General features: G+C 39.4%; 1 protein-coding gene across 1 annotated transcript; it reads left to right on the top strand.

Moving 5' to 3' along the window:
• The first annotated feature begins 77,776 nt into the window (after positions 1-77,776).
• Positions 77,777-143,789, top strand: LOC126100761 (phenoloxidase 2-like). The gene is made up of 13 exons (XM_049911382.1): positions 77,777-77,836; positions 86,034-86,255; positions 99,514-99,709; positions 102,432-102,655; positions 103,534-103,736; positions 106,865-107,015; positions 107,807-107,908; positions 114,930-115,094; positions 120,948-121,076; positions 130,897-131,085; positions 131,170-131,305; positions 138,103-138,329; positions 143,556-143,789. Exons 1-13 carry the CDS (start codon positions 77,777-77,779, stop codon positions 143,787-143,789), a joined length of 2,238 nt encoding a protein of 745 aa, XP_049767339.1.
• The last annotated feature ends 390 nt before the right edge of the window (positions 143,790-144,179 follow it).

Here is a 144,179-nt window from a genome sequence, read left to right as displayed (position 1 = left end):
ACCTTTTTAAATACTCTTTGTAATGATGTATAACAGAAGGTTATATTATGTTTCTTTCATTAAATACACATTTTTAAAGTTGTGGTATTCTTTTTGAATCACCCTGTATACCATGGCGTTTATTTGTATTGTGGTGGACCCTTCGCGCGTACCTGAAATACTTTCGCTTCCAACGAAGTGTGATCACTAGCAACTACGTATCAAGTTTTGCCTTTTTCGAAATTTTCTATAGCATACTTGTTCCACTGTTCTTCAGACATTTTTTTCCTTTACTCGGTGACGCTATTGAACTGTTTAGTAGGGTTTCCGAAAGTCACGATGAATATCACACCTAGAGTTACACAGTAGTATAAGTCACTCAGGACAATATCCATTACTGCATTCAATAAATTTTGTAGTATCTTTGCCTGTTTAAAAAAAAATATTATGTGTCGTGAAAGACGTCAGGTTAGGCGAAGCTGTAAGGAATAAGTGTGGAATAACTTTCACATATACATATAGCTCCTGAACAAATATTCGTAGCAATCATATCGCTCTCCTTTCTGTAATTGTTTGAAGCTGTTTCGTCTATAAAATTCGGTCATTATTGCGATGTCTTTCCTTCCGTTGGCTCTTAACATTGAATCAGTAAGTCAAGATTCAAATTAATTATTCGCTGTATTACTGGTTTGCGTTTCTCCGCATAAGTCTTCAGTCTTTAATACTTGACTTCGCTGGACAAACTATTTATCAACTGGCGTTTCTGTCAATAACCGCCACATAAACTCACAAAATAATTCCGGACGATGGATTCAAGCTAAATCTCCATATCTACCAGCAGTTTACTTTAGAACGAAGCGATACTCATTCTGCTGTAAATGAGTATATGTGGCGGTTATTAGTTTCCCAATCCGAAGAGAGTTGCAAACATATCGAGCTCAGTACGTAAGAGATCCTAATGAGAGCGTTGTCTGTAATCGAACGTATGTTGCATGTAGGAAAACGATATTTGTGAAGCTTTTTTGGAATCATGAGAAACTGAAGGAAAAATATCTTCTGTGTTGTTGTGGTGTGTCATTTTTAAGGCGAGCATCGGGATTCATTGACGTAAAATGACTTATTGGAAGATCGATTTCTGTTTACAACATCAAAGCTCCGAACCATAGTAATATTATATGAGATGTTAACGTTCTTACGAGCAAAGTAAAGACTTAGCAAGGTTACTATTCAGACAAAAAAGCTACATTAACATCTGAAAATAGTGAATTATTTACTCTCCATGACGATTAAAATCATTTTTCGTAATGATGGAAAAGTTATTGAAGAAAGTGGTTAATCTTTTGAACTGATATTTTGCATGTTGAGTTCACATGAAACAGTTACACTCAAAAAGGAAGGCCTTTAAGCTGATTCTCCAGCTTACTGCCTGATGGAAGACTTAGAGAAAACAGCATTTTGACAGCTTAAATGTAAAATCTGAGAAGTGTAATTGTCTAGTGTAGGTGATTATGATACTTTCATATCGAGTTAACGATAATGAAAGAGAATAGAAGGGGTCACCATCCCAACGAATGATTACTAGCAACAATGTCGAATGCTCTCATGCCATTAGATACTGCGGAGAGGTTTAGATTGTCCTGGGGCATTGTTGCAAAGTGTGATGATAAGGAACGCTACACCGCCAACACTCTTCTCCTTGCCGGCCCAGTTTTTGAGATGCCAATTTTTCCCACCGCCGAGATTCTAAACAGATACGGAAGTCAGTGATTTTTGTTACCGCTCTCACAGTTCTGTCTCACAGGCAAACATGCCGTGACCGGCTGGGGAGATTTCCCGTTGGCCCCAACACAAACATTCTCGCCTGGCACCGATAGCGATACAGTTGTGTACCATGCGACCAGTAAATGTGATGTTGTACAAGCAAATACATAGGACAGCAAACGCGGGTATCGTCCGAAGGCGATATAGCGACCGTTAGGAATTAACGTCCAGGTAAACCGCCCCACAGTGCGTAATATTTTGTTCCCCTCATTAGACGAGAATATCTTCAGGTACTCATTGCCCTAATGGCAACACATTAAAGATTTAAAACTCATTCAGCTCACACCACTTTGTGCTGACGATGGTGCGGAGCAGAGCTTTAAGAATACAGGGTACTTATAAATGGGGGAAAAATGGAAAATTTTTTATGACTTTCTTAAACTCTACAGTCTTTCCTGATTACATTGATTTATACATTATAGGGTTTCAACTGAAAAATGACCTATATATACCAAATTTTAAAGTTATGGTCATGTATGCCGCCACACCCCCTTTATTTATGTTACAGAAACCAGTATTATTTCGAAAAAAAACTGTTGACTTTCTGTTTCCAGCGATTATGCGTATAATACATTGTATACGTTGGTAACAGTGCAGGTTTCTAGTGTCTGTGAATGATTATCTTTGCTAGTATTTACTTTTGTTTCGCTGAAGCAGTTTGTTCACTGCTACTGAATGTTTGTTGCACAAGTGCTACATATATTTGTGGAAGTACATATCCTTTAGTGTGCAATAAATACGAACTACGTCACGCATCAAGAAATTCAATAAAAGGAAATTCCGTGGTAACCAGTTCACAAACAAAGCAAGCTACACTGTTGAAAGTAACCTGCGTATCAGTTCTTCAGGGAAGAAACTCCCACATGGCACGCCTCCTGATGATTACAATTTTTGTGTTAACAATGACGCTGTTTGTAGTGGATTTGTTGTTGTTGATGTGGGCATCTAACCTTCTTTGATAAAGGAAGTGGCGAAAAGTAACCAATGTGATGGTGTAGGCTGTCTGGAAATAACTGAAGAACAAAGTAGCAGGAAGGGTTTAGCGTCAAAATTACTTGCTCTGTGTAGATCCTGCAATAAATCTACCTTGAAAATCACTTCGAAAATTGGGCATAATTCATGTAATGTGAATTTGAAGTTAATAGTATCCAATGCGTGCAGCAGGAAAGGGATAAAAAGGCTGCTCAAATGTTTTGTGGTTTGATGGACCTTTCTCCTCCTCCCAGTAGGTTCAGAAGGTACATAAAAATACTTTTAGGTGTTTTGACAGTTGTGTCTATAGTATCTATGAAACGTGCTATAGATGAAACTGTAAATATTAGTGGAACCAGGGACAATGCTGTTGCACTTAATGTGACATAGCAACGTCGAGGACATTGTTCCTTGAATGGTGTTGAAAGTGCTACTTCTCTGGAGAATGAAAAAGTTGTTGATGTTGAGTGCTTATCTAAGTACTGCCACACCTGTCATGGTAACACTGAAGGGCATATTGAACATCAGTGTTTCAAGAGTTATGATGCTTGCAGTAGTGGTATGGAATCTGATTGAGCTCTAAAAATATTTCAGAGGTCTATGACGTGAGATATACGAAGTACCTAGGCGATGGGGACTCTAAATCTTTCAATAAAATTAATGAGTTCAATGCTTTTGGTGATACCTGGGTAACAAAACTGGAGTGTTGTGGACATGTGCTAGATTGAGGAAGCCACGAAGAAAAATAAAAGGAAAGTTGCCATCTGATGTAAAATATCTGCCTGGCGAGGTAGATTGACATAAACTGGAACAGACCTTCTTTAGAGTTATTATGGACTGGCCATTACACGAGCTACGCCTCTGAATGATGTTACAGCAATGAGAAAAGCTGTATGGGCCACCTACTTTCATAAGTTGTCCTCAGATGACCACCCTCATCATGGACTTTGCCCTAAAGGAGCAGATTCTTGATATGGTTACCAAACCGCAAAAGAAAGTGGTCAAATATACCATCATAAGCATTCTCTTCCTGAGTCTGTTATGAATTAAATCTAACCAATTTTTAGAGACCTGAGTGACCCTATTTTGCTTAGTAAATGTCTTCATGGGGGCACTCAGAATACAAACGAAAGTTTCAACCATTGCATGGGGCAAAGATTACCCAAGAATGTTATTGTAGGACTAAATACATTAAAAGTTGGTGTACTAGATGCAGTGATTGTTTCAATGATGCATTTATAGGAATGTTGGAAGTCCTGAGAAATTTAGGCACAAAATGTGGCTCTGATATGGAAGATCAATTGCTTGCATGCGACAGACAACGAATGCATGAAGCTGAAAGATTCGCTCTTCAACTTACCAAAGAAGCAAGAACTGCTAAAAGGAATGCCAAGAGGAAGCTTGAAGATGAATAAATGCTGCTGGATGAAGACTATGCTTCAGGAAAGTTCTGAGGCACAGTTCAATTGGACTCATACCTTCATTCGCAATTTCCCACAAGTTGTATTTTTCAGAATGCAGGTACAAATATTTTCTAAAGTTTATAAAGCACTGCTCTACTTTTTTCTATAACTTGCAATAGTCCATACTTAATTAGTAGACCTTAGCTTTATTGCAGAATCAACTAAATTATAGGAAAAATAACATTTTTATTAGGAAAAAAATTATAAAAATTAAAATGTAAGCTGTGACATTTTTTGTCCTTTTACATACATAATGGGTGGAATTAAATAGGTCTAGTACCTAAGCCATCATGTCATGCATATCTGATAAAAATTTGATCTCCTTCAAATGTATAACTTTGGATTAATTAGTACCTCAATTTGAGGAAGCATTTTGGAAAAGAAAAATGCATAAATGTCTTTGTAATTTTTTGGTAACCCTGAGCAGGTTCAAAAATATTCAAAATACTTCTGATTTGTTTAGAAAGTGTGCTGCATTACCTGATATTAACAAAAAATCCGTAAAACATATACATTATAAACAGTGCCTGGAATAAATAGGTGTTGATTTTTACATAGTATTGAGCCGGAAAAGTACTCTGTATCCTTAAATCTTTAACGTGTTCCCATCAGGGCAATGAATATCTGAAGATGCTGTAGTCTGAAGAGAGAAACTAGTAATGGAACAAAAACTTTTGCGATGTGAGGCGGTTTCTCTGTACATTAAAGAACAAAACTACGAAAGCAGCAGTGTGTCCAGCATGCGTCGTATTTGTGTACCAAAGGTTGTAGGTTTGGCTGCAAATTTTTGTGAGCACGTTCTGGGTGGAAGTCACACATAATCTAGTCTCGCTTCCCACAAGTCGTCATCTGAAGGGCAGGTGCTAAAACTGTTGGAGCAGAGCTGCCTGGTTTCCAACATCGTGCTTCGTCCCGTGCCCGCATAGTAACCGCATAAGACAGGCCACCTAAAATATATGCATAATGAGTAAATACATTGAGACGTGTGTTTCGTGAAGCTATAGAGGACAATGTAGTGAGTTATCTAATGTACGAAAGTAATTTTTAACGTTTACATCTGCTATATTATAACACCGATATTTTTTCTAAATGGAACTATATCATTTTCCTGTGGCTTTCTCGACGGGGACTTCAGTTATATAACAAGTGTGGAACTTTGCCAGATAGAAGCAAGACAAGAGCACTGCAAATTGTTGTCTCGCTGTCAGGAGAGGAGACCCATAAAATTTCTGCTGCCTTACTATACCAAAGGTAACCACACTTCGTGTGGTTATCTCTGCGCTTGAAGCCTATTAGTCTGTGCTCTTCTGTCGTAGTTATCAGTAAACCTCGGATTTTAGGTAAAAACCTAAAAAAGACTAACCAGGAAACAATTACTTTTCCCCAGCAGTCCAGATGAAAATAAAATACTTGTAATCTACACTGATGCAGCCGGATACATGATAACTGCTGTTAAATTTTTGAAAGTATTTTACCCAGCCTTGCTCCATATCGCATGTCTTGCCCATGCCATGAATCGTGTAGCTGAGAAGATACGTCTCGAATTTCCACGTGTAAACAAGCTAGTTTCAATCATCAGAAAGGTTTTTATTAAAGCATCTACAAGGATCCAGTTATTTCGAGATGAACTTCCCAACGTACCACTTCAGCCAGAACGCATACTTACTCGCTGGGAAATGTGGCTAAAGGCCGTAGAATATTACAGCGAGCATTTTGAAGATATCAAGGGCATAGTTCTTAAATTGCGGGAGGAGGCAGTGAGCATTACTTCAGCTAAAGATCTTCTAAAGGACCCAACAATTTCCAACGACTTTGCATACATAAAATCTTATTATGCATTTTTTGTCCCTATTATGTTACACGCATGGGAGAAGCAAGGTTACCCAAGAGACTCATGGGTTCAGCAGTAGAGGGTAGGAGGAGTCGGGGCAGACCAAGAAGAAGGTACCTGGATTCGGTTAAGAATGATTTTGAAGTAATAGGTTTAACATCAGAAGAGGCACCAATGTTAGCACTGAATAGGGGATCGTGGAGGAATTTTATAAGGGGGCTATGCTGAAAGGCATAATCAGTCTTAAATGATGATGATGATGATGTCCCTATTATTCAAAAATATTGTTCAAATGGTTCTGAGCACTATGGGACTTAACATATGAGGTCATCAGTGCCCTAGAACTTAGAACTACTTAAACCTAACTAACCTAAGAACATCACACACATCCATGCCTGCGGCAGATTCCCTGCGACCGTAGCGGTCGCGCGGTTCCAGACTGAAGTGCCTAGAAACGCTCGGCCACATCGGCCGGCTGGTCCCTATTATTAAAGCAGTAGAGTGTTCAGCGAAACCAGTCTACACGCAGCTGCAATTGATATGGGACGAAAAAAATCAACTTGGTCCCAGGTTCTATTGGTATGAAAGTTAGTGAGAAACTAAAGACAGTGCCACAAAAAAAAAACCAGGATTGACCATCCTCTGCACTGTGGCTGACTTCTTATCAGGTAAATCAACAGAATGTGAGTGTGCGCTCTCATACCGTCAGTTAAATGCGCTCCGCTGACATCTGTTGACATGGAACACTCATTCTCGACATATAAGAAGACAAGAGATGCAGTTTCTCAACGGAAAATCTGGTGAAAGAATTAGTTGTTTACTGTGACTGTAATTATGGTCATCGACAGTAACAGAATGTGGATTTTTGTCAATCTATTTATCTTTCTAGAAAACAGATTTTGGTCACCTATTTTCTGATTTTTATAACATATTTTTGTAAGTGGTAGAACCTATATTAGGTACCTAATTTATGATTTGTAGAACCTAAAAGTCTGAGTTCTAGTTATCAGACAACTTGCTCGTAAAGCTGTTCACAGTTTCACGGTGTATAAGACAAACTATTAGAGGAGAGATGGTGTACGCTGCAAGGTAGTCTGATCGTACCAAGGCCTCACGGTGTCCCTAACTGCCTCTCTCATAAGGCACTCATACAGTTGACCTTTCCCATTCTCTACTTGGAAATATTGATGAGCGTTATCGCATAACAGAGAAATTCGAATATCAGGACAATAAAAGTGGACATAGATTTCACAGACAAGAATTCGCCCTTCAGTACTTTATACAGTGAGAGACAAATTGGCTGTCTTTATTTATCACTGTAATTCGTTACTGAGTAACATAATAAGTAGACTGAATCGACCGTCCAGCTGTGTTCCTTTCTCTGGCTGTGGAATTACATCTTCTCCTAATAGGAAAATCACTCGCCGCTTAGCAGTTTGTTTACGAAAGCAGCTCGTTTAATCCGTATCTACTGTGTTTATAAACAACAGACTGCCCTGAGAGTCTGTTTGCAAATTAAACGAAGGAAATCTGTCGCGTTCGATGTGAAAATAAATCATGCTTTGAGAATAGTGGAGCTAACAAAAGATTTCAAACAGAATTTTTATGTTCGTCACGCCAAGGCAACAAGTAAACTGTAGATTCCCTTTTAATTAGGTTCCAGTAAACTCTCGATTCAAGATCCAAGCCCTATGCATAAAACAGCTTCTAACGTCTGATTACTTTACAAATGAGCTGATGTGTTAAATATTTGACTTTAAGCATGTAAGCTAGAAAAAGGTTAGGAGAGGCTTGAAATTATGCTAAAATCGTGTTGGAAGTCACTACGTGCTTTCTTTACGAAACGCTGGATGAATATAGTCTGGGTAATTTTAAGCAAAAGTTAGATTTTCACGCATCCACATATCACATGACGTATGTGTCGTACAATGATATAATTTTGTAGGTACATTCAGCAGTACATGACCATACTGCCTGGAAACCGTTTTGTGAATGGAGTCCCTAGTACGCAAAGATGCAAATGTCATACCTGATACTGAATATTGGCTGCTTCAGCAGCGAAAATTTAGTAAGGGATAAATTTTATTTTCATCGTTTTGTTGGGTGTGTCAGCAAGAAAAAGTTTCGTAAAGATTGGAAATTATATGTAAAATTCTGTGTTATGTGTGTGTATATGGCAAAGTGGTCTCATTCTCAAATACTGTATGAATAATGTCCGGCTATGTGCACGCGGTCAGTTACGATGACCCAAGACAAACGCACAGTTTCTGACTGTAACATTTGTCCTATTGTGATAAACTTTTAACATAAGAATAATGAGTAGAATATGATGGCATTTTAAAGTTTTAAGTTCGGTCAGTAATTACGCGAAATATTGAAAATCAAATTTTTGTTGCCCCTGCAATCCGTTTTGTAGGCAACCTACTACTGGTCTGTGTTCCAGTTTCCGCCATGATGGTTCAGTAATACCAGCGGAAAAATACTGCTGAACACAAAAGGGGCGAATATGCTGCTGTTTAAAAGCACTTGCATGGCAATTGGAACACCAGCTGCCTCATCCTACCTTTCTGGACAACTTTAAAAATTTTCCCAAAATATCTGGCATGCGAAATTTTAAGACGCAACTCACCTCTCACTTCCAAAAGCTCCCCTAACAGTAACTCGCTCACATTCACTTGTCACTCGCTGTAAGTCGCTCATACCTGTGCTCTCCTAAGTGCCCACTCTCACTCAGTCATTCAGCCCAACCCTTTGTCACTTTCTCTTTATATCTGTCTAACTGTCATTGTCTCCTGTCTCACTGCCACAGTCTCCTTCATTCTATCCTCCTAATACTATCTCCTCTCACTGTCTCCCTCTTGGCCGAGCGGTTCTAGGCGCTACAGTTTGGAACCGCGCGACCGCTACGGTCGCAGGTTCGAATCCTGCCTCGGGCATGAATGTTTGTGATGTCCTTAGGTTAGTTAGGTTTACGTAGTTCTATGTTCTGGGGGACTGATGACCTCAGAAGTTAAGTCCCATAGTGCTCAGAGACATTTGAACCATTTTGTCTCCCTCTTGCTCTGTTACTGCCACCATCTCATTCATTCCTTTCCACTGCTGCTGTCTCTTCTCACTGTGTCTTCCTCTATCTTCCTCTTTGTCATTGTCATGTACTCCGTCTCTCATTATCACTGTCTTTTACCCACTTCCAATTTCTCCTCCTCTTTATTCGTCTCCCACTGGCACTGTCTCTTTGACTCTGTACCTAGCACTGTTCTGCCTCCTTTAGCTGCGTTCCGCTGCCACCGTCTCCCTCTCTTGCCCTCACACTGCCATTGTCTCCCTCCCTATTCGCTGTTGCTATATTGATGTGTCGGCAGAAGTGCCAACACTGTTTTGTTTGAGGAGACCGAAATGCACGCTATAAGCTCACGCAGGCTGGCGTGAGGTCTGAAACAGGATACGTAATGAATGCTATAAAGAAAAGTACGTAGCTTCTGGAATACTTAACTTTAATCCACGTTTGTAGAACATCTCTCGTTACTGTACAGGCTTTATAGTCACAATATCTATACTGGTAATGGCGCCTTGCTAGGTCGTAGCAAAAGTAGCTGAAGGCTATGCTAACTATCGTCTCGGCAAATGAGAGCGTAATTCTCAGTGAACCATGGCTAGCAACGTCGGCTGTACAACTGGGGCGAGTGCTAGTACGTCTCTCTAGACCTGCCGTGTGGTGGCGCTCGGTCTGCAATTACTGACAGTGGCGACACGCGGGTCCGTCGTATACTAGCGGACCGCGGCCGATTTAAAAGCTACCACCTAGCAAGTGTGGTGTCTGGCGGTGACACCACATTCCTCCCCCGCAAATCGGCGAACGGTTGTGTTATAAGGCTTCCGCCCGCCGTGGGGAGGACCCCATGTTGACGTATGCGACGAGGTGGGGAGCCTAACAACAGGCGAGGCTGTGGCACCCGCACCCGGCCATTCGGTCCGAGGGGAGGTAGGAAACGCCTGAAAAGCTAGTCCAGGGTGCACGCCAACATGCGGTGTATGCGCCCGTAGATAGTCAGGAGGGGCCGAAGGGTCGACCTCCATCGAGTCGGAGCACCCGACTGGCGAAGACGACAGATGGTCCGGAGCGGGCAAGAGTTCCATGGCGGAGGACAACTGGTCACGGGAAGCGATCGGCGGCGCGTGACCCAGGGAGTCGCCCGGCGGTTGCAGCGACGCGTCCACTGCGGGCGGCGCCGGCGGCGGCTGCGGCGGCGGCGCGACGCCATGGGGCAAAATGGAAGGCAGCGTCGGTAACACCTGGGGCTGAGGCGAGCCAGTAGATGGGTCCCCAGGGCGCTGACCGGACGGCACCGTCGCTGAAAGCAGACGGGGAGCGGCAGATCCCGTGCGACGACAGAGGCGCAGCTGATTGAGATGCCGACGCACCTCACCAGAGGCCCCCAAAACCAGATACATAGCGCGGCCGAGGCAGCGAAGAATGCGCCCTGCGAGCCAACGCCGTGACCGCGATAGTTGCGATAATAGACAACGTCGCCTGGGGCAAAAGCAGGTGTCTGCCGCTGCACAGGAACCTGACGCGGCGGATGCAGCAAAGACATCAAGGTTCGATGAGGGCGACCATGGAGCAACTCAGCCGGCGAGCGACCATCACGGGGCTGAGAGCGATACGAAGACAAAAAGAGCAATAACGCGTCCTCCCGAGAATGCGACTCTTTTAACAGCAACATCTGTGACGTGAAAGTCCGGACCAAACGTTCAGCGGCACCGTTTGACTGCGGCGAAAACGGCGCGGATGTCAGATGTTGAATACCATTGGCCTTGCAGAATGACTGAAATTATGCGGACATGAATTGTGGACTTTGACGGAAAAGTGATCCCATCCTCGTCGCCAATATGATGTATCGGCAGAAGCGCCAACACTGTTTTGTTTGAGGAGACCGAAATGCACGCTATAAGCTCACGCAGGCTGGCGTGAGGTCTGAAACAGGATACGTAATGAATGCTATAAAGAAAAGTACGTAGGTTCTGGAATACTTAACTTTAATCCACATTTGTAGAACATCTCTCGTTAGTGTACAGGCTTTATAATCACAATATCTATACTGGTAATGGCGCCTTGCTAGGTCGTAGCAAAAGTAGCTGAAGGCTATGCTAACTATCGTCTCGGCAAATGAGAGCGTAATTCCCAGTGAACCATGGCTAACAACGTCGGCTGTACAACTGGGGCGAGTGCTAGTACGTCTCTCTAGACCTGCCGTGTGGTGGCGCTCGGTCTGCAATTACTGACAGTGGCGACACGCGGGTCCGTCGTATACTAGCGGACCGCGGCCGATTTAAAAGCTGCCACCTAGCAAGAGTAGTGTCTGGCGGTGACACCACATATACCACAACCACCGTCTACTACAGTGGTCCCCAAAGAGCGGCCCGCTCGCCACAGGCGGCCCGATTCAAGTATTCATTCGGTCCACGGTTTCCAGCCGTATTTTATAGTCAGATGCATCTATCAACTAACAGCCGAATCCAAAGACGTCAATAAGAGAGTGAGAGCATCTTTGTAGTTCTCATGCTCAGCAACAATCAAAGATACAGAGAGAGTAAGTCAAGATGCGTTTAATTTTACTTTACACCGGTTGATTCGACCAAGCACTGAACAAAGTTGGCCGCTTAACTCAGCGACTTACTGATAAGTAACACAGCCACTGCGGCGATTGGGGGTATGGCAAGGGGGGGGGGGGGAGGGGGGGGAATGTTTTGTTGTTGGTCTTCCATTACTAACAACTCACGGACGTGCGCTAACGTACCAAGAAGCTGCGATGACATAAACAGACCAGTCAGATCAATGTGACCACCTTTAAGAAGCCTGAAAAAGGAAGAGAGTGAGTGAGGTTGTGGCAGGTACCGACAGGGACGCCGAGCCACGCCGACTGCACTGCCGAGACCAGCTGCGCTGTTTCACAGTTGAGCACCCATCAAGTGAACATTCCACCGTGGTGCTTCCACAAATTCTAGATTGGGTTTAAATCCGGACAGCATTGTTGTCAGGGGAGTACGCTAGACACATCACGGTGCTCTTCAAACAACGCATGTACACTGCGAGCTGTCTGACACGTTGCACTGTCCAGCTAGTAGATGATACAGTGCCGAGAGAAAAAAATTGTGTCTTGGGGTAGATACGTCCTCCAAGGATAGATTCGTAATTGTATTCATCAATTGTGCCTTCCAGAACGCCGAGATCACCCAGGAAATGCCATGAAAACATTCGCCACCCCCTCCTCCGGCCTGTACACTTCTAACGCTCGTTTCAAGGCCTATAACCCTACCTCTACTATGGTAATTTAGTATGCTTTTATCTAAATAACAGAAAAACGTTTCTCTATGTTGTCACGTGTACTATACCCCAACGGAACAAATACTCATGTTACGGGAAAAGCTACGTATAACCCTCTTAATAGAATTTAATTTAGTTTCCAACTAAAGTACACTATGGGAGGGTAGTCCTGTCAATAGGAAAAGCTAATCAATAGAGTGACCCTTTTCTCAGGATCTGACCGTGTGTTGTGTCTAATGGATAAGTAAATCAGACTATTAAATTTTTTCCCTAAGATTTATACAGCGGTTAAATAGAAACGCAATATGAGTAATATTACACTGAAGATAGGACAACTCAGTTCCAACTTCATTTAGTGGTTTGCCGCGCGGGATTAGCCGAGCGGTCTATGCCGCTTCAGTCATGGACTGTGCGGCTGATCCCGGCGGAGGTTCGAGTCCTCCCTCGGGCATGGGTGGTGTCTTTGTCCTTAGGACAATTTAGGTTCAGTAGTGTGTAAGCTTAGGGACTGATGACATTAGCAGTTAAGTCCTGTAAGATTTCACACACATTTGAACATTTGATTTAGTGGTTTAAAACATGTACTAATGGTCGCCAGCCTATCCAGACAATGAAACAGTGAAGTATTGGAAAAGCAGAAGTATGAGTTTTTACCTACTTTCTTCCTACTGTTTAATTTGGTTCTTCAAATTAATATTACTTCAGGTAAACAATGTTAGTGCAGACACTGGAATTTCCTTTCGTCTACTACACCGTTATACATTACGTTTTTAAAAGAGAAAAAGCCCAGTAGATAACTTCAGAGAAGCTAAACACAAATGGCCAATGGGGATATATAGAAAATCAATTTGTATAATAAACGTACTTACATACTAAAATACTTAGACACTAAAGGACACACACTTTTTATACTCATCATTTCACTTCAAGTGGCTCTGAGCACTATGGGACTCAACTGCTGAGGTCATTAGTCCCCTACAACTTAGAACTAGTTAAACCTAACTAACCTAAGGACGTCACACACATCCACGCCCGAGGCAGGATTCGAACCTGCGACCGTAGCGGTCTCGCGGTTCCAGACTGCAGCGCCTAGAACCGCACGGCCACTTCGGCCAGCCATTTCACTTCAAGAAAACATCTTTCTTACTGGAATTTACTTTCAAAAGCTATTAGCTCAAAGAATAACTCTGTACAGTCATTTATCAGATTCTAGTAACTTGGCTTCACTCTTAATTTTACGTAAGCAAACTCTTACTATAACACTTTGCAATAGTTAAGAAAACATAAATACAATATAAATGATGCCTCTTCATATTATCTTGGCACTTCATGAGTATGTAAAACAGGATACTCGGATTAATCAAACACCAGGAAGGAACCCTATATAGGTGTATGATTGGGATGAAATAACCGGGTGAACCAGTTTCTTTAAAGTTCAAGAATGATTATTAAAACACAGTTTAAATTAATGGGTCACGCTGTACAAAAGTAAATTGACTACAAAAAAATCTTATCTGGTGGCTGCTTGGGCGTGGCGAACAATTATGGCGGCTACACTACCCACAGTATGGCCTGCAAGTTTCTTGCAGTATGGGCTCAATTTCTCTTCTTGGCGTCGATCAGTTCTACATATAGTAGCCCAACAACTCGCAGCTATGCCGTAAGCCGTTTGCAGTCTCCATCCGAGGCGTTTTGTGCGAATTTGCAAGCAAAGCTTCTCCTGCTCCACAAAGGTGTCGCCTCAGTCACTGCTGCCTACAGACTGTGCGACTTACTTCCCGCGCTTGCTCCAGGTAGCGCGCCAATTCGCCCTTGCCACCTCTTCACTCCCCAAGGCCACTTTCGTTTTAAACAAAAGCACACTAGCTTTTACACATCACATACTTCTTATATCGTTGCTAAGCGTGACCATTTCTTAAATTATCAAATTTACATCAACATGAACAATTTATGCACACAAATATTTTTAAATACGAAAGGTCATCAGAAAATTATTCAGCGTAATCTGTCTATCTATCTATCTATCTATGTCCGAATCCCGCTCCAGCTACTGCCGGGTCTGGGTGCTGACGAGTCCTCTCCATTTGGCTCGGTCTTCCCACAACTTTTCTTCCTCCACTTGCTGCCAGGTCACACCTCTCCTTTCAACAGATATTCTCACTCCCATTTTCCACCGTGTTCTTGGGCGCCCTCTAGGTCTTTCCCATCCATCTTTAGTTCTTCCATAATTTTGGGGAGTCTCTGCCCATGCATCCTCTTAACATGCCCATACCATCTTAATCTCTTTCTTTCAATTTCTCCTCTCATACTTTTTTGTTTGAGGTCCTTTGTAATCTCTTCATTCCTTACTCTGTCCATTCTTGTTTTTCCCTTAACTGCTCTGAGAAATTTCATTTCCCCTGCTTGTAGTCTGCTCTAGTCCCTTTCTGTCATTGTCCATGTTTCTCCACTATAGGTGACAACAGGGATGTAATAATTCTTATACATAAGGAGTTTTGCTCTTTCTGAAACTTCATTGTTCCAAATCAGATGTTTTATTGTTTGGTAGAAATTGCCTCCCTTCTGTAACCTCCTATTAATTTCGTTAGTTATTCTTCCATCCCTAGATATTTCACTCCCTAAATAAGTGAAACTTTCTACCACTTTGAGGGGTTCTCCATTCAAGGTAATATTTCCGTTGATTCCTTTCTCCCTTCCAATTTAAATAGTTCAAATGGTTCAAATGGCTCTGAGCACTATGGGACTTAACATCTACGGTCATCAGTCCCCTAGAACTTAGAACTACTTAAACCTAACTAACCTAAGGACAGCACACAACACCCAGTCATGACGAGGCAGAGAAAATCCCTGACCCCGCCGGGAATCGAACCCGGGAACCAGGGCGTGGGAAGCGAGAAAGCTACCACACGACCACGAGCTGCGGACACAATTTAAATACACTCCTGGAAATTGAAATAAGAACACCGTGAATTCATTGTCCCAGGAAGGGGAAACTTTATTGACACATTCCTGGGGTCAGATACATCACATGATCACACTGACAGAACCACAGGCACATAGACACAGGCAACACAGCATGCACAATGTCGGCACTAGTACAGTGTATATCCACCTTTCGCAGCAATGCAGGCTGCTATTCTCCCATGGAGACGATCGTAGAGATGCTGGATGTAGTCCTGTGGAACGGCTTGCCATGCCATTTCCACCTGGCGCCTCAGTTGGACCAGCGTTCGTGCTGGACGTGCAGACCGCGTGAGACGACGCTTCATCCAGTCCCAAACATGCTCAATGGGGGACAGATCCGGAGATCTTGCTGGCCAGGGTAGTTGACTTACACCTTCTAGAGCACGTTGGGTGGCACGGGATACATGCGGACGTGCATTGTCCTGTTGGAACAGCAAGTTCCCTTGCCGGTCTAGGAATGGTAGAACGATGGGTTCGATGACGGTTTGGATGTACCGTGCACTATTCAGTGTCCCCTCGACGATCACCAGTGGTGTACGCCCAGTGTAGAAGATCGCTCCCCACACCATGATGCCGGGTGTTGGCCCTGTGTGCCTCGGTCGTATGCAGTCCTGATTGTGGCGCTCACCTGCACGGCGCCAAACACGCATACGACCATCATTGGCACCAAGGCAGAAGCGACTCTCATCGCTGAAGACGACACGTCTCCATTCGTCCCTCCATTCACGCCTGTCGCGACACCACTGGAGGCAGGCTGCACGATGTTGGGGCGTGAGCGGAAGACGGCCTAACGGTGTGGGGGACCGTAGCCCAGCTTCATGGAGACGGTTGCGAATGGTCCTCGCCGATACCCCAGGAGCAACAGTGTCCCTAATTTGCTGGGAAGTGGCGGTGCGGTCCCCTACGGCACTGCGTAGGATCCTACAGTCTTGGCGTGCATTCGTGCGTCGCTGCGGTCCGGTCCCAGGTCGACGGGCACGTGCACCTTCCGCCGACCACTGGCGACAACATCGATGTACTGTGGAGACCTCACGCCCCACGTGTTGAGCAATTCGGCGGTACGTCCACCCGGCCTCCCGCATGCCCACTATACGCCCTCGCTCAAAGTCCGTCAACTGCACATACGGTTCACGCCCACGCTGTCGCGGCATGCTAGCAGTGTTAAAGACTGCGATGGAGCTCCGTATGCCACGGCAAACTGGCCGACACTGACGGCGGCGGTGCACAAATGCTGCGCAGCTAGCGCCATTCGACGGCCAACACCGCGGTTCCTGGTGTGTCCGCTGTGCCGTGCGTGTGATCATTGCTTTTACAGCCCTCTCGCAGTGTCCGGAGCAAGTATGGTGGGTCTGACACACCGGTGTCAATGTGTTCTTTTTTCCATTTCCAGGAGTGTACTTTGAGGGGTTCTCCGTTCAAGGTAACATTTCAGTTGATTCCTTTCTCCCTTCCAATTTAAATAGTTCAAATGGTTCTGAGCACTATGGGACTTAACATCTATGGTCATCAGTCCCCTAGAACTTAGAACTACTTAAACCTAACTAACCTAAGGACAGCACACAACACCCAGTCATCACGAGGCAGAGAAAATCCTGACCCCGCCGGGAATCGAACCCGGGAACCCGAGCGTGGGAAGCGAGAAAGCTACCACACGACCACGAGCTGCGGACACAATTTAAATAGTATTTGAAATACATTATTCATATACAGTGCAAAGAACTTCAGTCTCCAGTATAGTACACTTTACAAATACAGAAAATATAGTACCAATGTGCGAAAATTTTAAAGTAAAATAAAATTATGAAAATTTAAATGAACCATAAACAAATATTGTTATAGGCCATACTGCCAACGGCCATCCTATGGAGCGTGAAACGTGATACGTCTGAAAAGGCCAGTGGACGTTCAGATGCGGTACTGGCGTGCAGATACCAGCCTCCGTCCCCGATGAAGAGTAGTCAGCACGAGTGCATGAGCCAGGCGCCTCCTGCTCCGGAGACCGAGACGCAGCAAAGTTCCCTGAACGCTCGTTGCGGAGACACTGTTGCTAGTCCCTTGATCCATCTAGATTCTAGGCTGTCAGTTGCTCAGCAGTTGCAGGTCTCTTCGCCCGTACACGCATCTGTGCCCGTCGTCCAACCTGTCATGTATGGCTCGTGGTTAACCACAGTCGCCTCGTCGCCGGTTTTGGATGGTGCCATTCTACCATGCACGGTGTGCTGCAACCGTGGCATCACGCGAACAATTTACAAAATAACCATTTCGGAAATGCTTTATAAAATGCCTTTTACTTTAATAATATGAATATTTATATATGTGTTTGGAGAGAGAGAGAGAGATATTGATTTTTGATTGAGGTTTTTACTTTAAGTCGTAACTGGTACCTGAATTTTGGATGCTGCCTCCTTGGATGATCAGCTTCTGCACCAGTTGGTGACGTATTGTAATTTGGAGGAAGTTATTGTTCTTTAAGGTTTAAAATACGACTCTATTAGTTACTTGGCCGTATTGAGGATAGCTTTGAGCCCAAGTTTTCGTAGCTTTTCATACCTAAGGGACCACTGTTGTAAGTAAATAAGATCAAACAGCAATCTGCTTTTCGTGAGAAAAGGAGATCGCTTGGCACACAAACTTCCTTCAAACTACACGTCCTGCTACATCAAAATTGGTCAGTGGAGTTCAGCACCATACAATTGTACAAGAACATAATCCAACTACTGTAATTAAGGAATTATGAGATGTTGTTACTTATTGAATGAAAACTATAGAGAATGCATTTCTTTTCCCGTATTTTAGTGAACTTTGTACACTTACAATTCTGTCGATTGATAGACGGCGGCCGGCCGGGATGGCCGAGCGGTTCTAGGCGCTACAGTCTGGAACCGCGCGACCGCTACGGTCGCAGGTGCGAATCCTGCCTCGGGCATGAGTGTGTATGATGTCCTTAGGTTATTTAGGTTTAACTAGTTCTAAGTTCTAGGTGACTGATGACCTCAGAAGTTAAGTCCCGTAGTGGTCAGAGCCATCTGAACCATCATCTGATAGACGGCGACGAAAATGAAGTTCACCTCCTTTTCCAAAAACAAGATATTTCTATTCTTCACTTCCAGAAAATTCGTATACATAAATGTTTGGCAACTCTTACTTATACTTTACTCGCTTTTATCACTAAAATATCAATTTTCATTCAATGTAACAATACGTTTTGAGCGACGCCCTAGCAACACATTCTCTTTCCACAAGATATAGATTAAAGAGTCCTCTTTTTTTAATAAATCAATTGTCTTTCTTTTTTTAGAGTCCATACTCAAAGATTCACAACTACTGTCGTTGTGAGGACTGCGTGCTAAAGAGTTTCTTGCTGTCCAGCTGCACTTCATTTCACTTCAAGTACTTTTTGAATTACATTTACATTTACGGTATTTGCATACATTACTGAGCTTCTCAGAATAAAATCAGGCACAAATCAGTTAAAAAAAAGTCCAAGGAGGCTCACATAACATTACAGCTTCCACCCTTGCCCCGAAAATCAATGCTAATGTCCTTGTGGACGGCGGATTAAGCTCTCCGTTTCGTATCACCCTGGCAGGCTCTGTATACCATCCGCAGCCAGAGCTGCCAGCTGCCGACTGTGAGTGGTTATTGGCTGTTGACATCGAACACAGTCAATGGTCACATTAATGTGACTGGCCCGTGTAAAATTTGACATGGAAGTAAAGTGGATTCGTGAATGCGCATTGTGGAGACGGTCATCTTCAAACGCGGAACACATTTGTAGCAAGGTATGTGAAAAAATTAAAGCTGTTATATTACAACGCAAGTAACAGCAGAAAAAAGACATTCAGAACATTTAGTAGCCATTTGTAATCGTGTCTCATATTACATAATGCATGTAACTGTAGTACAGTTTCTGTTATTAATCAATTAACCATCTGTTCACACAGACAACACAACACTTCGTCAGTCAGTTCTAGTTTCACCAGTATGAGACACGAACTGTTCTGAATGGTGCCGAGTTTCAACGTTCAGTGCTTGGGACTAGCGGTCAGCTTATCGGGGCCTTACTACAACTGGTTTATTGGGGTCTCATAACCGGAACACGAAAAAAGCTAGCTGAAAAATAAAATTATATTAAATTTTTACCTTTCATTATCTACATTTAGTTCATATGCGTTTGAATACTCGAACCTATTTTCCGAGGTAGGAGGTAAATTCTTAGTATTACTGTACAGTAGACGTTGCCGAAATCTGACCTACACCTTACAGACTGCACTACATACGTGTATTGCATACGTTTCAACTGCCGTTAAACTAGTAGTTGAAGAAGGTAGTACACTACTGGCCATTAAAATTGCTACACCAATAAGAAATGCAGATGATAAGCGGGTATTCATTGGACAAATATATTATACTGGAACTGACATGTGATTACGTTTTCATGCAATTTGGGTGCATAGATCCTGAGAAATCAGTACCCAGAACAACCACCGCTGGCCGTAAAACGGTCTTGATACGCCTGGGCATTGAGTCAAACAGAGCTTGGATGACGTGTATAGGTACAGCTGCCCAAGCAGCTTCAACACAATACCGCAGTTCATCAAGAGTAGTGACTGGCGTATTGTAACGAGCCAGTTGCTCGCCCACCATTGACCAGAGGTTTTCAGTTGGTGAGAGATCTGGAGAATGTGCTGGCCGGGGCAGCAGTCGAACATTTTCTGTATCCAGAAAGGCCCGTACAGGATCTGCAACATGCGGTCGTGCATTATCCTGCTCAAATGTAGGGTTTCACAGGGATCGAATGAAGGGTAGAGCCACGGGTCGTAACACATCTTAAATGTAACGTCCACTGTTCAAAGTGCCGTGAATGCGAACAAGAGGTTACCGAGACGTGTAACCAATGGCACCTCATACCCTCACGTTGGGTGATACGCCAGTATGGCGATGAAGAATACACGCTTCCAACGTGCGTTCACCGCGATGTCGAGAAACACGGATGCGACAGTCGTGATACTGTAAACAGAACCTAGAATAATCCGAAAAAATGACGTTTTGCCATTCGTGCACCCCGGTTCGTCGTTGAGTACACCATCGCAGGCGCTCCTGTCTGTGATGGAGCTTCAAGGGTAACCGCAGCCATGGTCTCCGAGCTGATAGTCCATGCTGCTACAAACGTCGTCGAACTGTTCGTGCAGATGGTTGTTGTCTTGCAAACGTCCCCATCTGTTGACTCAGGGATCGATACGTGACTGCATGATTCGTTACAGCCATGCGGATAAGATGCCTCTCATCTCGACTGCTAGTGATACGAGGCCGTTGGGATCCAGCACGGCGTTCCGTATTACCCTCCTGAACCCACCGATTCCATATTCTGCTAACAGTCATTGTATCTCGACCAACGCAAGCAGCAATGTCGCGATACGATAATCCGCAATCGCGATAGGCTGCAATCCGACGTTTATCAAAGTCGGAAACGTGATGTTACGCATTTCTCCTCCTTACACGAGGCATGACAACAACGTTTCACCAGGCAACGCCGGTCAACTGCTCTTTGTGTATGAGAAATCGGTTGGAAATTTCCTCATGTCAGCACGGTGTAGGTGTTGCCACCGGCGCCAACCTTGTGTGAATGCTCTGAAAAGCTAATCATTTGCATGTGACAGCACCTTCTTCTTGTCGGTTAAATTTCGCGTCTGTAGTACGTCATCTTTGTGGTGCAGCAATTTTAATGGCTAGTAGTGTAGTTACCTTTGCCTGTGCCAGATTGATACCGTGTTTCTAGACTTCCGTTAGGCGTTCGATATAACAGTTCCGCACCGTCGCCTAATGGACGTAAGATTGGACTAAAGAATTTGTAGCAAATAGAACACAAAATTTTTTTTAATCATCGGTTTTCTGACTGGTTCGATGCGGATCGCCACGAATTCCTTTCCTGTGGCAGACTCTTCTTCTCCGAGTAGCACTTGAAACCCACATCCTCAATTATTTGCTGGATGTATTCCAATCTCTGTCTCCTTCTACAGTTTTTGCCTCCTACAGTTCTCGCTAGTGCCATGGAAGTCATTCCCACATGTGTTAACAGATGTTCTATCGATCTGTCCCTTCTTCTTGTCAGAGTTTTCCACATATTCCTTTCCTCTCCGATTCTGTGCAGATCCTCCACATTCCTTACCTTATCAGTCCACCTGATTTTCAGCATTTGTCTACAGCACCACGTCTCAAGTATTTCGATTGTCTTCTGTTCCGTTTCTTTCCACAGTCCACCCAATGCTGTGCTCCAAACGTACATTCCCAGAAATTTCTTCCTCAAATTAAGGCCTAGGCTTGATGCTAATGGACTTCTCTTGGTCAGCAAATCCCTTTCTGCCTTTGCTAGTCTGCGTTGATGTCCTCCTTGCTCTGTCCGTCTTCGGTTATTTTGCTGCCTAGGTAGTAGAATTCCGTAACCTGATCTATTTCCCGACCATCAATCTCGATGTTAAGTTTCTCGCTGTTTTCATTTCTGCTTCTTCTCATTATTTTCGTCTTTCTTCGAGTTACTCTCAAACCATATTCTGTACTCATTAGACTGTTCATTCTATTCAGCATATCACGTAATTCTTCTTCACTTTCACTCAAGATAGCAATGTCATCAGCGAATCGTATCACATAACCTCTGACCTTGAATTTTAATTTCACTCCCGGGCCTTCCTTTTATTTCGATGTACAGATTGAACAGCAAGGTCGAGAAACTATATATCTGTCTCACACGCTTTTTAATCCGAGCACTTTTTTGTTGGTAGTCCACGCTTATCATTCCCTCTTGGTTCTTGTCCATGTTGTCTATTAGACACCTCTCCATGTAGCTTACCCCTATTTTTCTCAGAATTTCAAACATTATTCTTAGCGGTGAGACATCTTCAGATGTAATAGAAACTGAGGGCGAAACCCGAGATAATTTTATAGGACTGTTACTATTCCCGACGCATGTATAACTTCGTGGATAACCTCGGTAACTTCAAGGTGTAAGTAGGCTGTTTATGTTTTCTTTATGTAAGTGGGCTGTTTATGTTTTCTTATTGGCAACGTTACGTAGCGCTCTATATGAAAATCACTGGCTGTGCTGTGTGCAGTCTCTGGCTAGTTTGATTGTTGTCTGCCATTGTAGTGTTGGGCAGCGGCAGCTGGATGTGAACAGCGCGTAGCATTGCGCAGTTGGAGGTGAGCCGCCAGCAGTGGTGGATGTGGGGAGAGAAATGGCGGAGTTTTGAAATTTGTAATACTAGATATTATGAACTGCTATGTATATTATGATTTTTCAACACTATTAAGGTAAATACATTGTTTGTTCTCTATCAAAATCTTTCATTTGCTAACTATCTCTATCAGTATTTAGTGCCTTCCGTAGTTTGAATCTTTTATTTAGCTGGCAGTAGTGGCGCTCGCTGTATTGCAGTAGTTACATATGTAACATCCCCTTAGAAGAATTGTATACGAGACTGTGCTTAAACTGACACAAAATATTTTTTTTAGCGCAACGCAATCTGACTTTCAAAAATCCCTACAAAAGAATGGCCCTGACTAACATTAACCTATGCGTTTCACAAATCGCTTACCTCACAAAAATCTTGGTTACTCGAACTACTGCAATACAGCGAGCGCCACTACTGCCAGCTAAATAAAAGATTCAAACTACGGAAGGCACTAACTACTGATAGGCATAGTTAGCAAATGAAAGATTTTGATAGAGAGCAAACAATGTATTTACCTTAATGGTGTTGAAAAATCATAATATACATAGCAGTTCATAATATCTAGTATTACAAATTTCAAAACTCCGCCATTTCTCTCCCCACATCCACCACTGCTGGCGGCTCACCTCCAACTGCGCAATGCTACGCGCTGTTCACATCCAGCTGCCGCTGCCCAACACTACAATGGCAGACAACAATGCAAACTAGCCAGAGACTGCACACAGCACAGCCAGTGATTTTCATATAGAGCGCTACGTAACGTTGCCAATAAGAAAACAGAAACAGCCTACTTACATAAAGAAAACATAAACAGCCTACTTACAAAGGGACTGCTCGCGGAAGATGATGTTCTGTACACAGACGTCGCAATGCTAGAAAATTATTCCTTTAACTCAGGAACACACGAAAAGGATCTATGCTTCAGGCAGGAATTGGCAGTTGACCGTCGGCATTAACAAATGCAACTTATTTGGCATAAACAGGCGTATAGATCCGTTACTGAATGATTACACAATTACCGAATGAGCAATGGAAGCATCAATCTGTTAAATATCGGGGACAATGCTTACAGAGCGACTTGAAGTAGAAACACCACATAAACGACATCACGGGAATGACAGATGCCAGACTGAGGTTCACTGAAAAAATCTTCAGGATGTGTAGGCCACCCAAGAAGGAGATAGTTCATAAAACCTTCGTTCGACCCTACATCTCATTTTAGTGTCCTGGGAACTTTACCAGAACGGATACATAGAGCTTTGGAGAAGATCCTAAGAACGGCAGCGTAATTCGTGAGCAAGCGTGAAGTTATCGCTCACATGCTCATCCATCTCCATGGCAGACGTTGCAAGGGAGGCGTTGTCCGTCACGGTGTGGTGGATTGTTAAATTACCGCGAGCGCATGTTTCTAGCACACTCAGCCAACGTACAGGGTGTTAGGAGATAGTTCAAATGGTTCAAATGGCTCTGAGTACTATGGGACTCAGCTGCTGTGGTCATAAGTCCCCTAGAACTTAGAACTATTTAAACCTAACTAACCTAAGGACAGCATACAACACCCAGCCATCACGAGGCAGAGAAAATCACTGACCCCGCCGGGAATCGAACCCGGGCGTGGGAAGCGAGAACGCTACCGCACGACCACGAGATGCGGGCGTTAGGAGATAAGTGCAGGTATTGTGATCATTGATGCCTTAATATTTACCCACTTCTTTGTGTTAGTTGTTTTTTCTTTCTCTATGTCTAATAGTCTTGCCACAAACACGTCACATTATTTACTACCTGATGTTTTCTGTATGCTCCTAACCGCACCACTAAGCGGATTATGCCTATAGGATAACTTTTTTGCATCCACGTGTCCACACTTCAGCATCTGACCTGCTTCCCAGAGGAAAATAAGCATTAATGGCTTGCTCTTGGCACATGTACGTTGAACTACTACACAAACTAAAAACACGCTACTCGTAAAATTAGAGTCAATTTAATCGTCCATCTTGATCGCTATTTATATTATTTATATTTTTATTTTTTAAACATTACACACCTTAAACATGTTTCGGCCACTGCCCTCACCGTCAGGTAAACAGAATAAATGAGGAGAAACATTTCTACAAGTATTTATTGAATAAAACGAAAACATACAGCATTGAAAACATCGATACAGTGTATCTTCTCAGTTCACATGTACACTTGTACCACAGGCCAATGTTGTTCGGTGAGGCAGGCTATCTTACATATAACAGTCTGTGGCAGTGAAGTGGCGCTAAATGGCTCTGAGCACTATGGGACTCAACATCTTAGGTCATAAGTCCCCTAGAACTTAGAACTACTTAAACCTAACTAACCTAAGGACATCACACACACCCATGCCCGAGGCTGCATTCGAACTTGCGACCGTAGCAGTCCCGCGAAGTGGCGCTAAACGCAATTGTACTATTTTCCACTAAAATCAAGTGTACTGTCATTTCAAAAAATTATCTATAAAAACAATAAATTGGAAATGTCACGCTAAAAAAGTAACCTGTACAAATTGAGCATACAGTCCTTTCATAAAAAAGTAACCTAAAAGTAATAGCCGCTCGGTTAGAGGCGCCATGTCACTGATTGCGCGGTCTCTCCCGCCGGAGATTCGAATAGTCCCTCGGGTATGGGTGCGTGTTCTTCTTAGCACAAGTTAGTTTAAGTACTGTGTAAGTCTAGGGACCGATGACCTCAGCTGTTTGGTCCCATAGGAATTCAAACAGATTTGAACGTTTTTGAAGAATAATAAAATAAACAATTTAACATTTGTGTCGCGGCGCAGTAGAATGAAGTATTATATCTTTGTATGACACATTTTCTCTTTCTAAAAAAATGTTATTGTTGTTGTGAAAGCAAGCAGCGCGGCTTACCTATTTACTTGGAGCTATGACGAATATTTATTGGTGAAATCCAGAGGAGAATCGCCGCAGATGACACGTGGAAGATTTTCTGCCAGCAACACTCCCGCCTTGGCTAATAACAGGGAGCAAACACGCAATTACATTCACGTTCGTAGAATTGGACTGTTCCATGCCTGATATATAATTCGCCTTCATCTACTTTTCGAGGAAATGACAATCCCGTTGTAGGTCCGTTATTGCAATTAATACTGCTGTGGGAAATTTACTGTCATGGAGGTATTAATAAGGGGAGTTGTCATGACGTCACAATCTTGAAGGCGATGTCCGCCATGTGAGTAGTTCCAAACATTAGCTTCTGTTGGAAGTGTATTGATAAAAAAAAAAAGAGACCAACTTGTATCATTTACAGGTGTACCAGTCATTCTGATTATAGTCCGAAATATAAGAGGAATCACATTTCAGTCACTATTAGTTTCTCAACGTTAATTACCAATTAATTAACTAAAAATAATTTTGCACCAAATGCGATTCGCTTTTAGTTACAGTACATCTTCTGTGATCATTCTGCAGTAACCTTAAGATGAAAAAACCAATAATAATTGATTTCAATAGCTGTTGCCGAAGATGGCCAAGCAAACAAAAATAATATGAATCACATTTCATTCGTAAGTGGATTCATTCAAGCTATATTTTCTTTCATAAACATGACTTTTAGTTACACTGTTTACTTTTACTGTAGTGCTTTTATTTCTGTAATTCGACTTTAGATTTGCTATCAATACATCTCGAAGACAGCGCTCTGGTTGAACGCTGAACCGTCCAGACATAGCGAAATACACAGAAGCGACAAAAAAAAAGAAAACCACGGTGATCAGGTGTGATCAGGTCGGCAACGCCTATATAAGACAACAAGTGTGTGGTGCAGTTGTCAGATCGGTTACTGGTGCTACAATGGCAGGTTATCAAGATTTAAGTGAGTTTGAACGTGGTGATATTCGGCGCACGAGCGATGAGACACAGCATCTCCAAGGTAGCAATGAAGTGGGAATTTTCCCGTACGACCATTCCACGAGTGTATCGTGACTAGCAGGAATCTGGTAAAACATCAAATACCGACATCGCTGCGGCCGGAAAAAGATCCTACAAGAACGAGACCAAGCAAATCATTCAATGTGACAGAAGTGCATCTCTCCCGCAAATTGCTTCAGATTTCAGTGCTGGGCCATCAACAAATCTCAGAGCTCGAACCATTCAAAGAAACATCATCGATATGGGCTTCCGGAGCCGAAGACCCACTCGAGTAGCGTTGATGACTGCACGACACAACGCTTTACGCCCCGCCTGGGCCCGTCAACACCGACATTGGACTCTTGATGACTGGAAACATGTTGCCTGGTCGAACGAGTCCCGTTTCAGATTGTATCGAACGGATGGACGTGTGCAGATATGGAGACAACCTCATGAATCTATGGACCCTGCATGTCAGCAGGGGACTGTTCAAGCTGGTGGAGGCTCTGTAATGGTGTGGGGCGTGTGCAGTTAGAGTGATACAGGAGCCCTGATATGTCTAGATACGACTCTGACAGGTGACACGTTCGTAAGCATCCTGTCTGATCACCTGCATCCATTCATGTCCATTATGCATTCCGACGGACTTGGACAATTCCAGCAGGACAACACGACACGCCACACGTCCAGAATTGCTACAGAGTGGCTCCAGGAACACTCTTCTGAGCTTAAACACTTCAGCTGGCCAACAAACTCCCCAGACATGAACATTATTGAGCATATCTGGGATGCCTTGCAACGTGCTGTTCAGAAGAGATCTCCATCCCCTCATACTCTTACGGATTTATGGACAGCCCTGCAGGATTAATGGTGTCCAGCTTTACTTGAAACATTAGTAGAGTCCATGCCACGTCGTGTTGCGGCACTTCTGCGTGCTCGCGGGCGCCCTACACGATATTAGGCAGGTGTACCAGTTTCTTTGGCTGTTCAGTGTATGTTCTCAGCATTTCCGCGATGAGAACATAGATGGAACATCAGGTTCGTCATTCCGCGTTCAGGGAAACTCTGGGTTATCAAAGGACTCTATTCACTGTGTTATTCACGAAAACACTGTAATATTTACTATTTAAAATAACTGTTGCATGGACACGACAGAGGTTAAGAACAAGAAGCAATTGGAAGCAGTAGTCTGGTAACGTTTAGGGGCTACAAACATGATGACGCCGGCGTCAGAGCAATGACAGCGTAACGCTGTAGCGCCACCTGCCCTTATTACACCCCCGTGTTTACTGCAGATCTCGGAGTATTGAAAGTCGGCGTAGCTTGCGTTTGTTATTGTCTCTGGTTGAATTCTGCTGTCTCTGTCACCAGCATGTTTACTTGCTGCTGCCATAATTTTGATTTATACTTGACAGTTACTGTCTTGTGAAAAAGTTATTAAGTTCTGACAGTACTCAAGACATCTCAGAAGTTTTTATCACGTTCGGAAAGTAGGTAGAAGCCAGAAGATTAGAATCGGCGACATCGTCCTTATCCGAAAAGACGTCTTTCCGCGACATCAATGGAAAAGGGAGAGGGTAAAACACTTACGAACTGGTCGGTACAAAGTTTACAGGAGTGTTATTCTTACTACACCAGAGCAAAGAAAGATTAGCAGGCCAGTCAAACCTCACCCTGCTATACCATTGGAGGTTTTCCAGGGTGGGGAGCATGTCGCTGCGCAGTAGGATTGTGTTTTATATCTTTATATGATTCTTTTTCTCTTTGGTGTAAGCAAATTTCTTGTTGTCAGAGAAAGTAGCGCGTCTTATTTATTTGGAGCTACACGAAATAGTAGCGCTTAAAATAATGCATGGCAGAGCTTGACGTAACTTTTACTTCTACTATAAATTATGTAGAGCTGCATTGCAACCATTTTCTTTTTGTAAAACGGGGACACAAAACATGACTTTATTATTAAAATACACATCAAGGACATTTAAACATTAACGTAAAAAAGGAACTGTAGACTTGGTATTGTCGGCATCTCGCAACTGTCGTGTATACTTGTGGTATTGATGCTGAAAGTGCCGGCATATTTGCCGTGGCCCACGACCAATGTACACACAATGGACGATAGCCAAGCGCTGTAATCGGTCCAGCCAGCCCCACTAGCTGCCCCGTTACACTAGTACAGGGCTATTACAAATGATTGAAGCAATTTCATAAATTCACTGTAGCTCCATTCATTGAAATATGGTCACGACACACTACAGATACGCAGAAAAACTCATGAAGTTTTGTTCGGCTGAAGCAGCACTTCAGGTTTCTGCCGTCAGAGCGCTCGAGAGGGCAGTGAGACAAAATGGCGACAGGAGCCGAGAAAGCGTATGTCGTGCTTGAAATGCACTCACATCAGTCAGTCATAACAGTGCAACGACACTTCAGGACGAAGTTCAACAAAGATCCACCAACTGCTAACTCCATTCGGCGATGGTATGTGCAGTTTAAAGCTTCTGGATGCCTCTGTAAGGGGAAATCGACGGGTCGGCCTGCAGTTAGCGAAGAAACGGTTGAACGCATGCGGGCAAGTTTCACGCGTAGCCCGCGGAAAATTGGCTCATGCCACAACTGGAGACCGACAGCGCCGACTTCATCTTTCAACAGGATGGTGCTCCACCGCACTTCCATCATGATGTTCGGCATTTCTTAAACAGGAGATTCGAAAACCGATGGATCGGTCGTGGTGATCATGATCAGCAATTCATGTCATGGCCTCCACGCTCTCCCGACTTAACCCCATGCAATTTCTTTCTGTGGGGTTATGTGAAAGATTCAGTGTTTAAACCTCCTCTAGCAAGAAACGCGCCAGAACTGCGAGCTCGCATCAACGATGCTTTCGAACTCATTGATGGGGACATGCTGCGCCGAGTGTGGGAGGAACTTGATTATCGGCTTGATGTCTGCCGAATCACTAAAGGGGCACATATCGAACATTTGTGAATGCCTAAAAAAACTTTTTGAGTTTTTGTATGTGTGTGCAAAGCATTTTGAAAATATCTCAAATAATAAAGTTATTGTAGAGCTGTGAAATCGCTTCAATCATTTATAATAACCCTGTATTTCTTATAAGCCCAATTTAACATGAAATTGTTTTCTTCGTCAAACAGGCGTTGTTCTTCTCCTATGCCGCGAACACAGATTTCCGTTTCTTATAGTAAAATTTCTTAATTATCTTTCACACGACCTGTTTTATGGTTATCAGTGTTCAGATGATTTTATGCCCTTTATAAACAAAATCAGAGAGGTTTCAGCTCACACAGATTCTCACCAACAATCGTCCTTGCCTCGCGCCGCTCGCGACTGCAACGGGTACGGAGTCCACATCTATGTGATCACTCTGCAATTCACACGTAATGCCTGGCAGAGGGTTCATCGGAGCGAAGTGACAGTGGTGCACAAAGTAGCCTCCGCCACGCATCATACGGGATATGGATGTGGGTGTCTATGCAGATCTGGCTGTAGTCCACAATCTGTTATCACATCCATCCTTAAACATGATTATCTCGAAAAATTAGTGTCAGACGCTTCTGTTCTTTGTCTGATGGCATGATAGCAGTATGTCTACATTTTTTTAAATTGCCATTAATCCGTGTAGAACTGGGAATGACTACCGAACCTTGTGGGTTCCCTAAATAGCTTCAAGCTTACACTGGAACAGTTCCATTTAAAAGACAACGATCGCTTCTCTTCCCATTTTTGATCAATATGAACTTGAATTGCTTCACTCTTTGGAAAAAGGGTTGGAGGAATTTTGGAGTTTAATGTCTCCTCCGCCCTCCCCCCCCCCCCCCCCCACTCCTCCCTCCCAGCCCTTCTATATTGAGGCGATTGGTAGTTAAGAGTCGGGAAGCCACAAGCGCCAATTAGAGAAGGTAATAGGCCGCGTCGCTTTAAAAGGAAGGCCGGCCGGGATGGCCGTGCGGTTCTAGGCGCTACAGTCTGGAACCGCGTGACCGCTACGGTCGCAGGTTCGAATCCTGCCTCGGGCATGGATGTGTGTGATGTCCTTAGGTTAGTTAGGTTTAAGTAGTTCTAAGTTCTAGGGGACTGATGACCTCAGATGTTGTCCCATAGTGCTCAGAGCCATTTGAACCATTTGAACTGATGACCTTAGAAGTTAAGTCCCATAGTACTCAGAGCCATTTGAACCACTTTTTAAAAGGAAAATCAGTCCAGTGTTTAGTTTAAGTGATTTAATGATACATACATAAATGTGGAGAGTCGGAAGAGGATTTGAATCACTGGCCTCCCAAATACGAGTTCAGTGCCTCACCCACCACCTTGGTCGATCTGTCGCACTACAGGCCCCACTGTCGCCGGGACGTTTCCAGACTGAAGCTTGTGTAAAGGGACAGGAAACAAGAGTTGGTTAAATTACCAGTACCGATTCGACGGTCCATGGAAAGTGCCATCGGCTAAGACGGCTTATGCTCCTCTGCTGCAAAATACGTACCACTATACTAAAAATTCAAGACACGTAACTCAAAAGACGTAATTAACAGTGACATAAATTATGACTAAACAGATAAATAAACCAATTAAGGAAATTGGCAAAACTATAAGGGGCATACCGACGTACTACAGATAAGCAAACCATACACAGCAAAATCTAGAAATGAACATAAAAAAATCAACACTAAAATGTAGTAACCATCGACAGAATCAGAAGAGACAGACAGAAAAGAACTAAGGCTTCAAAAAACGCTTAAGTTCGGCAGAACTGAGTAAAATGAGTTTAGAGGAGGAGAGGAGGAGATTACTGTTTAACGTCCCGTCGACAACGAGGTCATTAGAGACGGAGCGCAAGCTCGGGTGAGGGAAGGATGGGGAAGGAAATCGGCCGTGCCCTTTCAAAGGAACCATCCCGGCATTTGCCTGAAGCGATTTAGGGAAATCACGGAAAACCTAAATCGGGATGGCCGGAGACGGGATTGAACCGTCGTCCTCCCGAATGCGAGTCCAGTGTGCTAACCACTGCGCCACCTCGCTCGGTGAGTTTAGATAAGAAATGCGTGATCAAAAGTGGAATCTCTTTCCTAGTGATAATCTCTTCAGAATTGTCTTGACACTATGTATTCTAATTGTTTCAGCTTTGCGTAATAATGTTAACTGGAAATTCTAAAATAAAAGCTACAAAAAAAATGGTTCAAATGGCTCTGAGCACTATGGGACTTCTGTGGTCATCAGTCCCCTAGAACTTAGAACTACTTAAACCTAACTTACGTAAGGACACACATCCATGCCCGAGGCAGGATTCGAACCTGTGACCGTAGCAGTCCCGCGGATAAAAGCTACAATTTCATATCAACTATATATAGAGACCAAGTGAGGTTTATCCAAGCTTGTGCTCCGTTCTAATGCTCACACCGACGACGGGACGTTAATCTCTAATCTTCCTTCCTTTCTTGTATAAACAGGGCTTGAGTGAAACAAATATTACAAAAACGAATATAAGTTTTATTTTCGTTAATAATGTTGAGAGGAACGCCTCCGAAATTCGTGGTAATAGTTTTCTTATTAATACAGGATTGATCAAAGAACAAACCGTTCCTTAATTGCTGTGCTTCAGGGAATGAGATTACATTTGTGACAAAGAAAAGTAACTTGTCATAAAAATTTTTGGTTCAATGTATTAACAAAGTTTAATTTCTCTGACCAACACCTCGAATGTCTTTTATTGGTCATTAATATTAAAGTAAACAAATAAATTTAAAAAGTACATTTATTTTCTTTAAATAAATAACAATATGACTTAAACCATCACTACAAATTTCACTAATAAGTTTTTGTAAGGAGCACATATTTTTGAGTGTTTTTCCATGTCTTTCCTTAGTGTATTCGATTGTGTGTATGCATATGTATAAGTTTTGAAGTAGTTCCTTATACGCAGTCTCTTGCAAACGTACTTTGACCAGACAGAGACCAACGTATTCATTTTTCGTAATTGTTATTTGGAAAGCAATTGGGGACATTTTCTGAAAATCCAGTCTCCACTTGAGAATATAAATAGATTTGATAAAGGAATCGTGACATTAGTTTACTAAACGGACAGAGAATTATGAAAACACTTTTCTAAAATTAGTGTAGCAGTGTGTATTTCTAATATAGCACTTCCACGGGATACAAGTTTGCGACTATGTCTCCTTAATGTTGGACGAATTTTAATATTTCCTATCATATGTAACTCAAAACCGATATTAGAGTGAATTTTATCCAAAATTGATGCAGCTGAACTCTGAGACTGTTGCTTTGTAGAACGTAGAATAATAACTCCAGTACAGCACTCGTGCCTGCCACATCGCGGTCGCGAAGTGGAGTCGAGGCAGCGCCAGATAAGTTTTACAGTCTGACGATAATTTATGGATTTGTAGTTTTAGCTTGACGATGTCCACTATGGACAAACGATAGATACTGTTATTCTGAAGAAGGTTGGGTTATCCCGACTGAAACCTAGGTAAATTCTAGGTAAACGGTGCAACTGAGGTTGTTCATTATTAAAAATTAATATTTATACAGTTGCTGATAGGGCCGCGAAATGTTGAAGATATTTAAATCTCCTTGTGGATTGAATGTACTTCCCCAGTATTCTGCCATTAAACCGAATTCTTCCACTTGCTGTACCAACAATTGAGCCTATGTGATCATTCCATTTCACATCCCTACAAAGTGTTACACCCAGGTACTTGTATGAGTTGGCCGATTCCAACAGCGAGTCATTGATGTCAAAGTAATAGGATACTGCATTTTTCCACACAATGCTGTGCTCCAGTCGTATGTTATAAAAAATTTCATGCTCAAATTAACACCTGTGTTTGATGCCAGTCAACTTCTTTTGCTGGCAAATGATCTCTTCACTTTGCTGGTCTACTTCTTGTCTTCCTTGCTTCACCATTACTACTTTACTTTCCTTCCCAGACTTTGGAATTCTTTAACTTGGTCTGCTATGTGGTCACAAATTTTGATATTTAGTTTGTGGCTAACTTCAGATCGCACTACTCTCGTACATGTATTCTTAATCCATAAGTATTGGAGCAAGCAGGTTCTGAGCCACTCTACGTTGTTACCAGATGTATGCAAGATGGCGGCGATGACATCATCCAAGATGGTGGCGTGTAGACTTGGCAAAAGTGCATGATGTGATCCAAGTTGGCGGCTGTGACATCATCCAAGATGGCAGCTTTTGGTGGGAAAGTGCCACGCCCCCTCCCCCCCCCCTTCTCCAGAAAAATGGTGGGTTGTTCAAATTCCAACAGGACAATGCATGATACCACAGTTATCTCTACTAACCTAACAAAATTGCGGGAAGATAGGTCACTTGGGCTATCTCCACTAACCTAACTCATCCAACTGCCACCTCTTCCTAGAAACTGGCGCCAAGTTTGAATTTTGGCAGTAAAGAAAGGTCCCCTGGAGTGTCTCTACCAAGCTAAGAAAATTGCGGGAAACAAAGCTCACCTCCACTAACCTAAGCAGCTGACTGCCACCTCTTCCTAGGGATTGGTGGGAAAAGGATTCAGCCTGCACTGGGCTGGTGGAGAGAGGAAGGAGTGTACTTTATTTATTTTGTAACAATTTATTTAGGGATGGAGTATATTTATCACAGTGATACAGAACACATGCTCTGACATGCCACACAGCCTACAGACCTGCAAACTACTCGTAAATAAGTCATGTACAATGATCTGCGCATGCGCCTACTAATTGTAAACTGTCAAAATAACGCATTGCACAGCCTACAGACCTGCAAACCACTCGAATAAACAATGCAATACATTTACGTCCAGAGAGCCAAATAACTCCTAAGTTGTCAAAATAATAATCCATCTAAAAGACTCTGCAAACGTGCTTGCTAATTGTCAACTCTCAAAATCATGCACCAGTCTTTATTTAAACAATTAGAGGCGACACCATCATCCAGTGTGTTCGCCATAAGGTCTGGACTCCAACTGATCAAGTACGCAGTACCACCACCAGAGGACACTCGTCCATTCCATGACATAATCCGAGAAGGCAGCCATGATGTCAGCTGATGATGCAAGTACCGTTATCCAAGATGGCGGCAAACAGTGTGTTCACCATGAGGTCTGGACCTAGTAGACAGTACCACAACAAGAGAGTGCTGTCATCCGTTTTCGTAACGTAATCCAGGATGGTGGGGGGAAATGGCGCGAACACAACTCTGCCTGTGCTGGACATAAGTTGTTATTTTGCAGGCAGTGTCTCCACCACGAGATCTAGACTCCAACTGATCTAGTACACAATACAACCACCAGAGGGTGATGTCATCCCTCCTGTGACATAATCCATGATGGAGATCTGGAGGGGGAAAATGGCGCGAAAATGGCTCAGCCCACACTGCACTGCTGGAGAGAGTAAGGAAGGTGTGTACTTTATTTACTTTGGAACAATTTATTTAGAGAACGATTTTGAGAGACAGTATATTTATCACACCGATACAAAACACATGCTTGGTGTCACACCACACCACCCACAGACCTGCAAACTACTCCTAAATAACGCTTTGCAGACACTCAAACAACTCCCAACTTACCAAAATAATTTCAGTACAGACCTGCAAACTGCTCCTAAATAATGCAGCACAGTGATGTGTAGACATGCTGAGTATTCCTAAACTGTCCAAATAGCGCATTTCACAGTCTACAGACCCATCACAAACTAATGCAATCAACACGCACAAGCACCGTCCGCCACCCCCTCTGCACTAGAGAGCACAGGAGGCTACTTGCAGACCCGCAAAGTGACTCGACTGTCAGCTGTCAAACTACACACAGGTGCCCTCAAGCATGAGGTGACGACACCCCGTTCATACCTGATACCTGAGAAATTCCTCTCGAAATATGTGTTCACCTAGACACTGTTGCTGACATGACCACGTGGGAGCACAGACCCTCCAGGGGCACGTGGGACATCACAGATGTGAGCCACTGCCGGACACAGGTGAAAGGTGCCTCTATTTTTGAGTATACAGTCAGTGTGATACTGACATCACAGAACTCCAAGGTGCGCTCACACCAGTCTCACATGCAAGACGCCTCTGGACAGCACGTGTCTTTACAATTGATGACAGACTAGCACAGAGTGCATTGTTCCTACCTGGACTTGAGAAACATGTTTAACCATGCTTAACTGCCCAGCGTGACTGACGTAACGCCATGAAGTGCGAACGCATAGCTACAAACCATCGGAAGTGCATCTAACAATCTTATACTGATGTCACATGGCTAAGTAAAATCAGAAACAAGTCGACCTCTTGGAAATTGTATAGTGTCGCAGAAATAGTTAATGCTCGCTTTCTTGATGTCTCAGTTTATATGCACAGAAATTCTTGCTCTAACAGGACCTGTTCTCGAAAATAATGCAGAATAACATCGTTTGCAGTTTTCCCCACAGGCTTAATGTGGTACCAAATCCATCATGTGCTACCTTTCCTGCATTCAGCACACACAAAAGCTCCCTCTGCTATGTCAACACTCCTATATCCCAGCACAAAAGACCATATTGTGAATGAATTGAGCCTTTCAGCGAGAAAAAACTATTTTACACAGATAGGCATATTGCATCGACAATTAAGCCCTGCAAAGTAGCTTACATATCGTCAAGTATGGAAAGACTCATACTCAATTACACTACTCTTCCACCAAGGACAGGAGCTTGAATATTAGAACATAAAACTGATCTTTGACCCATCAATATATCACCGTGTACTGTGTCAATGTAGTAAATATACAAAATCACCTCTTTTACATCACTCATACATATACTGCAAAGACAGACATCACAGTAAGTATACTCGCAGCACTAGGGCATCCACACCAGACGAATGGCCACAGCACCCCAGTGCATCGAAGTCACTCCCAGAACTGTTGTGCAAAGATTGATTCGTTTCCCCCTCTGTACAAACACGCTACTGTTTCTGGTCTGTACCTGAGTGCTTGCTTGCATTTCTACACCCATCTCCACACTCTGCGATTATGCAAACACAAGTATTTCCATGTCATTTGCCATAATATTATACCATTTTCGCTGTACTTCTAGATATCAAGCACACAGCAGTATTCTACCGATCGCTTGCGCAACATAATTCTGAAGATATAGACAGGAAATTATTTCTCAACAAACTCCAAACTTTAGCGAGGTGCGGCATGCTGTAAACCACCGAGTAACTAGAGACCAACAGAGGAAACTGATACTTCCACTCTTGAATACCGATGTCGGTGATGTAACAGATTCCAAATCATCCCTATAATTTACAAGGCCAACTAAGATATTTCTCATGTCTAGAAAACAGGCAAATGTGTCCTCCATGTGCTAGATGCACACACCACAATCGATCTTCTCTCAACTAAATAAAGGCGCGAAATGTGCAGAATTCGTTCACATATATATTTTATTCCTGTACTTACAACTAGATGTTACCATTGCGGTCTCAGTTTAATGACACTCTTCAATGAGCGAAGTATAGGAAATACACCCTGCTGACGGCTGTGACTCTGGAAATAGAAATATCTGTACCCATTCTTATGACTTGACATACTCTTCCTTCTGCTGTCACAGTATTCCACAGCCATCTCCTTTGCACATGTCAGAACACAAACACATACTTTACCAACTTGATGCTCAAATGCGAACATATCATGCACCCAATATTACTACTAAGTACAATACTTCGTCAATAACTGATCGCTGGCGATACATAATAATACTGACATAAAATCAGTCAATGGTGGACATGTCTCGTAAGGTTTTCCTACAAGTGATACCACCGTGTCCTACACAGACATACAGAAAACAGAGTAAACGCTCTCCAAATGTGTATGTGACTGGATACAGTCAAGCACAGTACTATACTACACCTCCTGATCAGTGCAATTGGGCTATGTGTTGGCGTCTGTGCTACATTTACAAGCAATTAATTTCAAACACAGGGACATTATAGAGAAACACGGGTATGCTGCCGCATCCACCAGTGATGGAACGTGACAATTTCTTGTTCAACAGCAGGTGGGAAGAATCAGACGTCATTGCGTTATTTCCTGCCACATCTATGTCATTAAGACCACCTGCAATAGCTCATTAACTCGAATGGCGACAGCCAGTCGTTGCCTCAGCAGTAAACCTTCACGCTTCCCAGACGCAGGTGCATCGACTTTACATCAGTGGTGTTAGCCGTAATTTGTGTAGATCTTAATCAGTGAGTGTTTTAGCTGACACGTAACCACCTCTGTCATATTTCCGAGCAGTTGAACTTACAAGTTCCTGCGTTTAAACTGATTTTGCCTGGTGCTGAAGGTACATTGACTGCTTGTTTTTAGATATCAGCATTTCTCCACGTCTCTAGTATTAATGTAGTACAGGTTGCAACGTTACTTTCGCGTTCTCCTCAATACGGTATCAGAATGTTTAAGTTCTCTTTCGGAATGTCAGAACTGTGTAGTAAGTAGCGGCAAGAACACCACCACAAAATCACACAGCACTAACACTTCAAACCATCGACTCTCGGAGAGCGATTTTAACCGTGTTCTACCTAATGGTAAATTATCGAACTATTTTTCTCCGAATCATACAGTTTGTGGGAAAAGCAGTGACAATAATTACTTTTGGAAACCCTTTATCAGACAAAGCCTGTTATAACAATAAACTGTTTCGCTTAATAGATCGGCCGCCAGCTCAAATCGGGCACAGTGTCTACACAAAAGAATGAAGTCAATTTTCGACACTGAATAAATAACTGCTTTCACATACTATGTAATTTAAACACAACCACTTAATTTCCATTTACTACGGTCACTTGGCAGTAAGTACTATTAATTCCACTTTCTGTTACTTATGGAATTTATCACTATACTTCAGTAATTATTTAAAGAAGACACACATATGTTTCAACAAGGATACAAAAAGAATATTAAACTTATAGCTAACATTCATATGACGAAAACTATTATTTAACATGACTAAATTTCATTTCTTTAGGACTGTTATTTGTTAATGTTTTACTAACACCAATATTTGTCTGGCTTTCTTTGACATGGAGAAGCAACACGAACAATTACAGTTAAGATTGTTGCAGGTAACAATTATGTTACTTTACTTTCAGAAACGCTATTGAAAACTTATCCTCATGGTCACGCAAAGTGGTGGCCCTTAAACTGATACATGCAAACTTTAGTATTTAAGAATGATTTTCAAAATTTACTGCCAAACCAGTACTATTGCCAGTAATTTACTATTATTCAAGCTTCAATAAACATCAGGATACTCGGAATAACTTCGTTTAGGTAAGGACCCTACTGAGGTAAATGAGATAGGAAAATTACGGTTAAACACAAAGGTACATTTAACACTTATATTCCACTGATTGAAGATGGATGGTTCGTACTGTGATACACTTCTAAATAAAGTACTTTGCCTGTTATTGATGTCGAAGGTGGCGTGAGGCAGTGCTGCGTAGTAACATTGCGCAGGTACGGCTCTTGATGTACATAGCTCTGTCTTCCTCTTGGTGGCGACAATAAAATTGCAAATTTCTGAGCTATTAATTTATTGCCGTACTGCGCCAATCATGTAGAAAATGTCCGAGGCCAAAACCCAGTCTTTCAGGTAAATTCGGGGCCTCTAGTGCTTGACCAACGTAATGCGTGTTCACCACTTGCAAGGCAGCTACCGACTGTGTGTGCCACTTGAGCGCAAATTCTCACTCGCGCGCCCCGCCACCTTTTCCATTCCACAACAGAACGGAGTTCCGTTCTACCTATGATCCCTACACCTTTTCAATTTACACTTCTGCTTACAAAAACCCTAAGTATGAACCATCTACAATTGCATGACAGCATATACATACAAAATTGACATAATAAATTACAGTTGTACTTGAAATATTACATAATTATTTACAAAATATGTTTTAATACATTTATTCCACCTACGTCAAAGAGGTTATTTTAAACAGATAAACTACACTTAACAAAAGCTTACTCTTGTTATGGTATTTGCTTAATTTTTCAAAATTATTACGGAACAAAAAAAATGTTTAAAATATACAGATTAATGGTAGTATTATATTTACAATAGCATTACAAGGTGTGTTACTAAAGAGGTATTTTTAAATTTTCAGAAATGCCACGTCGTCGTGGATGTCGATATAAGCCAGACTACTTCTGCTATATCTGTGGGACGTTCACCTTTATCAGAAATAGGAAGAAAATTTGAACAGTCATAAAGAAGGCATGTAAACATTACTTTGGAGTAGATGTAGGAGACCAAGATAAAGAATGGGTACCACATTTCTGTTGTGCTACATGTTACTGCAAACTAATTCGATGGTGGAAAGCTAAAGAGAATGTGATGTTCGCTGTGCCCATGGTGCGGAGAGAGCCCAAAGACCACGTTATTGATTGTTATTTCTGTCTAACAGAAATTCAGGGTTTTATAAACAAAAAATCAAAGAGGCACATTGTTTACCCAGATCTGCCTTTAGCGAGAATGCCAGTGCAGCATTCTGACAGCCTTCCAGTACCTTCAATAGCTCCAGTTCAAATTCGGAGTGACTGTGAAGTAAGTAGTACTGAAGAAATCACAGATGATGATTGCCGTATTTGTTAACACAAGCAGATTTAAATGATTTAGTATGTGATCTAGGACTAAGTAAATAAAAAGCGCAGCTGCTTGGTTCAAGATTACAAGTGCATAAACTACTCCACCACAGTACTAAAATCAGTGTGTTCAGACACAGAGAACATGCCTTTATTTCCAATTTTGCAGCTGATGGAGCACTGACGTTTTGAAATGACGTTGCTGGCCTAATTAAAATGCTGAACTTCACCTATATTTCACAGAAGTGGAGACTTTTCATAGATGCTTCCAAAACAAGTCTCAAGGGTGTTTTGCTCCATAACGGAAATAAAATACCTTCTGTTCCAGTAGTTTACGCCAGCTTGACTGAAGAGCATTACGAATTCGTACAAACAATGTTAAATTCACTACAATACAATGAATACAAATGGAAAATATGGGCAGATTTCAAAGTAACTGGTATGGTAATGGGAATTCAACAAGGCTAAACGAAGTATGTCTGTTTCCTTTGCGAGTGGGATAGTCGAGACAGAAATTTTCACTATGCAAAAAAGAAATGGCCTAGGTGGAGATGGAAAGTGGGCAGAAAGAATGTACAACGGGATAGTCTGCTAGCTCCTGAAGATGTACTATTACCTCCACTTCACATCAAACTTGGCCTAATGAAACAATTAGTAAAGGCCATGGATCCAACAGGCAGTGGGTTTGCATATCTAGTTATCAGATTTTCCCTGGCTTTCAGCTGCAGAAATAAAGGAAGTTGTATTTGTAGGCCCACAAATCAAGGAGCTGCAAAAAGAAGCAAATTTTGAAGCATATCTAACTGACAAAGAAAAGGCAATATGGGTCTGTTTCAATACTGTGTCAGAAAACTTCCTCGGAAGAGGAAGGGAAACTAACTACAAAGCAATGGTGAATGACATGATCAAAGCATATCAAGTTCTGGGATGCAATGTGTCTTTGAAGGTACATATGATGAACTACTTCACAGAGAGTTGTGTTTACGTATCGGGCGAACATGGTGAAAGATTCCATAAAGACATTTCTACCATAGAAATGCGTTATGAAGGGAAGTTGGTACCTTCTATGTTAGCAGATTATTGCTGGAATATCATTCGAGAGAAGAAAGATTCACAATACAAGAGAAAAGAGTGATGCACATTACAATATAGTCTCTTCCTCCTCCATTGGTACTACATTCCGGGATGGGACTTGGCCTCCTCATTAATTTTTGCCATTCCTCTCTGGACTTCGCCTTGGACCTCCAGTTACGGCAACCAACTCTGGCAGCGTCCTCTCCAACCTCGTTACTCCATCTCAACCTAGGTCATCATCTTGCTCTTCTTCTACCAGGTTCACTGCAGCAGACTTTGCATGTGGGATATGTCTCATCGAGTCGCATTACATGTCCAGCCCATCTCAGTCTACACGGCTTTATGAACTTTACCACATCATCCTCCTTACAACAGTCATAAAGTTCGTCACTTCTTCGCCTTCTCCTGGCCCCATTTTCATATACAGGTCCAAAAATCCTCCTCAATATACTTCTTTCACGTGATCTCAGTTTGTTTTCACCCTGCTTCGTAATTGTCCATATTTCTGAGCCATAAGTAACTACTGGGCGTATCAGCGTCTTGTAAAGTTGGCACTTAGTCTCTCGTGATATAAGCTTGGATTTAAAATGTCGCAGCATTCCAAAGTAGCATTGGTTAGAAGCACTTACGCGAGCCATAATTTCAGTAAAGGTGGTGCCATTTGCTTCTATCATTGAGCCCAAATACGTGAAACATTCCACTCGCTCAAATGTCATCCCATCAAGGGTTATAGTGGGCTGTAAGGGTTGATTAGTGCCCTTATATATATACTTCGTCTTTCCTTCATTAATTCTCAGGCCCATCTTCTCTATATTCAGTTTTAGAGCTGAAAGTGCACATTGTAGGTCTCTGGGTGTTCTACTCATTAAATCCAAGTCATCTGCATATCCCAGCAATTGTACAGACCTATAGTAGATAGTTCCTCTTGTCTGAATACCCGATTCGCGCCAGGTTGAAAAGTACGCAGGAAAGCCCATCTCCTTGCCTTAGTCCAGTTCGAGTGGGAAACTGAGGTGATAGCCTTGACTGCACTTGCACATTAGACTGGGAATACTTTAGGGTGACCTCTATTAAATGCACCGATTTTCCAGACACGTGAAATTCCCGCATTGTCTCATAAACTTTAGCCCAGTTTATTGTGTCATATGCAGATTTAAAGTCAATGAAAAGATGGTGCACACCAACAATGAGTTCATGGCCTTCTCTACTATCTGACAGAGAGTAAATATCTGGAATGAGATTTTCACTCTGCAGGGGAGTGTGCGCTGATATGAAACTTCCTGGCAGATTAAAACTGTGTGCCCGACCGAGACTAAAACTCGGGACCTTTGCCTTTCGCGGGCAAGTGCTCTACCATCTGAGCTACCGAAGCACGACTCACGCCCGGTACTCACAGCTTTACTTCTGCCAGTATCTCGTCTCCTACCTTCCTAACTTTACAGAAGCTCTCCTGCGAACCTTGCAGAACTAGCACTCCTGTCGGGCACACAGTTTTAATCTGCCAGGAAGTTTCATATCAGCGCACACTCCGCTGCAGAGTGAAAATTTCATTCTGGAAACCTCCCCCAGGCTGTGGCTAAGCCATGTCTCCGCAATATCCTTTCTTTCAGGAGTGCTAGCTCTGCAAGGTTCGCAGGAGAGCTTCTGTAAAGTTAGGAAGGTAGGAGACGAGATACTGGCAGAAGAAAAGCTGTGAGTACCGGGCGTGAGTCGTGCTTTGGTAGCTCAGATGGTAGAGCACTTGCCCGCGAAAGGCAAAGGTCTCGAGTTCGAGTCTCGGTCGGGTACACAGTTTTAATCTGCCAGGAAGTTTCAGTAAATATCTGGTTTACAGTTGACTTTCCAGGCCCGCATTGATAGCTTCCAGTAATATCTTCTGCTATAGGTGAAAGTCTACTAAACAGGGTATTTGATAGTACTTTATATGTAATATTTTGAAAGTGTTATGCCTCTGTAGTTGCTGCATTCAAATAGATCTCCTTTCTTATGCACCAGACACACTGTCCCTACATTCCATTCTTCTGATAATTCTTCATTTTGTCATAATAGGCACACAATCTTGTAGATCCTACGATTTAGCTCCACTCCTTCAGCTTTCAATAGTTCAGATGTTATATTGTCAATCCCTAGTGCTTCATTGTTCTTCAGACGGGCAATTGCTTTGGTCATTTTTCCTTGGGAAGGGGGAGGTACTATGGCATCATCTTCTGGAGCGACTGGGATATCCAATAGGCGACTCTGAAGCATCCAACAGTTCACTGAAATACTCTACATAACGCTCCAATACCGCTTGATCATCAGTTAGTAGCGTCCCATTTTTACTTTTACACAGGTTGATGCGCAGCTTAAGTGCTCTTCTTTCATTATTAATTTTCTGATAAAATTTTCTAAGATCATATGTTTTTCCAGCTGTCTCTGGTTCTTCAATCTACTTTCTTTCCCATTCCCTTTTCTTTCTCCAATGCAGTTTCTTCTCTACTTTCCTTTTATCTTGATAATTTCTTACCGCTAAACGAGTATATGATTTCTCAAACATTTTCCTGTACGCCAGATTTTTCTCCTGCTTTATTCTTTTACATTCTTTATCAAACTAGTAATTACTCTATTGTTTTCCTTCTTTCCCTAGCACTTCTTCTACTGCCTTATAATACAGTGGCTCTTTTTTGTCAATTTTCTGTAATTTCTCATATCAGATAAATGCTACAAAGTGTATACACAAAGATTTCTGTGTTGTATATATAGATATACATAGATGTAAAGACATATATGTATGCAGATGATACAACTTTTCTATCTGTAAACCACGTACTTGATAACCTTGTAAGTGATATGAAATTGGCAAAAGAAAATGCAACATCATGGTTTAATGCCAATGGTCTGCTATTAAATGAGAAAAAGACCCAGAATATGTGGTTAAGTCTATCAAAGACTACAAAAATAGAAAAACAAAAGGCAAGGTTTTTAGGTATCGTACTTGACAACAGTCTAACATGGAACTCTCATGTTGAACATATAGTGGTTAGGCTGTCAAGAGTTATATATTTTTTGAAGAGACTAATGTGTGACATTTGAGTATGTAAGGACAGCGTACTTTGCCTTTTTTCAATCCGTTTTAAGGTATGGGTTAATACTCTGGGGAAACAGCAAAAAATAAATGAAATTATGGTGATCCAGGAGAAAGCAATCAGAGTAATGGCTAAGGTAGATATTAGAACACATTGTAAACCATTGTTCATTAAATATAGAATTTTAACAGTTATTAATTTATATATTCTTGAGAGTGTTAACTACATACTTGCTGAACTACCTAATTTAAGTGTAACAAATCAAAGGCATAACTACTATACAAGAACCAGTACTTCTCTGCTGTTGCCACAAAATAGATTAGCTAAAACTAACAATAGTCATAAGTATATGGCAATTAAAATATATAACAAATTGTCTAAAAATGCGTCAATCAAGTCTGACAAATTATTTAAAGAAAATGTTCATAACTTCTAGTTAACTAATCCAGTCTATTCACAAGAAGAATTCTTAGAAATGCCCAATATCAGCTTAAATATGTAAAAATTTATTTTGTAAAATTAATAGGTTAAGTGAACTGACGAAGTCTATTGCATGTAATAATGCTGAATGACCAATAAAGAATCTGAATCTGAATCTATGTTAGATCTCATCCTCCATTAAATTTGATGATCTTGTAACATCATAAAAATGTGAATTTGTTTATCAAATTTCGCCTCATGTTTGCTGCACTATATCAGAATCAGAAAACAGAAATAAAATTGCGATTACTCATAAACTATTCCTGACAGAATAAAACTAAAAACAGTTTTGAATTCAGCACTCCAAATTCCAACTAAGATTGCAATGTATTTTTTCTGAAATAGAAAAAATGTTTTTTTTTTTTAACTGTGTTATTTACATACTTCTTATTGTATTTAACCCAGTTCTTAGTATGACAATCTCTCAATGTTACCCTATGAGTCTATCGTTTTTGTTTATTAAATTTCCCTAGTTTAGAGAAACATAAGAGTAACGATATTGCAACCACAGTGCTTTGGGCACCTTTGGGTCATTTTGGCAGGTCTGGGAAATGAAGTACTTCGGCTGCACTAGTCACTCTGTATTGGGCATTCTGGAGGGATGGACACTCAACTCTATTTCGGGCATTCTGGAGGGTCGGACATGTATCTCAGTACTGTGTTACTTAGATGAGAATATGTAATAGTCACTCTGTTTTGGGTGTTCCTCAGAGCCGGACATGTTGTACTCTATATTGCGCATAACTTAGTTGTGAATAAGTAATACTCACTCTGTCTAGTGTGTACCAGAGAGCCGGACCTGTGTATTATGTTTTGGAAGTTGGATGGAAAAGTTATCATACAATTAAGAAAGCTAAGTTGAGTGCTGTAAAAGGAAGAGTAAATGTGTGAATATTTGAATAATAACCAAACAGGATACATTAATGAGAAGCATTGCCTACCATCATTGTGAATACTACAGATCTTGCCCTCTGTAGATACAGAGACTAAACTGGACAAGTGGTATCCCACAAAAAGCACAATCACAGGTTCAAACTGACAGTATAGCAGGCTCCGCCGAAGAAGATCCCATGACCGACAATCTGTCTTCTGCATTGTGAATACAACTTTAGAAGATGACAGGTTGGTAGAAACAATGGCCAGAGACTCTTATTTAATCTGTCCAGATCTTTACAGCTTCCAGATCTGACTTCCAAAGGGACCCATTATTTATAATTGACATAAATTTTAGTTCATATATACAAAGGTTTACTTAACAGACATAAGTGCACACACTGATATAAATAGTGAAGGTCATAAACTATCATTTTTTGTTGCAAAAACAACCTTATGCTATATATACAGTTTTACAGAGAGACTTTACAACTTGACATATAAATGCATACATTGATATAGTGTGTGAAGATAAGAAATGATCATTTTTGTGTTGCAAAAACAAACTTATGCTACATACATTGTTTACAAAGTGGGATTACAACTTGAAATCTTCTACTGAATAACAGCTTTTCTCTATTAACAAAGGCTTAAGTTCATACTTCAAAGTGTTTAAATTAGCTGTCTTGTGGTCAAATGGTTCAAATGGCTCTGAGTACTGTGGGACTTTACATCTCAGGCCATCAGTTCCCTAGAACCTAGAACTACTCAAACCTAACTAACCTAAGGACATCACACACATCCATGCCCAAGGCAGGATTCGAACCTGCGACCGTAGTTGTCACACGGTTCCAGACTGAAGTGCCTGGACCTGCTCGTCCACCCGCGGCCAGCTCTTGTGGTCAGATGCAAGTCTTTTATAAAATATGGTTCCTGCTGTATGTGTACTATGGTGTGCAAACTTTTTGTTACTTGCAATTCTGTGAAAATTTTCCCTTCCCTGTGTATTGTACCTATGTACATTAAAGTGTTACATTATATTCTGGATTTTGTTTCACAAGCATTATCACCTGCTGGATGTACATAGTGTACATGGTTAGTATTTTATATTTTCTGAAGATTTCTTTACAAGACTCCCTTCTGTTTACCTTGGCTACACTGCCTTTTTTGTAGTCTGAAGAGCCTGTTTGTATAGGCAGCTGGTGTCCCAGCCCATATCTCAGTGCCATACTGAAAATGTATGTGTATCACTCCAAGGTATATTTGTCTCGAACTATAACGGTCCAGGAAGGCTAGAATCCTTTTCAGTAGATGCACGTTTTTACTGATTTTTTTTATAAATATGGTCTATATGTTCTTTTCATGACAGGTGTTTGTCAACAATTATGCCCAAAAGTTAGTGTTTATTTGTGTAGCTTAGTGCCAATGGAGGTGTCGATAGAGTTATATTTACGTTCTGACTATAGATACGAATAAATTACATTGTCACAGTCTTCTCTTTATTTGCGAGTAGCTTATTTGCACTAAGATAACTTGAGAGAAAATTATGACGGATGCTTTACTGCTTGTAATAGTTTGTACGTCACAGCCCCAGCTGACAAAAGGTGTGTCATCAGCATAGATTTCAACCTTGTAGTTTGTGGCTTGATTAAATAATTTATGTACACAAGAAAGAGAAAAGGCACCAATATACTTCCTTGGGGCACACAACATTGAAGTACTGGTTGTTATGACCCGTTCATTTCTTTTACAAGTTTTCTTAACACATTGTTTCCTGTCTTTCAAATTGGGGGTGAAAAGTTGTAAGACTACCCCATTCATCCCATATGCTTGTAATTTACGAAATAGAATTCTATAATTCGCAGTATCAAAAGTTTTAGTAATTTGCAGGAAGGTGTCTATTATCTGGCCTCCTTCATCTAGCTTCTTTAATATTTCATATGTAAAAGTTGCTGCTGCTGTTACAGTAGATCTTCCTTTTCTAAAACCACATTGTAGATTGTTAGATAGATTATGTTTGATGAAATATGCCTCAAATGGATTTAATATTACTTTATCTAATAATTTCCCAAGCTCTGAAGTTAATGATAGTGGCCTACAGTTTTTCATGTGAGTTTTTATTCTTTTCTTATACATCAGTAGGTTTTCAGTAATTTTCAAAAGATGCGGGAATTCTTCATGGCAGAGGTAGATATTTGTTAGATGTGTCAGATACTTCACTAATTCCCCTCTGCATTCCTTTGGTAGCTTCTGTGAAATGTCATTGCAGCCACAAGACATTTTAGCTTCAAGTTTTGAAATGATTGCTAGGAGGTCCCTCTCAGCAATGTCATGGATGAAAAAAGACTGGATAATTCTTGTAACATTTAAATTGGGTGCCCAGTCATGTGTTTCATTTGTCCCAATTGTATTAAACATGTGTATGAATTTCTCACACACTTCTTTTGTGTCATGTTATATTGTCATTTTCTTTTAACGTAGTGCTCGTGTATTCATGAGATTGCTGTTTCCCCCATTCCCTATACATTACTTTCCAGACTTTGATGAACAAAGATTGATTTGCTTATTTGATAGGCATGTTTCTGAGCTTTAAGGTTAGTCAAGGAATCTCTATTTTTTTCTGAGCGTTTTGTATTTTCTTGTTTTACTAAAGGACATTTTTTATTAAAAAGGTACTGAATAATTTATAGAACTTTTGCCATTTATAATTCACATTTGTTGCATTGTCAACTGGTTTCCATTTTTCATTACCTAATGCTCTCTTAAGCTTACTATAATTAAATTTTCTTTTGTACATAAATGTGTCACTTTTAGTTATGTCTACATTCCCTACATCAATTTCCGTAGCAAGGGCTCCATAGTTAGATATGTCGTTTTCTACAGTGGTTATGTTTATATACACCTTTGTTATGTTTGTGAGAATATGGTCAATGCATGTCTGTGTTTCTACAGCAATTCTTGTAAGTTATGAGTTTATAGTTATAACACTGAAGTTATCAACATAGCGCAAATGCTTATTGCTATTATTCAAAAAGTATATGTTGATGTCTCCAACAAACTGCACATGTATTTTATACTCTGATGTCTTATGCAGCAGGTTCCCCAGACAACTGAAATATTCTTCAATACTGCTTCAAGGTAACCCATACAGAGTTGCTATAATCACGCTGTTGTTCCTTATTTTTAAATTTATTGCTGCAACTTCAAGTACCATTTCTTTACTCATAACATCAATCTATTCGACTTTTTAACATACTATATTATTTCTGCTATAAATGCCTACCCCTCCACCCTTATGTGTCCTTCAACTGTACAAGTTCCTTGAGTTAATTTCTTAGCCTGTATCCATACACTTCCTCATCCTTGCAACCTAATTCATTCGCTATTTGGTTTTGATACATTTAAGTATACATCCAAGTGCTTTCCTTTATTCGTTATATACTGATCATTCAGATATGTAAGGATTAAATTGCTCTGTTTTACTCTAAAAAAGCATCCCTATCACCTTTGTGATTGACAATTTTGCTTAAGTTATCTTACTGTACAATAATTTTGATTATTTTCTTACATGGAAGTGTGTTCCATTCGAAATTTAGATGCATCTCATGTTTAGTATTAGATGCTTGTCCATTTTACCTATATCAACTGTCCTACATTTACCAAACGAAGCACACTTCTGTTTGATTTTGATTTTCGTTTCTCGTATCTCTTGTTGACACACGAACTGAATATTAGGTCATGCCTATGGGGTAGTGTTGTAACTATTGTGTTTCGAGTTTTGTTAGTTTCTAGGAACTTTTTGAGGATTGCAAAGCAATTTTGTGCCTCGTTTTTTGCGACATCGTTGGCATAAGCTATACACACGACATATTTATTTTCATGTGTCATTTTTTCCTGCAGGCCGACATCGGTTATGTTTTTCATACTTCTACCTGGTTTAACTATTCCCATTGCTTGCAAGTCTTTGTTATTATCTTGTAAAATACTCGCCAGGTTTCTGCCGTGGTTGTCTGTTAAGAAAGAAACGTTGTATCTTTTTTGCGACTGATTCTTGGTTCTGTTCTCACTGTGTCTCGGTGTTGTTTCGTTTGATCCACCGCTGCGTTGTTTACATAATTCGTTGTCATGACACTTCACTCTTTTGTGTTTACCACTAACACTTGTTTCAGTACCTAGTAATTGCAGTACACTAATTTGGAAGAGTTTCACTATCATCCGCAAATGTACGCGTTTGTCGTAGCGATAACGTTTCACACTTTTTAGACGTTAGTTATTTTGTATTGATACTTGGAACAGTTAGGCTATCATGCAGAAGAATTAGCAGTTTTCTTGATGGCTTATACTTTTGAGATATAAGCTTTTTCATATCACTCATTAGAATGCTAATGAATAGTTGAAGACTACTTACGCAATCATTTCACTCACTGATTTGATTACAACAATTCGTGCATACACTACTTATACTAGCATAATTTTCACTTTTTTTCATGTGAACATGACATGTGTGTACAAGCCGCCAGTACTATAGGGTTATTACCATGTGTGTAGTAGTGGAATACTTAGCCAATAGCAGTTTTGGTTTCAAAAGAACCATTCTACTGAGTCAGCTATTTATACATTTTCAAAGCACATAATAAAATCTTTAAATTATAAAATATCACGAACTGGCATCTTCTGTGACTTATCGAAAGAATTTTATTGTGTCAGTCATAACACTCTATATGAGAAGTGAAGTTTTTAGGAGGTACATAGATCAGCAAACGACTGGTTTACTTTTTATTTAAGAAACAAACAGAATACAGGAAGTTACACTAAGCTATTTAAGCAATACAAATAGCGATGCCACATCGTCTGCGTGTGGAGAAATTACAATACGAGATCAGTCAGCAAAAAGTATTCTCACCTTATTTGAATCAGGAGGTGAAATTAGTCCAACAACGTTTCTCATGGAGGAAAACAGCGGCCTGGCTAAAATACGTTAAAAGTGGATTAAAAACAGCCTTGATCACAGTATAATATTTGTTTACAATGGTTACCAAAATGTTCGAAATCGGTAACTGTTGCCAATTAACATTTTATTGTGGTCAATACAGCTTTTAATCCATGTTAAAACGATCAGTCCTACCCGTAGATGTTGGAAGCATTGTTGAGAAGAAAACAAGGAGTTCTCTTGTTTTCTCAGTGACTATAATATTGTTGTCATCAGCGAAGAGAATTTTTTCACCATGGGTAACACCACTGGGAAAGTCACTGATGTATATCTGGAATAGTATTGGTCCTGATATGCTACCTTGCGGAACTCCTACATTAATGTATTTTGATTCTGATAAGTGTTTTACTAAATATTAAGATCTATTTGAAGTATGTGTTATATCTACTGTTTGTACCCTATCTGCTAGGTATGATCGAAACCAGTCATTAGCTACTCCTCTTATTCCTAACGCTTCTAATTTATTTAATAGAATCTTGTGGTCCACTATGTCAAAGACCTTAGAAAGATCCAAAAATATGCCTGTGACATACTCATCTTTGTCAAGAGCATGAAGTACAACCCTTGTGAATTCTACTATGGCTGACTCCGTATTTTTGCCACTTGGGAAACCAAACTATGATTTGCTTAAAATATTGTATTTATTCAGGTGATTCATTAATCTGTTTTTTATAATTCTCTCTATTATTTCTGAGAATGGTGACAGCAGGGAAAATGGGTCAATAATTTTCTATGTCTTCTACATTACCTTTCTTAAGCTCTGGAACTGTCCCTGATGTGAAGGTTTCGTTTGTTATACTTGCTTTAATTCTCTGCATTATATATATTTTTCGTCATTCAATGACATTTTTGCAGCAATCAGCACCTTTATATAAATCTTTTTGTATCTATGATAGTAATTTAAGAATTCCAGATCATTGCAGTTCTTTTTCATGGAACTGAGGTATTAAAGTGATTGGGAGGACTTCTTAATGCCTGCTGTTATCCATCTGTTTTTGTGAGACGTTGACACTGACATATATATATATATATATATATATATATATATATATATATATATATATATATATACTAAGATGGTATCTGTTCTTTTGGACATGTCCGAATACCATCGGTGACCATGCAGCTCCTTAGAATGAAATTACAATGAAATGAGCACCCTTAGCTGTTTACAGACGTTGACATACGTCAAGGGGGACAGTTGAAAAAGTGTGCCCTGACCGGGACTCGAACCTGGGATCTCCTGCTTACATGGCAGACGCTCTATCCATCTGAGCCACCGAGGACACAGAGGATAGCGCGACTGCAGGGATTTACTCTGGCACGCCTCCCGTGAAACCCATTTTTTCAACGTATAGTCCCGCACTACATTCGTAGTGCTCCCGCCCATTATATACATTACTCGCGGCATGTTGCCGATTCCCGTAAGAGTTCATTTACTGTTTGTGCATTCGCACAGAAGATGAAGACTGTCAAGTGGCCGGTGAGCCTGAACTATATATATATATATATATATATATATATATATATATATATATATATATATATATATATATACTAAGGTGGTATCTGTTCTTTCTGACATGTCCGAAAGAACACATACCATCGGTGACAATGCAGCTCCTTAGAATGAAATTACAATGAAATGAACACCCTTAGCTGCTTACAGGCGATGACATACGTCAACAGGGCCAGTTGAAAATGTGTGCCCTGACCGGGACTCGAACCCGGGATCTCCTGCTTACATGGCAGACGCTCTATACATCTGAGCCACCGAGGACACAGAGGATAGCACGACTGCAGGGATATGTCTCTGGCACGCCTCCCACGAAACCAACATTCACAACGTATTGTCCCGCACTACATTCGTAGTTTCACCGCCCATTATACTCATTACTCACGGCGCGTTGCCGATTCCCGTAAGAGTTCGGGCACTGTTTGTGCATTCGCACAGAAGAAAAAGATGGGCAAGTGGCCGGTGAGCCTGAACTATATATATACTAAGATGGTATCTTCAGTTAATTTATTGAAAAAGTGTCCACACTAGACACATAAAATGATTAATTTCTTGGTGACATCAAGCCATGTTAATTCAATAGCTGATATTTCAAAGTGCTTGTCTTCACTCGCTGTACTGAGGTCATGTCTTGTCTTGAACTGTGTTCCTTTTCTGATATAAATGCACAATTAGGTTAGGAGGCCTTTTGCGTGGATAAAAACTTCAGTAGTTTACAGGTTTTAAACCATCATCACTCGAAGCTAAATAAAATTGATGCAGAGATTAGCTGATGTATATATTTGCTGAGGAGTGCTGTCATCAAGCCAAAAGTAGTTTGACCACCACAGTGGGCATGATGGTTTTGGGAGTGATGTACCCTTGCCTTCATCAAACCTGTGAACAGACTTACCCAACCAGTTTATCTTGGAATCTGAACCATGATGTAATTCAGCGTTTTCACTTTTACAAACGTTGCTAAACGTTAAAGAAATGACAACTGAAAAAATAAAATAATCTTAGGATTGATAAGTAATCGAACCTGCCCCTTTGGACACGTAGTCTGGCATGTAACTACCAAGGCACACCTTCAGTTACAAGTTAGACAGTAAACATGATGTTGCTCATTGATTTTTAGATACTTACTATTTCTCTTCATCAATGTGCAAGCAGCTGTCACAGCAATTTAAGTACATTTTTGGTAGTTAAAAACTTAATATGAGTTGTGTAATTACTGTCATTCAATGGTACAGCAGACTTTTGTAAGAGGTATTCATTCTAAGAGGTGTTCATTCTTTACTGGCTACTGTCGAACTCCATACTATTAACAGGTCCCTGCAAGTAATCCAAATTTCCCTTTCTTACTCTGCCACTAAATGTCTGTGAAACACCTTCACACTTTTTCACATTAACTGCGAATTGACACAATGAATTCTTACTATGTATTTACATTCATTAATTTTATGACTGATTTTCTCGTTAACCTTACCTTACAGATTTAAAAAAATATTTTTTACTTCAGCAGTGCAGCAATTTTGTTTATTGTTTACTTTTTTCAACTTGTATTTTTGCAAAACATAATCTATTCTTTAAACAATGGAAAACCCAGGATGTAATATGTCAATATTATGAAAATATTATGAAAACTTATAACGTTGTCAAAAACTGTTCTTTTGCAGTGCCACTAGGTTGTCAACCAGCAGTCAGTTAAACTTGGCATGATCTGTAAAATTTTGCCAGCCAAAGTTGATCCTGGCAGACAGCAAAATAATCTGAGATTTATGTTTTTACAGTGCAGATGTTGCAGTTCAGTCTGAACCAAGTTCACATTTCATGCTAACCTAAGATCAGCTACTTTATACAGTTTGTTTCAAAAAGGATACACACATTTAGAACACATATATTTATAGAACTGTAAGATTTAGCACTATGAAACTTAGGACACAAATTTATGAATCTCTCAACCTTAGGTTACAGATGTTCAGTATTTCCTCCACCAGCAATATGAACAAGATCAAATAGGTGCTCAAATTCCTCCAATAATCAGGTAAGCAAGTCCATCATCAATAATGTTATCGCAGGAAGGACTTCATTCTTCAACTCTTCTAGATTCTGAGGTAGTGTTGTTGCATAAACTTTGTCCTCAAGAAATCAAGGGTGTCAAGTCCAGTGACCGTGGAGGCCAACTGAGAAGTGCTAAGTTGCCGGCTATATGATGACCAACCCCATAGCTCAGTAGAATTCCATTCAGAAATTCACGCACTCGGCATCTCCAGTGAGGGGGTGCCCTGTCTTGTAGAAAAATGAAGTTAGCCTTGTTCAGCCTCGAAAACAACCAATTTAGTGACATAGCATGGTACCGCTGATATTTAACCATGTTTCCATCAAATAATAATTGGCAATAAACAGAGAGTGGGATATTGCACGAAACACATTGACTTTAGGTGAATTTTTTACATGTTCAGTGTGTGTATGTGGGTTCTGTAGGGGAAAATTCGAACATTTTGTTTGTTACTGTCCCAGTAAGGTGGAAAGTTGCTTCATTTATGAGAATGATGTGTTGTGCAAAAGTGTTGTCATTGACAGTATGTGGTGTATTTCTTTTTTAAAAAAGATATTTATGTTTTGATCAAATTATTATTCTCTTGTGAAGATTCAGAAATATGTTGTGAGTTTTGCACCACTTCTTGGTGGCAAGAGCAAAGACTTTTCAAAAAACTTAAGTACCGTAAATGATAGTTTATATTTCACCTGAAATCGTTTGCAGAAGGCGTAGCGTTCTCAAGATGAAGTACAGGGTTCGCATTGCCACTTAATTTATTTGTGTCGTGATCATGTTCGATCACAACTGGATATGAGACATAACAACTATGAACAGAGAAAGCTAAGGGACCAGACATACCTCGAAAATTTCTTTGCTATACTACACCACACATCAAAAGAATCTGGATTTAAATCACAAACAAGGTAAATAGCAATGCGCCTTCTGCATTAACCACGATGTTTTGCTGACATGCAGTCGGTCCCTGGTAGCTGTATGAAAACTATAACAACACCGTTATTTCTGTGGCTATTAATAGAAGATGGATAGCATAGAAATACTTTAAGTTATAAGCAGGCATTTGAGAGCACAATAACCAGTTTAATTACCTAGTCAGTATTGGTAACAATAGGCTCAGTACATTTCAATTTTATATCTTACTGGCTATTTCTTTAAATAAAGTCGTTTAACATTTTCGACATTTCATCTTAGCTGCACACATAAATTCTTACATGTTGTTGTTGTGGTCTTCAGTCCTGAGACTGGTTTGATGCAGCTCTCCATGCTACTCTATCCTGTGCAAGTTTCTTCATCTCCCAGTACTTACTACAACCTACATCCTTCTGAATCTGCTTAGTGTATTCACCTCTTGGTCTCCCTCTACGATTTTTAGCCTCCACGCTGTCCTCCAGTGCTAAATTTGTGATCCCTTGATGCCTTAGAACATGTCCTATCATCCGGTCCCTTCTTCTTGTCAAGTTGTGCCACAAACTCCTCTTCTCCCCAATTCTGTTCAATACCTCCTCATTATTTATGTGATCTACCCATCTAATCTTCAGCAATCTTCTGTAGCACCACATTTCAAAAGCTTCTATTCTCTTCTTGTCTAAACTATTTATCGTCCTCGTTTCACTTCCATACATGGCTACACTCCATACAAATACTTTCAGAAACGACTTCCTGACCCTTAAATCTATACTCGATGTTAACAAATTTCTCTTCTACAGAAACGCTTTCCTTGCCATTGCCAATCTACATTTTATATCCTCTCTACTTCGGCCATCGTCAGTTATTTTGCTCCCCAAATAGCAAAACTCCTTTACTACTTTAAGTGTTTCATTTCCTAATCTAATTCCCTCAGCATCACCCGATTTAATTCGACTACATCCATTATCCTCGTTTTGCTTTTGTTGATGATCATCTTATATCCTCCTTTCAAGACACTGTCCATTCCATTCAGCTGCTCTTCCAGGTCCTTTGCTGTCTCTGACAGAATTACAATGTCGTCGGCGAACCTCAAAGTATTTATTTCTTCTCCGTGGACTTTAATACCTAATCCGAATTTTTCTTTTGTTTCCTTTACTGCTTGCTCAATATACAGATTGAGTAACACCGTGGAGAGGCTGCCCTGCCTCACTCCCATTCCAACCACTGCTTCCCTTTCATGTCCCTCAACTCTTATAACTGCCATCTGGTTTTTGTACAAATTGTAAATAGCCTTTCGCTCCCTGTAGAGTTTTGTCAGGACTGGCTCTCCCAAGGCCGTGAGTAGTTCTAATGAAATGTTGTCTACTCCCGGGGCCTTGTTTCGACTCAGGTCTTTCAGTGCTCTGCCATACTCTTACATAGCACTGCACAATAGTAATATTTTATAAGTAATTAGTGATTGCCGACCACGCCATACACGCGTCCGCCGTCTTTAAAAAATATAACTGTGGTAACAGAAGAGGATTGCAATTCTTCAGCTCTCAAAAAAAGAAAAAAAAATAAGAAACACAAAATATCTCTATCGAAACATTTTATGAACAGTTCGTATTCTGCGCCGTGGCGCGTAAGGTATTCTTTGAAATATCAGGTGGTCGCTGCTCAGCGACGATCTAAAAATTTTTTACACAAATTGTATGGCTTTTAAGAGCCTGGATGGTTAGATTATCGAATGTAAGTTTATTTAAGCTATCGTAACAGATACTAATATTACACTGCCTCCCATGAGGAGGGGAGGAATACCGGAGGTATTGCTTCTGTCCTCATGTCACTCGTAATATTAGTGGCTTTTAATACAAGTCTATTGCTGAAATTGAGTGTTCATATAGTACTAAACACTTGACGTTACGTTAAGTTACCATACTAGAGAAAACATTCATTGTTAAGACCATTAGCAAAAATTGTCTTTGTGGAGTTCATCTGCATCTGTGTTTTGGTCACAGGGTTTCTTAACATCTACAACAACATGGAAAGTATTACTATTCACAATAAAGAGCTATGTACATTAAGTGGAGATGACAGGCATTGTCGCAAAGAAAAAAAATACATGCACATAGAAGTCCCTATATAATCCTAAAATGCTTACAAACTATGAAATTGACATGACATTTTCGTTATTCTTTCACACGGTTTCCAAATTTTCAATGTTTCTACAAACTCGATAGGCTCGTGTTTATTTCATGGTAATATTCTTTCTTATTTTACACACATTGCACATTGGTTCGTGGATCACACTGTGCCGTCGCAATGTTAATAAAGAATCGCTCAAGATGGGAGTCCCTTTTCTACCACTTCACTGAATGAAATTTGCCATCCTCCGTCAACTCATGGAATATGGAACAGAATACTCTACATTAGTATTACTTAAAATTATCGGTTTAATTACAATGGGTTCAGGATAGGTAAGGATCATTTCTTTCTTTCTTTCAATTCGCACTGATTTCTGCTCTTGTTTATGACAGCGGTTAAGGCAAATATCAACCTCGTTCTGACCGTGACCGGAATTTATTCTAGTCGTGACCATTTTATTCTTTGCTTAATAGAAATCGTTCTATTTCAGTATACGATGTTTGCTATGCATATAGCACAATGTCCTTCAAAGTAGTATGAAGTCTCAATTATTGCCGGAGCGAGCCACGCGGACCCGGCCATTAAAATTTCAAATATCCATTATTTCGTCATATGCCGCTGCGCGGCAATGTTGACAGACCAACACCAGCCACTACTGCGCGCGCAATCTTATATTGGGGTCTGTGTTTTGTTGTCCGCCGATAACGTGCTGCGTTTAAAGCACGTTGTTTGAGGATTGCTGCTTTTGCTACACCGAGGGAACCTGCGAGAAGTCATCTCGACGTACCACTCGTCAACTATCCGTAAGAAGTCACAGATAAGTGAAAAAAAGTTATTTTGCTGGCTTGCGAGGGCTGCATGGCGAACGATACTTATTCACTGACCGTTGCACACGTTAAAAATGAAACTAATACACACAAGACGTGGTTTAAAGAGCCGTGACGCAGACTCGCTTTTCGACGCACAAATTTTTCACTTTCACTTCGACAGGGGTTCGTGCACTAAACGACGTCCTTCATCTCACTTTCTCTTTGCAAAAATAACTTTCACAGAAGGATAACAAGATACCTTTACTAATAATATTTACATAGTTTGCTTATATATACATATATATTCCTAATCTAATGGTCACGTCCGGTACAGAACTGCTGTCGATCATTATCTTTATGGCTCTCTCTAGCTTACCAGTTAAAATTTACGTCTTCCACTTAAGACTTTTTTTCAATCTCCTCTTATAAACTCAGCTACCAGTTTCATTTATTCTTTACCGTCAAATGCTTATTACATTTTTTAATTGTCTCAAAGACAAACTAATTAACTTCCTCTTTGAGAACACGCCTCTTTTTATTACTCTTTTCATTTATGTGTCCATTAATTTGTGTTTACTGTGTTATTTAAATTGAGGACAGCCTCCAGACAGAGAGACTGCCTCCTTTTCCATGCGGAATACTATTCGCTTAAAAATATACGGGCGATGACTGGCTAATCGCGCGTTACAAAGACAACAAACTCATTTGCATGCCAAACAAATGGCTTGACTCTAATGGGCTTCAAAAGGCAAAATTTAACTGATCTCGCGAACCTACACGCTTTTCATATGAGTCGCTTGGCTCAGACAGTACAAGTAAATCTCTACGAGCTGATCCTTGGAACAGGATGTTTGAAAGATTATCAGGGGTCGGTATCTTGGATAAGATTTTATAAAGGAACACAAAAATCATCATTTAAATAATCTGAACATTATGAAAATTATCATACTAAACAAGAAACGTTTATATGCGAGCGCTTATGCTGGTGCAATTGCTTTTTGCGTGTCATTCACTTAGAAAATATAATTGATTCATTTACATACCTCCATGCATGTGCTTGTTTGACCAATTATGCTCTGTAGTCTTCTACAAGAAGCTGTCATCCATTCTTTTTTTTTTTTTTTTTTTTTTTTTACTCCTGTTCTTAATCGCTACATTTAGTCTTGCGGCTGGCATTTTCTAAGTATAATATTTCCATGGAACTTATAATATAGCGTTATCTCTACCTCTTCTTTTACTTGCTACACCTTCGAATTTGCGTCAGCATAACTTATCTGCCATAGACTTTAAAACTCTATTCCTAATGAAGTTTTCCACATACACTACTTCTTCTAAGCATCAGATCTTACCATGTTCTTTAGTATATTATAATTTACTCATTTTTTAGGTTATTTGTTGCTCTCATTGCGATATCCTCTGTTATTCTTTGCTTCTAGTCACGAAAAGTTATGACCCTTTATTTTACACAGGACTACAACTTGTCCTCCGAGAGACTTTAAATTATTCGTTATAAGACCTGAGAGAAGGGCACTGATCACTCCTTCCTCTTTGATTTATACATCTCGGGAGCTGATTACCACACGAGCATCCTATACTTATATACTAACTTAAAACTAGTACTAAGTTCTCTCTTTTCCATTTTCCTTCACCTGTATTCAGTTAACAGATCGGTACAAACTTACCTCGTACAGTCAGCACTGTATGATGACCTCCAGACGTATTAACTGCTGGCTTGTCATTTTTCTTGAGTTATCATTCGACGTCGACGACTTAACTTGTTCTCTGGTGATGCTTTGTAATTGCCTCGTACTGTTAACAGAAGAATGCTGAAGATTAGATGGGTAGATCACATAACTAATGAGGAAGTATTGAATAGGATTGGGGAGGAGTTTGTGGCACAACTTGACCAGAAGAAGGGATCGGTTGGTAGGACATGTTCTGAGGCATCCAAGGGATCACCAATTTAGTAATGGAGGGCAGCGTGGAGGGTAAAAATCGTAGAGGGAGACCAAGGGACGAATACACTAAGCAGATTCAGAAGGATGTAGGTTGCCGTAGGTACTGGGAGATGAAGAAGCTTGCACAGGATAGAGTAGCATGGAGAGCTGCATCAAACCTGTCTCAGGACTGAAGACCACAACAACAACATATTAACACGTGTAAATTTCTTATGTTACCATTATGGAATTTTCTTAAGTCACTATGTTGGAACAGACTACCTGTGTGCGGCTTCTAACAATAACATATGGGCCTTCATAAACGCGCTGCCACCTACGATTTTTCTTTCGTAGCTTCGATGGTTTGAAATGAGTCCTAGATTCTCTCACCTTCTCTATATTCAATAACCTTATTTACCTTTTTGTCAAATGCTTTCTTACGGAGGTTTGCATACGTTGACAGTGAAATCAACGCCTGCCTGATTTTGGTGTCAGCTTCTTGTGAAGGCTGAAAAAAATGCTGTTTCTAGTTTTCCTGATTGTGGTGGTTCTCCCTACCGGATATCGCCCTTAACGTCTCCTCCGTTTCGTGTTGGTGTGGTGACTGTGGCACGAAGGGTGGTGGACAAGGACATTGTCCCGTGTACGATCCACTTTGCGCATAAAAGATTTGTGTAGCCCTTTGGCGTTTCGACTTCGGTTTTCCTGCATGATCATTTGAGTGACCCGAAAAATTTATATTTGTCGGGGGTCGGAATGTATTCTGGACCATGTAGTGTATTGTGTTGTCATTATTAGCAAAATGTTGTTGTACTCCACTTTTCCCATACCATTTATGTGATTTCCACTCACGCGTCCTGTTGAAGGCTTGTCCGCTCTGATAATTTCCTTGCTGTAGTGGTTTGTTTCCGTATTGATTTTGTGGATAATTGTGTGTTGAGTTTCCGTACTGTGGCCGTTGTGTACCATCCATTGGATTGGACGATTGTTTATTATTATTTTTCGGTCGAAACTGTCCATTTCCGTACGACACATGTTGATTTTTGTAGCCACCGGACTGTTGGTAGTAAGCGTCGCTACCGCGCGCTCTTCTCTGATTGCCATTGTTGACCGCGTAACCTCCACTGTTTCGCCTGCTCACTTCATTCGAAGCGCTACCAACATTTGCAACCACGTCTTCTCGAATCAAATCCAATGAGACCAATATAGAAAGAAATGCTTCGGTATCGTCCTCGGAAACATTAACTAATTTCTCCTTTATAGAGATGGGCAATTTAGTTTTCAAAATCATAATCGCGTCTTTATTTGTAATTGGCGAGTCCCAGAACTTAATTTTAGCAAAATATTTTTCGAAATATCTTCTGAGACTGTCGTGTTTCGAATTTAACATTTCGGCATTGAACACTTATTTTCTTAAGCGCTGCTGAACACCATCACTCCAAAATTTGTTCAGAAACATCCACTCGAATTCATTATAGGTCCTGCACTTGTCTGTCATTTCTATTCCCCATAAGGCGGCATCTCCTGTTATATGCTCCGTTACAAACTGTATTCTTTGCTAGTCTGTCCAATTGTTCGGAAATACTCCAAAGAAGTTTCCCAAAAATACGATCGGGTGTATGTCACGTTTTTGCGGGTGAAAGGTTGGAAATGTTTTGTGTTTCAATACACTTTCTTCCTACATTTGGGTTATGAGTGTTGGTGGGCTGTTCACTTCAGTGTGGTTATGCACTGTGGTATGACGTGTGATCAAGTGGAGTGCTGTAATGAATTTGCTTATTGTCATTTCAGGATGAGGAGTGATTCCATTCGCTATCCATCGAATGTGAGGGACTTTCCACTTTGTTCTTTAGTGTCTGCACCTCTTCAATGTCCTGCTGCTTTCATTGAGGAAGGTCTTGTGCCAAAGTTCGCCTTATCTGTCCTAGCTCAGATAACACGGTGTCTCCCGATTTTCCTGGTTCCGCCAAAAGATCGTAAGTAACTTCCCTTACTACTTCCTTCAGTTCTCTCTTTACCTTTTTTCCATCAGATGGTCTTCGGTTTTTATTCACTCTGTGTAGTGGTCGGATAACGCGTCAGCGTGAGCCTGTACCGTAATTTTTACCTGCTCCTCCATGTCAAGTGATTCTACTTGTTTCATCAAATCATCTATCTCCTTTCCCACATTATTGACAATCAGTTTCACGGCGCTGACCTCCTTTGACTTGGTATCACAATTACCCCTTAAATGCTACAGTTTCGTTATGGTATGCTTCTACCGTGGCATTAATTTCACCCTTGGCAGCTCCTAGTGCTACATCAAATTTACTAGTTACCTGCTTGATCTCAGCCTCAACGTGTTACCGAGCGAGGTGGCGCAGTGGTTAGCACACTGGACTCGCATTCGGGAGGACGACGGTTCAATCCCGCGTCCGGACATCCTGATTTAGGTTTTCCCGGATTTCCCTAAATCGCTCCAGGCAAATGCCGGGATGGTTACTTTCAAAGGGCACGGCCGACTTCCTTCCCCATCCGCCCCTAATCCGATGAGACCGATGACCTCGCTGTCTGGTCTCCTCCCCCAAAAACCAACCAACCAACCTCAACCTGTTTACGGATCTCAGCTTTTACTGCCTCGATTTTCCCACTTATTTCCGACTTGATCTCGCCCAATTGGGTATTTAGAACGGCAGTTATTTCAGCTTTTAGCACTTCAAATTTTTCATTTAAATCGGTAAAAGCTCGCATTAGTTCTTTTTTGTTTTCCTCCTCTCGTTCAGCTCTCTCTCTTGCTTTTCGTTCCTTTTCCCTATCATTATTTGCCATCCAATTTTGGATTTGAAGGAGCATTGCATTCGTATCTACAGTTGGGTTGCTACCTGCGGGATCGTTTGAATTGTTTGGTCTGTGTCAGTCGTATCACCGGTGTTAGCCTCTGCCTCCACTCGCATGCTAATTGCATGTGAGCGCAACGAATATTGAGTGCTGTTCATATCGTCACTGTCACCTGCTGTCGGGATTAATTTCTGTTTACCCGCCGCCATCTCGCGGTGTCTGTTTGTCAAAGGTATTGTCAGCTACACTTGGTTTGCTATGCAGTTCGTGACGTTAGGTCACGTGCTGTCTGCCAAGTATGGGAGTTGCATTCGCCTAACAAACGATTGCAGGGATGGCTAGAAGACAAATGTAAGGATGTAGAGGCTTATCTCTCACGAGGGGTAAGATAGATACTGCCTACAGGAAAATTAAAGAGACCTTTGGAGAAAAGAGAACCACTTGCATGAATATCAAGAGCTCAGATGGAAACCCAGTTCTAAGCAAAGAAGGGAAAGCAGAAAGGTGGAAGGAGTATATAGAGGGTCTATACAGGGGCGATGTTCTTAAGGACAATATTATGGAAATGGAAGAGGGGGTAGATGAAGATGAAATGGGAGATATGATACTGCGTGAAGAGTTTGACAGAGCACTGAAAGACCTGAGTCGAAACAAGGCCCCCGGAGTAGACAACATTCCATTAGAACAACTGACAGCCTTGGGAGAGCCAGGCCTCTACCACCGGATGAGCAAGATGTATGAGACAGGCGAAATTCCCTCAGACTTCAAGAAGGATATAATAATTCCAATCCCAAAGAAAGCAGGTGTTGACAGATGTGAAAATTACCGAACTATCAGTTTAATAAGTCACAGCTGCAAAATACTAACGCGAATTCTTTACAAACGAACGAAAAAACTGGTAGAAGCCGACCTTGGGGAAGATCAGTTTGGATTCCGTGGAAATATTGGAACACGTGAGGCAATACTGACCCTACGACTTATCTTAGAAGAAAGATTAAGGAAAGACAAACTTACGTTTCTAGCATTTGTAGACTTAGAAAAAGCTTTTTACAATGTTGACTGGAGTACTCTTTTTCAAATTCTGAAGGCGGCAGGGGTAAAATACAGGGAGCGAAAGGCTATTTACAATTTGTACAGAAAGCAGATGGCAGTTATAAGAGTCGAGGGACATGAAAGGGAAGCAGTGGTTGGGAAGGGAGTGAGACAGGGTTCTAGCCTCTCCCCGATGCTATTCAATCTGTATATTGAGCAAGCAGTAAAGGAAACAAAAGAAAAGTTCGGAATATGTATTAAAATCCATGGAGAAGAAATAAAAACTTTGAGGTTCGCCGATGACATTGTAATTCTGTCAGAAACAGCAAAGGACTTGGAAGAGCAGTTGAACGGAATGGACAGTGTCTTGAGAGGAGGGTATAAGATAGCCGGCCGGAGTGGCCGAGCGGTTAAAGGCGCTACAGTCTGGCACCACTCGACCGCTACGGTCGCAGGTTCGAATCCTGCCTCGGGCATGGATGTGTGTGATGTCCTTAGGTTAGTTAGGTTTAAGTAGTTCTAAGTTCTAGGGGACTTATGACCACAGCAGTTGAGTCCCATAGTGCTCAGAGCCATTTGAACCATTTTTTGGGTATCAGCAAAAGCAAAACAAGGATAATGGAATGTAGTCGAATTAAGTCGGTTGATGCTGAGGGAATTAGATTAGGAAATGAGACACTTAAAATAGTAAAGGAGTTTTGCTATTTGGACAGCAAAATAACTGATGATGGTCGAAGTAGAGAGGATATAAAATTTTGACTGGCAATGGAAAGGAAAGCGTATCTGAAGAAGAGAAATTTGTTAACATCGAGTATAGATTTAAGTGTTAGGAAGTCGTTTCTGAAAGTATTTGTATGGAGTATAGCCATGTGTGGATGTGAAACATGGACGATAAATAGTTTAGACAAGAAGAGGATAGAAGCTTTCGAAATGTGGTGCTACAGAAGAATGCTGAAGATTAGATGGGTAGATCACATAACTAATGAGGAGGTACTGAATAGAATTGGCGAGAAGAGGAGTTTGTGGCACAACTTGACTAGAAGAAGGGAGCGGTTGGTAGGACATGTTCTGAGGCATCAAGGGATCACCAATTTAGTACTGGAGGGCAGCGTGGAGGGCAAAAATCGTAGACGGAGACCAAGAGATGAATACACTAAGCAGATCTATACAATATTTATTGTTCCACGGATAAATAAATAAATAAAAAGATTCAGAAGGATGTAGGCTGCAGTAGGTACTGGGAGATGAAGAAGCTGGCACAGGATAGAGTAGCATGGAGAGCTGCATCAAACCAGTCTCGGGACTGAAGACCACAACAACAACAACAACAACAACAAACGACTGTGATCTGAAGCGGAGAAGACAAGATGGAAGACGGGCACACTGAACAACTGAATTAGCTCACAGCGCTAGGATTTTCCATTTAACACGACACTGAAACCAAGACTCAACGAAGGGATCTAGAGACTACGTTGCAAATCCTACTAAATTTTGACTTTAAAACAATAATTTTAAGCTGATTTTTAAAATGTGCAGATGGAAATAAAAGGAAGAATGGTAATGTAGCTCGAAAGACAACTGTACTACTGAAGCGTCAAAACTGCATATGAAATTTTTTCGTAACTTACGTTTGGTTTCTTGAAGATCGGCAACTGGATGTAAAATTTCTCCGTTTCCCGCCATCGGCTCGTCTTTCCTCTTTGAAATTTTCGTCCACAATTTCTTAAGCGCGTAGCGTGCACATGAAAAATAAATGTATTGTTAGATACTGGTACATCTATTTTAGCAGCAAACACAAGAGGACTTATTTTCGTGATTTAAGTCACGTCCCTGTTCAGTCGCCAAGTGTGGTGTATTTCTTTTTTTAAAAAAGATATTTATATTTTGATCAAATTATTATTCTCTTGTGAAGATTCAGAAATCTGTTGCGAGTTTTGCACCACTTCTTGGCGGGAAGAGCAAAGATTTTCAAAAAACTTAAGTACCGGTACTGTAAGTGATGGTTTATATTTCACCTGAAATCGTTTGCAGAAGGCGTAGCGTTCTCAAGATTAAGAACACGGTTCGCATTGCCACTTAATTTATTTGTGTCGTGATCATGTTCGATCACGACCGGATATGAGACATAGCAACTACGAACAGAGAAACCTAAGGGACCAGACAGAGCTGGAAATTTTCTTTGCTATACAACGCCACGCATTAAAAGAAACTGGATTTAAATCACAAACAAGGTAAATAGCAATGCACCTTCTGCCTTAACTACGACGTTTGCCGACATGCAGTCGGTTCCTGGTAGCTGTATGAAAACTATAAAAACACCGTTATTTCTGTTGCTATTAATAGGAGATGGATAGCATAGAAATACACTCCTGGAAATGGAAAAAAGAACACATTGACACCGGTGTGTCAGACCCAACATACTTGCTCCGGACACTGCGAGAGGGCTGTACAAGCAATGATCACACGCACGGCACAGCGGACACACCAGGAACCGCGGTGTTGGCCGTCGAATGGCGCTAGCTGCGCAGCATTTGTGCACCGCCGCCGTCAGTGTCAGCCAGTTTGCCGTGGCATACGGAGCTCCATCGCAGTCTTTAACACTGGTAGCATGCCGCGACAGCGTGGACGTGAACCGTATGTGCAGTTGACGGACTTTGAGCGAGGGCGTATATTGGGCATGCGGGAGGCCGGGTGGACGTACCGCCGAATTGCTCAACACGTGGGGCGTGAGGTCTCCACAGTACATCGATGTTGTCGCCAGTGGTCGGCGGAAGGTGCACGAGCCCGTCGACCTGGGACCGGACCGCAGCGACGCACGGATGCACGCCAAGACCGTAGGATCCTACGCAGTGCCGTAGGGGACCGCACCGCCACTTCCCAGCAAATTAGGGACACTGTTGCTCCTGGGGTATCGGCGAGGACCATTCGCAACCGTCTCCATGAAGCTGGGCTACGGTCCCGCACACCGTTAGGCCGTCTTCCGCTCACGCCCCAACATCGTGCAGCCCGCCTCCAGTGGTGTCGCGACAGGCGTGAATGGAGGGACGAATGGAGACGTGTCGTCTTCAGCGATGAGAGTCGCTTCTGCCTTGGTGCCAATGATGGTCGTATGCGTGTTTGGCGCCGTGCAGGTGAGCGCCACAATCAGGACTGCATACGACCGAGGCACACAGGGCCAACACCCGGCATCATGGTGTGGGGAGCGATCTCCTACACTGGCCGTACACCACTGGTGATCGTCGAGGGGACACTGAATAGTGCACGGTACATCCAAACCGTCATCGAACTCATCGTTCTACCATTCCTAGACCGGCAAGGGAACTTGCTGTTCCAACAGGACAATGCACGTCCGCATGTATCCCGTGCCACCCAACGTGCTCTAGAAGGTGTAAGTCAACTACCCTGGCCAGCAAGATCTCCGGATGTGTCCCCCATTAAGCGTGTTTGGGACTGGATGAAGCGTCGTCTCACGCGGTCTGCACGTCCAGCACGAACGCTGGTCCAACTGAGGCGCCAGGTGGAAATGGCATGGCAAGCCGTTCCACAGGACTACATCCAGCATCTCTACAATCGTCTCCATGGGAGAATAGCAGCCTGCATTGCTGCGAAAGGTGGATATACACTGTACTAGTGCCGACATTGTGCATGCTCTGTTGCCTGTGTCTATGTGCCTGTGGTTCTGTTAGTGTGATCATGTGATGTATCTGACCCCAGGAATGTGTCAATAAAGTTTCCCCTTCCTGGGACAATGAATTCACGGTGTTCTTATTTCAATTTCCAGGAGTGTACTTTAAGTAATAAGCAGACACTACAGCATTTGAGAGCACAATAACCAGTTTAATTACCTTAGTCAGTATTGCTAACAATAGGCTCCGTACATTTCAATTTTATATCTTGCTGGCTGTTTCTCTGAATAAAGTCGTTTAACATTTTCGACATTTCATCTTAGCTGCACATATATATTCTTACATAGCACTGCACAATAGTAATATTGTATAATAAGTAATTAGTGATTGCGGCCCACGCTATATACGCGTCCGCCGTCTTAAAAAATATCACGACTGTGGTAACAGAAGAGGATTACAATTCTTCAGCTCTTAAAAAAAAAAAAGAAACACAAAATATCTCTTTCGTAACAATTTATGAACAGTTAGTGTTCTGCGCCGTGGCGCGTAAGGTATTCTTTCAAATATCAGCAGGTCGCTGCTCTGTGACGAACTAAGAAATTTTTACACAAATTTTATGGCTTTTATGGTTACATTATCGAATGTAATTTTATTTAAGCTATCGAAACAGATAGTAATATTACAAGTAGCATACTGAAGCTTGTAAGATAATACCCCATCTTTGCATTTGTCATCATGACACACAGGCCGTAATAGCTGTAACTTGTATGGTTTCATAACCAACCTACATCTCAAAACACACAAAATTGTTTTTGCAGACAGCTGTAACTCTCAAATGGCTTCATAAGTTGCTTTTGTAGGATTACATTGGAAAGCAGTTTGAATTCATGTGACATTACTCTTCCTCTATGTACACATACTGCATCTACAAACTGTTGATATCATCTGCAAATGTTCCATCCATTCAGAGGATCTGTGTGGTACATCAGTCTGAAACATCTTTGTACAGTAAGCATGGAATTACACTTTGCAAACTTAAGAACACAAAATGATTTCTACTGCGGATTAGCCATTTTGGAACATGTTATGCTAACCAAGCAAACAGAAGAAAACCAGCATCTAATCTAGACAACGTATTCATTTCTCCAGTAACCATGCTGTGACACAGTGATCAATGGTTTCAGCAACATAATATTTGTAATATGTTAATTCTTTTGGAAACACTTTGTACAATTGGCCCTTAGGCTCTCAACAGTTTTCACTACACATCCACCCACCCACCCACCCACCCACACACACACACACACACACACACACACATACAATTGTAGATGCCTTTATGACCACAGCCAGCTACCATGTCCCTGTTACATCTCCATGTCTTCCCTTTTGCCTGTTTGGAAAATAGTCAGCATCACCTCAAGATGAGAGATGTTGAACTCAGAAAAACATTGAAACATTAGTTTAATGCTCAATGATCTTAGATGTTGGATTTTCTTTTGAAAAGCATTGTCTCTTTTTGTTTTGCTAACCTCTACTCTGAATTCTCTTAGTTATCCTAAATTCTATGTTGCACGTTGTTGAAGTGTACTCTTTGACTGTCATTTTAAAGAAATGCATTTCAGTTGTCGCTTTAATCTCTTTGGGCAGATTATTGTACAATTTTAATCCATGATAGACAGCACAGTTTTGGAATTTTTAGCCCCCTCCTTTTAAGTAAATGCAAGTCTACATTGGCTCTTGAATCATGATTGCATGTAGAACTATTTGCGACATACTTACTAATGTTTTTCCTGGTGTGCACAGGAGATTGGTAGATGAACTCACTTGGAAAGTTAAGGAAGACTGATTTGTGGATATATCTTTACAATGAGTTTTACTACAACTTTTAGTTATTAATCTTATGGCCATTTTTTGCAGTTTTGTGACTGTATCCAGGTTTTATGCATTTGATACCCATGAAAAATTTCCATAGCTAAGGAATGAGCACAATGGGAATAATATGTCACAGCAAGACAATGGCTTTTACCCACTGATGTTAGGACCCTAAGGCCATCACATGCTGAAAACTTTCTCTTTGCCACTATCTTTTTGTGTTCATTCCATGTCAGCTAACGGTCAGTATTCATCACCAAAAACACTATCTTTGCTACACAGTCTATAAATGTATCATTTATATAGTAGGAAAGTTCTGCTGAGATTGCATGTTGGGAGGAGTATGGTGGAGTTGGAATTGTGTCAGGTGGGGTGGGTAGATGGAGAGAGACGCAGAGAGAGAGAAACAGGGAGAGAGGCAGAAGTCCGAAGAGCATTTAGGATGGAGGGAGGCAGCAGGTTTTCTGGCTGGGAATGTGGGGGGCAGCAGCGACAGGTGTGTGGACTAGGCACGTGATGCACAGCCACTGGAGCCAATATGATGTGGCACACAATGAAGATGACATGCCGACTTGGATTGGGAAGGAGTGACAAGACAGAAAAAGGGAAAACTGGTAGGTTAAGGGTGTGCAGACAGTGGCTAAAAGCATATTGACGTGAGGAGGATTATGGTAGTGAAGCATGTGTTGCAAGCATAACTCCTATCTGCATAGTTCTGAAAAGTTTGGTGGAAGAAAAGATCCAAATGGTCCAGGTCCTTCCCCTTCCCATAGAATCTACACAACATCATGATCCACCCCTATATCTTAAGAGTCATATCCCTCTGAAAGACTCAGGTGCCCTGTCCATATACCCAGCTTTTCCTATTCCAGTCCTATCACAGGCTCATTTTACCCCACCAGAGGCAGGGCCATCTGTGAAAGCAGCAGTGTCCTATACCAACTCCGCTGCAATCATTCCACAGCTTTCATGTCAGCATGAAAAACAAATAGCTGTCCATCAGGACAAATGGCTACCACCAAAGTGTGGTGAAGGACAAATTGGTCACCCAGGTATGCAATGTTCAGCTGAGCACAACGTGCTCAATTTGAATGGCTGGCTCATAACCTGGGTCACCTGGATCCTGCCCTCCACCACCTGCATTTCTGAACGATGGAGGTGGGAATTATCCTTGCAACACATCTTTTGCTCCTGTAACTTTCCTAGCCTCAATTTCTGTTAACCCAGTGTCTCACATCCTGCACTCAACAATTTTCCCTTCCTCTGTCCTGTCATCCCTTTCCTATCCATGACTCCACATCACCTTCATCATGACTGCACCCCACCATCTTGTTTCCCGTGCAACATGTGCCTAACCTTCACACCGGCCACTCCTCCCTCCCACAGTGCTCGCCAGCAAACCTGTTGCCTCCCTCCGAGCTGCCAGCTGCCAATCCAAACTGCTCTTCCTGCCTCCCATTTCTCTCCCCCTCTATCCACACCACCCAACGGAATCCTCAGCCCACCCTAGTCTGTCTGCTGAAATGCATTGGCCTGTTAGTGATTCTGCTGTTCAGTGAGTGGTCACCTTTACTCCTAAATGATTTATCATATTTATGTTTGATGTAAAGTTTACACTCTAAGTAAAAATTCAAGTAATTTGTTTTTATGTTCATTGTTAATTGATTACATACTTTGTGATTGTATACATCCTTCAGGATTTTATTTGCCTGCTCTGCCAAGAATTTTCATATTTTATCAGTGATTATAATGTTGTTGTCATGAGCAAAAAGAATTCTCCTCTGTGTTTTATTTTATCTGGAAAGCTACATGACATGTGAAAGTGTGTTGTATGATACTACAATTAGTGACATCAGTGACCTGGACAGCACATTCGTAGCACCTGTGTAGCTGTTTCACAGGAGACATGCACCATTGAACACTTCTGTGAGATAGCCACTGTACATCCAGTAATTCTGAAGCATGAATTTCAATAACAACAGGTATGCAACATGCATACATAGGAGCATTTTGTATTATTTTGCTGTCAGGAATCACTCTCCTACTATTTTGTTACAAATGTTTAGAAATATCGCTTAAACCTATATGTGCAGTCTCCTCAGTATATGGCAATGAAAATTCATAACAAGCTAAAAGGAAAGAATGTTCTGAGTATGAACCTAGAGACACTGAAAACAAAGTTATATGATATACTTGTCAAACGCTGCTGCTACACTGTTGAGGATTTCATGAAGAATGAACTGAACATTTGAGCAGGATAAATTTACATATAGTCTTGTCTGTAAATGTAGCTGTCATTCACAGAAGGGAGGAAAGAAAAATAAAAGTTTATATTAATGTTGAAATTCTTTGTACCAATTAGGCCTAAGTTGTGTTATCCATTTTTTTGACGTGTCTTCTGTACACTAATCATATCATTAGAAATTGTATGTGATGAGACGAATAAAACACTATTCACTATTCTTTCCCTCTAATCAACCCATCCAACACAACCCCCAACCCACTCTAGTTGACCTGCCAAAATGCAATTGTGTGTGTGTGTGTGTGTGTGTATCTTTTTATTCTTACTTGACAAAGGATTCATACCAAAAGCTAGCAAGTTTTCATCCTCTTTTGTGTGTGCTTGTTGATGACTCAATGCTTGTGCTATTCCTAATTATTTAGATTCCATCAAAAATTCCCTACAATTTTTATATACCAATTTTTGTTCCTGCCTTTTCCTTCATAATCAGCACAATTCTGCTGTTAAATATAGCACTTTTAGAGTAATTCCTTTTCTTGATACATATGAATATTTCATCTGAAGGAAGGCCTTATAAGAACACTGAATTCTCTACTAAGTACAATTAGTAACATTTATCTTTAGTGCAGTTGTCTGAATAAATCATTTTATTTCTCTTCAAGAGACAGGGCAAGTACATGGATTACCGTGAATGTCAGAATGTAGCATATGCTCATGTTCCACGTACTTTTGTATTGGTTATATACTCATATGAACCTTTATGTCACCTGTCATCTGAGGTGTCTGTCATTTAGAGACAAAAATTCCTCTATTGGAGCCCTTACACAGATAATGATTTTATACATTGTATGGTATTGTAACAATACAGTAACATTCTCATTTATTCAGCTTTTCATTCATTTATCCCTCCAGGGATCTTCTCATAATGAATAAAGGGTTGGTCATCATAACTCTATCTCCACCCAAACAGGCCATGAAGGTCCAATAGTACTGACCAGCCATCATGTCATCCTCAGCCCACTGGCATCACTGTATGTCGATATATAGGGGTAAGTGGTCAGCAGACCATTCTCCAGGTCATTTGTCAGTTTACAAGATCAGAACTTCTACTTCTCAATCAAGTAGCTCCTCTGTTTGTCTCACATGAGCTGGGTACACCCCGCTTGCCAACAGCACTAGACAAATTGGGTAGTCACCCATCCAAATGCTAGCGCAGCTCGACAGCACTTAACTTTGGTGATCTGACGGGAAATGGTGTTACCAGTGCGGCAAGGCCATTGGCTTGTCATCATAATACAATGAAAATAAATACACTCCTGGAAATTGAAATAAGAACACCGTGAATTCATTGTCCCAGGAAGGGGAAACTTTATTGACACATTCCTGGGGTCAGATACATCACATGATCACACTGACAGAACCACAGGCACATAGACACAGGCAACAGAGCATGCACAATGTCAGCACTAGTACAGTGTATATCCACCTTTCGCAGCAATGCAGGCTGCTATTCGCCCATGGAGACGATCGTAGAGATGCTGGATGTAGTCCTGTGGAACGGCATGCCATGCCATTTCCACCTGGCGCCTCAGTTGGACCAGCGTTCGTGCTGGACGTGCAGGCCGCGTGAGACGACGCTTCATCCAGTCCCAAACATGCTCAATGGGGGACAGATCCGGAGATCTTGCTGGCCAGGGTAGTTGACTTACACCTTCTAGAGCACGTTGGGTGGCACGGGATACATGCGGATGTGCATTGTCCTGTTGGAACAGCAAGTTCCCTTGCCGGTCTAGGAATGGTAGAACGATGGGTTCGATGACGGTTTGGATGTACCGTGCACTATTCAGTGTCCCCTCGACGATCACCAGTGGTGCACGGCCAGTGTAGGAGATCGCTCCCCACACCATGATGCCGGGTGTTGGCCCTGTGTGCCTCGGTCGTATGCAGTCCTGATTGTGGCGCTCACCTGCACGGCGCCAAACATGCATACGACCATCATTGGCACCAAGGCAGAAGCGACTCTCATCGCTGAAGACGACACGTCTCCATTCGTCCCTCCATTCACGCCTGTCACGACATCACTGGAGGCGGGCTGCACGATGTTGGGGCGTGAGCGGAAGACGGCCTAACGGTGTGCGGGACCGTAGCCCAGCTTCATGGAGACGGTTGCGAATGGTCCTCGCCGATACCCCAGGAGCAACAGTGTCCCTAATTTGCGGGGAAGTGGCGGTGCGGTCCCCTACGGCACTGCGTAGGATCCTACGGTCTTGGCGTGCATCCGTGCGTCGTTGCGGTCCAGTCCCAGGTCGACGGGCACGTGCACCTTCCGCCGACCACTGGCGACAACATCGATGTACTGTGGAGACCTCACGCCCCACGTGTTGAGCAATTCGGCGGTATGTCCACCCGGCCTCCCGCATGCCCACTATACGCCCTCGCTCAAAGTCCGTCAACTGCACATATGGTTCACGTCCACACTGTCGCGGCATGCTACCAGTGTTAAAGACTGTGATGGAGCTCCGTATGCCACGGCAAACTGGCTGACACTGACGGCGGCGGTGCAGAAATGCTGCGCAGCTAGCGCCATTCGACGGCCAACACCGCGGTTCCTGGTGTGTCCGCTGTGCCGTGCATGTGATCATTGCTTGTACAGCCCTCTCGCAGTGTCCGGAGCAAGTATGGTGGGTCTGACACACCGGTGTCAATGTGTCCTTTTTTCCATTTCCAGGAGTGTAGTTCAGGTATACATACACATAAAATATGTAAGTTTATTTATAAGGATAGGACAGAACTCAGGCATGGCCTTGCTGAAGGAACCATCCCAGCGTTTGCCTGAAGTGATTTAGGTAATCCATGCAAAATCTAAATTAGGAGGACTGAACTGATCAATCTCCAGCTACCAATAAGAAGTCAGTGTCTTAATTGCACTTCATCATTCTGTTGCTCTGTACTGTGCAATGTTCTCTTGATCATACACCTTTTTGCACCTAATACAGAATTATTATGTAACTACGTTTCAAACTTTCAATCTGAGGTGAGGGACCCTGGTATAGAGATTATTGAGTCGAAAGTTATAAGTGAAATTGTTCTGATTGCTCTGACAGTGGATCTTTTCTGCTGCAAGCTCTTTCCTTTCCATATTTTGGGAGGTGGTAGTATAGACCAAAAAAAGAAAATTTTAGAGCATGTTTACTAGACATAGTAAACATGCTCTAAAGTGCATACCTTAAGAGCTATGAGCATTTGTTCAGTAGCAGAGATGTGTTTCACAGTAGCAAAGATGAACAAGTGCCCGTAACTCTTAAGGTATTCACTGTAGAACTCTTGTTTACTGGACATTTTTCTCTTGTTTTGGTTCACACTACCTGTTCCCAAATTACAGAAAGCAAAGAGCTTGCTGTAGAAGAGGTCCACTGTCAGAGGTATCAGAATGATTCTGGTTATAACTTTCAGCTTGTTTGTTTCCAGACCAGGATCCCTTACCTCAAATTCATACCTCTAACCTTCACCATGAGCTCTGAAAGTTTATAACATCCCCATGGAATCACTCTGTATAATGAAAACATAGTTTTGTAGTGTACACACTTTGGGTGCCCACTGATGACTCCAGGACCATGAACATGCATGTCTTTATGACTTCCCTTCATCTGGAACACTGAGTCTCTCCCTGATGAGTGAGATGACAAACTCAAGAGAATGACAAGACATTACTATCATGCTCTATAGATCCTGGCATATGATTTTCTTCTAAAAGATTCATTGGAATGATCTACTGTAATGTGACAGGGTTTTGTAGTTATCCACTTTCATTATTAACCACTAATCTCAGTCCTCTAAATAATCTTCAAGTATGTAGTATGCTGCACTTGTGAAGAATGATTCTGCTGCATTTTCAAATAAATGCATTTTAGGAATCTTTTTCATGCCCTTGAGCAATGTAGTATACAAGTTTATCCCGTATTAGAAAATGCTGTTATGAGTTTTCGTGTGTTTTCTGTGGTAAATGTAAGTGTAAACTGGCTATTGTCCAATGTTTATGTGTAGAACTATTAATGAAGCACTTAGTAATTTTTCCCATGGTATTTGCAACATTTTGGTAGATTTGTTCATTTGGTACAATAAGGGTTCCCAGTATTTTAAGCAGTTTTGTACAATGAGCCCAACTGCTATCAACAGAGCATGTCAAATTGATTCTATGTTTTTAGATTCCCTGAAGGCTTTTGACATCATTCCTCACAAGTAACTCTAATCAAATTGTGTATCTATGGAGTGTCACCTCAGCTATGTGACTGGATTCATGGATTCCCATCATAAAGGTCACAGTTCATAGTAATTGATGGAAAGACACCAAATTAAACAGAAGTAATATCTGGTGTTCCTCAAAGAAGTGCTATAGGCCCTTTCACGTTCTTGATCTGCATAAATGATTTAGGAGAAAATCTGAGCAACCCTCTTAGATTGTTTGCAGATGATGCTGCCACTTATGTCTTATAAAGCTATCAGATGATAAAACAAGCTGCAAATCTATTTAGGTGGGATATCTGTGTGGTGCAAAAATGCCAATTTACTTGAATTCATCCTCATGAGTACTAAAATAAATTTGTTAAAATTTGGTTGCAGGATAAAATACAGAAATCTAAAGGCTATAAATTCAACTAAATACTTCGGGATTACAATTACAAATTACTCAAACTGGAATGACCACATAGATAATGTTGTGGGGAAAGCAATCCAAAGATTGTGATCTATTGGCAGAACACTTAGAAAATCAAACAGCTCTATTAAAGACACAGCTTACACTACACTTGTCCACAGCCATCTGAAGTATTGCATTGTGGGACCTGCTTCAGATGCAGTTGATGAAGGACATTGAAAAAGTTCAAAGAAGGGCTGCTCCTTTTGTATTATTGCAAAATAGGTGAGATAATGCCTTGGAAATGATACATGACTTGGGATGGCAATCATTAGAGCAAAGCCGATTTTCATTGAGACAGGATCTTCTCATGAAATTTCAATAACCAACTTCATCCTCAATTTGTGAAAATATTTTGTTGGCACCCATTCACATAGGGAGAAATGATAATCATAATAAAATAAGAGAAATCAGAACTGGTACAGAAATATTTAAGTGTTCATTTCTCATGCATGCTCTTCAAGAGTGTAATAGCAGAGAAACAGCTTGAAGTTGGTTCAGTGAACCCTCTGCTATGCGGTTGATTGTGAATTGCAGAGTAATCACGTACGTGTAGAAGCAGATGTAGAGCTGCTACTTCAGTTACTGTTCTTACAATCCTATTCTGCAGTTTAAAAATTTTGTACCTGTTTTATGCCTTTGATCCCCAGAAAAAAAAAACACATGGCCAAGATCTGAATGTACATAAATATAGTATGCCACCATAAGACATTAGTGGTTATAAACTGATGACAAGAGCATAAGATGCTCATAACGTTCTTTTGCCAGTATCTTTGTGAGTTCATTCAGTATTAACTGAAGTACATACTGTTCATTTTAAGTTCAGTATTAATTTATTAGTTACTGCCAAATCATAACCATCCTTGAAGATTTCATTTGCTTTCTCTAATAGTTCTGTTGTTTTATCAGAGACTATGATGTTGCTGCCATCAGGAAAGATACCACTAGCTATAATTTTTGTAACACACTTTTTTATTTTGAAAATGTGTCTCTCTAAGTTGGAGAGACTCTAATTAAATGGACAGTATTTTCAGAATACATAAGTGTGTTATAAGAATTATATCTGTTTTAAATTCTAGAACATTCTCCAAAGATCTTCAAACAGCTTTGTATTTTTACACCTGTGTCACAATACATGTATTCACTAATGTTCTGTGCCTTTACCAGTGTTCCTGTGTTCAAAAAAATAGTGAAAAATACAACTTAAGCTTGTTTAATATTGTCATGTAGAGTTTCAGAAATGTTCAGAGTGAAATTACTGTCTGTACCACTTATCCGTCTCATAGATAATGCCTAGCCACATAATACATGCAATTACATTAAATTTATGGTAATTATAAATGAAATCTGAATAGCTTCAGCTGTTGCATCCAGTGTTATTAAGGTCTCAACGCGTTTGATATGTTATCAAGTGCAGTCGGACACAATATTATGAGGAAAACGGTAGTAGCAGCTGCTTTCCAAGTTCACTTGGACCAGAACCAATGTTTATACACCAGGAGGCTATATAAAGCCACTGCCAATGTTGGAACAGGCCAGCCACCAACATGGAACTCAGGCTGCTGGTGGTTTGGGGCCTGTTGTGGCTGGATGGCTGGCTGGTTCAGGTAAACTTTGTGGATGTGAACTTCTTGATATATTTCTTGACTTCACTGTATAGTCTATTATCTGCATGCAATATGAATATTATTTTTCTCCCATGTCTCTCTTAAAATTATATCCCTGAAAATCACGTTCAGTTCAACATTTTTCTTCAGCATTTTATACATTTCCTTTACAGTTCTGGAAATGATATTCTCTCTGCTTGATTTCTCCAACTTCACTTATTTAATGTGCTCCTTTTTTGTCCATGACAGTTATTGCCACAATTTTGTTTCTCTAAAGTGATTATTAAGATGTGCTATACGAGTGGAACGGTCATTCATGCATAAAATTTGAGACTTTCAAAATGTTACTTTTCTTCCCTGAATTGTGTGTTTCACTCAGGTAATTTCGAATGGTGCATTTGTTCTTTGATAATTTACACCCGCTCACAATACTCTCACTTTTGTACTGCATTAACTATTAATAGGATGAATGTGTAATTGAAAGTGGTCACAAATTGTGGTTACTACATGTGGAAGCATGACATTGGTGTTTGCTTGATTTTTGAAGCATAACATGGGAGTGAACGCAATCAAATGCTGTTGAAACCAGTAGAGCATTTATAAGCCACAGGAATAATTGTTCATACTGTGGTTTGCTTGCTTCTTCCTTTTACAACACTTGATTGTGTTGGTAAACAACACAGCCTATTTGGAACATAATCTTCTCCATCTGTTCCTGCCCTGTCTGGACTAATAAAACAATTCCCGTATAAAACAAATAACATATTTTACTCACTGTCAGTGTGGCTCATCCAAAAACCAAGTTTCATAAAGTTAGATCTAATAATCCAGATACTTTCATGTCTCGAATATATTATCAAATATAAATATTTGATACATCTGTGAATTTAAGTGGTACAGAGTGATGGAGATAACAAAGGATCCAGACTGTCAGTTAAATAACACAAATCCATTAAAATGGATTTGTGTTAAAAAATGGATTTGTGTTATTTAACTGACAGTCTGGATCCTTTGTTATCTCCATCACTCTGTACCACTTAAATTCACAGATGTATCTTCAGAGATGTGAAATGAGTCAAGATACACATGTGATGTTATGAACTTCTCCATTTCTCATTTAATAACAGACTGGGAAAATTTGTTATAAATCTTCTTTTGTTCTTCATGGTCTAGGCCAAATGCATTGTGTGACTTCACATTCAGAGATGTTCCCATCTTTTTCAAGGTCTTCGAGAATACTGATCTCCTTGTGGCTTATAATGACTTGCATGTTTTGGCAATTTATCTGCATTCATTCTGTTAATATGTTCATCCCATTTTCTTCTGTAATCACTCACCATTTTTCAATATTATGAACACTGAGTACCATTCTTATGTCTATATTATGTATTCTGTTTAATCTTCAGCATCCTTCTACCTTTCTTAAAAATCTCATTTGTAGTGTTTGGATGATACACAAGCTCTTCTGTGCAAGCATACAGGTCAGACACTCGTATATTAAAACTAATGTTGCCATTATTTTATAAATTTAATTCTGGACTCTTTTCTTATCTTGTTATGCAAAGTTCTGTTTATGATGCCATATACATGTTCAAAATGTTGAATCTTAATTTTTACACCTTGGTCTTTATTTTAACTTGTGGCTGTTCCTAGATAGCAGACCAGTTTACTAGCTGTCCAATAAATTGGATGTGTGTAGACACTTCCTGACCAGTTTTTCTTGTTGGGCAGATGGTTAGTTGCTTGGATCTGTCCAACCCATAAAATAGTGCCATGTATAGCACTGTCTGACCAGTTTCCCAATAGAGGGTCAACTACCATTTGTGCACACAAAACTATACGTTGTATAAAATGGCTAATTAGGCAGATGACAAGGCAGATAGAAGTGTGATGACAGAGTTTTTTATTTATCAGCAATGAGGTATCTTCCATCTCTTTCATTGCTATTATTTATTATGACTATTTATGCTATCAATGCATAATAACAAAGTGTACTTCAGTGTCTTTTTTTTTTTCATTACTTTGAAATGTTTCCTCGCCAGGTGTCAGGAATCATCTTTGATGATTGTGGAGGTGCCACAACAGTGAATTTGAGATCCTCTAATTTTTTCCAGTGGCTAGAAAGTGTAATGTACCATAGCTAACAGCATCTCCTCACAACTTACAGCCTCTCTCATGACTGTATTTTGTTTCATTAAGAATGATTTCATAATGTTCAGCAGCTCTGAAAACCATGTTTCATACTTTCTGAGATAATTACAAAAATCAATGGGTCTGAGCTCCTTAACTAACAGAGCATGAATCAATTTTAGTCTTTGTAAAAGACACTTCTTTGCACACTGCTTTCTTTTGGCTTTTCTTGGGCTTGTTACCTCTAAAACAGCCAAGACAAACCCCAGTTTCTGTTGTGTCAAAAAACGTGGCATCTCTTCAAATATAATCTTAATGAAATTACTATAAGCAATTTGCAACCAGCGATAGGAACTGTGCAGCATTGCAGTCTCTGAGTGCAGTTGGTCAGGATATGTGTAGTCTGCCACAAAATTGGTTGCATATAGAGCCCTTTGTACCTTACTATTTTTGTTATTAACTTACTATTTTAATAATCTTACTATTTTGATGTACTGGTACAGCTGTGACAGCAAATAAATTTTTATTGAACATGGAAGGGAAACTGGTGGCTCCTAATTAAAAGTGGTTTACCTTGAAGACAATTAGGTAAATTCAAACAAAAATGCGGAGAAAGATTATTTAATATCTGCAATCAAAGTATTGCATCTTGGGAAGAAAAAACTTTATTTAATTCCTATAACTAGATATATCAAGGAGCCAAACACATGTGATAACAGGCACTGTAACTACCTTCACCTTCCAATAAATAATCAGTATGCTTCAGATTCCAGATCTGATTTTGGAACCTGTGTCTAATCATCATGTAATCCAGTTGGAATCTTCTTATGTCTCCAGGCCTATCCCAGGTATATCACCACCACCTCCTCCTCCTCCTTGTCCTCCTCGAGTGATTTTTGAACAGTGTATCCACTATTACTGCCTAAAATTCATTGCTGAAATAGGTTAGTCTTTTTCCTCTCTCATTCCTAATACAGAGCCCATATTCTCCAGTAACTCTGTCTTTTATTTTTTTCCCCTACCACGACATTCCAATCCTCCTTCCTGATATTATTTTACTTCCACTGTCTTCTACTTATGACGTTGGCATACATACAAGAACTGTTGTAGTTGGTTCTCATTTGCTGATGATTCTGATTTGAATAATCTTATTATTGAACTGTTCACAGTAACTCATTCTCTGCTTTACCTTCCTATTCATACTGAATCATGCTGTCATTGTATCATTCTTTGGCACTGTTGATACTATCTGATGCTCATCTAACCAGAAATTCTTGTCTTTTCTCATTTCACTTCACTGACCTGCATTATATCTAGACTAAACCTTTGCATTTCACTTTTCATATTTTCTGGTTTCCCCACCATATTTAAACTTCTGACAGTCCACACTTCGACTCATAGGATGTTACATTTCTGTTGGACATCCAATCTTTTCCTCATGGCTACTTTCCCTGTGGGAGTGCCCTCCCAGAGATCTGAATGGGACACTATACCAAAATCTTTCACCAATGGAAAGATCATCATGATGCTTTTTCAGTCATAGACAACATGTCCTGTGGATACATATTGTGTGTCTTTCATGTATTGATTTCCATTGTCCTCTGCATTGTCGTGCCATTGATTACTACTGATTCTTCTGCCTTTTAGGAGCAGTTTCCCATCCTAATGTGAAGAAGGTGCCCTGATCCTCTGTTCACTCCTCTGCCTCTTTGACAGGACCAATGGCAGACTCAATGCGATTGCTTGTACTGGAAGTCTTCAGCTGTCATTGCTGATGATTTTTATTCTAAGTTTAAGCAGTCACTGGTTACAAACCTGGGATCCAGGACATTTTGATCATTAATCAAAAATGTTACACCCAAACAAAAGTTATTAAAAAAATAGTACAGTATTACATAAGTTATTAGCTAAATTCCTAAATATGGTTACATACAGTTTTATAATATGAAAGAGTTATGTTAAATTTACAAAATACATTTGGTCAGAATGAAGAAACAGAATTCTTTTGCGCTCTAGATACAGTCCTTTTACTACTGCATTTGACTTTCTATTATTCACACTTCCATAGCTACTTAATATAACTTCCATTAATGACCATTTACATAAACAGTCACATAACATATAACCAACAGTCAACTTTAGGTAGTCATTACCTGGGATAATCTGGTGAGGAACTAGATAGCTCATGGTGCTTTCATACCTTACATGGCTTGTGGAGGATTTATAGCTGTCATAGTTGCATATCTAACTTTTATAAAATCATATATAACTTTTTATATGAATGCTGTACTTGAAATGTAGTCTATTTGCTGTTTGCAGATATTCTCAGCTTTCATTTGCTGCTTCATATGATGTGATCACTGAAATGGTATAACTTTTTTCAATTTCTATTGCCCAGTGTAAATTTCATAATTAAAACCAGTTGTAACTTTCTTATTGCTTACCATAAAATCATACTTAAAGTTACAATGGGCTTGTCCTCGCACTGCAATTTGTATGGTGTATTTGGTTTTATTGTGCCATGTTTGTAAGGTCTGTTATGCAGTTTTCTTGAAAATGCCGTGTGCATCTTATATTTCTTTCACTATAGGCACCATGAGGTCTTTCCCAGTCACCTCAACCATGCCTGAATGGACTCGTCAAGAAAAATCCCATGTCCATTGGCACTGCTTACCAGAGATAGCCCTGTGCAACTACCGCACTAACTGTTGGTGCTTCCTCTGCCACCTCTCATTCCATGAGCCTAATGCTTGTATTGTTACAAGCTCATGAAGTATGATTGTAGACTTCTGTGGCTATGGTCTCCTTCAATAAAGCAATTCTAGATTTATAAAGATCTCGTCGGGTTGTTTTACTAACCAGGGTTACTGTTATAAGCTCAATTCACTTCATCAGTTTATGTATTTATGACAGTAGGGGCTATACCATCCTCATGAAAGCTACTTGCAGTAATGGCCAAAAAACTGGTGTATAAAACAATGTGAGAGACTGCTACAGCTGGACAACCGATATTCATTTATAGCACTTGGGGAGCATGAAAATTTTATTCATCTCCACCTGTTGTGTTTGCTGTACTAGAACCAGCCCAGACAGAAAGGAGACTATGTCCTCAGTTCCCTTGGGTTATTGGTTTTCCACAGTCAGCTGAAACATTAAGACTTCTTGCCAGTATCTAGTTGTTCTTGAGCAAAGCTCTGTCTATTGTTTTAAGATTTTTACCTTTTGGTAGAGTTTAAGCCAACTATCCAACACCCTTCACGAAAGTAGTCTCCATTTATGCAATCATAGCTGCCTTTTTTTTTAATTCTTCCCATGAGATTTATTACATAGATGTTTCCTTCCCTTATAACTGTCAGAAGACAAAGGAGTCTGACAAGTAGTGTTTGCAAACTCGTGCATTGCCTTTGAACAGTAGGCCTACTGCCGGCCTACTACAACATAGCAGTTGCTATGTAATCATTTAATCAGTGTCTGCCTCTGCATCAACATTTATACCCTGCACACCACTTTGAAGTGTGTGGCAGAGGGTACTTCCCATTCTTATGACTTATTTTTATGCTGTTCACTTATGAAATGCAGGAGGAATGATTGCTTAAACACTTCTCTGTGTGCTGCAGCTAGCCTAATCTTTTGTAACGGCAGCTGTGGGAGCAATATATACAACGTTGCATTAAATTCCAAGGACCCTCACTTAAGCAGGTTCTTGAAACTTTGCAAACAGGCTTTCACAGGATTGTTTGTGTCTCTATTCAAGCATCTGCTAGTTCAGAGATTTTTGCAATTGTGTAACATGCAGCCAAAAAGCTACAGAATGATAACTACCTCAAATTGTCATCAAATAAGAGCAAAAGCATGTGGCAACTTATTAATATGAATACTAATAGAGGAAAACAACTACAAAGTGATATTAGCTTAAAAATAAATGGAAAATTAGTCTCCAGTGGGAAAGAAACAGCAGAGGAATTCAATAACTACTTTACAGAAACAGTAGAAAACCTGGCTAACCATCTTAAAAATAGCTGTCCCTTACAACTAGAACCAAACTTATGCTCTGAGACTTTATTTTTAAGGCCTACATCTGAAATTGAAATAGAAAAGACACTTCATAGCAAAATTTAAAAAAAAAGTCATCTGCTGGACAAGATCAAATTCCATGCTTCCTCCTTCATAATTGCAGTAACTTTATCAGTAAACCCCTAGCCCACATAATAAACTTCTCATTCCTGAATGGTGCATTTCCTGGTATGCTCAAAATTGCAAAAATTATACCTGTCCACAAAAAAGCAAGCAAAGAGGATCCCAGTAATTATCGACCCATTGCACTGCTTTCAACTTTTAGTAAAGTATCTAAATATATAATGGCCAACAGAATCATATCCGAATCATATCCTTTCTAGACAAAGAAAATATCCTGTCACCTGCTCGGTTTGGCTTCCAAAGTAAGAAAGCTACAACTGATGCAATACAATAATTTCTAGATCATGCACTGGAGCTTGTCGACAAAAAACTCCCAGCCGTAGGTAGCTCCCTAGATCTAACAAAGGCATTCGACATGGTTAATCATAGTATACTTTTGCAAAAGATGCATTCCTATGGAATAAGAGGAAATGCCTATGACTGGTTTAAAAGCTATCTGGAAGATCGACAGCAGTATGTCGAATTAAATGAAACTAAGCTCTCAGGTACAGCTAGCACTGTACATTCCTCCATACATACCATAAAGCAAGGCATTCCCCAAGGCTCCATCCTGGGCCCCTTGCTGTTCTTACTTTACATAAATGACCTTCCTCACAGCCTACCAGACACAAAAACCCTTTTGCTTGCTGATGACACCTCTATACTCATATCTGTGCCTGAACAAATTCTCCAATCTAATATAGATAGGACCACAGATCAAATAAGTCGATGGCTTCAAAGTAACAGGCTGCTGCTTAATGCAAAAAAGACAATTGGAATAACCTTCCACACTGCCCAAAACAGAATTCCATTACTACCAACTATATCACTGGAAAAAAATGATGTTAAACTTGAAAATGAAATAAAATTTTTGGGGGTCACTATTACTGATACGTTCACATGGAAAAGGCACATTGACGTTACCAGCACAAAACTTAGTAAAGTATGCTTCATGATTAGATCAATAAGGAACGTCACTAACACAAGTACCCTAACCACAATGTACCATGCACTCTTTCACTCTGTACTTAACCACGGAATCATCTTCTGGGGCCAAAATTCTGAATCAATTAAGATATTCAAACTGCAAAAGAAGATAGTCAGAATAATTATGTTCAAAAAACAAAGAGACACTTGTAAACCATTATTTAAGAAACTAAATATTTTTCCCCTTCCATGCCAATACATACTAGAATTATTATTCTTTACCAAAAAAAGTATGAACAAAATTAGCAAAAATATGGATTACCACGATTATGACACAAGATCAAAAATGTCTCTAAGAATACTTCCCCACTCAACAAAACTGTTCAGTGATGATGTCAAGTGCATGGGAATAAAATTATATAATCATCTTCCAACTTTTATACAAGAAATCCAAGAAATAAATAAATTCAAACAGACCGTGAAATCTCTTTTAATAAAAGACTGCTTTTATAACATCCAGGAATATTTGGAATCAAAATTGTCTTAGTGTAGGATAATGTATCAAAGCTGAATGTTGTTAAGTCAATTTTGTCACATCATGTAACAATTCTCTGTAAAGCTGTAACTTTAAGTAACATAATTTTGTAGGTAATGTAAAATAATCATTCTTCTGTGTTCTTGTTTACTGTTTTAGTCTCCTGTAAACTGTATACTTGTATTGACTTATCCCATATCAGTTGTACAAGCCGTTGTACTGATTTGATCTACGGGACAAATAATAAATAAATAAATAAACACTCTCCCTTGGGTCAGACAAGGCTGTGACCATTTGTGTACATACTTTCAATATCCCCCGTTAATCATATTTGCTTCACATCTGACACTCTTGAGCAATATTCTAGGATAGGTCACATGACACACAAATGTTTTTTGCTAATAATATTTGTCGTTTTTTTTTTTCCAGGCCCAGACTTTCTCTTCATCAAAGTCAGAATCCAGTTCATTCTCATGGAGTGGCCTGAACATACCACACAATTTCTTGAATTTAACAGGGCCAAAATCAAACCCTATTTCATTCAGTAACCCTAAAAATCTGTATCTCATGTTTGATCGTCCAACAGAACCACTTTTTGTGCCTAAAGGAAAAGACAGCAAAATTGTATTCAAGCTGCCAACTGACTATCTGGTGAGTTTAGTTTAATGCAGTAGTTTGATCTGTTGACAAATGTCTTTCGGGCAAATGAACATCCAACCATATACTAAATATTCAAGAAGTATTTATTTCTATATTTGCTAACAAAAATGTCAATAAATTTATCATTTACTAGAATTATAACACTTCCTAATAACAACAATCCATAATCACAATTGTTATCCCTTTAGTGTATGTTGAAAACCTTGACTTGCAATGAAATTAATGCCACCTTACATTTCTACATTGAAAATTAGGGAAAATGTTTGATATATTTAAATCATCTTATCATTGAATGAAAATGAGTTAATGGAGTAATCTGCATGCAACATCTCTCAGAGAATGATTTTCCATGTTAGATTTGAGTGTTAGAGCAAGTCATTATTTTAGTCCTTAACTTTATTCTGAAGAACCACCATTGTACAGTTTACAAAAATGTCACATAATCTTAGCTGCTGTATAAACTTCTCCATTGGAATTTACATGACATTGTAAAATGTGTAAAAAGTTTTGCTATTATGATTGTATAAAAAGTATACTTTTATCACTTGAAAACAGCCAATTTCTTGAGCATTATGTTAAGGAGACAATGACTTGCTATAATAAGACCACAGTGGTAGGCATATGGACAGTGGGGAGTGGTCGAGGGGTTCCTGTATTTAGTACTATTATAGAAAGAAGGGGGGCTTTAAAATGGAACTATGGTCTTTAATTAATAGGTTATGAGAGCCCTTGTACAGAAAAATATAGTGATGTGATTCATGTTTCTAGTGCAGGCACAGAGGCTAAATTTAATGGTCAATATTCATGACAAATAACTTTTTCTGATCCAATGTTTACATGGTAATATAATGAAACTATCTAGTGTCTGCAAAACACACATATAAGTTCATCATCTATAGTTAGTTAATTGTTATTTTATCCTACACAATGTAACAGTTTTTGTTTTTGTTAATCTCATGTTCCAAAGAACATTTGCTCAATAAACTGAAATAGTGTGGAATGAGTTATTTGACATTCACATCACAAAGCGTTCAACAATATAAAATGGTGCAAGCTGTTCGAGATTCTGAAAAAAGTAGGGGTAAGCTAAAGGAAGAGACAGATCATATACAATATGTACAACAACCAAGAGGGAATAATAAGAGTGGACGATCAAGAACGAAGTGCTCATATTAAGAAGGATGTAAGACAAGGCTGTAGCCTTTCGCCCCTACACTTCAATCTGTACATTGAGGAAGCAATGATGGAAATAAAAAGAAAGGTTCAGGAGTGGAATTAAAATACAAGGTGAATGGATTCGCTGATGACATTGCTATCCTGAGTGAAAGTGAAGAAGAATTAAATGATCTGCTGAACGGAATGAACAGTCTAATGAGTACACAGTATGGTTTGAGAGTAAATCGGAGAAAGATGAAGGTAATGAGAAGTAGTAGAAATGAGAACAGCGAGAAACTTAACATCAGGATTGATGGTCACGAAGTCAATGAAGTTAAGGAATTCTGCTACCTAGGCAGTAAAATAACCAATGACGGACGGAGCAAGGAGGACATCAAAAGCAGACACACTATGGCAAAAAAGGCATTTCTGGCCAAGAGGAGTCTACTAATGTCAAATACCGACCTTAATTTGAGGAAGAAATTTCTGAGGATGTACGTCTGGAGTACAGCATTGTATGGTAGTGAAACATGGACTGTGGGAAAACCAGAACAGAAGAGAATCGAAACATTTGAGATGTGGTGCTATAGACGAATGTTGAAAATTAGATGGACTGATAAGGTAAGGAATGAGGAGGTTCTACGCAGAATCGGAGAGGAAAGGAATATGTGGAAAACACTGATAAGGAGAAGGGACAGGATGATAGACATCTGCTAAGACATGAGGGAATGACTTCCATGGTACTGGAGCGAGCTGTAGAGGGCAAAAACTGTAGAGGAAGGCAGAGATTGGAATACGTCAAGCAAATAATTGAGGACGTAGGTTGCAAGTGCTACGCTGAGATGAAGAGGTTAGCACAGGAAAGGAATTCGTGGCAGGCTGCATCAAACCAGTCAGTAGACTGATGACAAAAAAAAAAAAAAAATCACAAATTAATTTGTAAATATGGCAACATGCTAAACATCAGGTTTTCTTTAATATACAGATGTGAATTGTGGTAATTCCTACCCCTCATCTTTCACACATTACAATAACAGTTCTTCTACAGAAAACAAAATTATTTCAAAAAGAACTTTTTCAATTTGTTTTAAAATTTTGCTTTGCTGTCCATCAGACATTTTATATCATTCAGTAAGTTACGAAAAATTTAGCTGCAGCTTTGTGCCTTCTTCTTGTGCTAAATATTATGTTAATGTGGAGTAGTGAATGCCATTTTTTCCTATATTGTAATTATGTGCATCGTTCTTTCTTTTGAACTGCAGTGGATTATTTACAATGAACTTCATCAAGGAATAAATATATTGTGAAGCAGTAGTCAGAATACCCACCTCCTTAAACAGGTGTATAGAAGATGATCATGGATGAGCACCAATTATTAATCTTACATGATGTTTTTGAGCAATGAAGACTTTTTTTGCTAAAGACAAGTTACATCAGAACATTATTCTATATGACATTGCTGCATGAAAATATGCAGAATACGTCAGCTTACTGTTTCGTCTCTCCCCAAAACAGCTTACTGATGTCTCTGCTATTATTTTTCTTGGAAAGGTGTTTAACAATGGCATCTTTCAGAGTCTCTGGTAAAATATGCCTCGAGCTAATGATGTGTTACATATTTCAAATAAGACTGGGCTTACTAAATGGGAACAAATATTCACAACAAAATTATTAGAAGGATAGATTGCTACTCACCATTTAGGGGAGATGTTAGGTCACAGAGAGGCACTGTTATATATTTAAGCTTTCAGCCAAAAGACCTTCCAAAGTAGAAAACACACACATTCACACAAGCACAACTCACACAGACATTGCTGCTGTCTCTGTTCACTGAGGTCTGACTCAACAGTATGCAGATCTGAATTCTGGCAAGGGATGAGGACACTTCCTGTATTGGCACAGATGGAAGCAGCAAGGCCTCATTGGCCACAGACAGAGGCCACATTTGTGAGTAGTTTTGTGTGTGAGAGTGGGAGTAGGAGTGTGCATTTTCTACTTAAAACAAGGCATTTTGGCCAAAAGCTTAAATGTATAGCAGTCTTTTTTTACACGTGCGACTTCTCCTCCATATGGTGAGTAACAATCTATATTTTCCATAATACTATCATTATTCCATCTTGGATTTTCCATTTTTTGGAAAAAAAATTGTACTCCATTAGAAACGCCATCAAATACCCAGATGAACTTTCTTCTGTTTGAGAGAAGATATAATTTCCTTAATTTCAGAGGAGAAGTTGGTGATACATTCATATAACTGAATTTTATGAGGTGCTTTGTGGACATATTTCTGTGATTTTTCTTGTGAACTATTTGCTCTGTAATTTATACTATGTTTAAGAAATGATTATTAAACACATTTTCTACCTGCGACTGATCATTTATAGTCCTTCCATTTAATTCAGTAGTCATGATATCCTGCTCTTTCCATGGTTGTCCTGTCTCTCATTTCACTACATTCCATAAGGCCTTAAGCCTGTGGTTGGAGTAACTGATTTTTAACATAATGTGCATATTCCTTCATTTTTTTTAAATAACCTATCTCCATAATTTTGAGTAAAAAGGTTCTAACTGTTATTTTACCTATCTGCCTCACTAACAGTTCCAACTTTTACTGGTTTGGTAAAGACAGTTTTACTGATGTTAATGGAACTTGTAAATCATTGACATACTCTTTGATAGCTCTGACTGTAATAAACAAGTATGAGTGAAATCAGTATTGTCCCCATGCTATGCATAGTGCTCTGATAACAGGAGTTCAGTATAATGTCCGTGATACTAAATATCTTGAATATAATAGAAGGAAACATTCCACATGGGAAAAATATACTAAATACCTTACAGTATATATATACTAAATATCTTATTGTATAAAAAATATACTAAATATCTTAGTATATGACATGGTCCCCACAACACCTTAGGTCTATTGACTGCAGTCAGCTTGAAGTAAGTGCCTTTTGGGCAGATTCAGTTAACATAAGATACTTCAAATCCTACCTACTAAATGAATCTCCAAAAATTGATTACCTTTCCCTTTATGCCTGATGCAGATGAACAAGGTAACATATTCACACATGCACATTCGTGCTTACAAAACAGTGGATGCAAATAAATACATACATTATACATATGCTGGAAAGATCTGCTGTAATAATGATTAATGGGAAGATAACTGTATGATTAGTGGGAAGATAACTGTTTGTTATAGGAGGTGAATATGTGGACACATATCTCAATTATGTTTCTGTGTGCTGTTGTGCAAAGAGTAAGTGGACATAAGCCTGCCCAGTTGGCTGTGCTGTCTAATGCACGGCTTTCCAGATGGGAAGGAGCGCCTGGTCCCCTGCACGAATCCGCCCAGCAGATTTGTGTCAAGGTCCGGTGAACCGGCCAGTCTGTGGATGGTTTTTAGGCAGTTTACTATCTGCCTCGGCGAATGCGGGCTGGTTCCCCTTATTCCGCCTCAGTTACACTATGTCGGCGATTGCTGCACAAACAAGTTCTCCACGTAGGCATACACCAGCATTACTCTACCACGCAAACATAGGGTTTACACTCATCTGGTGTGAGACGTTCCTTGGGGGGGGTCCACCGGGGGCCGAACTGCACAATAACCCTGGGTTCGGTGTGGGGCGGCAGATGGATGAAGTGGACTGTGGTAGTCATTGTGGGGTTGTGGATCACTGTGAATGCGGTGGGGACGAAGCCTCTCCATCATTTCTAGGTCCCCGGTTAACATACAATACAATACATACATATAAGTGGGCATAATTGCTCTCCTAATATGTGTTAGCAGATTGGCATAGTACGCTGTACATATAGATCAAACTTAACAACAAAATGTTGACTATTGTAAATGTTGGTTACTTACAACAGTGTGAATTCGTTAATGTATTGCCACAAATGAGATTGTCACATCTGTATGTATTCTGAATTCAATGTTGCTCTCAGTTAAATGTAGCCTTTGCTTATATTTCACAAGTCCTAGCTTTAATTTTATATGTTTAAGTTACTGTTGCTTTAATCTTGTTTTCCAATTCCTCAAAAGTATGTAATTAAATTTCATTAAAAACAGGTAGAGGTAAAAGATTGGAGAAAGGTGATATTCTGTGCACATCTCTAATGTTAAGAGCATATGCTCGTGAAAATGACCAAAAATTGGAAAAAAATTCTTGGTCTATAGAAAAGAGCATTTCATGCTGATTTCAAAAATGTATAGTTTATGGGGATTATCATTTTCCATTCATTCTAAAATTGAAGTTGAATGTAATGTTGCACAGGGGCCACACCTATCTGTCAGTTTGAAGTGCATCAGAATACGTGATACTTTATTTTGTTATTCTATTTTTCCCATTGTTAGTTATGGATTGTTAACACAGGTGTATTCTAAAAGGCACTGACTCCTGGAACCAAAGTACGGGTATGTCTAAAAGGCTATGGTTCGAATGTAAATACAGATGTTTGCTTTTAAAGTTGATCTGAGAATATATGATTTTGGAATTTAATACGTGTGTGGTTTTGTGGTTATTGGGTGTTGTTTTGTTTCTGTGTGTGTGTGGTGTGTGTGTGTGTGTGTGTGTGTGTGTGTGTGTGTGTGTGTGTGTGTGTGTGTGTATGTGTGTGCTACAAATGACAAAAGTAAAGAAATTTAGCACCAAACGAAAGTTTCGCGGCAACCAATTCCAAACACAACCAAATAATACGCATCAATTGCTTCAAAAGTTGCCCGAGGAAACTGTGTCTACAGGGAGTGCTTCTAGACATAAACTTTCGCTTTCTGAATGCAATAATGACGGAAATGTTATTATGAACCTAAATATGCTGTCAAGACTTTTGAAGAGTGCTGTGAAATGTAAGTACTACAATTGGAAAGATAATATTGATGTGCCTGAGGACATATCATTAAGGAAGGATCTTCAAGTTGGTTACTAATTGCCTGTAACTTGTGGAAGATGCACAGTGATACTATGACATCGCCAGTAACTGATAGTCGACATTACAGTGTACATATTCAGCTTACTTATGGAATGTGATGTATTGGAAGGAGAAGGAGAGCTGCTCAGACTTTTTGTGCAGTGATGGATTTCCCTCCACCTCTACTGAGGTTTGACAGATACAATAAATTAATACATAATGCTTTATGTGGTGTAAGTGAACATTCAATGAAAAGAGCAGCAGAAGAAGCAGTAACCTTGTCTGAGAATACAGACATTGTAGCAGCATTTGATGGGTCTTGGTAGAAGAGAGGTCATACTTCTCTGAACAGGCTGTAACTACCACATTTATTGAAACTGGTAAGATACTAAATTATGAATGTCTAACAAAGCACTGTCAGGGTTGTTCAAGTAAATTTATCAGCACCTATGTTTATGTAAAGAACTCTGATGGCCCACGTGGAAACATTGAAACGAAAGGAGTTCTAAGCATTTTTAGAAGATCAGAGGTCAGTTGTGGTGTGAGGTGTGTAGGCTACCTTGGAGATGGAGACTGTTTAGGTCACACTACTGTTGTTAATGACAGACCATATGGGGACACACTGATAGAAAAGCTTGAATGTGTTGGGCATGTACAAAAAAAAAGACTGGGAGCTCGGCTGAGAAAATTATGTAAAGACTTCAGAGGAAACAGGTGGAAAACACATAGGTGGTCCAGGTTGTCTTACAAAAAGTGAAATTGATTTTTTGACTCAATATTATGGACTAGCAATAAGGAGAAATGTAGGAGATTTGGAGCACATGAGACGAGCTGTTAGGGCAACATGGTTTCACAGAGTGTCAACAGATGAAACCCCACAGCATGGTTTGTGTGCAAAAGGGGAAGATTCGTGATGCAAGTATTGGTTGAGCAATGCTACAGGCATACAATATACCAACAAGCATTCCTTACCACTTGCTGTAATGGAGGCAATTAGGCCTATACATAGGGATCTGGAAAATAAAAATGTGCTTAGGAAATATATGCATAGTCTCTCTCAGAATTTAAATGAAAGCTTCAACAGCTGTATGTGTTAGAGGATACACAAAACTGTATTTGTTGGGCTGACAGTGGTGAAGATTGGTGTAATGGATGCAATAATAACATTCAAGGATGGTGTAATTTCAAGGATCAATGTTATGAAGAACTTGAACATCCAGATGGGAAAGAATATGGTTTCACCTCTAACTGCTGTTGATAAGCAGCAGGTAACTGAAGAGAGACAGCTGCTACCAAGGAGTCAAGGATAAAGAAAAGAATGAAGAGAAAAAGTATGGAGGATAAGGAAACAGGAGGACAACTGGAGTATGCAGCTGGAATGTTCTAAATGAGCATAGTGGTAAGTTAATAAATCTGTAAATCTTTTTTAAGCGATTTACTGAAAATTTGAATTTTTATCATCCAGGTACACTTCTCTCCTAAATGTCTGAAGTTAATCTGACAAAAATCGGAACAGTTATTTAGAATGACCTCCTCTACCACCTTTGCCTACTATTTCCTGAAAAATTTATAACATGATGATGATGTCGGTGATATTTGAGCTACATTTTTAAATATTTTTGTTGTAATAAATTAAATTACTTGTCTTTTTCACACATCAGCATCAGGGAAGGAAATTAAGGAAATTAAAGGTATAAAACACTTATGTGAATGCTGTCTGTACTCTTTTTCCAAGCTGTGCAGTCAGTGGTTCCAAAGAAAATGGTACCGCAGTGAAATAGTTTCCATTTTTTGTACTATTATAAATATTGTTGTCAGTGCCAAAATATAATAAATGTCTAAATGATTTTTTGGGAAGTGCTTTGACTAATGACCCTAGTTGTGTGTTAGAATTTTGAGCTATCTCATTTATAGATCAGTTGCACTATGAGGGTGAAGATAATGCTAAAAATGCAGCCTGTTCTGGGCATGTCTCCTTATGTGCAACTCCATTATAATATGTGACTGCAAAATTTTCACTGCAAGGGAGATTTATGTGCTGCTGATTTGGCTGATATTCAGTATAACACTGTTAATTAACTTTTTAGCATATTTTAAATATACTGCCTGTCGAATGTTTGTTTTGCAATATAAAACAATGATGATGATGATGATTTTGAAGTCACTGATATGTTCACTTGTCTAACATGGTACTGCCTGTCATGAAGGCAGTTTCTCTGTAAAGCCATTCCGCAGTTTTTGAAGATTGCTGTGGCTATTTCATTGATGATAAAACATTAATCATTGAATTTGAAATAAAACTCCTTAGTTGATATGGTATGACAGTAGCAAAATAGACTCAAAATAAAACTTTTAACTGTTTACAAGTAGGATGCAGGACGGGATATTTTTAATTAGTAAATTTTACAGAGAAAGATTTTGCACTTACAACAACTGTGTCTGCATAACTGAGTTGAACGGGCAGAATGCCCAATTACTAATTCACTCACAACCAATCAGTGAGAGGCTTAGGCCCTCACATTGTTTAGTTAAACTTTTGAAAAAAATTCACAGTTCAATACTCTAACCCATTTCAGTCAATTTCTATTTGTAAGTCCTTAGTATAGTAAAATTCACAGTTTCTGTCTCATCTCAGCTATCATATAAAATAATTAGTTTAAAAAGAAAGATGATGAGACTTACCCAACAAAAGCGCTGGCAGGTCGATAGACACACAAATAAACACAAACATACACACAAAACTCTAGCTTTCGCAACCAATGGTTGCCTCGTCAGGAAAGAGGGAAGGAGAAGGAAAGACAAAAGGATTGGGTTTTAAGGGAGAGGGTAAGGAGTCATTCCAATCCCGGGAGCGGAAAGACTTACCTTAGGGGGAAAAAAGGACAGGTTTACACTCGCACACACACACATATCCATCCACACATACACAGACACAAGCAGACATTTGTAAAGGCCTTTACAAATGTCTGCTTGTGTCTGTGTATGTGTGGATGGATATGTGTGTGTGTGTGCGAGTGTAAACCTGTCCTTTTTTCCCCCTAAGGTAAGTCTTTCCGCTCCCGGGATTGGAATGACTCCTTACCCTCTCCCTTAAAACCCAATCCTTTTGTCTTTCCTTCTCCTTCCCTCTTTCCTGACGAGGCAACCATTGGTTGCGAAAGCTAGAGTTTTGTGTGTATGTTTGTGTTTATTTGTGTGTCTATCGACCTGCCAGCGCTTTTGTTGGGTAAGTCTCATCATCTTTCTTTTTAAATATATTTTCCCACGTGGAATGTTTCCCTCTATTATATTCATAAAATAATTAGTTTGCTGCTTAAATAAATCATTGTGTGATAAGGATCTCCTAATGTGATTACTTCAGCTTATTGATTGTTTGGCATTTTTCACCCCCTTATTTTTCCCATTGTTTTCCTGCTGTGATACTGAAATGTCTACTCTGTCATATGATTCTGGGTTTTCTTTGGGTATTCATCACATGCACTTCCTCTTCTGCATTGATCTTTGAAATAAATCTACTCCTTGAAATATTAATAGTGACGGCAGCTATTGTGCAGCAATCATCTTCCAGAATGTTCTAAGTTCTATTTGCCTCTCCTTGGAAATTTATGGCATCCTGTGTGTGATGAAACCATCTCTGATATCTTCCAATCTTCTCCTTTATCCATCACAAATGTAACTATTTTTCTTTCCACAAATGTACATCACATCCTCCCTCACAGTATTTTGTTACACACATAAAATATTCCCTACTCTGCCAAAACTTCAAGAAACACACACACACACACGCACAGAGAGAGAGAGAGAGAGAGAGAGAGAGAGAGAGAGAGAGAGCACTAATTTACACAATAATTTCCCATAACATGTTCACGCACATAAAGTAATAACATAAATATAGCAAATTGGTGCGGAAGCTGTTGTTCAATGATTGAAGGGGCTAAAAATATGCCCATCACAGTAAGTTCAAAGTAAATTGACCCATTATTACTGCAGTGTAATAAACAAGTTCAAGAAAAAATGTTGAACAGAGAATAGTAGTCATCCGCCTTATAGACTAAATACATAAAAATAGCTTTTAGTAAATTTTATTTATTTCACTCATAGTTTCAGCACTTGATATGTGTGAGACTAGCCTGTAATGAACTAATTATATAAATATGTTTGGTGGACTTAATTCAGATACATGGACAATTTTAATACAAATTTAAAGTCCAGTTCAAAACAGGTCTATATACTCTCATCATGTTTTGGTTCTATCAACCAGTTTCCACAAGCAGTTCCTCTAGATGCTGTTAATTAGATTTATATAGTTTAACACAACATCTATTAGTGTTTCTAATAAAGCCACTGATAATATTCACTGCATTTCTACCACCTAGACATACATATGAGCAATTATTTTTAATCAAGCTGACAGCTAGCTCTCATTCAGGAGCATCAAGTCTCGAAACTTCATCTGGGCATACTGAGTAGGCTTTTTTAGTTTCTCTGCCTCCTGTGGTCCAATGCCTTGAACAAAATTGACCAGTTTTGTATGTGTGTTAGGCTTACACACACACAAAATAATGTAGACAGAATTCAAGTGCACAGAATTACACTTTATATCTAATGACACAAATACATGTCCGTAAATGAACATAAATATCTTGACACTGAAAATAATTTCAGATATACCCCTTGTACGAGAAATACCCAACAACTGCCCCTTGCCCTTTCCCCTCTCTGACATAGTATGGAACACCTGGAATGTAAGGAAATTAAAAATTGTATTTGCGAACTGACTTCTTGTGTGGACTGCTGGCCATGGCTTTGGTGCAGCTGCTGGATGTGGCAGTGATGGAGCCTGCTGATTGGTTGGTGCGATGGTAACAGCAGGTGTACGGGGGCCTATGAGATTGATGAAGATCTTGCTGGAGAGTCTTGAAACTGCCCGATGTCAGCATGTATATGCCATCTTCCTTAGCATTGCTCGCATTGAACACATGAACATGACCTCATCAGAAGTGTCTTTTTTAATCAATGACCACCAAAATGGTTGTTCATTAACTTGATGACTGTGTTTGCTCCTAGTTCTGACAAACTGCGAACACTGTTGAAAGCAACTCAGCAGAATTTTAGCGAAGCATAGGATGTTGGCTTCTGGTGAGACACATCACATCATAATGTTCACTTGTTTCCTGCAGTCCTGTGGAAGGGTTGGCCAGTAAATGCTGCTGTTGTGGATCTGAAATCTGAGTGGTGGCGAGTTCTTTAATGTCCATGATATGTGTCAAATTACAGATGTTTGAAAAGTTGCTTTCAGCAATGTTCACAGTTTGTTGCACTCAGGAGCAAACATGATCATCAAATGGGCCAATCTTAGCCTTCATTGTTTCTCATTTGAGTCAGCATTTCCTTTCCATTGGAGTCAGCATCCTGAAATGTCTAGCTTAAGAAGGTGAATGTAAGTTAGACATATCCATTATGGTTTCTAAGCAGAATATTTGCTAGTAAAATGTGTTATACTGTGAAAGTTTTTGTTCAATGACAGAAAGATTCTTTTATTAATTTGTTTTACATGTTGGACAACCCCTACTGTGCTTTATCTCAATAACCATTGACTGTATGAGGGAGTACCCCAAAGAAACCAAACTTATTTATTCCCATTGAAGAACAAACATTCAATTCCCTTCAAAGTACTCTCCACTTGCAGTAATACAATTGTCTAATCTTTTATTCCATTTTTCAAAACATTGCTTATATTCATCTTTCATGATGCTTGAGAACACCTCTGTTATTTATTACTGTACCTCACTTTTCCTGTTAGGAAGCAAAGTCACATGGGACAAGGTTAGGTGACTATTTTTGGGGGTGGGGGCTAGGATCATGTGTCATACCATTTTTTTTATGATGCAAAACCAGTCACCCAACTGCCACAATCAGGCCACTTCTGTCACACTCTGTTGCTCAGTCTTTTCAAACTTCCAAGTAGAAAGCCTGTCAACTGTCTGATCCTGTGGAATGAACTCTGAATGGGCGACTTATCTCACATTAAAAAAAAGATCAGTTTTGTCTTAATGCTTATTTTCACCTGACTAGCTTCCTTGAGATGAGGCAAGTTGGAAGTCTTCCACTGACTTGATTGTTGCTTTGATTCTGATTTGTAAGCACAGCACCAAGTTTTTCCATTTGTGAAAATTTTTGAGAAGAAGTTTGAAACATTTTGGGATCCTTTTTCAAAACACAGCATGCTTCTATGCAACCTAGGCTTTGTTCAGCAGTCAGGAGTCATGGCAGCCACCCTTTTCGTTTCCAAATCACAGCATTGAACTCCAAGCTACTCCTGCCAGGTCCACAATTTTTTTAATGGTCCATCATTGACCTTCATTGATGACTGCATGAATATTTTCAACATTTTGATGTGTTTGGGCCATGGAAGGATGACCAGAATGAGGTTCATCATCAACTGACATTTCACTATTTTTGAAATGGGAAAACCGCTCAGACACTTGACTTTTCCCCATAGCACCATCCTTGTACACCATTTTTAACATTTTAAGAGTTTCTGTTCCACTTTTTCTGAGCAAAAAGCAGAATTTCACCACTGCACACTGTTCCCAAAAATCAGCCATTGCAAAAACAACAATCATATAAAACAGGTTGTTGCTATTAACTCTGCTGTAACTAGTCCTGACCTTCTTAATTGACAGCACTTGGCTTACTGACTCTGGAATGTTCAGTCTGTGTGCTCCTAGCAGCAAAGCATGATATTACAAAAGCTCTATCCACCAACAAATTAGTCCAGTTTCTTTTGGGTACACCCTCATATAATGCACACTATTTAAGATAGATACCTTATTTTCATAATCGGGATGTGTAATAATTATTAATGTTTCTGTTATTATGGACATTACATTGGTACATGCATTCACACTCTCTGTTTCCAAGTAGAGCTTTAAACAAGGTTGAGTACTTGTTTCAGCTGTTATTCATATGAACTTTATCCATAATTTAATAATCAAATCCATATTTCTTGCATTTTGACCCCAACAATATTCCATACCTATGGATGCAGTGTATGTGGGTAAGAATAGTATGATTATGACAGTATAAGACTTTACACTATATTATACCTATTAATTGACATTCAGAAAAACAATCATCAATCTATAGTACAAATTTATATGAATCTTTTTCCTTCCAGCCATCTCGTTTCCAGTCTGCAGTTTCTGAACTAATAAATCGATGGAGTGGAGTTAAGAATGCACAAGAGTTAGAAGTGAAGCCTATCAAGCCACCAGACATCTCATTCCCCCAGAGCCTGGGTCGTCAAGAGAGTTTCTCTCCTTTTATACCACATCACAGAAGAATGGCTACATATTTGACAGAAACACTTGTAGGTAAGTAAACAGTCTAATTTTCACCATAATACATTGTATTTTAATGTGGAAGCATAAATACCATTATGTGAAGAAAGTCATATTCCAGAAATGCCAAGAGCTGCTGATTAAATAAATAATTATTAACTACCAGTTTTGATCATCTGATCACAAACAGGTTACTGTGACAGTGTTCTTTCTGTGCTCTCCACTCTGAAAGATGGAATGTGATCATGGCAGTGTGCAAAGATTAATTAATTATAGTAGTGCACTTTATTATTGGCTAAATATTGCAATTTACTTTTGACAGCAGTGGCAGAGTATGGTTTATAATGTGTTTGATACCACAGTAAGAACATTGCTATTCAGGCTACTGTAATTTTATGAAACTCAGTAATGATCAACTAACAAAGATTTATTTCATCAGTAGCTCTTTCTGTCCCTAAATATGACTTTTTTTTTAATATTTGAAGTGAAAGATTATTAGCAGGAGGAAATTGTTTAACAATTCACTGTGCTACATTCTTAGAAATTATTTTGAATTATGGCATTTTGACCAAATGGCATTACACGCTGTTTTGCTACTTTATTATCATGATTACTGTGTATCATAAGGATTCAGAAGGATTTTGATCATTAGCAATTTTCTGTAGAATTAAATACATTGTCTGCTAATTAGAATGACTTTTACAAATAAGTATTTTTACATGAATTTTAACACTTAAGATATGTGTATTATTTTGCATTGTATGAAAATAAAATTTTCCAACAATAAAACAACATTGATCTCAAGCATCAGTAAAGATAAAAGGAATAAAACAAAATGGATTCACCAACACCTGCAGAAGATACTGGCACGTTTAAAACATATACTGTTCCAAACTAGAAAGAAATCATTCAGTTACATATTTTCGCTAGTGGATTCTCCTTTTGTACAAAACAATTGTTTATTCAGTATTCTACTGCAGGATTTTTCAGACATATTATCAAAAAAATATAATGTCCCAACTAAAAGCCATAAACATATTAGCGTGTGAGAAGTGTTTGGAGAGGCATGTTGTGAGGACGTACTCTGAAAAAGTATATTATTGACACTAAAAATGGTATGATAACTTAACTTCACCATAGCTCTAAACTTTTGGGGAACGAATTCATCCATGCCCATATATTGTTCTGTAAATCTCATCATGAATGAGAGAATTCAGGGATGTGGACTGTCTCAAGTTATATATCATACAATAGCAGACAGAATCAGCTACTTACAATCAGTTATGAGAAGTGCTAATGCACTCACACTGATAATTACAGTAATTACTTCTTTACTACTTTTCATAACTGTATTTGGAGAAAAGAAGCTACTTTTCCAAAAGCTTCTGCTCTTTCTCTTATAGTATTCAGGTACATTTTATTTACTTGTAAATACTAAGCATTTTTGTAAGTTTACTGACTCCAGCTGTTGTAGATAGCTCTTTAAACAGTTGGACAAACTGACAACAGCCTTACAATACATTTAACCCCTTATGGTATTTTCTGCCAACAAATCAATCATACTTTGAAAACAATGTTAAAAAACATAAACTACAAGGAGAAGTGATTTATACCACTAATCACCCAGCATTAGTATAGTCCAGAATGAGTGAAGTAATCAGCAATAAAAATCTTTGACAATCTATACACTGATGTAAAGAACTGAATCGATAATAAAACTAACATCAAACACAAACTGTATCTGCTTGACAACTCCCTCTACTCCACAGAAGAATCTCTCTCTCTCTCTCTCTCTCTCTCTCACTCTGTCTCTCTCTCTCTCTCTCTCTCTCTCTCTCTCTCTCTCTCTCTCTGTGTGTGTGTGTGTGTGTGTGTGTGTGTGTGTGTGTGTGTGTGTGTGTGTGTGTTGTCTAATTCGGAAGAAGGCCAGTTTGGCCAAATGATAACTTGTTTGGCAGTCTTTTTGTTGTGCCTACCTGTGACTCGACATCTCCCCTAAATGGTGAGCAACAACTTATCCTTTTCATACTTTTGCTTTATGATACATCCAATTTTGAGCATCACAGTTATGTTCAGAAATGGAACACTATGTGCCACAACAATTTTTGTATGTTCAGAAATGGAACACTATGTTCCACAACAATTTTTGCTGTCCTATGCTGAATCTGTCTGGCTCATAAAGCTACAATTTGTGTAGCTATAGAACTTTGACAAAATTTCCAAGGGAATAAGATATCTTTTAGACATCGGGAACAAATATACACTGCTCAAAAAAGGTTTTTCATCATTTGGATATCTGCAAACACGTCAACTTAGATTCAAGGGGGAGTAAAATAGTTAATCATATGGATAGTGGATACTTTTCTGTAAAATAGAAACTGAATGATAACCAAAATAATTTATTATAATACATATACGTATTGTGTGCAGAAGGTTCTACAAATGGCTAACATATGAAAGCCTACAATTTAGGAAACTTGTTAGCATGAGTGACTATAACTAAGAAAGACTTTTAAAAAATTAAGTAAATTATGTATTGTGTTAAATAATTGTTATCAATAAAACTCACAATAAAGTAGAATTCAACATACACTAAAATAAAGTACTCGTTTAAGTCAAACATGAAAATATTATGTGCGCGCGCACACACACACACACACACACACACACACACACACACACACATGGAAAGAATGATATGTTTACTAAAATAAAATATTCTGCATTGTAAAAAATGTTCTCTTTTCCTTTAAAGGAATGCGGTCGTTTGAGGATTTCTTTTCCATGTCAGTCTACTGTCATGACCGTATCAACCCATACATGTATGCTTATGCATTATCAATTGCCATGATAAATAGAAAGGACACACAAAATCTACCTCTGCCACCACTATCTGAAGTGTTTCCAGACAGATTCATGGACAGTGCAGTTTATGCACGGTGTCGAAGAGAAGCTAATGTTGTTGGTGAAGGAAGCAGGGTAAGCTATACAAAGAACATGTAAAAATAACAGTATATTATGTCAAATTGATAACAACTTGTATTATTGCTTCTCATTAATAACTATGAACTATGAATGATGCACATATAAGAGAAAATTTGCAGTGCTAAAGATGTAAGTCGACTTTGACAATGTTCTGACATAATTTTAATTCTCATTTGCACAGCTAACTGGTGTGTCTATATTTGTTAGATACTAGCTTTCACCTGAGCAATATTGTTTGGTGCTTGATCTCATTTCACATAATCAGAAGTTGTTGCTGTGTTACAAAATGTCAGAAACAGTTTTTGGACTAGTTTTATTTTGTCCAGCTGGTATTTTTCAAACAAGCATACTGATTTCAAAGTAGATGCTATGTGTGTATTTGTGTCAGACAAATGATAAAGTCCTTATATCATGTAAAATGCTACATTCATTGATGCACACTGTGGGGAAGAAGACAGATTAACTGGAATTTATATGATTATGATGAGTTTAGATTGAAGGATGCAAAAGAGAGCTTTTACAGCATAGATCACAACTCATATGTCATGTCATATACTTATCAGTTTGCATATGTTTCTCATCAATCTCTGACAGATTTCAAGAAGAAAGAACTAACTAGCCTCTAGTGTGTGCCTATTTACTTTTCTTTTCCTTTTAAGTAAGTGCTGGTCCTGTAACGTGCTTTACACATTAGGGGGGCAATTTTTCAGTAAGCAATAAACCAATCCGTTCAGGTATGATTACAACAGAAAAAGAATGACATTCAATAACATACTGCTATATTTTATGACTATATTCTGAAGAATCAATGAATATATGCATCAGAACAAGTGTAAAATCTTTAATTTTTATAAAGTTAATTACTCTTTTAGAGACCAATTGTGATTCCTCGTGACTACACAGCTTCTGATCTGGAAATAGAACATCGTATTGCATACTTCAGAGAAGACATGGGTGTTAATCTGATGCACTGGCAGTGGCATCTTGTCTATCCAAACACTGGATCAATCGATCTCGTAAATAAAAATCGCCGTGGTGAACTTTTTTTCTATTTCCATCATCAAATTCTTGCAAGGTATGTACTGTCCACTTTTGAAAATGAACATAAGTAATGATTATTAGCAATATATTTAACATAACTATTAAATTAATTACTTTTCACCATGATTGTTTTGGGACAAGGTTATCAGAAGTAACATTTTTTAGCCAAAATAAGTTGCTACAGAGCATGAGGTAATGCCTTTCCTACATGGGATGAAAACTAAAGTAATGTTTATAACTGTAAATTACACATCCATGACAGACAGCTTGGAAGCATTTGACGATAGCATATCTGTAAAACATTTGGTGATAACCTAATTGTTTCAGCATAAATTAGTATGGTACTTACAGAGAATTTCTTCATATTTGTAGTACAGTAACAGAGTGATTAATTCCCATAAGTTGTTCAATATACCAGCAAAATCATCCCACTCACACTGTTTCTGTAAAATGTACTGCGTATCAGCCTGTTTCTGAGAAACAAAGTTTTCTTCACATGACAGTTGATAGTCACTACGATCATTTGTTTACTACCTACATAAGATTTGTTCAGCATATGTGTTTTGTTTTATGACAGTAATCATATTCAAATGTGCTGAGAAAAAGGAAAAGGTTGACAGAAAAATTCTTTTTGAGCATTTTAGCAGCAACAATCATTCATGAGGCAACTGGTGTTCAGTTGGATCTGTCTGGTATTTATAGAATAAATGTTTACCAGTACATCAGTTGTTACTCTCATACCAGTTAAAACAACATTGTCACTGAACCATACGTATTACACAAATGATAAGTTCCACAATGGACCACATTACATTTTTAATAGTTTCAGATTGACTAACAAAATAGCAAGTTCTCACCAATCAATCTCATTTGTGGTTGCTTCCAAATAAATTCAGTTTTTATTACAGTGTTTTTCTTTGTGTCTTTTTAATTTCAGTCATTTAAAAAAGTTGGTACCATAGAAAACTTTACATGGCCAGGATATTCATGCCTGAAGCATTTCTGATTCCTTTCAAATCAATTACACATGTGCATTGTACTCAGCTGTCATTTTGCCATGCAAGCAGTATGCAAATTTCATTTCAAAGTGTGTTGTGTTGCATACTTCATATTCCTTTTGGAACTTATTAAATAATCAACACGGTTCTGGAATCTTTTATCTGGTTGGAAATTGAACACAATAGTCTATTACACATAATTAATTGTTTAGTCCTTCCTAGGCTGTTACTCTCTGGATGATGTGTAGCTCGACTCTGCTCTGTGTCATCACTACAAAGTGCATGAAGGATTTTGCTCAATGAATAAATTTCAGTAATTTTGTTGTTTCTATACTAATATAGATAGCACTCAAAACAAAAGGACTGAAAGCCCAACCTAAGACAATGAACTTGCATTCAAGAGTTGTACTCAATCTGGTGATTCAGATTTAGTTTTTCTGTGGTTTTCCTAAATTTTTTAAGCCAAATTGTTACAAGGTAGTTTAATTGAAAAAGAACATGTCTGATTTCCTTGCACAGCTTTAATCTATACTCTACTCCCTGTCTAATACTCTCATCATCAGTAAAATACTATCTTTTTATTCCATAGAGCTACAAACAACACTGAATGGTGTGATAAATTACTTGAGGGGATTTGTTTTAATGTTTCAAAAGGGTATTTGAGATGCTAAAAATATGGTTCAGTATTTCCAGATGTGAGTAATAAAGGGTGTGTTTTATCACGGTTGATCAGCAGACTGTTGTGAATACAAGTAGATAAGGTAAAGGAGATCTGTTTCTGGGTGATTCTGGTTGGATAGTTTCAGTTTGTCAGAGTGTTGACAAGACAGTCAGAATACGAAAGAGAGAGAGCTTGTATCTCTAGATGTGATTCCTGCAGGTGACCTGATCACTTAAGAGGGCCTCTTGGTGTGCAATGGGTGGTAGCTGTTGTGTGGATGATCCGTTAGTGATGTGATTTAATGTCAAGAGAGATTCTTATAAAGCCATCATTGAGGTGAAATCTGGCTTGGTGAACTGAGGATCACCACGGAAGGAGGAGGTTGTTTGTCCTTGCCCTGATCCCAGATCACAAAGGTGGTCTCAGTGATTATGAAACAGTTGAGTGTTTTAGGACTCTGTCTACAAATAATTCTTGAAGATGACCAAAGGAAAATTTGGCATTGGACATGTATGAGATGTCCGTGGCAGCATTGCAAATTTGTTTGTTAGTGATGTCTTCAGAAAGAGCAAAACTCCTGATGTAATAAGAATTATTACTTCCCTATTGTCACTTATGGTGGAGAAACATGGACAATGAAAGAAAGGGACTGGAGCAGACTGCAAGCAGGGGAAATGAAATTTCTCAGAGCAGTTAAGGGAAAAACAAGAATGGACAGAGTAAGGAACGTAGAGATTAGAAAGGACCTCAAACAAAAAAGTATGAGAGAAGAAATTGAAAGAAAGAGATTAAGATGGTATGGGCATGTTAAGAGGATGCATGGGCAGAGACTCCCCAAAATTATGGAAGAACTAAAGATGGATGGGAAAAGACGTAGAGGGCGCCCAAGAACACGGTGGAAAATAGGAGTGAGAATATCTGTTGAAAGGAGAGGTGTGACCTGGCAGCAAGTGGAGGAAGAAAAGTGGTGGGAGGACCAAGCCAAATGGAGAGGACTCGCCAGCACCCAGACCCGGCAGTAGCTGGAGCGGGATTCAGATATAGATAGATAGATAGTGATGTCTTCAAAGTGGAAGTATTTATGTGTGAGAATGTGGTCACACTTACCAGAAAAAGTTGTGGGTTTGGTGATAGTCAAGTATTAATAAAGGCAGCCTTCCTTGAGGCCAGGTGTAGGAATGTTGAAGTAGCAGGAACTGGTGTAGCCAGTGACTATAAAAGGTGTTGGCACATTGATGTAGAGAGTATTTCACTGTGGTTGTAATAGGCAGTTACAATGAATGTCCCTGATGGTATGGTTTAGGGACCTTGGAATGCATGTGGAATGTAAAAGTCTGAGGAATTATGTAGAGTCTTTGTCTGCAAGGAGAATGACTAAGATTGTATTTTTTTGATGGTAGTGAATGGTATTTGTTTATTGTTTGCACTAAGGAATTTACACTACTGCAATGACATTAAATGTTGTTTTCTTATTCTTCACATGTCTTTATTTCATCCTTATAGATACAATTTTGAGCGATTATCCAACAAACTTGGTCGTGTGAAGCGTTTGCTGAACTGGCGTGAACCTGTAGAGGAGGGATACTTTCCAAAGCTGGATAATGTTGTCTCTAGTAGAGTTTGGCCACAGCGTCATTCAGGTGCTATCCTAAGGGTAAGAGATTCCTCTTCCATATGGTTCCAGAGCAACGTTGTCATTATTTTTCACACAAGAGTTTGTGTTTTTATAGTATATACATAAGAACTTTAAGGAAATTCTGACATAAAAGATAGATTTACAAATGTCCATATTGCTTTTAAGAACCCAGATTCCAGCACAAAATCTTGATGGTTCATTTAGTCATCCTGATCAGTAGCTGCAAGTAATAGTTTTGATTAAAAAACACAACATCTGACAAGGTTGATGATGTCATCTTCCAAAATACTGAACAGAATAATGCGACTGTCAACTCACAGGACACACACCAATATATCATCTGCCAGTCACACTAGGGAAAGTTCAGAAATCACAAGTTATAAGGTTTTTAAATTTTATATGAATAAATATTGTAAAATTAATAACTTACGGCATCCTGTGATGAACAACATTCAGCATATTTAAAACTGTAATGCTTTTACTTGTGATATTACCTTGTGATCTTAAACTTAATTAAATCTATTATTAAACTACAAGTAGTCATTTTTATTTTAATATTATTTATGTACACATTAAATTATCTATAGCTGTTTGCTCCCCCACACCTTATCCATTATACAGTTTCATTCAGCCAATATCAGTTAATGTTATAGTGGTGTTTGCAAAACAGTTATGTGAAGAACGTAATTCTTCCATAACAGCATGAGCAACATTTGTGAGGAGCTGACTAAATATTATTTTCAATTCAGATATATATCTAAATTTACGTGGCTGGATAAAGATATCAAGAGTTTTAATTCTTCATGCAGGATGTAAATCGAGTACTCCAGCGACTTAAAGTTGACATCCAGGACATGGAAAGGTGGCGTGACCGGCTGTACGAGGCCATCCACAGTGGAGCTATTATAAATGTAAGTATTAAAATTATGGAAATTCTAGGATCAAAATGATTATCAAACAAGGGATAAGGCAACCACCATCTATAGCTGACTGATGCTTGTTACATAGACATGTGTAAGGAAACAATGTCACTAGTTTCTGAGCTATAACTGTTTTCCATTTTAAGTATACAAACACTCTTTCTCTCTCTCTCTCTCTCTCTCTCTCTCTCTCTCCCTCTCTCTCTCTCTCTCTCTTTCTCTCTCTCTCAGATTCATTTTCAATACACCTGAGGAAAACAAAGTACATTCTGTTGACATTGACGGTAGAAAACTCTTGGAGTTGATCAACTTGTCAATGATACATAAAGATGTCTTCCACAGTGTGGATAGGGACCAGTGGACAGGGGCCAGTGAGGTCTCAGGGTGTTGTACCGATCCCCCTAACCAAGAAGTTTGATGTGCTGTCTTTCACTGAAACTGGGCTAGTGAGATTCACTTCACATCTTTTGGGAAACCTGTTTTGGTAGGCATCAGGAGGAGGCAAACAAGAAAGTTAGGGATCTACCAATCATCATCAGTTAGAACTTACAGCAAATGCTGGCACCCTTTAGGGTAATAGCAGCAAGAATCTTGAAAGGACACCAGTATGTATTGCTGGGGGCCTCACTTCAGCTTGTTGAAGAGGCTATTCAGACAGCCATTGAGGGAACAGGGTGCAACCAACTCCAGATTGTAGTACACATTGGAACAAATTATGCCTGTCATCTGGGTTCCGAGGTCATTCTTGGGTCGTAACACTGACTGTCTGAGAAGGTTAAGAAAGCCAGCCTTGAGCATAGAGTTTCAACAAAGCTCACAATTTTAGCATTGTTCCCAGAACTGGTCATGGCCCTTTGGTTCTGAGTCAAGTGGAAGGACTGAACCAGAGGTTCTGTGACAAGCTAAGCTGCAACTTCCTGGACTTGTTCCAAAGGGTTGACAACTGTAGGGCTGCCCCAAATTGGTCAGGTGTGCACTATACATCAGAGGCTGCTACTCAAATAGCTGTGTGTGGGTTGCACAGAAGGCTTTTTTAGATTAGGCAACTCTCCATCCAATGCGGATAATGATAGTTGTAGGAAACTCCGAAGTATAAGTTTAAGATCGAAAGACACGCCTCCAACAGGTGAGAGTATTAAAATCCTAATTGTAAACTGCTGAAGCACTCACAGAAAAGTGCCAGAGTTTGAAGTGTTAATGAAAAGCAGTGAAGCTCACATAATGCTAGGTACAGAAAGCTGTTGAAAAGTGAAATTTATAGTAGTGACATTTTTTAGGAAAATTTAAGTGTATATCAAAAGGATAGGCAAATGGAAAATGGAGGTGGTGTATTTGTTGCAGTAGACAAGAAATTCAAATCCACTGAGACAGAAATTGAAGCTGCATGTGAGATTGTTTGTGCAAGACTCAGTATCAGTGTTAGTCATAAAATGATTATTGGATCCTTCTATAGCCCACCAGACTCATCCTGATGCAACTGAAAGCTTTAGAGGGAACCTCAGTTCATTTGTACATAGGTTCCCCACTCATACTGTAATTATCAATGGAGACTTAAATCATCCAACAATTTATTGGGAAAATTACAGTTTTGTTAGTGGTTGGCTGGTAAGACATTCTGTGAAACTTTACTACCGTATTTACTCGAATCTAAGCCGCACTCGAATCTAAGCCGCACCTGAAAAATGAGACTTCGAAATCAAGGAAAAAAAAAATTCCCGAATCTAAGCCGCACCTGAAATTTGAGACTCGAAATTCAAATCGAAACAAAGTTGGTCCATTGTAATATGAGACACAATTTAGGTCGAATGAATGACGATACAGCTACAGTAGTTTGGTTCGAGTCGTAAGCTTAGCAGTTAAGCTTTACCAGGTAGCCATTGCTATGCGTCAGGCGCTCCGTCCGTATTTATACGGGTACCCCTCCTTTTTCACGTGCTTCGGCTGGTATGAATCGATTGTTTATTTTGCTTTGATTTGATAAGTGCCGTTTTCTTTGTTATAGGTGTTTGCGTCACTCTTAAGCTGAAAATGCATTACTGCACTGTGTCATGCATTGTTTGTCGCATTCTGATAGTGCGTGTTTACGGCCTGTCGCGGCTCGCGGCATGGCTTGCTTTTGCGCGCGCTACCGCCGCGTACAAAAAAGAGAGAGAGAGAGGAATCGTCTCATTAGTGAAACAATGGCAAGAGACGTTACTTACACTGCTGCTTTCTTTGATAATGATCAATAAGAATCAAATAATAGACTGCGTATGATGGAACATGTTCTGAACGATAGTTAGACGAAAATTTTCTCCGTTTGAAAATCTTTGCGGCCACTTCTTTATTACATCAAATTCTGCACAGAAATTTGAGTCATCTTAGATTTAAAAATCTAGTCACTTGCCGTGCTTCATTTCTGACTGTATCACTATTAGGCATAAGAATAATACGAATATAAACATGACATGATACGTATATTCTTCCGTGTTTGCTGTTGTCTCACTCTAGTTTCGTAGTTTATTAGGCAGAAGGATTTAAATGAGATAGCAGCAAACACGAAAGAATACATGGCAAAATGTTTAATTTGTATTATTCTTATGGTGAAGAGAATACTGTATGTGATTCAAATTTCATCAGGTTCCTATTAGCAACCATCTCTTCTCACAGATAGGAAAAAATTCAGAACATAGAGTTGGCCATATTGACAAACATCCCAAACAGTCTTGCCAGTCAGATTTTCATAGTACACTGAAATTGTGCTACATTCGAAGATGAACAACACGGAATTTGTATTTACTTCGTTGGATAATGTATGAAAATGCAGTGGTCGAAACTCGCAGCGGAGAAAAAAAGCTCGTCTTCCACTTTTTTTAAAAAAAATTATTTACTGACGCAGAGGTTTTGGCGCCAGTATTTATCTTTGTGCCTACAAAGCATGCCCGCATAGCGCTACATATATTCGACGGCAGAAGTTAGTTGTGGTGGCACGTACCAACATTTTTCATAACTTCCGCTTGCTTTGCACTCGATTCTAAGCCGCAGGCGGTTTTTTGGATTACGAAAACCGGAAAAAAAGTGCGGCTTAGATTCGAGTAAATACGGTAAATGCCTTCTCTGAAAATTACCTTGAACAGATAGAACCTCTCTCATAATGGAATGGATTGGATCTAATGGCAACAAATAGACCTCACTTCTTTGAGGATGTCCGCATCGAAACTGGTTCAAATGGTTCAAATGGCTCTGAGCACTATGGGACTCAACTGCTGTGGTCATAAGTCCCCTAGAACTTAGAACTACTTAAACCTAACTAACATAAGGACATCGCACACATCCATGCCCGAGGCAGGATTCGAACCCGCGACCGTAGCGGCCTCGCAGTTCCAGACTGCAGCGCCCGAACCGCACGGCCACTTCGGCCGGCTCGAAACTGATATCAGTGACTATGAAGGGCAGTTGTGGCAACAGTGATGACCCAAGCAGAGAGATATATATGAGCAGTAAACTACATAAAAAATCAGTAGTGTCAAATCTCAGTGAGGAACATGAAACTTTCAGCACAGTCCAGGAGCATGTACAGGAACTTTGGCTCACGTTTAAAAGAATATTTGACCATGCACTGGAAAGATATGTAACCAGTAGGAAGTTCGTAATGGGAGGGACCCTCCATGGTGAACAGTCACTCTAAGGAAATTTCTAAGGAAGCAGAGATTACTGCATAATAGGTGTAAAACAAAGCATGGGGCTATAGATAGAGAGATGCTGAATGAAATGGGTTTGGCTGTCAAAAGATCAATGCCTGATGCCTTCAGTGACTACCATAGCAGAATATTGTCAAGTGATCTTTCACAGAACCCAAAGAAATTGAGGTCATATGTAAAGGCCATTATTAGCACCAAAGTTAGTGTCCAGTCCCTAGTGAATGAGGTAGAAATTGAAAAAGAGGATAGAAAAGCAAAAGCTGAAATGCTTAACTCCATTTTCAAATGTTCCTTTACAAAGGAAAACTGAGGAGAATTGCCCCAATTTAATCCTTGTACCACTGAAAACATGAATAAAATAAGTATTAGTGTCACTGGTATTGAGAAACAGCTGAAATTGTTAAAACTGAACAAAGCTCCAGACTCTAACGGAATCCCTGTCGGATCCTGTACTGAATTTTTGGCTGAGTTAGCCCCTCTGCTAACTATAATCTACCATAGAACACTCAAACAAAAAATGGGGCCCAGTTCTTGGAAAAAGGCACAATTCACACCTGTCTACAAGAAGGATAGTAGAAGTGATCCACAAGACTGCTGTCCAATATCCTTGACATCAATTTGTTGTAAAATCTTGGAACATATTCTGAGCTCAAACATAATGAGGTATCTTGAACAGAATTACCTTCTCAATGCTTACAAATCACTCATGCAACTGATTCTAAAATATTGCTCAAGTGTGTGGGATCCGTATCAGATAGGACTAACAGGGGATATTGAATATATACAGAGAAGGGCAGCACAAATGCTCACATTTTTGTTTAATCCAGGGGACAGTGTCACAGAGATACTGAAGGAACTGAACTGGAAGACTCTTGAAGATAGGTATAAACTATCTGAAAAAGTCTGTTAACAAAGTTTCAAGAACTGGCTTTATATGATTACTCTATGAATATACTGCAAACCCCTACATGTTGCTCTCATAGGAATTATGAGGATAATAATTACTGCATGCACAGAGGCATTCAAACTAATTTCTTCCTGCTCTCCATATGTGAATAGAACAGGAAGAAACCCTAATAATAGTACAATGGGATGTACCCTCTGCCATGCATCTCATTGTGGTTTGCAGAGTATAGATGTAGATGCAGAAGATTATCAGAAAGATATGTATATCAGCTCATAAGGAAACTTCATCCAAATAAAGATAGTAAAAAAATTTGTACTAATATTTTTTAATATACTTTCTGTCTTATGCAAAAAATACACTGTTTTTCTTCACATCCAAATATGTTATGCATTATTGTGGCATCTATTGCATTACTTTATGGTAGAGTAGGCACATTACAGAGTTGTTATTTACCAGGATATCCTGACAGCATATTGTGTTCCTCATTTTACCTCTGACATTGGAGGAATCCAACTTAGCCAAGATATTATGTAGCATCCTCTACAAATGGAAAATTGAAATTTGTATTGCATTTTTATGCAAACTTTAACTCTGTAATGTGTCCCTGTAGCATACAATAATTCAACAGAATCACTAGTGTGCCCATTGATGATACTACAAAAATGGCAAAACATGATTAGTAAGAAGAAGATAAAACTGTGTTTTTGCATGACATATACCTGCTCTCGAAAAATATTTATATGTGTATACAGGAAAAACTGTGAGTAGCCTGTAGTTACCGTTATTCAAGATCACCATCTTCTTGCTGAGATATAAGGTTCTGTTAGTGTCACAGGGAGGAAAAAATCTCAGACTTTCAGAATAGTGGTACTAGAGCATATGCAGAAGAGGGAGAGCAAAATATGTACAAGCATTTTAAATGTCAACACAGGAAAGTCATTCAGGACCACAGCTCAAGGTAGAATGAACTGAAAGTTAACCATAGAGTGTAAAAGTAGAATTGGTACTGAATGAAGATGAACTCAACGTTTTCTTTACAGTCAGCATAAAACTGAAGGATGCTTATGAAAGTTAACAGATTTATGAAATTTCAAAAGAGTCCGACCCTTTACCCTATTTTGTTTGACAAAGTAATCCCCATTATAAAAACTAGTGAATATCAAAACATTTTGCATTATTTTCTCAGAATACTACCCTCTGGCCAGAAGACAAGAATTTTTCTATTATTACATAATTGAATTTTTGTGTTTGGATGTACCCTACAAATTTTCTTTTATGGTTGATTGCATCCAATAGTGCATGAGCGTAGTGGAAGGGTCAGAGCATCATACAGTTTCATATAAAAACAGAATTTTATGTAAATTGATGGTGGAGGGGGGAGAAAGGGAAGGGAAGGGACTATTGATATCAGCTGCATCATGACTTTATGCATAATGAGTGACAATGAGCGAAAATTTGTGCTCGACAGGGTTTTGAACACTGGACCTCTTCCTTACTAACCAGTTGCCTTAACCACTCTGTCACCCGGACAGCAGAAAAGGAGAGAAATAAAAAGACTGGGTGTGGTGGTGGAATGACAGCTGTGTAGTGCTGGAATGGGAACAGGGAAGGGGATGGATGGGTGAGGACAGTGACTAATGAAGGTTGAGGCCAGGAGTGTTATGGGAAAGTAGGATGTATTGCAGGGAAATTTCCCACCTGCACAATTCAGAAAAGCTGGTGCTGGTGGGAAGGATCTATATGGCTCAGGCTGTGAAGCAGTAATTAAAATGAAGGCTATCATGTCTGGCAGCGTGTTCAGCAACAGGGTTGTCCACTATCTGCTCGGTCGCAGTTTGTCAGTGGCCATTTATGCGGACAGACAGCTTGTTGGTTGTCATGCCCACATTGAATGCAACACAGGTAATCAAAACCCTGGCAGAGAATGTAATTCAGTTGCTCCAGTCCTAGCTGGTTCTGGGTTACGAGAGGAATGCTCCTCTGTGGCCGTACGGTGGGACTTTGGGAGATGGTGGGAGACTGGAAAGGTAAAGATAAGGCACGGGAGATTTCATTACTGAGAAAAGGTTTGATTACTGAGAAAAGACAATCCTATAATAAAGTGGAAGAATAGAAACAATATTTGTTTGTAATATTTGTGGCAATTTTAAAAAAATTTTGTTTCAATATTTTATCTTAGTTAAAAACATTTTACCATAATACAAAATGGTTTCTCCATTTTTAATTATTTGTTTTTTATTGTCTTCACATGTTATCAAAATCTCATGATCAGTCTAAGCAAGACATTGATAACATATTATTTCAGTCATTAATCCTGACAGTACTACTAGTTAATTTTGTAGCAATTACAACAGATAAGCTAAATCTATTAACATTTTGTGTAATCAGTATTTATTTTTCTTCTTTTTTTAACCTTTCATTTTAGTCAAGAAATGAAATAGTTCAGTTGACAGAATTCGAAGGCATTGACATCCTTGGTAACCTGCTTGAAGCAAGTGCACTTTCTCTTAATCCAAACTACTATGGTGACCTTCACAATTTTGGACATGTGTTGATGGGCTATTGCCACGATCCTGATGGGAGACATCTGGTGAGTAATGTTCTATGTTGTAACTGTGAGCTACCAAGGCAAGTGACTCATTAAATAATAGTTACATGAAACATGTGTAGAAAAAAGAAAGACATATGTCACTTTGTGTGTGTGTGTGTGTGTGTGTGTGTGTGTGTGTGTGTGTGTGTGTGTGTGTGTGAAAAGTGTGGCAGTATTTGAAAGGCAGGTGGGGTAGGTGAAAAACTCTGTTAACCATGGAAGGAATCACTAACAGATAAAATACACTGAAATCAGATATGGAAGAGAAGGATTCTCCTTTAAAGTGGTGGAAAGACAAAATGACTTTTGTACAGACGAACTGATGACGTAATTGAATTTTATGTTTGAAATCTTGAACTTTGACATACCTAGTTAAGAAACAATGTTGACTTACCAAAGCTAAATATCAATTACAAAAATATATAATCAAAAAAGACAAGCATGTACTGTAAACAGTAGTAATGCAAGAAAATGATTTTCCAGTGTTGTATCTATGATGAATTGTCAGCAACCAAATGAAATGAAAAATGCAGAAAAGCAATATAGATGTGATATTAAATTATGAGACTCTTAAAGTTCTTGAATAACAGTGTATGCTGACACATTAAATATGACTTCAATAACAGTTCCATATGAATGAATATGTGGCAAACAAATTTAGCTTGGAATAAATGAAAGAGAGACAAGGCAAAATGAAAACTCATCATTAATAATGTCATTTAGAAACTAACATCATACAGTTTAGTCAGAGAAAGCAAGATATGTTTTGAAAATACAAATATAAAAAAATATCACTGGTGGTGGACAATTTCTTCTGTTAAAGAAACTGACTGGAGCTATATTATGAAGTCAGATTAAGGAGTGAGGGAATTGTATCAGAAGACTGTAAGTTATCCAACAAGGCTTGAAGTCCAGGATTGAGATACAAAACATTTTGATCATAAAACTATCCCTATCTTGCAGAGGCAACATGAATTAGTGTAACACAACAAAGTGAAAACACAGGCACTCTTTACTGTAAATTAAGTGTAGAAAGAGAGGGAGCATCTGAGGATAACACCATTGTCAAACAGCATCTAGCACACAACAAATAATTCTGGCAAGAAGAAAAATCTGCATATGAGAATCAGCCACCGACCGAAACTGTACTAGACCATTAAACAATGGATGTAGTATCAGAAGTTTTGTTATCTAGACATGACAGAAAGCCACTATTGAGTGTATAATCTTCATAGCTTATTTTGGTATATCACTTTTATTATTAGTCAAGCCCTAAATAATAGTAATTGTTATTTGCTCATAATAACTGTACCGTGTTGGACATTGTCATTTTTGTACATTTACACTTATACCATAAATATAAGTTGTACATACAAAAAGTTTCACATTTGGTACTGTATCTGCAAATGAATTTTTACATTGCTAATGTACTGAGCCTGACTATTTAAAAAAATACCACCATAGATAATCTAGTTGAGATATCTCATACTGATTCCAGTGTGGATGGAGTCCAGTATTCATGTTTATGTTGTGCTAGGCACTCTACCTGCGGTCTGCGCTGCATCATGCACTCCATCCGTTGTATGCGCCAACCAATAGTAGTGACTGTGGTGCTTTCTTCTAGCCACAGTAGTTCTGAGCATTGTGCACATACTTTGTGGTTATCATCCATTGTTAATCTTGCTGTATGATGTCCAAGTTGCACTAGTAATTTTACCTTCTGACTGTTTCCATTTAAGCCCTCTTGTGATCTAGGAAGTTCCAGCCCAAGGGCTGTGTTTGCCAGGAGCGGCTGCAGTGTTATTTTCAGGCTGATGGTGTCCAGATTGCCACTCTAGACTTGGCAGAACATTCTTGGGGTTGGGTCTATTGTCTGAGGTACTATTTCAAGTACATCTTTTATTATATGTACTGGACAGTTGTATCTTACTACATCTTCATACTTGTGTCCCCTGGAGTCTTGATGTTGCCTTGATTGCATCTACACAAGTATGAACGAGTAGTTAGAGAAAACAGCCTAGTACATGTAATAAAGGAGACACGTGAAATAGTACCTTAGACAATAGACCCAATGTCTGAGGACTTTCTGCTGAGTCTTGTGTGGCAATCAGAACACCAGTGGCCTGAAAATAACACTGCAGCTGCTCCTGGTGGGCACAAACTTTGGATAGAATGCCTGACACAGTATACCATGGTAACAGAACATCCTAGATCACAGGAGGGCTTAAATGATGGCAGTTGGAATGAATAATAACCACAAAAGTATGCACACAGCATTCAGAACTGCTGTAGCCAGGTGAAAGCACTACAGTTGTTGCTACTGGTCAATGCATACCATGGGTAGAGTTCAAGATGTGGCACGAACCACAGATAGAGCACCTAGCACAACATAGACATACATATCAGACTCATTCCACACTGGAACTAGTATAAGACCACACCTGAAGAAAATTGCGAGTCATACAGTTGAAATATCATGCAACAAACCTGTGTTGACCTAAAGATAAGAGTGTTGGTTTATTCTGGTAATTTTCACTTGTTGTAAATAAATGTATATCTTGCAGAAGCCTTTTTAAAAAGGATTTTGGAATTCCCAGTACACTTAGTACACTTACTTATTACTGACAATAAAAATCTCTTTCAGTTGAGCAATTATACACACAATCAGAATACAGGACACAAAAATAATTTTTATGTAGATTGTGTCCTCCTTGTCTATGGTTCAGAGTTGAGTGATGTAGTCTGATGCAAAGTTTCACATCTAACATAAAGCAAGAAACTGGGAATCCCAACCATTTCAAAAAGAAAATAAAAAATATACCTCATTAACTACACTTTCTACAAATTATCAGAATATCTGGACTCAAAAATTGAAAAGTTGTGTTAGTTATGTCGCCTAGTAACAGTGTTTATTGTAAAGCTGCATGACAAGTATGAGGTGAGGGGGAGTCAAATGAAAAATTAAAAGTTTGATTAAAAATCAAAGTTTCTTGCCATTGTTCTGTAAGTACACAGTACTGTTAGCATAAGTTCACAGTACTGTTAGCAGTAATGTAAGGAATGCCCTACAGGTGGCAACATACTACAGACAACCAACATGGGCACAATACCAGTTCAGAATGGCTGCCCCACTTCCAACATGCACCAAGGAAGGACAGTGTTCTGTCATATATATTCTGAGCAGTGAAACTGCAAAACCTATTGAAATCCATTGGCATATGAATGTCCATTATACTGATGCAAGTATATGAGTGAAGAGGGAAGTTCAGAAATTGTGTGACTTTTGTGGCAGATGCTCAATGTCCAGGTCACAACCCTGTGTTGTGACACCCCAAGTCTACTGCAGCGGGTGAAGCTATTGTGATGGAAAATTGCCATGTGATGAAACAGCCACAGATCCTAACATTAGCCATGGCTCAGTGCATCACTGTGACCATGAAATGCTTACCTTTACCAAACTGTCTGCTAGATGGGTGCCACAGCGGATCACTTTAGACCTGAAAGAGCCACCCATTGACACCTGTGAAGAACTATTTGGCACTTTGAAGCTGAAATTGAATATCTTCTTATGAGAGTTGTTACAGGAGATGAAACATAGGTACAAGAGAGCTAACTGTCTTTCTGGACAAATGAGGTGTTATCTTGCATGGACGGTGCAAATGCTATCACCAGTGCATCATATTTCAATGTGTTAAGAAGTCAGCTTCAGTCTGCAATGAGACCAAAGCGACATGGACTTCTAAGTGCAAGTGTCATTTTGCAACCATCGATAACCTGCGCTTTGATACTCTGCCATGTGCGCTATACTACCGTTCTGATGAAGAGGTGCAGCAGGCAATGCACAAGTGGCTGTGCACACAAACAAAGCAAATTATTATTATTATTATTATTATTATTATTATTTATGAGAGGGAGATTATTATTATCTATGACACGGAGACTGTCAAAAAATGATACACTTTTGTTCAATAAAAAAATTTAAAAAGATATTTAGGATTTTAATTCCACTCCCCCTTGTAATAACATACAGCATAAGTGAAAATCATGTGAACACTATTTGAGAGAAAGCATGTTCTCACCTGACTACCAGCATGATTAACACATTCAAGTCAATGTTCAACAATATAATTTTTGAGGAAATATTAGATATCACACCTTTTATTCTGTCCTTTAGTTCTTCAAGGTCTCTCACTTTTATACTGTATATGCATTCCTTTACTATACCCCATAACTAGAAGTCATGGGGTGTGAGATCCAGAGACTGGGGGGGGGGGGGGGGGAGGCCATAAAAATAGTTTGTCAAGACCAATTGAACGATTTGGGAATGTTTGATCAAAATAAGCATAGACGGAACTAGCAAAATGGGGCAGTGCACCATCCTGTTGGAACTAAGTTGTAGGGCATGTTATCAATGGCATTGGGTTTGTAAAGAAAAATGGGCAAAGTACACCAGTAGTGGTCCCAACATGCCATACATTTATCTTCGGGATGCACCTTCTCACTCATGAATGATACCTGGATTTTCAGTACATTGTGTTAATATGATTAGCATGACCACTGGCATAAAAGGTAGCTTTGTGACTGAAAATCACTTACCTAACAATACCTGGCTGGCTGCCAGAATGTCACAGTGTTCTATAGATACAAGTTTCTGGTGCGCAGTCAAACCTTGAACAATTTGTAGGTGATGTGATCACATACTAAGGTCCTTGGGTGGAATATGGGTCACTGTCCTCTATGGAATCCCTGTTTACAGACTGCAAGGTCTCGTCAATTTTGATGGACTTCTTAGTATAGCTTCCTGCATGACAGCAATGTTTACTTCACTTCTGCCTGTTCGAGGTTGTCTTGCATTTCCCTGATAATTGTCTGCTACTGATCCAGTTGGTACAAGCTTTTGGTAAATGCAATGAATTGTTAAATGAACAGGTGGCCATATGTCTGGAAATCTTTCTGCAAAGCTTCAATGCACTTCTGTCATTGAGTGCACAAGTTCCTTTTCACTTGCAGTCACTCTTCCCTGCTTCAGTGTGAGTCTGTCAACCATGTGTACTAATAACATGAAATAGAAAACATAACAAAATTAAGAATGTTCACATAATTTTGATTCAGCCATGGGTACTAACAACCTGCCATAGAAAATAGAGCAAAATTAAGATTGTTCACATACTTTTGACTCAGCCATGGGTACTAACAACCTGTCATAGAAAACAGAGCAAAATTAACATTGTTCACATACTTTTGACTCAGCCTTGGACACTAACAACTGGGAATAGAAAAGGAAACAAAACTGACAATGTTCGCATAATTTTGGCTCACCCTGTGCTACAAACAATAGTCAGTATTGACAGGGGGGGGGGGGGGGGGTGACTGTTTTGTTTAAAAGAATACCATTCTCAGCAAGTGAATATTAAGTTACTAATTGGAGACAAACAGCAGCTGAGGAGGCAGTAGCTTACTTCAAAGTAGCACCTTTATTTCTAATTTTCTTGTTTAAAGTAATCTGAAATAAACATGAACAGTATTAAGTGATGTACTGATCGTTTATTGTTACTGCAGTATACAGATTAATGTTCTATGATTTACTTGTCTTTTGTTAATGTACACCTTGACTCATTCCAACATCGTGAAGGTTCTTCTTCGTGGCAGGATCTATATAACACTATGAATGAATGAACAACCCTCCAGGACACTGTCTCCAATTGCAAAAGTTCTTGGAATGTTGTCTTTCAATACTTATGATGAACTTATTGTGACTATGTCTGTTAATATAATAAAACATATATTAGATTTATGTGTGCAATAATATTGTAATAAATGACATTTTCTTTAAATTCTATACTTTGATAACAGGAAAGCTTTGGTGTTGTTGCTGATTTTGCAACAGCCATGAGGGATCCCATATTCTACAGATGGCATGCATTTGTGAATGGCATCTTCCTGGAACATAAGAATCTTCTACCAAGATACACAGTTCAGCAGGTATGCTTAAAGCTGTAGATTATTTGTAGCTACTTATTATGTTTTGCTTTTGGTCATAGTACATTACATATATAAAGTGTAGCTTTTTTTAAAATAACACTGGCTTATATATTTACACTTTCATGTCATTAAGTCAAGCGGTTTTCAAATTACACACAAAAATTGAGATGTTACAATAATGCATCCAGTAAATTGTGCCCTTGCTATAAAATGGGACATACGCCATGAGTGGCTCTTACTGTGCTATGCCCTTTGCCGGCGGCATTCAGAATGTCAGTACTCAGTGTGATGCCCAGCATGGCAATATACATTGTGACCCTGAAGTCTGTTAACATTTGAAAATACACCAATTCGCAGAATAATGTTGGCAGAGATGAAAAACTTGGCACACTTGCCTGAAATGACATGGAGTTTTATTGAAACCAAAAATGAGTGCAAAAACTGGGCAACGGATGGTGCTTGACAGCAGTATGTCAGTGATGCTGCATGAAAATGCCTACAACTTCTGAATTTGGGCTACCAAAAATCCTAGAACTGTTGTGGAAACACATACATGGTGAGAAAGTCATGGTAGTGCGCAGATTTACCTCATCAGTCATGGCCAGATCCTTCTTCCTTAAAGAAATGTTGGGTGCTGATTTTCAAATTGTCAGCATGAAAGATGCAAGGTACACCAATATATTAGAGAATCATATCATCCCTAGACTGGCTGATACACACTTGCTGAAAGGTATGACTTTTATGCATGGTAGTGCTACATGCCATGTTGCTACATATGTCAAAGAGCTCTTGTGCACATCATATGGTGAGGATCAATGCTGAATCATCCTTCTAACTCTCCAGACCTCAATCTGTGGAATTACTGCTTTGTGGGATAGTCAAAGTTGCAAGTCTGATGTGATCATCTGACCTCATTAGCAGAGCCAAAAGACAATATTAGATGGCAATTTCTCACCATACCTACTGATATGCTGTACAGTGCTGTTCATAACATTGTCCTCTGACAAACAGGTGTTGCTGATGAATGATGGCCGACATTTTGAGCATTTGTTATAAAAAACATTGTCTTTGCCAAAAATCAATTGCCATGTTAAGTATTGCTTTTGTATCATGTGCTGGTCATTTTGTGCACTTATCTACATTATTCCATGAAGTTTTGAATTTTAAATTGTTGGTGGACATTTGGGTTACCCTGTTTAATTCACAATAACCCCCCCCCCCCCCAACCACCACCACCACCAATCCTGTGGATAAGGCTGTGTGGCAGCAAGCTCTAGGCCAGATATTCTTTGCCTATGGTGACCATGCACTTTCAGGTCTAGGGAATGAGCTAGTCCCTCTACACACATAATGTCCTAGCATTGTAAGCATTTGTCCACCAGGCTGGTCCTGTATGATTAGCAGTAGTGAACTGGAATCCAGGCCCATATATGCTAAAAAAAGTTGAACATACCTTTCCCATGGTATTTGCATGGTTGTAATATTACCCTAGAGAATGAACATTTGGCAAGGTTCATACTCCCTACAAACCCACTACTTATCCATGAGCAAGATGCTTTGCTATTTTCTTAAATATTCTCACAGTGGACAACAAACAATATTCATTGAACCATACAGTGCCTTAATGCTAGGGGATTGCATCTGACAGTAGGTCATGCATGCTGGACAATCTCTGAAAGTAAATGATAAACAGTCTGACAGAAGATACGTAATCCAGATGCTGCAGTGATACATCCAGTTCTGGCAGGTGCTGTGTTCTTCAAATGTCTTTGGGTACTTAAACCAGGATACTAATCCGGGCATTGGGTTGTAGGGCCTAGTTGACATTGCCTGTTTGCCTTTCAATGTTTACTCCCTATTGGCTTCTTCTCCACAAACATAAAATAATTCTGTGGGAGACATCCAACTGCAAATCTGTAAGCCTGTAATCTGACAATGATTGGGTATGGATAATGTCATCCAAAAGTGTTTGCTGTACCCTGTACCGTCTTGCTTCTCTCTCATAAATGCATATAATACATTATCAGAACCCTTAACCTTAGACCTCTAGATACACTGACTGTTGTAAGCACACAAAGTGGCCTCATTGTATTTCCTTGTTATGTATTGCAATGGTTCTTTTGGGGATCCCAGTGATGCCTTAATTTTACATCTCTATGTTAAAGAGAGGAGAATAGTTTATACTAGATCATTTCTTTCATTTTGTTATTTGTATGTGAAATTACATTTTATTGTCTTTATTTAGTTTCCACTCTTTAAATAACTGCTGTAAAGTTTTTAACATGTGACACATAGAAAATAATGTTTAAAATAATTTTTACCCTTAACCATCGATCAGATTTTCATAACATGAGCGGACGCGTGGCACAACTTATACACGTGTAGTCAAAAGCTGTCATTATGCTAGCAAGGGCAATGTATGAGCTAAATCACAGTTTAATTTTAGTTTAATTAAACAACAATACAAAACACTATATTACATTCCTAATTTACTATTTGATTAAACATATAAGAAACTTCCATATCATTCTATTGCTGCAGCTGACAAATAAATCTATTCGTAAGCACATACTGAACAAAAACAATCTTTCGTTGCAATATAAAGGGACAAATGCTTTATATATTGAAGAAGTATCAGTCATCACAAATTTCCTTCCCCCTACACAGTTAATTGTCTTGTGCATTTTCGAGAAATGCTTTACACTTCTCACATGTATGTGCTGTTTTTACATGTTCTTTGCAAACAAAGCTATGGCATGAGTTACACCTTATGATAGTAGATGCGTTTCTTGCTCCTCCACATGTCACACACCAGTCTCTTTTCTTGGTGGTAGGCTCCTCTCAAATCTTTCAACATGTTGATTTTTGTATTGCACGAGGAAAGTTGCAATGTCAGCAGGAAGTGAAGGAATATTAGCTCCTTCCACTAGTTGAGGCTTCATAAGGGACAGAGCTAAATTTTTCAAGAAAATTCTTCTCTTCTTTTTTGGGTTTGCCTCATTTGCATGAAAAATTATTTGAGCATTGATTCCTGCTATATCCATTAGAGCATAGAATACAGCCAATGGCCATCTTCTTGTCACTCGTGTGATGGAATACGCACCTCCCAGCTGATTGACTGTCGACTCCTCCCTTTATTATATCATAATCCAGACCTATTTCTGGTTTACCTGTAACTTTGTCAATGGTTCCAAAATCGTGCATAGTTGAAAGTAATATAACTGCCTTGTTTTGTTTCGGCACATATGAAACTAGTGTCATATCACTGTGAAAACCATATAAAGAGGGGTGGATAGCCATACATTTCCCAGGTAAAAATTCTTGTGGGATCTCGTGTTTGTACTTTCTCAATGTGCCAATGCATGTTAGTTGTTTTTTCAAAAGGCAGTCGGCTAAGGAATAGTTAGTTATCCATTGTAACGTTCCTTCCTGAGACCAGTGTGAGTAACTAGCCTTCCTACAATATTGCAGGGAGAATTAGAAACATCGTATAGTCCTTTGGGTTATTTTCCACAATATACTTCAATATTACTATTGAAGAATATTTTAGCATCTGCTAAAGCAAAAACCTTTATCCCTTACTTTGCTGGTTTGTTTGGAATATACTGAACAAAAGAACAGTAACCCCATAAAGGTCACAACTCTTTGTCTCCTTTCACAAATTGTCCTACATATAAACGTTCTTGCAGTTCACCACAAAGGCATCCAATATTTGCCTTATTACAGCAACTTTATCAGTTACTCTTCTTTTTTACTTTGTACTCTTGTCGTCCAAATGGATACATAATAAAAGGAACAGAAATCTTCTGTAGCTCATCACAGCTCCCATAATCTCAATGCCAGTACCATCTGCTGTCCACAGTTCAGTGACATTTGTGTGGTTTGCTTTCTTAGTCCTGACAAGATACAGTAATCCTAACAGTGCCATTATGTCACACCTTGTAGTTTCCTTAGCATCCGTTTCTCTGGCATATTGTCTACATTCTTTCATAGATTGAATGTATAGGTTCATATATTTTACAATGTCATCAACCATCTACAGGCTATGTATTGTCCATAAAACCTCTGTTTCACTTGTGACCCCACTGGCAACACGTGTAGACCCAGGGGATACTTCCACAATATTTTTTCTTTTTGTTTTCAAAGTCACATCAAAACATTTCTTATTCCATTTACACATCCCCCCCTCCCCCACCAATAACAATGCCACCAGTGGAGAGTGGTTATTCAGTCATCTTCTGAATCATGGACTTGATCAGAATCTGAATCATGGTCACTTCGTGTGATAAATTCCTCTTCTTCTTCAGAGTCATCGTCTTCTTCAGAGTCGTCATCGTTTTCGTTGTCTGGTACAGAGTTGAACTCTGGATCCTCGTTGACTAACCAATAAAGCTTGTTGTCTGTCAGCTTTGATCTTGCCCTGCACAGTGATATACCCGCGTGCTATGTGCTATCTTTTGATTCGATGAGAAAGGAGCAAAGTAAAAGTGAAGGAAAAATTACTTACATGACCGGGCGCACAGCGTACTCTGTGCACTAAGATGACACACTCGCAGTTTATTTTAAATTACTGTAGCTCATGTGAACCTATGACAACACAACTTGTCACAGTGCTGGCTGAAACAATAATGCAGGAATAGGTAGGGGCTTGCTGTAGTAAAACAACAATGGAACTGTGCATGACAATGTTATTTGTGGTTGGCTCACTTTATACACAGGCATGCCCGCTTGAAGGTTAACAGTCTGCAAGCTATATTACTGCACAAAGGCCCACTGAATTTTAGATTTAACAATTTATGTTAGTAAATACAAATGTAATGTAAGGTAATGTAATGTAACTAAAAACATATGTAGCCTATACATAGCTTAAGGGTTGTATCAAAGATTACTATACATTATCATCATTTTATGTGCTAAACTGATACCAACAACATCACAGTTGTTACATATACAAACTTAGTTCTAAGCCACAAAGCAAGTATTTTAATTATCTCTGGCACTGTAAATCAACATTTGAATCAGGCATGTTGTTAAGCTCTGAAAAATTTAGGGGGAAGATGATACATGGTTTCTTGACCACACTGAAAATTTCTCAGCTAAGTTGTTTGATATTGAAGGCTATCTGCTATCACTGTGGTACCATCCTTCTTTTCTCATCTGAAAGTGTCTCTAGGATGCTGGGTGAACTCAGCCTTATCTCTCCTAAACTGTGTATCTTCTGCTGCATTACTGGGCTTTTAAAAATCATTACTGTCATGACAGTGGGGGAGATGTCTCTGGTTCTTTAATTGTACATTTCTGTTCTGAAACATCAGCTTTGGATCTGCTGTTGAACCTATTTTCCAGCAGTTTGATAACCCAATGAAGGTCTTGTGCCAGAAGATTAAAACATATGTCAGACTACTTTTGAAAGATTTGATGTTGACTGCATGTTGTAAGAATGTCCAAATCTCCTCTTTCATTTTTCATACCTACTTGATATGACTGTGCAGGCTTTCAATCTTGTTCCAAAAACATATTCTGTCATCTTCTTGTGATTTATTATACCTGTGTGGTATTGAGCATAAAATCACTTAAATGTTAAGCTTTTATTTACGGGAAGGCAATGAGAACATATATGACATCTTTCAAATCTTTTCTAATGTCGAATACCACGCGTATAGTCTCACAGTAACATGCATTACTGAAATTTTCTCCAGTTTTGAGTAACCATAAATGGGTAACTTAAAACACTTTGCACAGGCAGATCTGTGAGAAGGTTGTTCTAGGATAATGACACTACAATTTTTGACAAATTCTTTCATCTTTTCATCATTTTGATTGTAGTGCCCTGTCACAAAGGTTTTGTTATTCCACAAGTGCCCCCCGCCCCCTCCCCCAGCCATGGTTTTATTTTTTACTGTAGATAACAAAACTGTTTATCCTTTGTAAATTTGTTTAACATTTCTATGTAAATTGCTTTTCCTTCTATTGTGAACACTACAGATAGCAAATTTATATCAAAAGGAAAAAAACTTAATTTTGCTGCCTCTGCTTCAGTCACCATGAACTTTCTAGCCTCTAGCTGCAAGATCCTTGCTTCTGATATGTTCAGCTGAGTTACCTGAATTTTATGACAACATGACACTAACAATGAGCATAACCAGTGGCAACTGTGACTGCAGTATCATTTTAGACCTTCTTGGACACATCTAGGATTGTTTCTAGATGAAAAATATTTATAAACCAGAGTAAGAAAGATGTTGTGAAAGTACAGCTCATGTATGTCCAAAGATGATGACACCAATAATAATACACTCCTGGAAATTGAAATAAGAACACCGTGAATTCATTGTCCCAGGAAGAGGAAACTTTATTGACACATTCCTGGGGTCAGATCATCACATGATCACACTGACAGAACCACAGGCACATAGACACAGGCAACAGAGCATGCACAATGTCGGCACTAGTACAGTGTATATCCACCTTTCGCAGCAATGCAGGCTGCTATTTTCCCCTGGAGACGATCGTAGAGATGCTGGATGTAGTCCTGTGGAACGGCTTGCCATGCCATTTCCACCTGGCGCCTCAGTTGGACCAGCATTCGTGCTGGACGTGCAGACCGCGTGAGACGACGCTTCATCCAGTCCCAAACATGCTCAATGGGGGACAGATCCGGAGATCTTGCTGGCCAGGGTAGTTGACTTACACCTTCTAGAGCACGTTGGGTGGCACGGGATACATGCAGACGTGCATTGTCCTGTTGGAACAGCAAGTTCCCTTGCCGGTCTAGGAATGGTAGAACGATGGGTTCGATGACGGTTTGGATGTACCGTGCACTATTCAGTGTCCCCTCGACGATCACCAGTGGTGTACGGCCAGTGTAGGAGATCGCTCCCCACACCATGATGCCGGGTGTTGGCCCTGTGTGCCTCGGTCGTATGCAGTCCTGATTGTGGCACTCACCTGCACGGCGCCAAACACGCATACGACCATCATTGGCACCAAGGCAGAAGCGACTCTCATCGCTGAAGACGACACGTCTCCATTCGTCCCTCCATTCACGCCTGTCGCGACACCACTGGAGGCGGGCTGCACCATGTTGGGGCGTGAGCGGAAGACGGCCTAACGGTGTGCGGGACCATAGCCCAGCTTCATGGAGATGGTTGCGAATGGTCCTCGCCGATACCCCAGGAGCAACAGTGTCCCTAATTTGCTGGGAAGTGGCGGTGCGGTCCCCTACGGCACTGCGTAGGATCCTACGGTCTTGGCGTGCATCCGTGCGTCGCTGTGGTCCGGTCCCAGGTCGACGGGCACGTGCACCTTCCGCCGACCACTGGCGACAACATCGATGTACTGTGGAGACCTCACGCCCCACGTGTTGAGCAATTCGGCGGTACATCCACCCGGCCTCCCGCATGCCCACTATACGCCCTCGCTCAATGTCCGTCAACTGCACATACGGTTCACGTCCACGCTGTCGCGGCATGCTACCAGTGTTCAAGACTGCGATGGAGCTCCGTATGCCACGGCAAACTGGCTGACACTGACGGCGGCGGTGCACAAATGCTGCGCAGCTAGCGCCATTCGACGGCCAACACCGCGGTTCCTCGTGTGTCCGCTGTGCCGTGCGTGTGATCATTGCTTGTACAGCCCTCTCGCAGTGTCCGGAGCAAGTATGGTGGGTCTGACACACCGGTGTCAATGTGTTCTTTTTTCCATTTCCAGGAGTGTAATAATAATAATAATAATAATAATAATATAATAATAATAATAATAAAAATCTGTAATTATTGATACATGTTCAATTACCCGGAAGTTCCTAAATGCAATATAACATATACCGTACAGTTAAAAGGAAGTCACGCTTGATCAAGGTCCGCATCACTGTCCATTTTTGACCAGACATAACGTCTGAGAATAGAAAGAAATAATAATAATAATCATGACAAACATTACCTAAGTTAAAAATTCTATGTGAGAAGAAATTATTTTTCTTCTGTGCCTGTAACTTCACGGTATATATTCTTGTTGTTTGTTCTGCATTAACTGAAGTATGGCTTTCTGATCTGCATCACTAAAAGTAGCAATCGGTACTTTAAAATTACACAACTGACAAGGAAAAGTCTCATGGGTGCGATTGACTTTTTAAAACCACCTACACAGTAATGATTAATGTCACAGGTGTCAAGACCCCCCCCCCCTTTTCCCCTGCCTTTCACCCTGATGGATCCTCCTTTGTGAGTGATTGACAAAACAAACTTTCATAATTTCTTGTGACTGAACACAACCTTGACATTAGCAAAAATTTCTAAGCAGTGCAATGGTGTAATGGTTAAGTTTTTGGCTAGTATGCTGGGAGGCTGTGGGTTAAAATCCCATCAAAAACATTCTACTTCTTTCTTATATATTTACTGAAACCTCTGCAATCTTTTTTCTCAATTAACTGATTTAAATACAATTTTTTTCATTTCTAATCCTTGCTGTATCATTTTAATCATCGTTATTAACTTTTTATGTGCTCTGATCTCCTTACTCAATTTTATTCTTTTCTCATTTGGAATCTTCATTCATGTGACTTTAATTATTTTTACGTATTTACTTTGATTTAATTTCTTCCTTCTTGTTATTTCATATTTTTGTCCATGTTACAACAATTGTTACTCCTTTTATTCATTTTCCTTAAATTTCGTTTTGATTACCATCCAAAAATATGAATAGGTTATTATGTCATTTATTTTTTATTTGATGGACATTATTTTCAAACATTTACAACATATAAACAAAGATATTTAAAATTACTTAGACAAAGATTCCAAATGAAAGAAGAAGAAGGAAACATAGCAAAAAAGACAGTAAATAAAAAAGTTAATACAATGGTTAACATTATGCAGCTAAGTATTATAAATGAAACAATTTTTATTTAAAGCATTTAATTAAATTGAAATAGTAATTTTAGTCCTATCAATCTGCAACCTTCAGCATAACTTAACCTCAATTCTATGGCGTCACTTAGAATTCATTGCTAATTTCATGGCCGTAGTCATTCACAAGAAACTGTGAAATTTTGTTTTGTTGTTGCTCATAAACATGGTCCCACCAGGGTGAATAGCGGCAGTGTGTGACACTTGGTATCCTGACCTACACCACCATATAGATAGTTTCAAAAACTCAGTCCCTTCGTGGTGACCTCTCCATGGCAGTTCCACAGTATTTGTGGGTCACTATTAATGACATATAGATAATATAACAGTTTTCTTGGCATAGTCAGTCACTGTTGTTAGTCACTCTCGGGGAGGAATCTCTGCTTCCATATACTACTTTCAACTGAGCATTAATTTCCTCCTCAGTAAAAAGATAATCTTGTGATATGGTGCACATTACCATAAACTGAAGTTACAACCAAAAAACTGCTCTTGAACATAGAGCAATACATAATAAGCAACAAAACAATCTTCAGTCACTGGACACACTTTTGCATGTGCTTTGAATTGTTTTCCATATCAACTATGCTCATTCCTTTGGAATTATGAGACATTTCAACCTATTTTTCCCATGTTTCACTTTGCAGTGTTTTTTCAGTTTCATTTTTCTTCTAAAGAATTAAAATTCATCATTCCAGCTATAAAAGCAAGTACATTGAGAATCAACAATACCATAAGATAAAGAAAGCAAAAGTGACAAGAATTTATTTTTCCTGGAATGAGATTATATTGTTTTATATAATTCATTAGGAATTAGTTTTACAAATAGTTATGAACAAAAAATTGTTGATGTAAGCTTTGTGGGACATAATTTGACTAACAGAATTACACTTTCTGTCTCTTCCCAAATGTAGCTTGGCTTCGACAAAGTTCGTGTAACAGGTGTAGAAGTCATAGCAAAAGAGTCAGAAAGGAACACATTATTCACATTCTGGCAATGCAGTGATGTGGATACCTCAAGAGGAATTGATTTTGCACCACGAGGATCAGTGTTTGTTCGTTTTACTCATCTGCAGCATTTACCATTTGTCACTAGAATTTTGGTAAGTGTTAGTGGCTTGTCCTCTATTTATTTCAGGGTTAGTATGTAATCATTTGGTTCAAACAATAACTATTATTTTTTTTAGATTGAAAATAATGGTGCTCCACGACTGGGAACTGTTAGAATTTTCATGGCACCTAAATTTGATGAACGTGGTCTTTCAATGCTCTTTGAAGATCAGAAGGACCTTTTTGTTGAAATTGACAAGTTTGCTGTGCAATGTAAGTCTATAATATTATGGAAATATATGTAATTAATATATGTAAATATGTAAATATATGTAACTAATATATAAATATGTAAATATATGTAATTAATGATACGAATATAATAGAGGGAAACATTCCACGTGGGAAAAATATATCTAAAAACAAAGATGATGTGACTTACCAAACGAAAGTGCTGGCAGGTTGATAGACACACAAACAAACAAAAACATACACACAAAATTCAAGCTTTCGCAACCAACGTTTGCTTCATCAGGAAAGAGGGGGAAAGACGAAAGAATGTGGGTTTTAAGGAAGCTTGCTTGTGGCTGTGTATATGCGGATGGATATGTGTGTGTGTGTGCGAGTGTATACCTGTCCTTTTTTCCCCCTAAGGTAAGTCTTTCCACTCCCGGGATTGGAATGACTCCATACCCTCTCCCTTAAAATCCACATCCTTTCGTCTTTCCCTCTCCTTCCCTCTTTCCTGATGAAGCAACCATTGGTTGTCATTTGGTAAGTCATATCATCTTTATTTTTAAATATGTAATTAAATACGTAGCCTTTGACAACTCTGCTGTTATTTACATCATGATTCTTAGTACTGGTCATGGCTAGCATAATGTTCTTTATTAGACTCTTGATTCCATACTTTTGAATTCTATGTTGAAAAGAAAGTGGTTGAGTACTAAAGAATCCATTCTAATTATACTTGTCTCATATAAGCTGCTTTCTTGAACAGTGTGACAATACCATCATTTAATTTTTAGTAAATTACAATAATAAAAATTCCAGCATGGAAATAATAATCTGAAAATAAAAATATGTAAACAGTATCCTGCAGTTGAATAATAAATTGTGCAAAGGTTCACACAAAAACTGAGGAAAACATACCAGCTTTCACTCTTATCTAAGATTAGTATTCTCTCTATCTCTCTCTCTCTCCACACACATGAAATAGTGGAAGGCCAAGAGACAGAATTAGGGGGGAAATAGACTGTTCACAGTGGTCACTAACCTGTGAGGAAGAAAGATTGAGAAACATGAAGGGGAAATGGGAGAACACTGTCAGACAGACGAGGAAAGGCATAAGGCATGGAAATTACAGGAGAGAAAAACGTGAAGGTGTAATCAAAGGACCCATATATCATGGACAGTGAATCAGCTGTTGAGATGGTGAATGCTGTCATGCCAGCTTGTGTAGCAGCTGAGTGGTTTAGTTGGACAGAGGCCAGTCATGTGGATGGGCAGTTGCTTAATGGAAATAATCATGGAGAATGCTGCATGGTAATTGTAGCCCAACAAGTACATGATGCAGATCGTTTCATATGTGGGACTACTTGTGATAGCATAGGAAATGCCTGTATCTCGCCTGTAGTAGGAGATGGTCTTCTGCATAGGTCATCCACAGAGGCATGAGCCATGGGAGTGGCAGAGATGAGAAGAAACTGTGTAGAAAATCTGTATCTGGACTAGTTTGGCAATTGTTCTTTGGGTACTGAAGAATAACAAAAGGAAAAAGCATCTATGAATAAAATAAGTCAACAACTGCAGGCAAATAACTGATTATATATTTAACCAGCACTGAGCAGTTAAAGAAAGAACTAGTAAGACTTAGTAGAAATAATTGGGAAGTATTAGTATATGGACATTTCAATACTGAAATCACCTTGGATAATGCTGATGAAGGACAGTGATGTCCAAAATTGGCTTCTTCCCTGCAATAACTTTCCTAACAAGAGTAAAAACATATAGTTCAACAGCAATTGATAATTTATTTCTAAATACAAGTCTTATTAATGAAATAGATGTGAGCCCAAAGTTAGCAGTGTATCAGATCATGATAATCAAATGGCAGTAGAATGCATTCTCATCAGTAGGTGTAGTTAAGAACGAAAAATTTCAGTTTCACAGAGTTATAATTGCTCACATAGAGACATCATTCAAAAACAATTTACTGGATGAACAATGGCAAGAAGTTTACCAGGAGCTCACAGGTGGTAAGAAATTTAATTATCTCCTAAAATAATCATACACTATTATGAATTCTGGCTTCATTTCAGTGGATCTAGTACAATTACAGAGGACTAACTGTAATCAGGATTTAAAGGTGAACGATAAGCATTTTTACAAAATTGTCCATCACATAGTCAAAAAAATAAAAACCATGCACTGTGTACCAAAACTCTAAAATTTCAAGGGCAAAGCGAAGGCATGATATGAATACACTCAGTAAGGCAAATTATATTCAACTCACTGATGACAGTAGCAGCAAGAAAGTTGATATTATATTCAAGTCTTTGGCAGTGAAATTCAATTAATTCTTCTATACAGTGCTGGAAACATAAGGGCACACACACAGCACATCAGAAGCATATCCATTAGATTTCCTTATTCAGGGACCGCATGTTTCACCAACAGACACAATTTTAGTCAAATTAAGCAGTTAACAGATCATAAACATTATTACATGACTGAAAAGCAGTAACACTTCTGACCAGTATGGTATTTCAATCAAAATACTAAAATTTGTGCTTACTATAGCCTCCATCCTTGCCACCTTCCACCTTGAGTTATCTTTGCAAGCAGTTGATAAGTCAATATGTATTTCCTGAAAGGTTGCAGTGGATAGCAGGTCCACTCAGTTATTGAAGTGGAGGTAAGCTAATGACTTCTAACTATAGGCCTGCCTCTCTGCTTCTCATGATATCAAAAAATTTTAAGAAGGAAGCCCATAATAATAGCCTTTCTGTCAATAATCTTTTGCCAACAGCTCAGTTCAGCTTATATAAAGACTTCTCTGCTGAGAGAGCAATGTATAATATCACATACTTAGTTCAGGTAGAACCAAACAAGAAACTGTTGCCTGTTACCATTTTCTGTGATCTCTCGCCAATGTCTTCAGTTGTGTAGATCAGAAAATTCTGGTTGTGAAACTAAAATGTTAAGGCACTAATGGCATTCCTCTTGCATGAATGTAATCATACCTTAATAACAGAAAGCAAGAGGGACACATTAATACCCGTAAATGATATGAAAAGAATAAAACTAAATTTGAAGTGGGGGATATTAAATATGATTTCCAGCAAGGTTTGGTACTTGGCTCACACTTGTTCTAGATCTGCATACTTGGTTTACTGTAGACATTGGATGACTCTTCAAAAACCATAGTGTTTGCTGCTGATGCAAGTGTACAGACAGACAATCTAAACAAATCCAGACCACGCAAAGCCAGGAAAATGATCCAGTAAATGTACACATGGTTCACAACAAGCAACTTAACCCTTAATCTCAAAGAAACTCATGTTAGTCAATTCCATACAGATAAAAATGACTGTCAGGACCAGGAGTAGAGATCAGTGGGCACACACATTATGTAACTGTGTATGTGAAATTCCTTGGCTTCCAGAAGGATAACAATGTGAGGTGGCACTAGCACATTTTGCGTACATTGTCTCTATACTGTCATATGGCATATGGTTCTGGGGCAGTGCAGATAAAGTAAAAATGAGAATTTGCTCTACGGTAAGAATATTGTATAAAGTTAATAACTGAATACTTTAAGGAGGCTTCTGCAGTTTCCATCAGATTTTTATACCACGTGCTAATATAGTTACTTCGTAATAATATTTGTAGTTATTAATAAGAGTGAATTTAAGAATGCCTGACAAATATTAAATAGAAATATTAAAGAAATCCATGTAAATTGTACGTTCCTGTCTAAGATTCAGAATGGTGGAAAAATCCATAAAAGTTTGCAGGTAGACCTCATGCAGCAAACTGGAAATCGCGCAGTTCCAGACTGTAGTGCCTAGAACCACTCGGCCACTCCAGCCAGCGGCTTTTTTCAAGGAACTTCTTTCTGCTAATGTACACACGTATATTCCAGACATTTCTCCTAAGAGTCTCCGGGCATATTTCTTTGATGTGTATCTAGATATCTGCAGTTTTGTTTCAACTACATGTAGCTCAAGTTAACCAAGTAGTTACTGCTGATGATGTGTGTCAAGTGATGTCCATTGTCCCCTGGAAACACTGACTTATTCCTCATTCCAAAAATATCCCCACCACCACCACCACCACCACCACAAACACACAAGTGGATTTTTACATACCTAACTAACAGTAGTATTCAGTTTAGCAATATATATTAACAAAGCAGCAGAACAATAACAACCAGTACTCGATCAACAACTGAGAGCTCTGCTGCATGAATGCAGCAAACAGTAAGTGAGTGCACAGCCAGTACACAAGCAAGGGCTTGTTCAAGGTGTTTTTGCATATTTGTTTGTGAGTAATACCTGTACTGAGCTGCACTAGTGTTGTGACTATGTGACTTGTGTGTGGTTAACCAATAACGGCAGACATTGAAAGAGCAGGAAACATATTTTGGCTATGGCTCCCTTGCCTAATTCTGTGTGCTCACCTACACCAAGTCCTCTCTCTATTACCGTCATGCAGCAACACTACTAAGTCACTGCTGGACTATTTATTCTTTGCATTTTTCTGCTCCTGTTAATATATACAGCTAAACTAAATACTGCATTATACTGATTTCGAATTACTCTGTTGAATTGGTGCATAAAATTCCACCTTAAAAAAATTCTGATTGAAACAGGAAAGAATTCGACAGATTCTGTTTATATTGGATATCACATTACATGCATTTTGAGTAGTATTTGTTTGGACTGACTCCATCTACACATTGCAAAAACCACATTCTTCTTGACTTGTTCCACATTCCTTCATTACGATATTTATGTAACATATGTGGATGAATAAATGGCAGGACTGCCAAAAAATTTCAACAAGCATTGTGCCAACGGAAATGAATCCAAAGACATAACAATGGGCAGTAACAAAGAACAAAAAGAAGACACACTAAAGAGGGAAGTGCAGAAGTCCATTTGAGTCTTTAAAATAAGTTGTATCACAGTTAAGCATTGTACCACAGCAGTTCCACCATCAACATCTAACAGACAGAAGACTGCCTTTTTGGCAAATACAGTACACAACTGTAATAAAACTGTCTGAAACATGAATTTGCCAAAGCCATTAAACAGAAATTGTTTTTGAAGTTATTTTTTGTTTAGAGGTATTTTAAATTCTCAGTACCCAGTTAATACTTAAGTTAATCTAAGTGTTAATGTCAGAAATACAGTTTGTGTTATTTCTCTCTCTACTTGTATTGAGGAACATTTTGTTACAGATTTACAGTGTGATAATTGTTGAATTACTTGAAATCAAATCGTCATAACTTCTGAACGGTTTGCATTAGGACATTCAAACTGCACAGTTGGATGTGGGGTGTGATGGTAGTTAGTATGCACATGCACACACATCTTGTTGTTGTCAGCCATTTGCATGTGAAAGAAAGTAAAATTTGCACATTTGAGGGACTGAGAATCAGCGCTTTGTGGTTGAGAAGTCTCTCCATCCTCAATGGGTGACTGTGTGGTGTGCAATGTCCAGTCATTGGTGCAATATTCCTTGATGGAACAGTGACTACCAGATGGTACATGAAGATTTGGAAGATGATTTCATCTCCTTTATCCAAAGTGACCTTGATTTCGACAAGATGTGGTTCACACAAGATGGAGCTCAACCCCACTGAAGCAGGAGAGTGTTTGATGTCCCAGTGGAGCACTTTGGGGACCACATTCTGGCTCTGGGGAACCCAGAGGCCACTGGCATTGGCCTCGATTGACCGCGTGGTGCAGTGGTTAGCACATAGGACTCGCATTCGGGAGGACGACGGTTCAGTCCCGCGTCCGGCCATCCTGATTTAGGTTTTCCATGATTTCCCTAAATTGCTGCAGGCAAATGCTGGGAAGGTTCATTTCAAAGAGCATGGCAGACTTCCTTCCCCATCCTTCTCTAATCCGATGAGACCGATGAACTCACTGTCTGGTCTCCTCCCCCAAAACAACCCTCAAATGACCGCAATATTCTAGGAATCCAAACGCATGCAATTTCTTTTTGTGGGCTACATTAAAGACAAGGTATAGAGCAATAACCCCAAAACTATTTCTGAGTTGAAAACAGCCAATCAGGAGGTCATCAACAGCACTGATGTTCTGATGCTTCAGCAGGTCACACAGAATGTTGCTATTCATCTGCAACACAAAATCATCAATGATGGCAGGTATATCGAACATGTCACAACGTAAATTTGATTATCTTTAGTGATGTTTAAATTATGAATAAAGTTCAATAATTTTTGCCCTGTATGTAACACAATACACAATAAGGTAAAAATTATATGCACTGAGTAGTACAAAGAAAATAAGATGAGGTCCTTTCTTTAAGTTTCGCTTTCCTTGTTATGCAGCTGTAAAGTAAGAAATAATTTAAAATAATATATATTTGAATTTTTATTTGTGTTAGTACTTTGCTACAACAGTGAAATATATGTTTTTAAATTTATTTACTAGATGGCGATCAAAAAGAATATGTTCCTTTAGATTGTAAATGTCATTTGAAAGTCTATGACTTGCAACTGCATTTCAAGAGAGTAGGTGGTAGATATATGTTAATAAATTAAATAAATAATATTTCTGATATATGTGACCACAAACAAAAATTAAATAAACATTCTCAGAGATATGCTGCCAAGAAAAATAAAAATCTAATGTAAAATTTTAATGTTCGCTCACATTTATGGAATTTGTTAAAGTCTCTTTTGTATGCTGTCACTTAATGGCAGTTCATATGTAGTAATTTACTTGTGAGCAGTAATACTACAAATTATTTGTTATATCTAAAAAAAAAGTTCAATGCTAGATTCTGACACCCTATTCTTATTGTTGCAGTGAACAGTGGGCGAAACATCATACGTCGTAGTTCAGCGGAGTCATCTGTAACAATACCATATCAGCGTTCATTTAGGAATTTAACAGGGGTTGGAGATAAACCTGAGGAGGCTTCATATACATTCTGTGGCTGTGGTTGGCCACAACACATGTTGATTCCAAAGGGGCAGGCAGATGGATTACCAGCAGAGTATTTTGTGATGGTGTCTGATGGTGCTCAAGACAAGGTGAGTTCTCTCTAATGTCTGTGCTGCTTTCTGCATAGTTTACAGATTTCATTTATTTAAAAATGGAACACTCATAGAATTAGTAGGGGTATTACTGTGGTCCTGATTTCAGCTACAAGTATATGAGAGTAATGTGGGCAACGAGCACAGTGTGAGCAGTAACTTGTGATGAGAGGTGAAGAAATAGTGTTATGATTTGAATTTGTGTATATTGCAACTCACCACATAGAGGAGGCATTGAGTAACAGACAGGCACATTTAAAAGTAAACTGTTGAATGAGGTGTAGAGCTAAGACTAATCAGATGTAGAAACACATACACATACACATGGCCACTGTCACTTCTGAGCAGTGAGACTTGGTGCATATTGTTATTCCATCCTGGATTTTCCATTGTCTAAACAGTATGACACTCATTTTGAAGTTAAGTAGGCCTAAACCAGTTAGTAATTATACACCTGCATGTTTGTTAACCTTTTATTATGCTTTATTGTGTTGTTAAGTTGATATGTCTGATATCACTGTAAAATGATGTATGGACAATAAACAACTAACAAATTTGAGTCCAAGCTGATTCCTGCAGTTTTGTGGTTTGATCATTTTGAGACCCATTGTCATAAATGTTTCATGCCAGAAATCTATTTTAACATGCAATTCAGTTCGTATTTCATGCCATATCATAGCATCCAAAGTGTAAACTTACATTATTAGGTGTTGGCTCCTCAATTTGTCATAATACATGCTGTGCAAGGGCTGTTCAAAAGGTATCTGACTTATATAAAATCAATCTTTATTCAGATACAATTGTTAGGCGATAATCACCTTCAAAGTAGTTCCCTTCAGCTTCTTCACTCCTCTCCCAATGCTGCTGCTACTGCTGAAAGCATCACTGTAAAGCCTCTTTTGGTGTGGTGCACAGCTGCTCTGTTGTATTATGTATAATATCTTCCCCATTTTGAAATCTGGTCCTTATCATAATCTTTTTCAGTTTGGGAAAAAGCCAAAAGTTACTCAGTAGTAGGTCAGGGGAACACAGAAGTTAACAAACCACAGCTGTGTTGTATTTGGCCAAAAAATCTTTGAATTAATTGAGAATGATGAGCGGATACAACATTGTGGTGAAGGTGCCAACTGTCCTCTGCCCACAAGTCTGGGCTCTTGAACTTGCATCGCACTGCTCCATGAAGGCAGTGCACAACCTCTTGGAAGTACTCCTTATTGCCTTTAGTAGCTTCTGGGGTGTAGTCATGATAGACTATGCCATTTGAGTCAAAAGAGATGGTCAGCATGACTTCAACACTGCTGTGGATCTGCCTCACTGTTTTGGGTCTTGGAGATGATGGATGCTTCCATTGTGATGAGTGGGACTTTGTTTTGAGTCACATCCATACACCCAGAACTCATCACCAATGATTACTGTGTTAAGAGAATTGGGATTACTGTTCACAGCATCAAGTATGTCCTGTGTGATCTTCTAACAAAGTTGCTTGTGCTCTGATGTTAGCAACTTTGGCACAAATTTTGCTGAGATTCTCCTGAGGTTCTGTTACAAATGGATTGAATGGATCCAATACTTATTTTAATCTTGTCTGCATGTTCTCTGAATGTGATTTATCCATCCTGCATCAGCAGGATCCTTACGTAATCAATAACAATCTCACTTGCTGATGTTGAGGACCTGCCTAAACATGCTTCAGTCTTCATTGATGAGCAGTCATCTTTGAAGTGGTTGTACCACTCCTTTACCTGTGTGGTATCCACTGCTTCATTCCTAAGCACTTGTCTAATCTTGAGGATTGTTTCAACTTTAGAATTAACTGGCTTGAAACAATATTTGATGCAGTAATGTTGTCACACTTTTTCTGTCATTTTGCCTACAACACAAAATCCAATAACTACCACTTACACATGTTCACTTGTTAATGACTAGCCAGCAACTGGTTGTTTCTGTAGTCATGAAACAAATCAGACATGTGCACTATTTGTGCCAACAAACTTAGAGAGTATGCATGCCCTGACACTATTGTTGGTTTTGGCAGTAAAAAATAAGGTAAGATACTTTTTGAACAGGCCTCATATGTCTTTTTGGTGTCCAGAAGGACAGGCATGAGTATTTTACTTTTCTCCTGGTACTTCTAATAAGCATTTTTATGTAAAAATGAGATTAATAGTTTATTTGCAATGTCTAAATCCATGTTGTTCTTACTGAAGTGTAGATTCAGAAGATTTTCTTGTTCTGTTCTCAAGTGACTGACTAATAGATTTGTAGATCATGTGATAGCAAAAGTTATACCTCTGTAGTTAGTGCATTTCTTCCTATCATCCTGTTTAAACAGTATGATGGTTATTTCTTATATTCAGATGCTGATTATTACATTTTATTTCCACATGATGTTGAGCCCTTTGTAGAGCTATTATTAACCAAACTATCCAAGTATTATGATCATGTCTGTACTGAAGTAACTGAAATAGCTGTCTTGTTGTTTTTCAGTTTATTTACTGCTGCCTCGATTCTAGATCATGTCAAACTATCAGCACTTACACTGCCACAAAGATGCCACCCATCACTCAAAGGAGTATCATACCCTTTGTAGTTCAATAGTACTGAATTATGTTTCAAATTCCCATAATAGTATGGTCTTGTCTCTTGCAGGGCCTGTTGGTCAAGCAGTAAAGTGCTTCTCTGGAAACCAAGGTGTCACAGGGTCAAATCACAGTCAGACCTTGGATTTTTCAGCCTTTGTCTTAACCTAGTTTCACATGTAAATGATGTGAGGAATTACCAGAGAAGACATATGGTTCGGATTCCACATTAAACTGTAGTTTCCATTTTCCTGTTTGGATAACTGGGGAAGGTTAGAGACAGGCAAGTCACCAACGTGGCATCCAATTGGAAGACTTGCACCAGGCCAATGAGCCACATGAAATTATTGTCTCTTGTGACCTCATCACAGAATTTTTTTCTTAGTTGTGCTACAAAGCAAATTTTTATTCCTAATGTAAGGAAGAAGTAGACTGCTACTTACACACACACACACACACACACACACACACACACACACACACACACATATGCACGTGGCAGTCGTATCTGTCAGTCGGACCAGACTGAGGTGTGCTTGTGTGTGTGTGTGTGTGTGTGTGTGTGTGTGTGTGTGTGTGTGTGTGTGTGTGTGCGTGTGTGTGCAGTGTAATGTGTCATCATTATGACAAGTAGCAATCTATGTTTTCCTTACATTGTTGATATTCCAACCTGGGGTTTTTATTGTTCAAATTTTTATTCCTGTTTCACATTATTCTTATAGCAACCTATTATTTGCATATCTACACCCTAGCTACCACCAACTGTTTGACCTATAATTTTTTCAGCATCGAAACAAACAGTTTCTTTTCTCCATAACTTGAGGTCTTTTGTCTGGTACAATACACCAGTTACTTTAAACATTGCAGCTGTTTGATATTATACAGTAATAAGCACATATTACTGCCCTGGTAATGGAGATGAATTCTGAAACCTTACTTTGGATGCTCGTGCTGTTTGCTGATATCATATTAACACTAGGATATAATTATTACATCCTGAAAATGCAAAACAAAAGGTGCTGATTAAGAGGAGTGGAAAGTCCATGTGTATGTGTTTTTGTCTACCTGTTGGAGGGTGATGGGGAGTATATCTGAATAAAATAGAGCTCCTTACAGAACCAGGTAGGATACAGAAGATAGCAGAGTGGATTTTTTTTTCAGATACATGCATAGCAGAGTGGATTTTTTTTTTCAATTATATGCATTATCTCTTTTGCACCCTACAAGAAAATGGTGCATAAAATTATTTATAAAGCAAATTACACTTAATCAGCTGTCTGTAGCCAGCAAGTATTTATTTATCATATCAACCATTGACATTTAGTTGAGAAAAGATAGGAGCAACTGGTTATTCTATAGGAATGATTGATTGATAATCCAAAGTTTTTATGTACAAAACTGTCTGAAATGGAATTAAAATCAAATAATGAAAATCTACTTATAATAATGAATATCTACATATTAAACAGCAGCACTAACCATCACATGCAACAGTCACACAACTCCTTAGATTTATGAACATGTAATTACTCTGTCTGAAAGAAAAAGGATGAAGTGGGCTTAATAAGGATTAGATAAATAATCACAGACTGCTGTGACAAGTAATTAGATAAATAATCACAGCAGCTATGCCAAGCAAAAATTAACAATGTAATAATGAAATGCTATCTAGACAGAAGATCTGAAAACCTGAGAAACTAGAAATGTCAGAGAGACCAGCTGATAAATCAGAGGAAAAACAGGATATGGAGTTGTTGGTAAGGCAGATATCAGGAAATAAAACATGCAAAAACAGTGATGAGGCTGAGCGAGAGAGAGAGAGAGAGAGAGAGAGAGAGAGAGAGAGATCCTGGAAAACAGCAGAATTACACTTTCTTTTATCACATGTTCTAATTTGTATACAATTGGAAAGATCTACATAAGAATACAACTAGTGTACAACCATTATTTATCAGTTGTTCTGTTCATAATGTCAAATGATGTTAATTTTTTTTAGTATGTAGTTGATAGATTGACAACTCATACATTCAGTGAAAAACCCATTTGAAGTTCAAACTATAACTAGCCTGAAATTCTGTTTTTGCAAAGACAGTCAACAGTTACTAAGCAGATTGCCTCTGGAAAAATTTTGAAGAAAGATGTTCTGCAACTGGTAGAGAATGATTAATGTCTGTCATAATTCCTCTTTGTTCATGGACCTAACAATGACATTATTTTCACTTATCTGGAAACACACCTGGTCCAAGAGATACAGTAAATATGTGTGTGTGTGTGTGTGTGTGTGTGTGTGTGTGTGTGTGTGCATGCATGCAAGTGTGCATACTTACAGCATCTCATACATAATTCAAAGAACACCTAAGTATATTATTTGTGTTGTTTTAATGGATTCAACTGTGGGTTCTTTCAGTGACATGGTATATTGTATAGACTAAACAAAATACATTTTTGCCTTGTTCCTCAAAACTTCATGTTGGTTATGAAACTGGTAAGTCAACTCAATGAATCTACAGATACAGATTTTTATTGTTTTGTTTACTGTTCATTAAACTGAAAAATGCATTGTAAACTTATGGAAGTGATGCCAGTTTAATTGCATGTTGTTTGCTTAGTCATATTGTTCATTATCTGGACAAAATGTTCACAGGTTGACCAACCTCCATCAGATAATACTTGTCGACCTGCTCATAGCTACTGTGGCATTCAGAATCGCAACTATCCAGACAGTCGCAACATGGGATATCCTTTTGATCGTATGCCACGTGCAGATGCCAGTACATTACGTGAATTCCTGACACCAAACATGGGCTTGATTGATGTGCGCATAGTACACCATGAAATTACCCTTGACCACAAGGGGCAACCAATGGACTGTACATGATCATCATGTATTGTCTATCCAGCACAACAGATGTGCAGGATGGAACATTTCTTATATATGAGACATAACAGTGAAAAATTATAAGATAGTTACATTTTTAGTTTCCTTCCTTCAAGCTTTCATTTCATTATTTGTGCATATTGTATAATAATTTCCTGTTGTATTGTTAAATTATAAAGGGAGTTTTGTAAATCTCTTTCTCGTTTTTTAATTGACATCAGTGATTTTGTTCTGTTCCCACTGATTAGGTTTACTGCCAAAATGAAAAAAGTGACAATTGTGTAATGAAATTATTTTATTGTATTTTTCAGCCTTGGTTCGTATAAATAGTATTGTGGCTAGTTTTGATCCTCAGTAAGTCATCATCAGATGGCACTCAGCATGAAACTG

This window comes from Schistocerca cancellata, chromosome 9 (genome assembly GCF_023864275.1).
Source record: "Schistocerca cancellata isolate TAMUIC-IGC-003103 chromosome 9, iqSchCanc2.1, whole genome shotgun sequence".
NCBI classification, from domain to species: Eukaryota; Metazoa; Arthropoda; class Insecta; order Orthoptera; family Acrididae; genus Schistocerca; species Schistocerca cancellata.
This window is presented reverse-complemented; position numbering and strand designations above follow the sequence as displayed.

Coding starts and splice junctions, on each gene's coding strand:
- LOC126100761 (XM_049911382.1), top strand. CDS start 77,777: ATGGAACTCAGGCTGCTGGTGGTTTGGGGCCTGTTGTGGCTGGATGGC. Junction 102,656..103,533: donor TTGTTGGTGAAGGAAGCAGG/GTAAGCTATACA, acceptor TTACTCTTTTAG/AGACCAATTGTGATTCCTCG. Junction 131,306..138,102: donor TGACAAGTTTGCTGTGCAAT/GTAAGTCTATAA, acceptor TTATTGTTGCAG/TGAACAGTGGGCGAAACATC.